This window comes from Coregonus lavaretus, assembly GCF_964263955.1.
Source record: "Coregonus lavaretus genome assembly, chromosome: 15".
Lineage (NCBI taxonomy): Eukaryota > Metazoa > Chordata > Actinopteri > Salmoniformes > Salmonidae > Coregonus > Coregonus lavaretus.
In genome coordinates this window covers 37434868-37556911 of record NC_140002.1, presented here as the reverse complement: position 1 = coordinate 37556911, position 122044 = coordinate 37434868, and the positions used below count along the sequence as shown (strand labels likewise).

Genomic DNA, 122044 nt, shown 5'->3' with positions numbered 1-122044 from the left:
ACCGGGCGTCAGCTGTGCGTAATTGGCAGACCCCAACCACTGTGAAGGAGGTGCAACGGTTCTTGGGTTTTGCGAATTATTACCGGAGGTTTATCCGGGGTTTTGGACAGGTGGCAGCTCCCATAACGTCTCTGTTAAAGGGGGGTCCGGTGCGCTTGCGGTGGTCAGCTGAGGCGGACAGGGCATTTGGGAGACTAAAGGACCTGTTTACCTCGGCGCCGGTGTTGGCGCATCCGGATCCTTCTTTACCGTTCCAAGTAGAGGTGGACGCGTCAGAGGCCGGGATAGGGGCCGTTCTTTCCCAGCGTTCTGGCACTCCACCTAAACTCCGTCCCTGTGCGTTCTACTCTAAGAAGCTCAGTCCGGCGGAGCGGAATTATGACGTAGGAGACAGGGAGCTGTTAGCCGTGGTACAGGCCCTAAAGGTGTGGCGGCATTGGCTCGAGGGGGCTCAACACCCTTTCCTCATTCTAACTGACCATCGTAACCTGGAGTACATCCGGGCAGCTAGGAGACTGAATCCTCGCCAGGCTCGTTGGACTATGTTCCTAGCCCGGTTTGTGTTTAAGATCACATACATCCCTGGGTCCCAGAACGGGAAGGCAGATGCGCTGTCTCGGCGGTATGACGCAGAGGAGAGGTCAGTTGAGTCCACGCCCATACTACCGGAGTCTTGTCTGGTTGCTCCGGTGGTGTGGGAGGTTGATGGTGAGATCGAGCGGGCGTTACGCACCGACCCGAGTCCTCCACAGTGTCCTGTGGGTCGGACGTACGTTCCGCTCGAGGTACGCGATCGCCTCATTTGTTGGGCTCATACGTCCCCCTCCTCTGGCCATCCGGGTATCGGCCGGACAGTGCACTGCCTTAGCACGAAGTACTGGTGGCCAACGTTAGCTAGGGATGTGAGGATTTATGTCTCCTCCTGTTCGGTGTGTGCCCAGTGTAAGGCGCCCAGACATTTGCCCAGGGGTAAGTTACAACCCCTGCCTATTCCACAACGACCCTGGTCCCACCTCTCGGTGGATTTTGTTACCGACCTCCCCCCCTCACAGGGGAATACTACCATCCTGGTCGTTGTGGATCGGTTCTCTAAGGCCTGTCGTCTCCTTCCCATGCCGGGTCTACCCACTGCCCTACAGACCGCTGAGGCTCTGTTCACCCATGTCTTCCGGCATTACGGGGTACCCGAGGATATAGTGTCTGACCGAGGCCCCCAGTTCACCTCTAGGGTGTGGAGAGCATTTATGGAACGGTTGGGGGTTTCGGTAAGCCTTACCTCGGGGTACCACCCGGAGAGTAATGGGCAGGTTGAACGTGTCAACCAGGATGTGGGTAGGTTTCTGAGGTCATACTGTCAGGGCCGGCCGGAGGAGTGGGCGAGATATGTGCCCTGGGCCGAGATGGCACAGAACTCTCTTCGCCACTCCTCCACCCAACTAACCCCTTTTCAGTGTGTATTAGGGTACCAGCCGGTTCTGGCACCATGGCATGAGAGCCAGATCGAGGCCCCCGCTGTGGATGAGTGGGTGCGGCGCTCGGAGGAGACGTGGGACGCTGCACACGTCCATCTGCAGCGTGCCATACGTCGACAGAAGACGAGCGCCGACCTACACCGCAGTGAGGGGCCAGTGTACGCACCTGGAGATCGAGTCTGGCTCTCAACCAGAAACCTGCCCCTCCGCCTGCCCTGCCGGAAGCTGGGTCGGCGGTTTGTGGGGCCATTTAAAGTCCTGAGGAGATTGAACGAGGTGAGTTATAGGTTAGAACTACCTGTTGATTACAAAAATATTAACCCCTCGTTCCATGTGTCTCTCCTCAGGCCGGTGGTAGCTGGTCCACTCCAGGACTTTGAGATTGAGGAGACTCCTCCGCCCCCGTTGGACATCGAGGGGGCTCCGGCGTACACCGTGAGGTCCATCCTGGATTCTAGACGCCGGATGGGGGGTCTTCAATATCTCGTGGAGTGGGAGGGGTACGGCCCGGAGGAGCGGTGCTGGGTGCCAAGGAGGGACGTTTTAGACCAGTCCCTACTGACCGATTTCCATCGGGGTCATCCTGCGCGCCCTGCTCCGCGTCGTCCGGGTCGTCCCCGAGCTCCGGGTCGGCGCACGGCTGGAGCCGCGCGTCAAGGGGGGGGTACTGTCACGGTTTCGGCCGAGGCTGCTCCTCTTCCTTGTTCGGGCAGGCTTCGGCGGTCGTCGTCTCCGGAGTACTAGCTGCCACCGTTCTATGTTTCATGTTCTGTTGGTTTTGTCTGTTTCATAACACCTGTCCCTTATTTGTGTCTTAATTGTTTCCCTTATTTAGTTCGTGTGTTTGGGTCAGGTGTTATGCGTGATTGTTTTGTGTCAGACTGCCTCGTTAGGGTATTTTCTCTCGTTGTTGGCTTGTCCCGAGAGTTCGCACTGCGTGCGCTTTTCTGGTGTTTTACGCATTGTGTTTTGTGCGTAATTGTTTTGCGCCACCCGGTTGGGTTGGCGACATTTTTGTTCACGTGTTGAACGTACTATAAAGTCTATTGAAGTCATCCTGGATCCTGCGCTTGATTCCTTCCACTCATCTACACACACCACTCTGACACTCAGGGCTTGGTTTTTGCTCTGACATGCACTGTCAACTGTGGGACCTTATATAGACAGGTGTGTGCCTTTCCAAATCATGTCCAATTAATTTAATTTACTACAGGGGGACTCCAATTAAGTTGTAGAAACATCTCAACGATGATCAATGGAAACAGCATGCATCTGAGCTCAATTTCGAGTCTCATAGCAAGGGGTCTGAATACTTATGTAAATAATGTATTTCTGTTTTTTATTTTTAATAAATGTGCAAACGTTTCTAAAAACCTGTTTTCACTTTGTCATTATGGGGTATTGTGTGTTGATTGAACAGGATTTTTATTTATTTAATCCATTTTAGAATATGGCTGTAACGTAACAAAATGTGTAAAAAGTTAAGGGGTCTGAATACTTTCCGAATGCACTGTATCAAGGCATGCATTGTTTTTCAGACAGATGCAAACGGACTACCACAACACAATTTTAAACGAAGAACACAAACAAAACAACAGGAGCAAGTGTTCCATGACCTGCTAACTATTCCAGAGCTATTCCAGCACCTCGTTTGTGGACAGCGCCTGCAGCCCTGAGTGCTTAGACCAAGTTAAACAATATTCTTTAACCTAGAGTTGATTTCTGCGGCCCAAAATCTAATTAGTATAATAAAAAAAATCCCCATAAATACAGTGGGGAAAAAAAGTATTTAGTCAGCCACCAATTGTACATGTTCTCCCACTTAAAAAGGTGAGAGAGGCCTGTAATTTTTATCATAGGTACACGTCAACTATGACAGACAAAATGAGATTTTTTTTCTCCAGAAAATCACATTGTAGGATTTTTAATGAATTTATTTGCAAATTATGGTGGAAAATAAGTATTTGGTCACCTACAAACAAGCAAGATGTCTGGCTCTCACAGACCTGTAACTTCTTCTTGAAGAGGCTCCTCTGTCCTCCACTCGTTACCTGTATTAATGGCACCTGTTTGAACTTGTTATCAGTATAAAAGACACCTGTCCACAACCTCAAACAGTCACACTCCAAACTCCACTATGGCCAAGACCAAAGAGCTGTCAAAGGACACCAGAAACAAAATTGTAGACCTGCACCAGGCTGGGAAGACTGAATCTGCAATAGGTAAGCAGCTTGGTTTGAAGAAATCAACTGTGGCAGCAATTATTAGGAAATGGAAGACATACAAGACCACTGATAATCTTCCTCGATCTGGGGCTCCACGCAAGATCTCACCCCGTGGGGTCAAAATGATCACAAGAACGGTGAGCAAAAATCCCAGAACCACACGGGGGGACCTAGTGAATGACCTGCAGAGAGCTGGGACCAAAGTAACAAAGCCTACCATCAGTAACACACTATGCCGCCAGGGACTCAAATCCTGCAGTGCCAGACGTGTCCCCCTGCTTAAGCCAGTACATGTCCAGCCCCGTCTGAAGTTTGCTAGAGTGCATTTGGATGATCCAGAAGAGGATTGGGAGAATGTCATATGGTCAGATGAAACCAAAATATAACTTTTTGGTAAAAACTCAACTCGTCGTGTTTGGAGGACAAAGAATGCTGAGTTGCATCCAAAGAACACCATACCTACTGTGAAGCATGGGGGTGGAAACATCATGCTTTGGGGCTGTTTTTCTGCAAAGGGACCAGGACGACTGATCCGTGTAAAGGAATGAGGTTTTCACTCAAAATCGTGAGATTTTGAGTGAAAACCTCATTCCATCAGCAAGGGCATTGAAGATGAAACGTAGCTGGGTCTTTCAGCATGACAATGATCCCAAACACACCGCCCGGGCAACGAAGGAGTGGCTTCGTAAGAAGCATTTCAAGGTCCTGGAGTGGCCTAGCCAGTCTCCAGATCTCAACCCCATAGAAAATCTTTGGAGGGAGTTGAAAGTCTGTGTTGCCCAGCGACATCACTGCTCTAGAGGAGATCTGCATGGAGGAATGGCCCAAAATACCAGCAACAGTGTGTGAAAACCTTGTGAAGACTTACATAAAACGTTTGACCTGTGTCATTGCCAACAAAGGGTATATAAGAAAGTATTGAGAAACTTTTGTTATTGACCAAATACTTATTTTCCACCATAATTTGCAAATAAATTCATTAAAAATCCTACAATGTGATTTTCTGGATTTTTTTTTCTCATTTTGTCTGTCATAGTTGACGTGTACATGATGAAAATTACAGGCCTCTCTCATCTTTTTAAGTGGGAGAACTTGCACAATTGGTGGCTGACTAAATACTTTTTTTCCCCACTGTATCTGTCAGTTTAACCCTCTACAAGCCCTGTCTAAACCGCGGCAGGGGGGTTTTACTAAACTATATGGAATTGTTTTCAGAAGGTCATACCAAGTATCATTTAGCTATTTGATTTGGAATTTTAAGACCCCTTGAAGTATATCTAAAATATATATATATGTGTATTTGATGAACATTGTAATATGTATGGCCTTACTGCTATTAGCCCAATACAAACACATTGAATTACAGAATCACTACATGGAACAACAGATAGTCCCCCCAAAAAATTCAAAAGGAAGTTTGTTCTGAAGTGTCTGTCCTATATCTGAGAGATATAAGAAAGATCAGGAAACATGTATTTAACCCCTTATTTTTGGCACTAAACAATCTCGATATGTACTTCTGTTCAAATGGTACTGGGGGACCTTCAGAAGAGTCTTGTGAGGCCTAACCCTAACCCTAGAGCAAAACAACTGACATGTAGGTGTTCGTCTCATCTTTACATACATGGGTCAGAATAGTTTGTAGGCCAAACCTTTCGAACGCTACAGCTGATTCTGTGAAAATACTGATTTTCGGGATGCCTCATGGTCTGACTAACAGCGCTCTAGCTCCGCATATGCACAACGGTGGATGCATTTTAGCAGACACTCTTATCCAGAGCGACTTACAGTTAGTGCATACATTATAATTGTTTTATACTGGTCCCCCATGGGAATCGAACCCACATCCCTGCCGCCTATTCCCTCCACTGGACCAATTGTGCGCTGCCCCATGGGTCTCCCGGTCGCGGCCGGCTACGACAGAGCCTGGATTCGAACCAGGATCTCTAGAGGCAGAGCTAGCACTGCGATGCAGTGCCTTAGACCACTGCGCCACTCGGGAGGCTAGATTGAGACGCATCCAATGCAAAATAAAACAGTTACAGTATCTCTAGCTTAAAACGCTGTTATAAAGAGTGAATGCAAAACACCCAAATTATATAGAATCGAAATGAATAAAAGTGGTAAAACCCAGCGCCAGGAGACAGTCATAAATGAACAACGATATAATCCGGTAATAATAAAAACAAACCTAATTAAATCCTCTCACCTGCTGGCTCTCGAAGGTCCACGCGCTGTCCGGTAAAGATGCGTCAAGCACGTTTATCATGTCCTTAAAGTCAGTGGTGCTGCTGGGCTTAACGAGGGTGAAATCACTGAACTCTGACACCGGAGAGAGACACGACCTGAAGGACTGGCTTTGAGACAACATGTCCCCTCCCAGGACCTCCACATACTTAATGGGGCCGTCAGTATTGAGTTGGAGCTGCAGGTTTCTGTTGGGATTCTTGTAACCGTCAGAATCAGCCCGTCTGATACAGCAACTCGAGCTGCTCCTACTGTTTCTAACGCACTTCACCACTAAGATGAGAAAAGTCAACATAGACAACACGGACACTGAGGCCAGAGAGATTATCAAATAAAAGGTGATTTTACTGTTTCTCTTGATGGGCTCTGCTGTTTTCTGGCGGAAGTCCAAGATGGGCTCGTGGAGCCCGTCCTCTAACAATATGTTGACTGTGACTGTGGAGGATTGGGCCGGTTTCCCATTGTCCTTTATCTCTATAAGCAGCCTCTGAGAGGAGTCATCCTGCTCTGAAACAGCGCGTTTAGTTCTCACCTCCCCTGTGTAAAGATTCACACTGAACAGAGACGAGTGTGTGTCCTCCACCAGCCTATAGGAAATCCAGGCGTTATGGCCTGAGTCTGCGTCCACTGCCGATATCTTAGTGGTGAGGTGGCCTGCTTTAGCGGACCGGGGAATCTTCTGATGCGAGCCCATGACATCGGAGGGGTAAATAACAGCGGGTGCATTGTCGTTCTGGTCCAAGATAAAAACATGAACCGTGGTGTTGCTGCTCAGAGACGGAGAGCCGTGGTCCTTTGCCTGGACCTGGATCTGAAACACCTTCAGTTTCTCATAGTCAAACGAGTGCATGCTGTAGATGCTGCCGTTATCTGAGTTTATGTAAATATAGGAGGAGACAGACACGTCTTGAACTTTAGAGTCTAATATAGAAAAGGAGATCTTCGCATTCTCACCCATGTCTGTATCAGAGGCGGACACTGTGCTCAGTAAAGATCCCGGGATGCCGTTTTCTTTAACGTACACAGTATAGGAGGTCTGGGAAAACACTGGCGAGTTGTCATTGACATCTAAAATACGAACCGTGATTGTTTTTCTGGAGGTAAGAGACGGTTTCCCGAGGTCAGAAGCTGTAATTTCGACAGTGTACTCTGTTTTTTTCTCCCGATCCAAACTGGAATCACTAACCAAAGCGTAGTTATTAGAAATTGATGGATTTAATGAAAAAGGTAAGCCTGGCGCTATATTCAGATTGACTTTACCATTATCTCCAGAGTCTATGTCCTTAGCGCTTATCAAAGCAACAACTGTTCCAATAGGCGCGTCTTCACTCACCGGGCTAGGCTGAGACTTTAAAATGATAGCTGGGGAATTGTCGTTTAAATCCATAACTTCTACATTAATACTACATACGCCCTGCATTGGTGGGGTGCCTTTGTCTGTTGCGAGAACGTCAAATTTAAACGAATTTCCCTTTTCATAATCTATATCTCCTTTAACCTTTATTTCACCGGTTTGCGGATCTATAGTTAAAAGGTCCTGTAGTGACTCTGATGTGTGTGGTCCAAGTGAGTAAACGATCTCACTGTTGGACCCTTGATCAAGATCGACTGCTTTAACAGTGACAACGACCGTTCCTGGTGATGTGTTTTCAACCACTTGAATGTCATATGTACTTTCTTCAAACACGGGTGCATTGTCGTTATTGTCTAGAACTCGAATAGTAATTTCTGCTGTACCTGATCTAGCAGGATTTCCACCATCTACGGCCGTCAGAAGCAGGCTCTGTATGGATTGCCTTTCTCTGTCCAATACTTTTTCTAAAACTAATTCTGGGACTTTTGACCCATCCTTCTTTGTTTTTATGTCTAACACAAAATGTTCATTTTTACTTAGTGTATATGAGCGTAAGGTATTGGAGCCAACGTCGGGGTCTTGTGCTGATTCCAAACGAAATCTTACACCTGGAATTCTAGACTCCGCAATATTTAGAACATTTTGATTGTTTTGGAATACTGGGGAATTGTCATTTATATCCTGTACTTCGATTTCAACACGAAACAGCTGTAGTGGGTTTTCAATTAAAGCCTCCAAAGGTAACAAACAATTGGGACTTCGTCCACACAGATTCTCTCTGTCTATTCTCTCACTAACAATAAGGTCACCTCTTCCCAAATCCACACTGAAATACTGCTTACCGCCCTCGGAGGCTATCCTCAGTTTACGATCGGAAATCTCAGACACTTGCAAACCCAGATCCTTAGCTATATTCCCAACAACGGATCCCACATTCAGCTCCTCGGGGATGGTGTAGCGCGTCTGCGCTTCTATTGTCTTCCCAAGAAGGGAGGAAAGCAGAAGCCCCCGCCATAGAAATACCATTATCTTCATTAGAATCCTCATTTCCATGAATGATGATCCCTTGGAATTCGTAAAGGTATTGGTTTGTAATACATTGCAAGATAATCCCACTAAGCAAAACCTATTATTCGGATAGAATTGAACACAGTTTTAAATGTCCGTCCTATCTCTCAAAATGAGCGCAGCTCTGTCTCTCTCAGCTCTGTGCATTGTAAGGGTTATGGTAGTCTTGCGTAGTCATACCTCCAAAAAAAGCCTGGCTCTCGACGAGGCTAGGTTTATGGTGCTGAGGCTGGGGGAGGTACTAGATCTCTTTGTACAGTTCAGCACATGATTGGTTCACAAAGCTCCAATCGATTATCATTGAGAGCAGCTCAGCACTGGCAGTAAAAATAAAAACTGCGCAGCTATGAGCAGAAGTGATGTAGCGATGTGTCCATTTACTCCTCAAAATGGGGGTCTGTTACAGCATTGGCATTCATAGTTTACCTTCATGTAAATAAATAAACATGAATATATAAAGGTTTTGCCAAAGTGTCGAAGAACGCCATTTCATGAATTCATGCATTTTTTTTCTCTCGGTAAGGTGCAAAAGGACTGCCACAACTAAATGTTAGACTAATAACAAAACAACAGGACCAAGTGTTCCATGACGCTCTAGCTATTCCAGAGCTACAGTATTTCAGCACCTCGTTTGTGGAGAGCGCCTGTAGCCCCTAGCGCTTAGACCAAGTGAAACGATACTCTTTAAAACGCTGAGATGAGGAGTGAATGCAAAACACCCAAACAATATAGAATCGAATGAATAGAAGTGGTAAAACCCAGTGCCAGGACATACAGTCATTAATGGACAACGATATAATCCAGTGACAATAAAAACACACATTATAAAGTAGCTGCTCTCACCTGCTGGCTCTCAAACGTCCACCCACTGTCCAGTAAAGATGCATCAAGCACATTTATCATGTCCTTAAAGTCAATGGTGCTGCTGGGCTTAACGAGGGTGAAATCACTGAACTCTGACACCGGAGAGAGACACGACCTGAAGGACTGGCTCTGAGACAACATGTCCCCTCCCAGGACCTCCACATACTTAATAGGGCCGTCAGTATTGAGTTGGAGCTGCAGGTTTCTGTTGGGATTCTTGTATCCGTCAGAGTCAGCCCGTCTGATACAGCAACTCGAGCTGCTCCTACTGTTTCTAACGCACTTCACCACTAAAATGAGAAAAGTCAACAAAGACAACATGGACACTGAGGCCAGGGAGATGATCAAATAAAAGGTGATTTCACTGTTTCTCTTGATGGGCTCCGTTGTTTTCTGGCGGAGGGCCGAGATGGGTTCGTGGAGCCCGTCCTCTAACAGTATGTTGACTGTGACTGTGGTGGACTGGGCCGGTTCCCCATTGTCCTTTATCTCTATAAGCAGCCTCTGAGATGAGTCATCCTGCTCTGAAACAGCGCGTTCACCTCCCCTGTGTAAAGATTCACACTGAACAGAGACGAGTCTGTGGCCTCCGCCAGCCTATAGGAAATCCAGGCGTTATGGCCCGAGTCTGCATCCACTGCTGATATCTTAGTAGCGAGGTGGCCTGCTTTAGCGGACCGGGGCATCTTCTGATGGGAGACAGAGCCCATGACAGCGGAGGGGTAAATAACAGCGGGAGCATTGTCATTCTGGTCCAGGGTAAAAATATGAACCGTGGCGTTGCTGTTCAGAAACTGAGAGCCGTGGTCCTTTGCCAGCACCTGGATCTGAAACACCTTCAGTTTCTCATAGTCAAACGAGTGCATGCTGTAGATCAGGGTTCTTCAATTCCGATCCTGGAGGGCCGAAACACCTCTGTTTTTCATCCTCTCCTTCTAATCAGGGGCTAATTCAGACCTGGGACACCAGGTGAGTGCAATTAACTACCAGGTAGAAATAAAAAACAGAAGTGTTTCGGTCCTCCAGGACCGGAATTGAAGAACCCTGCTGTAGATGCTGCCGTTATCTGAGTTTATGTAAATATAGGAGGAGACAGACATGTCTTGTACTTTAGAGTCTAATATAGAATAGGAGATCTTCGCATTCTCACACATGTCTGTATCAGAGGCGGACACTGTGTTCAGTAAAGATCCCGGGGTGCCATTTTCATTTAAATAAACAGTATATGATGTCTGGGAAAACACTGGAGGGTTGTCATTGACATCTAGGATTTTCACGGTTACGGTTATCATTGTAGATAAAGGTGGGGACGCTGAATCAACTGCATTTATGACAACATCATACTTCGAGGACGCCTCTCGGTCTAATGGGCCATTGGTCACCAGTGCGTAATGGTTGGAAACGGAGGGCTTCAGAGTGAACGGGGAACCTGGGGACATGTTTAACTTTACTTTGCCATTCTCACAAACGTCTAAGTCTTTAGCGCTAATCAATGCCATAACCATCCCGGGGGCTGAATTCTCCGGTATTGGACTGGTCGTTGAGGTTATAATAATTTGAGGGGCATTATCATTAACATCCGCAATCCTGATCTTTACAGTACAGTGCCCCTCCATCTGTGGACTGCCTTTATCTTTTGCCACAATATCAAACATATGCAAATTCATCTGTTCATAATCAAGTTGTCCTATGACAGTAATATCGCCAGTATTTTAGTCAACATCAAGTAATTTCATTATTCTATCTGGGGTCTGGTCTGCAAAGAAATACTCAATTTCTCCATTTAGTCCTTTGTCAGAATCTGTAGCTTTTACATTTACAATCTGATTGCCAAAGGGTCTATTCTCAGCTACATATATTTAATTAAAGGTATCTCAAACTGGGGCTCATTATCATTAACATCAAGAACTATGACGGTTATTTCAGAGGTGCCAGATCGAGCAGGATTCCCTCCATCTACAGCGGTGAGCACGAGCTTGTGAACGGCGTCCTTCTCTGTGTCCAGTGAAGTCTTCAGCACAAGGTCGGGATTTTCTTTGCCTCCCTGGGTCTTCATATTCAACAGGAAATGGTCATTATCACTGATACTATAGGACCGTAATGAGTTTGCGGCTACTTCAGGATCATATGCACTGTCCAATGGGAATTTGGCACCTGGATTAATCAGCTCAGCTATTTTCAAAATGTGTTTATTTGTAAGAAAACCTGGAGAATTATCATTTATATCCTGTATTTCAATTTCAATGCGGTGCAGCTGTAAGGGATTTTCAACTATAACCTCCAGTGGTAACAGACAAGGGACATTCTCTCCACATAAATGTTCTCTGTCTATCCTTTCATTGACAACCAGTTCACCCTTTCCTAAATCTAAACTGAAATACTGCTTACCAGCATCAGAAGCTATCCTGAGTTTACGGTCATAAATCTCAGATATTCCCAAACCCAGGTCCTTGGCTATATTTCCAACAACAGAGCCTTCCTTTAACTCCTCAGGTATAGTGTATGGAATCTGTGCCTCTATTGTATTCCACAAGAGAACAAATTGATAAATCCACAACACTTGCCACCTCAAATGGCCTCGAATCCTCATTGTCCTTTGTTCCATCGAACCTCCTTTTACATTTTTTACATTTTAGTCATTTAGCAGACGCTCTTATCCAGAGCGACTTACATGAGCAATTAGGGTTAAGTGCCTTGCTTAAGGGCACATCGACAGATTTTTCACCTAGTCGGCTCGAGGATTAGAACCAGCAACCTTTCGGTTACTGGCACAATGCTCTTACCCACTACGCTACCTGCCGCCACTGTTCACAGTAAAGCCTCACCATCACACAATATGAAAATTAGAGTTATTCGCCATAGTGTCTTGAATACAAATTTCCCAAAAATGCAAACAGACCTTACTTTGTTTCCATTCAGTGCAAGCGTAGCTCCCATATCTGAGCATTGTTGGCTGTGGGATGTGATGCTGAGGCTGAGGGGAGGGAGTACATCCCTTTGTATGGCTCAGCACAGTATTGGTGCAGAGAACCCTCTTGATATAACCAGTCACACACATAGTGTATCTTACAGGTACAGTCTATGCCTTCACTATGAGTAGAATGCTTAAAATACAGAAACAGATAAGCAGTATTCATTTACAGGTATACAATGTTACATTGATTTTAAAGTATTAAAGGTGCTACTGTACTTAATAGATGTGGTAATTCACTAAATAAAATAATAAATACCCCCCCACCAAAAAAAAATGCTAATATTAGCCTATAACCTATTATTATTATTATTATTATTATTATTATTATTATTATTATTATTTGTATCCAATAATCATAACAGCACTGTATCATTTCAAGCCCTCCGTTTACTGTACTCTTTCTGCCGCCTTGTGGCAATGAGAGGGAAGCACAGCCTAGTGGTGTTCTCATAGCCTGTCATAAGGAGCAGAGAGCCCGTCTCTCTCATCCCCTCCCCCACACACTCGTCTAATCACAGTAGCATGCTCAGCACGAGCAGAAGGGGGGTAACGGGCTGGGAGTGAAAGTATCATGAGAGGCGGGAGCAAAAAGGGATAGAGGTTTGACGCACACATACAAGCTCACAGGCACGCACACACGCACGCACACACGATTTAGTGGCGTGTATTTACAGAGTAGCCTACATATTTCATTATGCTACTAATTTGCTATGGAGATGATAGAGGAAGCCTTTAGGCTTGTATGTCTGACCACCAAAATAGCAATTCGTCCACACTTTTATCGACAGTAGGCTACAACCGTGGGGCATAGATTATCTAAATCTCCCTAGCAACTGAGGGTGCTCTAATAGGTCGTTATCAATAAAACGTCACACAATAAGGTGCAGCACGTTCGATTTGCCTGCTGGGGGGCAAGAAGATCCCCAGCTCCGCTAAAACCATTGCCACCTGTGTGCCGTTTTCAAGGGATTGTTAAATAAATGTTAACTATTTGGTTGTAATATAATCAGCTCTTAAAGAGCAGTCAAACTATAATCTTCCGATTATTCCATGCAAAACAATTGCGCACATTTAGCTCTATCATCAGAGTTATACAGAAAGTAACTGCATGCTTTTCATGATCAGTAAAAATAAATTGATCATGTAATTTCAGTTACGTGAGGTTAGCCTCACAATATCTCTCAATATTGGCCACCATTAATTGGATATTTTAGTGATATAAAATAAAGTAAACTATACCTGACAAGTATGAGTGGTTTAGGTTAATTTCCAATCCTTTGACGGCTCTGCCTGTCAAGCAGCAGAAGGGCGCATTTACCTATATACTGTTAGCTGATCATGTTTATTTTGCAAGCTACGGATAGAAACTGTGCACAGTTGCCTAAACATAGTGATAAGTAGACCTAATGTAGTTTTTTCTCAAACCAACGTAGGCCTGACTAGCGAAGTTAGCTAACATTATCTTATTTTCAACATTGTTTTTAAGAGTGTTTAATCACGATTGCTGCTGACAGACATGATAGGCTAAATTGAATGAAGGACAAATTGGCTAGCTAGCAAAAAAAAAAAAAAAAAAAAATGTATGCACTCACTAACTGTCAGTCGTTCTGGATAAGAGCGTCTGCTAAATGACTAAAATGTAAAATGTAAAAATAAACTAGATGGCTATATTTGCTTGCCATCTATAGTGGTGATGACAGTAGTCCAACTGACAACTTTACTAGGACGAGGACTTTTCAAGGTCTTTCCAAGTGTCTGAAAATACCTAATCGTTTTATTTTGACTGATCATGAAAAGCATTCAGTTACTTGCTGTATAACTTCGATGATAGAGAATAATTGGAAATGTGTAGTTCTGACTATGCTCTGCAAGAGGTGATGATATTAAAACCAAATAGTTATAACATTTATTTAACAATCCCTTGCAAACGGCATGTAGTTGTCAATGGTTTTAGTGGAGATGGAGGTCTCCGTGCCCCCACCAGCCAAATTGAACGCTCTGCACCATAATGTGACATTTTATTGATAACGACCTATTACAGCGTTAGATAAAAAGAAAGGTTTAATCATGAATTACGCTTATAATGGTATCACATTGTTATATAATGTGGGCCAGGTCGACAAAATATTAATACAGTCGCATTTCATCACGATGATCAGTGGCACAGTATGACCCACATTGTGCAGCAAAAGATTATCCAATCCCTGAAAGCAGAGGAGACCACGCGCCCTGCACAGACAGAGGAGTATTTCAGCACCACGCGGGTGGACAGCGCCACACAGGCGGACAGCTCACTCTGGTGAATGCGGCAGACAATAGGCAGCACGAGAGCGGCATAAACAATGCGTGCCTGTTTCCCTTCACTAGAAAGGAAAACAGGAGCTAGCTGAACATACATATCCTCAGATAAACACCAGATTCAACAGGTAGAATGCTAATTGAAATGCTCCCAAACTGCTTTGTTCGAGGAACTGTGTATAAAGGTATGCATTTCATTCTGCTATGTGACCAGGCACTCCTTTATCATTCATGAGTTGGGCCTCAATAGCTGAATAAGGCAACAAGATGTAAAACCCTTTTCCAAGGTACATGAAAATAATGATTGCAATAATTCTAAATGTGTGCACTTCACCCAAAGGAAGAGATGTGATTGGTACAAGTAGGCCTACCAACATATTCATTATAGATATATTTTGATTTATCTCAAACACAGCTCATGGGAATGTTATTTTCCCCTTTGTTAGCACTGAGATATTTAAATGGCAAGCATTGGAATCATAAATAATACAGTGTCTAAAATCTGTATAACTGGCTGTGACATATGATGCACAACGCTGATCTGCCACTTTACCTCTCCTACTTGTGTGTTGAACATGATCCTCTTAAAGGTTACATTGGTCTAAGTGCATACACAAGTGTTTGTGTGTGTATGTGTGAGTGTGTGTGTGTGTGTGTGTGTGCATGTGTGTGTGTATAAGTGCTTGTGTGTGTGAGAGAGAGGAAGAGATAGATTTGATGCGGTTTGAGATAGATTGACAGATAGATTATAGATTGGTAGGATAAATTGGTAGGTAGAAAGGGAGATACGTTGATCTTACCTTGTTTGGAGAAACACAGAGGGAGCAGATGCAGTGACAACATGGAAAAGAGAGAAAAGAAAGACATATTCATTAGATTAGGACAATGACTGTACTCAGAGACATACTTACCAAAACAGAAGAAGTGTTCAGATATAAACCCATCTGACACATACTCAACACAGTCACTTAGCATGACCACTGTGTTGTATATCATTCTGTGCATGCGTAGTGTGGGTTCAATGTGTGCACCAACCATAGTATTACACCAGTGTTTTCTTAATGTTCTCCTTATGCTTCATGAGTAGGGCCCTGAGGTTTTCCTGGTCAGGTCCCTACGTCAGGGAAAACTATGTGCCCTATAATCATGAGGTTGGTGCCTGACCACCAGGGGAACACAAGCATGTTTACCATCACCAAAAAAACATGTTCGCTATTACCAAACACAAAACATAGGCGCTATGTCACCAAATCCTTTGCATGTTTTTCTTATTGTTTTACTGTTGCTGGTCTTTACAATAGTTAAGACATGGTTAGATCTGCAAGAGTGTTAATATTACTTTATTTCACTTGTAAACAAATAAGAGCATGACTTTTATCATTGTTTTTATCTTAATTATCACAATCTTCACAAACACCAGCAACAATACCATCTTCACTGACAGTAGCAAACCCGCATTACACCCATCATCTCCCCAGACAAAGAGATAGCGAGATTCGGACAAAATAATACAGACACGTTTCCCATTCCTGCTGGCCCTGCCCTGCCCAGCCCCACTGCGGCTCAGTGAATACTTAAACATGGTCCACAGCAGGGGTCCCTTTCCTCTGTCACTGCACTGTAATACACTGCCTTTCGATCAAACACCCATACTTTAAGCTGTCTCCCCATGCAACTTCTGAGGGAATGGTGCAGTCTTCAGTGTGACTCAGCCAGTTGTTATGGCAACACATCCCACCTCCAGTCCTGAAAATTAATGTGTGATTGTTTCTGTGTCGGTGGGGAAGGGGAAGGGTGGGGTGGGAAAATGCAAGCTGTCTGAAAATAATGCATTTGAATTAATGCTAGAAAGGGAAAGGTATGCATTGCGCAAATTAAGCATTGATGTTCTGTGTGCATTGAGCAGAGCAGAGTTCAAGATGAGCAGAGCACGCTTTCATGGCATTCCAATTCTCTGTTATTACAGATAGGGAAAAGCCAAAGCTAGGAGAGTAAAGCCAGAGGGCTACTTGTCAAAAACAGTCTCTGTAAAGACAGGGTTTTACTGTGGGAAGTGTTCTATAAAAAACGTTTAGTCTATAGCCTCACTGTATTAAGCTGTGGTGTTGAACCAAGCTAGAGGGCTATGGAGAGTATAAATAGATACTGACGTGACATAGTGAGAAGCTTTTTGTTACAGGGAGAGAGATGAAGAAAGAGGAAAGAGAGAAACAGATTGAGTGGGTGAGTGAATGAGAGAGAGAGAGAGAGAGAGAGAGAGAGAGAGAGAGAGAGAGAGAGAGAGAGAGAGAGAGAGAGAGAGAGAGAGAGAGAGAGAGAGAGACAGACAGACAGACAGAGACAGAGACAGAGACAGAGACAGAGACACAGACACAGACACAGACACAGACACAGACACAGACATAGACACAGACACACAGAGAGACAGACAGACAGACAGAGAGAGAGAGAGAGAGAGAGAGAGAGAGAGAGAGAGAGAGAGAGAGAGAGAGAGAGAGAGAGAGAGAGAGAGGGGGGGGGGGGGGGGGGCAAAGAGAGAGAGGGAGAAAGAGAGAGGCTTTAGAAATGAATAGATCCTGTGACCCTGTGTGGGTTTATGTGAGCATGAACTGTACAGTTCATGTCATCTGAAGACAAAACCTTGATTGGACTGAAGAGGAACAGAAGCTAGTGCTGAAGTGAAACCTGCATCCCACAGCCTTCATACTGCTGCATGATGAACAACAACACCTTGCCCCCTCCCTCTGCCTCCACACTGTGTGTTCAATGCCACCAATATGCCACTCAGTCACTGGCTGGTAAACAGACACATAAGGACACACTGAGAACACCCACGTCTGACATGGACAAGTGAGTGCTTGTGATTATGTGAAGGGAAGAGACAAAGAGAGAAACACAATATTGGTTATATGGGTATAAACTACACTATGGCTATATAATACAGGTGCAGGCCTAAGTTTGTGTAAGTACATTATGTATGCACTCACTACTTTAAGTCGCTCTGGTTAAGCGTGTCTGCTAAATGACTCAATTGTAAATTGTAATTATTAATGAGACTGATTAAGTGCAAACTTGTAATGGGGCTAAGACAAAGTGGTTGATGAGTAGTTACAGAGGTAACAGAATGGAATACAACTAAGCTGTCCCATAACTCTCAAACGTAACAGGAAAAGAGAGGTGGCAGCTCAAACTGGGTCAGTATTGTATTGTATGCAGTTGTCATGCCAGTGCAGTGAGACTCAGGGAAAACGTATTCAGTGCTTCTGGATCAAATCAGTCTAGCCAACTTCCTGCCTTCATGACGTGTTGTGTAACTACAGGGCTATACTAGCCTTTTACACATACGTGAGTAGGAGAATAAAACGATTTTGTCTCTGCTAATCACTCTCTCTATTATACAGACAGACACAGATGTATGCACACCATGCACACCTACAAGCATGCTGAGAGGACATAAGACAAGTAAGCTTTTAATAGAGTAGTTGTTCTAGCCAGAAATAGCACAAGACTGTGAACATTATTATTATTTACAAGTCAACAACCACGCAACATTTCTTATGTCAGGAATCTGCAGCACTTTCTGTATGGAGAGAGTGTTGCTATGACAATGTGCATGAGCTTGAGGTGAATCTCCCTGGGATGCTGGAGAGAAGAGGGCATAACACTCTAGATCGCCTGAATTTAACTATACTCACAAACCCACAAACACTCAGATGAACACAACCATTAAAACAAGTATTTTGTATTTTCTGTTTTCCTATGGCTCGCAAATATACCCCGATAACCATGCTTTAGGCCTAGTGGTTAAAATGAAGGCAAAGATGTGACGTGTTGCTGGCTGTTTCTAGGCAGGTTTGAAATCACTGTCACTGCTAACAGCATGCCACGTTACATCACATCCTCCTCTCACTAACATGATCCAGTCTAAACCCTTACAACCTGTGAGCCATTGACATTACTACTGAGAATGACAAGTACTGAGCAAGACCATCGGTTACAGACAGACAGACAGACAGACAGACTCAGAGACAGAGTTATACAGACCAACTCATTCTGAATACAGAGCAGTGACAGTGTTCCATACAGGCATGAGTATAACACTGCAGTGGAATAAAGGCCAGAGTCTGATGGGAGAGACACATAAGCCCATTACTGCACCACAGCAGCACAGAATATTAGAGCAGCGTGTGAGGGGGGAAGTGGGTCAGTTTGCCCAAGCGCCATGGTGTTTTACAGAGAGGGAGAGGAAAGAGGAGAGAAAGAGGGGGGAGGAGAGTGAGAGATAAAAATACAGACAGAGAGAGGGAAGATCCATAGGACAGAGAAGAACGAGAGGGCTCCTCAGAACAATAACTTGATAGTATTAGCAATGAGTCAGTCAGTCAAGTCAGGTCAGTCAGGTCAGTCAACCAGTCAGTCAGTCAATCAGTCAGCCAGTCAGGTAAATAATTCAGTCAGCCAGTCAGGTCAGTCAACCAGTCAAGTCAGTCAGCCAGCCAGTCAGGTCAGTCAACCAGTCAGTCAGCCAGTCAGGTCAGTAAACCAGTCAGTCAGTCAGTCAGTCCACCAGTCAGGTCAGTCAACCAGTCAGTCAGTCAACCAGTCAGTCAGTCAGCCAGTCAGTCAGTCAGTCAGTCCACCAGTCAGGTCAGTCAACCAGTCAGTCAGTCAACCAGTCAGTCAGTCAGCCAGTCAGTCAGTCAGTCAGTCCACCAGTCAGGTCAGTCAACCAGTCAGTCAGTCAACCAGTCAGTCAGTCAGCCAGTCAGGTCAGTCGATCAGTCTGTTAGTCAGACGAGACCTAATGAAACTGATACAGTGGTTTCATAACCTGCTCCTTTATCTGCACACCTGCTGGGTAAATGATATATAGAAAATAGTAATCCCCTGATGAACATAGCCACAGTGTTGCAGTGCGTTTCATGAATCACGTAAAACAGGTTAACACAGAACCATGACATCAAAGGCTACCTTATGAGCCATCTGGCCTCCATAATGCTTTTTAGAGTTACTGATAGGCTGGCTGAGACACACAGAGAGATGAATAACACTCACAGACACGACTAGACAGCAACCACATGTAGTGCTTTCAACAACATGTAGTGGGAAACCCCTTACCCATAACAAAGGTAAAATAGGCCTACAAAGATTCAATATGTCCACCCCTTCATATGGATAGACTCAGACCACAGACTGTTACACAGAATAGAATGGGGTCTAAGTATGCTTGCCTGCAGTCCAGCCACCAGTTCAGTTTTTAGACCATGCTACTGACATGACTCAATTGTAAAGGTTGACTTGATCACACAGAGGCCAAAGAATAGGATGATTGTAGTGCAGAAACATCCCTCAGTCAGTCAGATGTACACAGCTGTATCAAAGTAGAAGACAGAATGGGTGTCTCACCTCTTCAGACACATCACCATCCTCCTGCTCCCTCTTCTCTCTCTGCATTGTCCCCATGCGACTCACATCCCCCAGTGTGTTCTGGCTACAAGGCCTCGCAAACTTCACATCACTCATCCTAGAGTCAGTGGTTCCACACACCTCATAGTTGTACACACGCTGTAGGGTTCCCATGGTTCCGTCTGGGTAGACGGGAGGGTAATATGGAATAACGGGGAGGTTTGCTGCAGATTTATAGAATAATCGATTCTGTCTCCATCTGTAGATTTTAACTGTGATAAGGGCAATGATGGAGAATATGAACAGAACCGATACCACAGCCAAGGCCAACACTAGATAAAAAGTCAGGTTGTCATTATATTGCCTGTCCACTGTTAAGTCAGTGAATTCTGAAAGGACTTCAGGGAAGTTGTCCGCCACTGCCACGTTCACATTGACTGTAGCTGATCGAGAGGGCTGTCCGTTGTCCTCTACTACAACAGTGAGCCTTTGTTTCACAGCATCTTTATCAATGACCTGGCGTATGGTTCTTATTTCTCCATTCTGTAGGCCCACTTCAAACAGCGCCCTGTCTGTCGCTTTCTGCAGTTTATATGAGAGCCAAGCATTCTGTCCGGAGTCCACATCAACAGCCACCACTTTAGTGACAAGATAGCCCACATCTGCTGAACGGGGCACCATTTCAGCCACCAGAGAGCCACTAGTTTGTACTGGGTACAGAACCTGTGGCGCATTGTCATTCTCATCTTTTATGAATATGTTAATAGTCACATTACCACTCAATGGGGGTGAGCCTCCATCTTGTGCTTTGACATGGATTTTGAAAGATTTCATTTGCTCATAATCAAAGGGTTTCACTGCGTAAAGCACCCCACTGTCTGAATTTATTGTCACATATGAGGAGAGTGGAGCTCCGTTTAAACTACCATCCTCAAGGAAATATGATACCCGAGCATTTGATCCCCAGTCTGCATCTGTAGCGCTTATAGAAAAGAAAGACAGAGAAGGGGCATTGTTTTCAAACACATAGGCATCATGGCGTTCTTGTTGGAACTGGGGCTCATGGTCGTTCACATCTGAAAGCTTTAAACTGAGCGTCTTTTTACTTGAGAGGGGCGGGTTGCCTCCATCTACTGCTGTGATTGTTACATTATATTCTGATGTCTGTTCTCTATCCAATACCGAGTCAGTCACCAGATTGTAGTAATTTGCTAAAGATGATTCAATTTTGAAAGGAAGGTTGCGATCAATGGAACATGAAACCTTAGCATTGTCGCCTGAATCAAGATCCTGGATGTTAATCATGGCTATAATAGTGCCAGGGACTGAGTCCTCGGGTAGGGCACTAGAAAAGGACATGACGGTTATTTTCGGAGTGTTATCGTTCATATCAATAACATCAACAACGATCCCACATGAGTTTGTTAAGCCACCATTATCTTTAGCTTTTACCTTTATCCTAAATTGTTTGTTTCTTTCATAATCTATATCTCCCACTACATTAACCTCACCTGATATCGGGTCAATTGTGAATAGCTCTCGGATACTAGCGGTAGCATGCTCAAAATAAAATTCTATATTAGCGCTAGATCCCTCGTCTGCGTCTGTCGCACTCACTGTTGTAACCAATGTGCCCTTCGCAGCATTTTCTAGAACGTATGCTTTATATGTAGCTTGGCTAAATATCGGGGCATTGTCGTTGGCATCGAGAACCACAATGTGGATTTGAACTGTTCCAGACCTCGGAGGGTCTCCGCCATCGACAGCAGTTAAAGTCAAAAAGTGATGCTTTGTCTTTTCTCTGTCCAAGGGTTTTTGAAGTACCATCTCTATATGTTCACTTACATCTAGACGACCTTGAATCTTAAGATTAAAATGATCCGAGGGGTTTAATATGTATTTCTGGAGTGTATTTTCCCCTACGTCCTGGTCTATTGCGCTTTCTATAGAGAAAAGCGCACCAGGTAGGACTGACTCGCTAATTTCCAATTCAATTTCCTTTTTCGGAAAAACGGGGCTATTGTCGTTGATATCTTGTATTTCCACTGTAACCCGAAACATCTCCATTGGGTTCTCTAGAATCACATCGAAACTGAAGCTACAGGCTGAGATCTCCAAACATAGCTGTTCCCGGTCCATTCTCTCTTTCACTAACAATTGTCCTTTCTCTCCGTCCAGCCTCACGTACTCAATGTCGCCCGCGGAAAAAACCCGAGCTCTCCCGGCTACAAGCCGTTGAGGCTCCAGCCCTAGGTCTTTCGCTATATTCCCAACAAAGGAGCCCACCATCATCTCCTCCGGTATGGAGTAGCGGACCTGTCCGGACACAGCGTAAGCTGAGAAGGCGCAAACCATGAATATGCACAATAGCCACTCCAAGAGCCTGTAGTTCCTTCTCATTGCCATTTCCCGACAAAAAGCCAATGCCAAAACACAATATTAAGGCAGAATATAAATCCTAGAACGTATCTGTCAAGAATCCAGTCAATGTGGCGTCCGTTTACAGAACGAAGTGTTTTTGTAGACCTAATGTACTATCCAGAATAGGTCCCTTATTCTGTCAACTGGGTCTCCAGTTTAATGTGCTCTCTGAGCGTTGCTAAGCGCATTATTTTAGTAGGAACCACAGCGTGATGGTGCAAAATATTACACGCGATCAACAGCGGCACTCAGGGTTCAAAGAAAGTACTACATTACTAAAGAAAATGTGTCAAACTTCATTTACATTTTAGTCATTTAGCAGACGCTCTTATCCAGAGCGATTTGGGTTAAGTGCCTTGCTTAAGGGCACATCGACAGATTTTACACCTAGTCGGCTCGGGGATTAGAACCAGCGACCTTTCGGTTACTGGCACAACGCTCTTACCCACTAAGCTACCTGCCGCCCGTTCATAACACCGAACAAATGGTTGACATAAAGCAGTTAAACATTTCGTATTGCGAAATTCACCTCCATATTATCATAACATACTGGATAAGAATGTGATACAGGAGTATAGCTTAAGCAGAGAAATTACACTAAAATGCATTGGAATACACACAGTCACATGCGTAATGACAACGCATGCGCACAAATGAACGCAGAGAGAGAGAGAGAGAGAGAGAGAGAGAGAGAGAGAGAGAGAGAGAGAGAGAGAGAGAGAGAGAGAGAGAGAGAGAGAGAGAGAGACAGCGATGCATCAACATCCCAGATAGCCTATAAAAAAGAGAGCGAGAGAGAGCAAGAGCAAGAGAGAGAGAGGGAGAGAGAGAGAGCGAGAGAGAGAGAGAGAGAGAGAGAGAGAGAGCGAGAGAGAGAGAGCGATGCATCAACATCCCAGATAGCCTATAAAAAAGGAGTTAAGATTGATTGCAATATTTCCTCTCACCTCTCCATCACCATCCTCCTGCTCCCTCTTCTCTCTCTGCATTGTCCCCATGCGACTCACATCCCCCAGTGTGTTCTGGCTATAAGGCCTCGCAAACTTCACATCACTCATCCTAGAGTCAGTGGTTCCACACACCTCATAGTTGTACACACGCTGTAGGGTTCCCATGGTTCCGTCTGGGTAAACGGGAGGGTAATATGGGATAACGGGGAGGTTTGTTGCAGATTTATAGAATAACTTATTCTGTTTCCACCGGTAGATTTTGACAGAAATTATAGCAATAATAGAAAAAATAAAAAGTAGTGAAACCACAGCAAGTGCCAAAATTAAATAAAATGTCAAGTTATTGTTGTATTCTTTGTCTTGCTTGAAGTCAGTGAGTTCTGAAAGGACTTCAGGGAAGCTGTCCGCCACTGCCACGTTCACATTGACTGTAGCTGATCGAGAGGGCTGTCCGTTGTCCTCCACTATAACAGTGAGAATTTGTTTCACAGCATCTTTATCAATGACCTGGCGTATGGTTCTTATTTCTCCATTCTGTAGGCCCACTTCAAACAGCGCCCTGTCTGTCGCTTTCTGCAGTTTATATGAGAGCCAAGCATTCTGTCCGGAGTCCACATCAACAGCCACCACTTTAGTGACAAGATAGCCCACATCTGCTGAACGGGGCACCATTTCAGCCACCAGAGAGCCACCAGTTTGTACTGGGTAGAGAACCTGAGGCGAGTTGTCGTTCTGGTCTTGTACGAAAACAGTTAAAGTCACATTGGTGCTCAGAGGCGGTGAACCTCCATCTTGCACTTTAATGCAGATCTTAAATTCTTTGATTTGTTCATAATCAAAAGCACGCACTGCGTGGATCACGCCGCTTTCTGAATTCACAGATATAAATGGGGTTACTGAAAGTCCATCTTTATGTGAATCATCTATAAAATATGAAATACGTGCGTTGTTGCCGGTGTCCTTATCACTGGCTGTTAGTGAAAATATGGATACACCTGGAGAGTTGTTCTCCCTCACATAAGCAGTGTATGAGTGCCTCTCAAATACTGGAGCATTATCATTCACATCCGATATTCTCAATGTCAGAGTCTTGTTAGTAGAACGCGGAGGAAACCCCTCATCCGTTGCTGTTATTGTAATATTGTACTCGGAAACCATTTCACGGTCCAACATCTGATCTGTGACCAAACTGTAGATGTTGGAAGAGGATGACTTAATACGAAAAGGTAAATCCGAGTTTATGGAACATTTTATTTGTCCATTTCTACCGGAGTCTAAATCTTTAATGTTCAGCATTGCTATAACGGTCTCTGGTGACGCATCCTCAGGAATTGGGTTTGAAAATGTTATTAATGTAATAAGAGGTTCGTTGTCATTGACGTCCAAAACGTCTATCTGTACTTTACAAGTATCTGTAAGAGAACCCCGATCCATTGCTTGCACACTTATTTTATGTTGTTTGTTAGTCTCGAAATCTAATTTACCGTTTACTTTGATTTCCCCGGTAAGAGGATCAATAGTAAAAAGATCTGACCCGCCACCAGTGGAATGGGAAAAAGAATATACAACCTCTCCATTTGTCCCTTTATCTGAATCGGTAGCACTGACTCTCAAAATCACAGTCCCTTTAGGCGAATCTTCGGATAAAGAGGATTTATAAAGTCCAGAGCTAAATACGGGTGCATTATCATTTATATCCAATACTTCTATATATATTTTGACCGTGCCCGATTTCTGAGGAGTACCTCCATCCACAGCAGTTAACACTAAGGTATGCTGCTCATTCGTTTCCCTGTCCAGCATCGTTTTAAGTACCATTTCTAAATATTTACTGCCATCAGAGTGCGAATATTGCTTCAGAGTGAAATGATCACTCGGAAGAAGGGAATATGTTTGAATGGAATTCATTTCGACGTCAGGATCCATAGCATTCTCTAGTGAAAAGCGGGCACCAGACAGAGACACCTCACTAATCTGTAATCTAATTTCTTTATTTGGAAATACTGGAGAATTGTCGTTTATATCTAATATCTCTACGTCAATACGGTGAAGTTCAACGGGATTTTCAAGAATTATCTGGAAATGTAACGAACATGGAGTCACTTGGGCGCACAGCTCCTCTCTATCAATCCTCTCTTTCACCACCAGAGTCCCTTTGTCCGCATTGAGACCGATATACTCACGGCTATCCTCTGTAAAAATACGCGCTCGACCTGATTTCAGTCTTTTAACTTCCAGCCCTAGGTCCTGAACGATATTCCCCACGAATGAACCAGTAGTCATCTCCTCTGGAATAGAATAGCGGACCTGGCCGTCCACATACAGTGAAAAACAGACTGAGAGAAGGAGAAGATACAGTTGCCATTTCCGAATTGCGGATCTCCTTGTGCCACGAAAACAAACATAAAACATGTTTTCTTAATGTTGCACAACTATCGATTGTTAAAATCCGACAAGGCGTAGGCCTATATGTAGGCAAAGGAGCAAATCAAAATAGATATGTTATTCCAATGACATCCGTCTGAGACAATGTTCTCACTCTCCCAAACCAAACATGTCACTGCGACTCTAATATCATCCACAATATAGGCAGGGCCAACATTACCCTCTTGTAGGCCTACTGTTGTATCGGTCAACAGCGGCACTAAGAGCATAGCGGAGTTATTACATGTGCACAGAAACATGTCTCTGGCAATCCACACAGCTTCTTATCAGAAATCACAATTCCAAAATATCCACACCATACTGTAGGCTACAAAATGACGGCAAACCATGAAGTATTTGAATTGTAGCCTATGGTCTGCATGTTCAAAGACACGGTAATGTAAGACAAGACTAAGAGAGATGCACATTAGGCTACTACATATGTTGTCATCCTCGGTCAGAACTACTTCTGATCCAAAATAAGTTAAAGGTACAAATAAATCAAACGTTAAAAATAAAAATAAATGATAAATGACTAAAATATTCATTATTGTTCTGTGTTGGTTAACATAAATATTATGCCCGATAAAAGCACACGTGAAGGACGTTGGGGCACTCTATCTGACAGTGTCGCTGTCCATGAGCGGAGGTGCTGAAATGAAAACAGGACTGAGAGCACTCTTGCATAAGACTAGTAAGTGAATAGCCAGAAAAACCCCTGGTAATGCATACAATAAATCAGAGAACATCATGGGATGTCAAAGACCGAATGTAAGTTCAAACAAAACTAATTAATTTGTAAAATTATCAAGCAGCATAACACATTGGGCAGACATTATCTCACCTGTTCAGGGGAATCTGGTTAATCTATTAAATTTGATCTCTTTGTGCATGCTGCAAAGTCTCCATAGAGCTCGGGTCCATTATTTACATGTTCTGACTAAAAGGTCTGGCAAACTTACAGTCACTCTTTTTTGAGTCAGTCGTCATACACACCTCATAGTTGTACACGTGTTGCTGAGTCCCTGTCCCTCCGGCGTCTGCGTAACGGGGTGGATATTATGGAATAACTGGGAGACTAGACTGATACCTGACGCGTGAATGTCTCTGTCTGCAGATCTTAACTGATATTATAACCACTACACACGAGATGAAAAGGAAGGACACGACAGCAAGGCCCAAACTAGATTAAAAGTCAGGTTATCCTTGCAATAATGAATTATGAAAGCACTTCAGGGAGGCTGTCCGTCACCGCCACGTTCACATTAAATATAGCTGATCGAGAGGGCTGTCCGTTGTCCTCCACTATAACAGTGAGCCTTTGTTTCACAGCATCTTTATCAGTGACCTGGCGTATGGTTCTTATTTCTCCATTCTGTAGGCCCACTTCAAACAGCGCCCTGTCTAACGCTTTCTGCAGTTTATATGAGAGCCAAGCATTCTGTCCAGAGTCCACATCAACAGCCACCACTTTAGTGACAAGATAGCCCATATCTGCTGAACGGGGCACCATTTCAGACACCGGAGAGAGCTACTAGTCGTTACTGGATCGAGAACCTGAGGACCGTTGTCCTTCTAATCTTGATTAATTATAAACTTCTAAGTCACTTTACTATAAAGTGGAGGAGAGCCTCCATCTTGCACTTTGACGTGGAATTCAAAAGCTTCGATTTGTTCATAAGCAAACGATCTCACTGCATAAATAATACATGTTTCAGAATGAATCGTTATCTTCTTTTTATTTCAAGTTTTATTTATTACACTCATATAGCGGTCAATACCAACTGAACACCATGAGCATTCAACATATTGTAATAAAACAGGCAGGGGGCGCGGCTCGAAACTTCAACCTTCTGGCCCAAAGCCCGGTGCACCATCGACAATGCCACAAAAGCATGCTCGAGTGGCAGAGTCGATATCCGCGTTCAGCCTATAAACCACGGTCGCTACACAACTCCCTCCATTCAAAGAGCGCGTCCTCGAGCTAGACCTCACAAGACGCCGTCTTACAGGAACGCGCTCACCGGCCAAGCACACGCACTGTCGTGGATGCGAGGTCCGATCACTTCCGACACCAATGTAATGAAACAGGCCCGAATCACAGCTCGCAATCGACTGTGCCACAAAAGCAAACCCGAGTGGCAGAGTCGATATAAGCTCTTATAAACTAATATGAATGGATAGGAGCAACATAAATCTATAATGTTCTGCGATCTTAAAGTGAAGAAATATGGGATTGGTGACCTCATGTACCGTTCAGTTCTAGACTTTGGTATAGTAAGTTTGTTTTGGCTGTGGGTGTTCCTGCCTGTCACTGTGATTCGATCAGGGGGTAGCTAGTCTCTGAATTTAGCTTTTAGGAGGCTGACTGCGAAGATGGTGCTGAGTTGTATCCGTCTTTAATGAAGCCGGGGTAGGGACAGGGTCTGAAGTGCCTCAGTATAACTGGAATATCTACCTAGGATGTTGCGGCATGCTCTCTTCTGAATACACACAAGGTCATCAGATTGGGCCTTGGTCAGTGAGTTGTGCCAAACAGGAGCAGCATACTCCAGGGTGGGGTGTATGTAGCCGGTGTAAATGCTCACCAGGTCGTCCGGTGGCACATGGAATCTTTTAAGAAGGCGAAGGAGAAAACGTTTTCTGTTGCTCTTGGTTACCATAGTAGCAACCTGCTCGCCCAATTGTAAGTCATCTTTACCATTACCCCTATAATCTTCACACTATCACACACTTATCAAAGATGAGATATAATTTCCTTCCACCTGCGGTTCTTCCAAGAAATAGGAGACCCTGGCGTTCTGACCCAAGTCTTCATCTTTGGCGGGACCAAACTAATTGACACACCTGGGGAGTTGTTTTCTATCATAAACTGGGTGGCTTGAGCTTTGAATACTGATTGGCTGACAGCCGTGGTATATCAGACCGAATACCTCGGGTATGACAAAACATGTATTTTTACTGCTCTAATTACGTTGGTAACCCGTTTATAATAGCAATAAGGCACCTCGGGGGTTTGTGGTATATGGCCAATATACCACAGCTAAGGGCTGTATCCAGGCACTCCGCATTGCGTTGTGCATAAGAACAGCCATTAGCCGTGGTAAATTGGCCATATACCACACACCCTCTGGCCGGGTGGGTCTAATCCTGATTAGTTAAAACCGCATTCCAGCCGGTGTCTATTCCACAAGTTACCACCGGCTAAATCTATGACGTTAAAATGCCTATTTACTCTGTTCCATCTGACTGCGCAATCCACTGTCTTGCCAGGCAATTTATAAACTTGATCTCCACTAAAAAGCATGTAGACATTATCTCACATTTCTTTTAGACTAGCATTTGGTTTTCAACAGCAGAGATTTGTATAAACCTTGCTGTCTGTCTCTCCGACATTTGCAACATTGTTTCAATATTGAAATTTGATCTCCAGCTTTACACAAATGTCACTAGAAAACAGCTTAAACAAATGCAAATGCAGCTACTTTGTTGTTATTCTGGCTGCATTGTTTGACGTGAGTGTAAGTTAGCCGTAGTTGGCTAGCTAGCAAGCAAGGGATAAGAATGTTGCCAGCCAGCATGGCAATGGAACATTTAGAATGAATGACTGGGTCGCGTCCATAGATACAGAACAAAAAGACTGAACGACTGGGTCCTATAGAACCTATAGAACGAACGACCAGCCGGCTTGGGTAGCAACCCTAGATTTGTGTCGGGACTATATCCTATCCTCCAAACTCCGGGTTCTCGGGCATTATCACTTAAAGAGGCCACACACACAATTAGCAATCGTCCATGCCATTGTGACATTTGATTTTGCGTTCTCTTAAACATTTTGAGAAAAAAGCAAAATATCTCTTTCCACATCAAAATCTTGAGTAGCCTACTCATGCACAACTCCCTCATAGTCCTTTTAAATCATCTATGTTGGTTTTCATTCCGGTTTGATTCTAGAGATCTGCCCCAACTGTTGTTTCGGCTCATATGAATCACTCCGATGGGAGGTTCAGTGCATTTGAGGCTTATAACTCGTCTTACTGTTCAACAGCAGTACTCAGAGTCCAGAGCTCAGACTAACATCATGTTGGTACCGCTACACAGACAGCTAAAGAAAGACTGGTGTATTACATAACCACATCAGCAGGTGGAATATTATTGTAATGCCAGCTCTAAAAGTTTACGGACACGGGGTGTGGGTAAAGATGTTCTAGATCAATAATACAGTAAAACATTATATTAGAGGGAGACTAATCAGAATTAATATCACAAGTAAAACAATAATAGTTCAGTCAAGGTAAGTATCAACAATTGCCAATTGTCACTATTGTCATTTTGAATACTTTTTATGTTGTCAATAAACACTTGTCATAATACTGTCTTGCAACAACGACAACAAAAGAAAACGTGTTTGGAACACTTACAATGACACCGTAAAAGCCAAAGCCAAAGACACAAACGGCTCTTTGAATGCAGCACATTTGGTATTTCAGCACCACGGAGAGCATCAGTGCCAAATTGATAGGCAGACTAGCAAACTACCTAAATTAGATATTTTCAGGCCGAAAAATACAAATAATATTTAATAAATAAAATGGTGTATGGTGTAACCGTCACCAAATACAAATAATAAAAAGATGATCACCAGCAAATCTATATGACAACGTGTTTAACCCTGACTGCAAGTCTCAAACATCAGAACAGCTGTAGGTAATGTTTTATCCACCTTTTCATCCCCTCTATTTCCATGTAACTGAGAGGCCAACAGGACTCCTCCCACAGACCAAGGTCAGAGGTCATCACAGGATGAGACAGACAGTGTGTCAAAGCAGTGACGCATGAAGCCCTATATCCAAAACACAACCTCCACACGTGCCCAAAACAATCTACACACATCCTGCTGCAGAGTTGCACACTCAACACCGCACAGATATGACCCTCTACATTCCTTTATGTCCCATGGCCATTGACACCTACGGAGGCATGTCTATACACCACAATCACAATCACGGCAGACATGATACACCTCTTTCAATATCATATAATTGAAACATCCGTTACCAGATCTTTATACAAAATATATTATGGCATTCATTGTTATATATCATAGACCAATGGGTTATATAGTTATGCGCACAGAAAGAGATAGGCCTTCCGTTCAGATGAAGAAGAATTAAATGAATAAGAGATATCTTTGAGCAGATATGTAGGGCTGAGGAGCTACATCAATAATTATCCTGACCTACTTTAGAACCTACTTTAGAATTGTGTGCCAGTGCTGAGCAGAGTAGTCTTGCTGCAGTGTGTGTGTGTGTGTGTGTGTGTGTGTGTGTGTGTGTGTGTGTGTGTGTGTGTGTGTGTGTGTGTGTGTGTGTGTGTGTGTGTGTGTGCAGTGCTGAGCTGTGTGAAGTTCAGCGTGCTGTACACTCTGTGTTACTGGTAGGCTGCGCGTGAGTGATTTTGCTTTGTGGGCCACTATTGGGCTGTCTCTTCAATACAATGGTCTGTGTTTATAGTGAGGAATATCATGCACTGCTGTGATGCGTGCTAATGGTAAAGTGTGTTAGTACTGGGTTGTATTGGGTTGTCAGCAGTGTGCTTGAGATGGTCAATGGTCAATGGACAACAGTCAATGTTGAAGAAAGAGAGGTAACCACTGACAGATAGGCAATCATGAAAAGAGTTACACAGTAAGGCCTGTATTCAATCAACCTGCAATTGATTGAATACTCAGCCAGGTCAACCGTGATACAAGTCAGTACTGTATCATGTCAACCCTTGTAACTGTACGAGCCACCCAATACTGTGGGAGACCCTAATTTCTATGTCTCTACAGGTAAAGAAGAAGAAGAAATATCTCTTACCTTCAGATGCCAAAATAATGGTCCAATGGGAGAGCATGAAAAAACAAGAAACAAATTAAATAAAAGTGTTAAAAACATAACAGGTTTAAATGCTGTGTCCCATTTGTGTTTAATTTCACAAATTTACAAGAAGAATGACCTATAGCAGAATGGTGTTCAGCATTTCATTAACATCTCCTCTTCCAGACCCCTTAAAGCAGCTACATTACTACTTTTAGTAAAAAAGCTGCTATGATGTAACAGAATGCATGTATTCATACTCCTGCCAAAGGACTATGAATACATGGTTTATTCTCTCCATTGGGACTAAAAGCTGTAGGCTTGTGCCACTTTTAAGCCATAGTGTCACCTTCTCTGTGCTCACTATACACAGAGGAGTGCAAGAGGAGGCTGGTTTTGAGTGACAAATAGTATTTCTTGGCGGGAATATCTTCTTCATTATGTACTTGAAAGGTGCCATTATCAGGGCGTAAAGTTCAACTCTGAGTGACTCTGCTAGAGACCAGAGAGGAAAAGCTTGCCCTCGGTTGTCAAAGACATAGAAACGTGCACAACTATCACCAGCAAGATTTTTCTGAAAAAGAAATGGCATTCACACAGTTAGATATTAAAGATGTATTCCACAGTTAGCTTACTTTATAACGTGTCTTATGTTTTCATGGCAGAACAAATATTCAGGCAGAAGTATGACAATTACTCCTGCCTGATTTGCATTCAACAATGGTTAAAAAATCTACATTTGAAACAATTGAGTCCATCTCCAGAATGAGTCTTGAACCTCTTCTGACCCAAGATCAGTGTGAAAACAGGTGATATGGAATGCCAGGATGACTAACCCAGGGGTCGCCTCAGGTGTCAAATGAAGGAACATGAACGTAAACTATGATTCTCTGTTGTTTTCAGTCATCATAGACCTCCCCTCCACCACCACCAGCCAAAGGCACTGGATGAAGGAGTTCTAGTATGGATCATCACACACAGTAACATGCAAGCGGACCAAAAAAATATACATTTCTTCTCTCCCACATCCCACCGCTGCTCTACCCCAGAACAACACTTTTCATTGGAAATGTTTCCCATTACCATAGTTGAATATTTTGATCCACTCTCAATAGCTTCACTGGTTTCATCTGGGCTCTTCCTTAGTGTTAAATCAGCAGGCAGTGTGCTGTCATTGTAAGATCTGACGAACTTGAAGTCACTGGTGCGTGATCCGGTTGTCATGTATGCATCATAATTATAAGAACTACCCAGTGTTCCAGCTCCGTCCACCTCTGCATAGTTGGGAGGGAAATACGCGCTGGGAACGGCGACTGCTCCATCAAACATAATTCTAGGCTTTCTCCTCCGACAGAACCTCACAGCCAGGATGAGAATAATGAATGTCAGGAAAAAGGTGGAGACAGAGACCAGTGCAATGATCAAATAGGAAGTTAGTTTGGAACTATCCTCATAAGCCATGTCTTTCAGTTCTGGAACTTCAGCCAAGTTGTCTGATATGAGTAAATAGACATCACAGGTTGTAGAGAGAGAGGGCTGTCCGTTATCTTTCACTGATATAACAAGGTTCTGCTTCATACTGTCAGATTCAGAAATGTCCCGCTGTGCCCTGATCTCTCCGCTGTGGAGACCAATCGTGAAAAGTCCTGGATCAGTCGATTTCAAGATCTGATATGAAAGCCACGCATTCTGTCCAGAGTCAGCATCCACAGCTATCACCTTGGAAACCAGGGACCCCGCCAGAGCAGCTTTGGGGACCATCTCAGTCATCAAGGAGTTTCCTGCTGGAGCAGGGTATAATATCTGGGGAGAGTTATCATTCTCATCTGTTATGAAGACACTCACAGTCACGTTACTGCTGAGTGGAGGAGAACCATTGTCTCTCGCTACAACGTGGACTTTGAAGCCCCTAAACTGCTCATAATCAAATGCTCTCACAGCATGGATCACCCCTGTGTCTCCGTTGATGGATAAAAATGAGGACACCGGAACACCGTTGACCTCACTGGGCAATAGAGAATAGACCACTGTGCCGTTCTGTCTCCAGTCTGGGTCTCTGGCGGTAACAGAACACATTGAGGAGCCAGGCTTGTTATTTTCAGTCACATAGGCGCTGTAGGATTGTTCTTCAAACACAGGATGGTTGTCATTCACGTCTGATACAGATAAACGAATAGTCTTTGAGGAGGATAAAGGTGGATACCCCTCGTCAGTGGCAGTGATAGTTATGTTATAATCTGATATCATCTCACGGTCTAATTCACTAGTTGTTATCAGAGAATAGTAGTTTTTGATTGAGGGGTTCAGTTTGAAAGGAACATTTTGTTGAATGGAGCAGCGGACCTGTCTATTTCCCTCAGAGTCTTTATCCTGTACATTAATGATGCCCACCTCTGTGCCAGGTAACACATTCTCAGGGATGGGATTTTTCATAGATTTTAGGAATATCACAGGTGCATTGTCATTTATATCTGTGATTTCGACAATTACTTTTGTGTTGGAAACCAACCCTGATCCGTCAAGCGCCTGGATACGCATTTCATAATATGTTTCCACTTCGAAATCTATTGGTCCAATTACTTTAATTTTTCCAGTCTTCTTTTCAATGGAAAATATCCTCGCTGCTTTATCAGATATTCGACTGAAAGCATAGCTTACTTCCCCATTTTGTCCCTCGTCAGCATCAGTGGCACTAACTGTAGCTACTACGGTATCCAAAGGAGAATTTTCTGGTATATTGACCTTATAGGCGTCCTGACTAAACACTGGAATATTATCGTTAGCATCCAGCACAGTAACGTGTATAACTACAGTACCAGATCTCTGTGGAGTCCCACCATCAACAGCAGTAAGTAATAATGTTACCTCCTGTTGTTGTTCTCGATCTAATTCCTTCTCTAACACTAACTCCCCATATTTCCCACCGTCTCTATTTGTATGAACAGCCAAAACAAAATGGTCATTCCTCTCCAGCGTATAGCTTTGAACTGCGTTTAATCCAATGTCTGCGTCATGGGCATCGTTTAAGGGAAAACGTTGCCCTTTCACAGCCGACTCTAGTATCTCTAATTGTATGCGTTCACTTGGAAATAGAGGTGAATTATCATTTATATCCTGGATTTGAACAGTAATACGGTGTAACTCTAAAGGATTTTCAAGCACCAGCTCGTATTTCAAAGCGCACGAAACCCTTGGACCACACAGCTCTTCTCTATCTATTGTTTCAGCGACAATCAAATCCCCCGAGTTAGCGTTGAAATCACAGTAGCGTCGACTGCTGCCATCCACGTCTAACCTAGCGTCACGAGCCGACAATCTCTTAGCATCCAGCCCCAGATCCTTGGCTATATTTCCGATCACAGATCCACGTTTCAGCTCCTCCGGAATAGAGTAGCTTATATCTCCATGGCTAGGGTGCAGTTTGGACAGAGCTAGCAGTGTCACACAGAGTATTGAGACCGAGAAACCGTTGTGTCCCATTATCGACATATGCCTGGAAGACAGAGATAATGCACAGAATAGTCCAGTTGTTCGTGATGAATAATGATTCAAACTGTTGGCTATACGAAGAGAAAAGAAGCAGAGCATACATCCATTTTCTCCTGGGATAGTATGTGACTCAGTAGGGCGTTTTCTTGCTTTTGAATATTACAGTTGTGGGAGGAGAGATACATATATCAGTTCACGGTTGGTATATAGCGACACACTGAGTATTTATTTCAACACTGCAGTTACTTACTCAAAACAAATAAATAAACGGGCCAAAAAAGGTGTGGTGTTGGTGCGCAGGGAGCTTAAAGGCCCATTTCTCAATGTTTAACAATTGATGAAACAATCGATAGCCTACACTTCATAAGATGTATATTATAGTGAACAATCAAAGTCAGAGGTAGCCTGCTATCATAAGATCCGCTATAGGATTACAGAGGATTTCGAGAGAAGTTGGAAAATATCAAGAAGAATTCCCAAAAACAGCAGCAGGGTAACTGAAGCAAACAAACGTGATAATAAATCAAATCTATATTCACTGTATAGTCTTAAGTAAATCCTTATGTTATAAACGTCTGTATGCTCTGGGTTTAAAACGGAAAAAGATTCGTAAAAAAAAAAAAGAAACACTGCATTAAACGTTGAATGATATGTAAAATAAATACAAATCTAATTAAATAATGATTTCAAACGGTAAAAATCCCTGATGATGTTCCTTAGAAAAACCTAAGATCAGAAAAGGTTAAACTATAGATAGCTTTAGTCATTCCATTGCAGAAGCCTGCAGAATGGTGGGGGTTATCCACAATAGTGGTGCTGAAACACCAACGACCTCGAAAGGGCGGACGGCTGCCATATGATCTCTTAAATGTTGTGTCGACACCACACAAAAGAAAGAAAGAAAGAAAGAAGAAAGAAAGAAAGAAAGAAAGAAAGAAAGAAAGAAAGAAAGAAAGAAGAAAGAAAGAAAGAAAGAAGAAGAAGAAGAAGGAAAGAAAGAAAGAAAGAAAGAAAGAAAGAAAGAAAGAAAGAAGAAAGAAAGAAAGAAAGAAAGAAAGAAGGAAAGAAGGAAAGAAGGAAAGAAAGAAAGAAAGAAAGAAAGAAAGAAAGAAAGAAAGAAAGAAAGAAAGAAACTGTTAGCAAATATTTAGAACCTTTGGCTACCCATTCAAGTTTCACTATGCCCAGAAATTATTTAAGAGTGCTGCACTGATTTTCATGGACAGAGTTCTTATAAGAGCGAAGAGCAAAACCAATGATGGCACAAAGTAAACAAACTGAAACTGTTGAAATGTATTGAATTAAATTGGCTATGCCAAGCCTACCATGCCTTAAAATTGATGTTCCAACTCATATTTAAATGTGATAACTCAATAAATTTTTTCAGGCCACTGTTATCTTACCTCATCACAATTTTCTGCACTGTTCAGAGTAATTATACTTTCGCCAATAGGCTCAGCTGGTTTCGTCAGTGTACGAACAGCAGGCAGCGTGCTGTCATTGTAAGATCTGACAAACTTGAAGTCACTGGTGCGTGAGCCCGTTGTCAGGTATGCGTTATAATTGTAAGAACTGCGTAAAGTTCCAGCTCCATCGACATCTGCATAGTTGGGAGGGAAATACGCGCTGGGAATGGCGACTGCTCCATCAAACAACATTGTAGGCTTTCTCCTACGACAGAACCTCACCGCCAGGATGAGAATAATGAAAGACAGAAAAAAGGTGGAAACAGAGACCAGTGCAATGATCAAATAGGAAGTTAGCTTGGAACTGTCCTCATAGGCCATGTCTTTTAACTCCGGAACTTCAGCCAAGTTGTCTGATATGAGTAAATATACATTAGAGGTTGTAGAGAGAGAGGAATGTCCGTTATCTTTTACTGATATAACAAGGTTCTGCTTCATACTGTCAGATTCAGAAATGTCCCGCTGTGCCCTGATCTCTCCGCTGTGGAGACCAATAATGAAAAGTCCAGAATCAGTCGATTTCACGATCTGATATGAAAGTCCAGAGTCCAGAGTCAGCATCTACAGCTATCACTTTGGAAACCAGTGAACCCGCCAGAGCACCTTTGGGGACGAGCTCAGTCATCAAGGAGTTCCCTGCTGGAGCAGGGTATAATATATGGGGAGAGTTATCATTCTCATCTGTTATGAAGACACTCACTGTCACGTTACTGCTGAGTGGAGGAGAACCATTGTCTCTCGCTACAACGTGGACTTTGAAACTCCTAAATTGCTCATAATCAAATGCTCTCACAGCATGGATCACCCCCGTGTCTCCATTGATGGATAAAAATGAGGACACCGGAACACCGTTGACCTCACTGGGCAATAGAGAATAGACCACTGTGCCGTTCTGTCTCCAGTCTGGGTCTCTGGCGGTAACAGAACACATAGAGGAGCCAGGCTTGTTATTTTCAGTCACATATGTGCTGTAGGATTGTTCTTCAAACGCAGGTGGGTTGTCATTCACGTCTGATACAGATAAATGAATAGTCTTTGAGGAGGATAAAGGTGGAGACCCCTCGTCAGTGGCAGTGATAGTTATGTTATAATCTGATATTATCTCACGGTCTAATTCACCTGTTGTTATCAGAGAATAGTAGTTTTTGATAGACGGGTTTAATTTGAAAGGGACATTTTGTTGAATGGAGCAGCGGACCTGTCTATTTCCCTCCGAGTCTTTATCCTGTACATTAATGATCCCCCCCTCTGTACCAAGTAACACGTTCTCGGGGATAGGATTGCTAAGTGATTTGATGAATATTACTGGTGCGTTGTCATTTATGTCGGTTATATCTATGATTACTTTTGTGTTAGAAGCTAAGCCTGACCCATCTTTGGCTTGGACACGCATTTCATAATCTGTCCTCTCCTCAAAGTCCACAGGTCCGACTACTCTAATTACACCAGTCCCTTTGTCTATAGAAAAAATCGATGATGCTTTATCAGATATAGTACTGAAGTCATACGTCACTTCCCCATTTGCACCCTTATCTGCGTCAGTGGCGCTGACAGTTACCACTACAGTATCTAAAGGGGGATTTTCGGGTAGACTGACTCTATAAACATCCTGACTAAACACTGGAATATTATCGTTAGCATCCAACACAGTGACGTGTATAGCAACAGTACCAGATCTCTGTGGAGACCCACCGTCAACCGCAGTAAGTAACAATGTCACCTCCTCTTGCTTTTCTCGATCCAGTTCTTTCTCTAACACTAACTCACCGTGTTTCCCACCGTCTCTATTTGTATGAACAGCCAAATCAAAAAAGTAATTCCTCTCGAGCGTATAGCTTTGCACTGAGTTTAATCCTACATCTGCATCATGCGCGTCGTCTACTGGAAAACGTCGACCTTTATCAGCCCATTCTCTAATTTCTAGATTCATGCGCTCATTGGGAAATCGAGGTGAGTTATCGTTTACGTCTTGAATTTGCACAGTGATACGATGAAGCTCGAGAGGGTTTTCAACCACAAGTTCATATTTTAGTGCACACGTAAGCTTCGAACCACACAGCTCCTCTCTATCTATTCTATCCGTCACAATAAGGTTGCCCGCAGCGAGGTCGATGTCACAATAACGTTTGCTGATGCCATCCATATCCAACCGAGCTTTGCGATCAGATAATCTCTTCGCATCCAGTCCGAGATCCTTGGCTATATTCCCAATGATAAATCCACGCTTAGCTTCCTCGGGTGAAGAGTAGTTCATGTCTCCATGTGTGGTGTGAGGGAGAACAAGAAAGAAAACCAAGCAGAGCTTGAAGGCAGAGACCAAAAATATTTTGACCACCATCATCAACTTTGGATCGTTTGATATTCCTATCCTTAAAATGGTGATTTACCAAATTCGTTATGCCACAAAATACGTAGCCAACATTACAATCTAAATTCTGTCCAAGCAACGATAAATGTTGAAACCAGTCAATGCGACGTTTTTCCCCACTGCCGAAACAAATCTCCTCCCTGTATATGTTAATCTACTGGGTGGGGACACAAGCATTCATTCACCCAGAGAAGGTGAACAGCGACACATTGAGTATTTTCACAAAAACTGCAGTCACACTACGAAGTTACTGAATATACAGTACATTGAACAAGATTCATTCAATATCTTACTGTGAAATGTGCTATACTTAAATATTGCCATACAGGCATGCCTACAGTGCAGTTTATAGATAGAACAAATCACCAGTTTTGAATCAGTCAATAAAAAATGTCTTATAGCCTTAACCACCTAGACAATGTCTATCTATCATTCAGAAGAAACTGAGGAAAACCAAAGAAAATGTCACGGAAGTTTAGGATAACAGGATAGGCTATATTATTTAGGCCAATATTTTAAAACTTCTCAAATCTTATTATTGAAAAACAGTTGTTAATTATCAAGACTTTGGTAATTTATATAAAAAACATCACCAAAAACAATCAAAATAGTCATTGACTGAAAAGGGTACCCTCATCTTGGATACTCTATTGCCAGATACTGAATGTATGGTCGCTGTCCAGTGCTGAAACAGGACCGACTCTATAGCCCACTTACTTATCTGTCACACCAAACGTTAGGGAGAGAATAACATGTACTGCTGCAAATTGCTATCCAACAAACCACAAACATGTTGACTTAAAGCAGCAGCCTTAGACCTAGCCTATCTTTTTACAGAGACAGAAAACTTCAAATAGTTAATAGGTAATTTAAAATGACAAACAAAGCACTTAAAAGTTGTAATTGTAAACATGTATCATGCATTAAAAAGTAATCAAAGAAGTCTGTAGGTATGGCACCCTGCCCTGGAATAAGATACTTGAGTAAAATTGTTTGAAAGCGATTAAACTCTGGCCAAATTCCGTAGGTTTTGGAAAGCACATATTAGCAGTGGAAACTCCTGAATTCAGTCAATTTACAAACCTTGCCGTGTCTGATGAGCCAGCACAGCGATTAAATTGAAATATCTGACAGGCTTGTGGACACGATCAATAGTTGTTTCATAAAGTAAATGGGCAATCAATACCCAAAATAGGCTTATAATCTCACCTCAATATCCCCTGCGTCGTTTAGATTGATTATACTTTCTCCCGAACATTCAACTTGACTCCTCTTAAGTGTAAGATCAGAAGGCAGCGTGATGTCATTGTAAGATCTGACAAAATTGAAGTCACTGGTGCGTGAGCCCGTTGTCAGGTATGCATCATAATTGTAAGAACTACGCAGAGTTCCAGCTCCGTCCACCTCTGCATAGTTGGGAGGGAAATATGCACTGGGAATGGCGACTGCTCCATCAAACAACATTCTAGGCTTTCTCCTACGACAGAACCTCACAGCCAGGATGAGAATAATGAAAGTCAGGAAAAAGGTGGAGACAGAGACCAGTGCAATGATCAAATAGGAAGTTAGTTTGGAACTATCCTCATAAGCCCTGTCTTTCAGTTCTGGAACTTCAGCCAAGTTATCTGATATGAGTAAATAGACATCACAGGTTGTAGAGAGAGAGGGCTGTCCGTTATCTTTCACTGATATAACAAGGTTCTGCTTCATACTGTCAGATTCAGAAATGTCCCGCTGTGCCCTGATCTCTCCGCTGTGGAAACCAATAGTGAAAAGTCCAGGATCAGTCGATTTCACGATCTGATATGAAAGCCACGCATTCTGTCCAGAGTCAGCATCTACAGCTATCACTTTGGAAACCAGTGAACCCGCCAGAGCACCTTTGGGGACCATCTCAGTCATCAAGGAGTTCCCTGCTGGAGCAGGGTATAATATCTGGGGAGAGTTATCATTCTCATCTGTTATGAAGACACTCACTGTCACGTTACTGCTGAGTGGAGGAGAACCATTGTCTCTGGCTACAACGTGGACTTTAAAGCTCCTAAACTGCTCATAATCAAATGCTCTCACAGTATGGATCACCCCTGTGTCTCCGTTGATGGATAGAAATGAGGACACCGGAACACCGTTGACCTCACTGGGCAATAGAGAATATACCACTGTGCCGTTCTGTCTCCAGTCTTGGTCTCTGGCGGTAACATAACACATAGAGGAGCCAGGCTTGTTATTTTCAGTTACATAAGAGCTGTAGGATTGTTCTTCAAACACAGGTGGGTTGTCATTCACGTCTGACACAGATAAATGAATAGTCGTTGAGGAGGATAAAGGTGGAGACCCCTCGTCAGTGGCAGTGATAGTTATGTTATAATCTGATATTATCTCACGGTCTAGTTCTGCTGTTGTTACCAGAGAATAATATTTTTTAATAGAAGGGTTAAGTTTGAAAGGAACATTTTGTTGAATGGCACAGCGGACCTGTCTATTTCCCTCCGAGTCTTTATCCTGTACATGAATGATGCCCACCTCTGTACCAGGTAACACATTCTCAGGGATGGGATTGCTAAGCGATTTGATCAATATTATTGGTGCATTATCATTCACATCTGTGATTTCTATAGTAACTTTACAATTTGAGGCTGACCCTAAACCATCTTTTGCCTGCACGCTCATTTCATAATATGTTTCGTCTTCGAAATCAATAGGGCCGATTACTTTTATTTCTCCAGTTGTCTTGTTAATCGAAAACAGCTTCCCTGCTTTGTTACTTATACGACTGAGTTCATAGGTCACATCGCCATTAGGTCCCTCGTCTGCATCAATAGCAGTCACTGTACTTACTACGGTACCTAATGGAGAATTTTCAGGTAGACTGACCTTATAGGCGTTCTGAGTAAACACTGGAATATTATCGTTAGCGTCTAGAACCGTAACGTGTATAACTACAGTCCCAGATCTCTGTGGAGTTCCACCGTCAACCGCAGTAAGTATCAATGTCACCTCCTGCTGTTGTTCTCGATCTAATTCCTTCTCTAAAACTAACTCACTGTATTTTCCACCATCTGGGTTTGTATGAACACCTAAAACAAAATAGTCGTTTGTTTCGAGTGAATATTTTTGAACTGCATTGTGTCCTATATCCGCATCATGGGCTTCGCTAAGAAGGTAACGTGTTCCTCTAACGGCAGACTCATGGATTTCTAGATTAATTTGAGTGTTAGAAAATGTCGGGGTGTTATCATTTATATCTTGGACTTGCACATGAATACGATGTAATTCCAGAGGGTTCTCCAACACAAGCTCGTATTTCAAGGTACAAGAAACCTTCGGTCCACACAGCTCCTCCCTGTCTATTGTTTCAGCCACAACTAAATCTCCAGTATTCAGATTAATGTCACAGCAACGTTGACGACTGCCATCCATATCCAAACGAGCCTTGCGAGATGAAAATATTCTCGCATCGAGACCGAGGTCATTGCCTATATTCGCGATCACAGATCCGCGTTTCATCTCCTCCGGAATAGAATAGATCATATCTCCATTGCTCGTGCGCACCAAGAAAATAAGGAAAATCAGACCGAACGTCGAAACAGACAATGATAATCCGATGTACTCCATCTTCTCAAATGACACAAGTAGTCCAACTAAGAATCGTGGTAAATATATTGTTCAGCCCTCAAAATGAAACATTTGCTCGGTTAAAGTATGGAATAGCCGACGATACACGCTAAGCATCTGTCTAATCGAGACGATGGTTTGTCACACTGACCAAAGTAGGCCTATATCTCCTCCTTTTCTATGCGTGGATAGGCGGATAGATGTGCCTAACGGCCAATATATAGTGAACAGCGACACTTAGAGTATTTCAATGAAGACTACAATAAATTGCATCCAAATAAACCTCTTAAATTCATAAGCACCCATGAAATTCACGCTAGACTGTTTTCATAGAAAGTGTGAATGTGAATGCGCGGAAGTAGCATACAATTGGGGAACATTTTATTGTATTTTTCAATTTCAAACATAGCATCCAAAATATATCTAGGTTAACTTAAGTATTGGCGGAAACCTGTTTCAAAGACGTATAGGTGGAGAATGAGCACTTGCAGCTTTGCCTTTTTCACTGAGAAACAGGCTTCTCAGTTGCGCTGTCTATGGGTGTGGTGCTGAAACAGTGCTAGCATAGCTTCATCAGAATTGGAAGGCGATGTGATTTGTATTTTCAGCGTGTGAATCTATAAATTTAAGTCCTGTAGGCTACACTGCAATGAACACTGAAACAGAATATATTGAAATAATTGACCAACTTAAATTTAGCAGAAGCAGAAAAACTCGGGTACAGCAATACAGATGTAGGGTCTTAATTTGATCACCAATGCAGGAAATGTAAAACGTGTAGTACATTTGAGGTTTAAAAAGGCTTCTGAAGTTTGTAATTTCCACTTTGACATTTTAGACTTGATTTTCCCTAACAAAACATGTATCAACCCCGACAAAAATGTCCATTAATTATAACCCACATAATAATCTAAATGTCCTCTTGCTTCAGGATTATTTTCCTGCTGTAGCAAACTGGCTCAAATTAAGATCCTACATCTGTAGGAGAATATGCCACTTTGATAATATTCAGTATTATATATTGATAATATTTCACTGGAAGTGGTATCAAATTGCATGAGCAAGTTGCCTGTATGTAGCAGTAGGCTACAGGCGGAATAGAAGACATAAGCTGATTTTAATTTTGGAGTCTATTTATCCAAGATACGAAAGAACAGCCTAGAAGTCGCCAATGACAAATTATAAATACATTCAAAACAATACAAGAACTGTAGCTGCAAACTCTTCAGATTACTTCATGTTGCACCATACTCTCATACTAGAAGAGAATACTACTGCTGTTTTGCTCACTTTAATATACCACCTGCTATTAAAACATAGCGTTAGGACTTTTTCACGCTCGGAAGATTGTTATTGCCAAGAAGCAAATGAGTAATATTTTGTTTCAAAACAATGTTGGCCTAACCATCCTCATAAAATGCTAATTAAAGGCATGGGTTACCTCAGAGTCTCCTGCAGTGTTGAGAGTGATGATACTCCCTTCAAATAACTTATCTGGGCTCCTCTTCAGTGTAAGATCAGCATGCAGCGTGCTGTCATTGTAAGATCTGACAAACTTGAAATCACTGGTGCGGGAGCCCGTTGTCAGGTATGCATCATAATTGTAAGAACCACGGAGAGTTCCAGCTCCATCCACCTCTGCATAGTTGGGAGGGAAATATGCACTGGGAACGGCGACTGCTCCATCAAACAACATCGTAGGCTTTCTCCTACTGCAGAACCTCATGGCCAAGATGAGAATAATGAACGTCAGAAAAAAGGTGGAAACAGAGACCAGTGCGATGATCAAATAGGAAGTTAGCTTCGAACTGTCCTCATAAGCCATGTCTTTCAGTTCTGGAACTTCAGCCAAGCTATCTGATATGAGTAAATATACATCACAGGTTGTATAGAGAGAGGGCTGTCCGTTATCTGTCACTGATATAACAAGGTTCTGCTTCATACTGTCAGATTCAGAAATGTCCCGCTGTGACCTGATCTCGCCACTGTGGAGACCAATAGTGAAAAGTCCAGGATCAGTCGATTTCACAATCTGATATAAAAGCCACGCGTTCTGTCCAGAGTCAGCATCCACAGCTATCACCTTGGAAACAAGGGACCCCGCCAGAGTAGCTTTGGGGACCATCTCAGTCATCAATGAGTTTCCTGCTGGATCAGGGTATAATATCTGTGGAGAGTTATCATTCTCATCTGTTATGAAGACACTCACAGTCACGTTACTGCTGAGTGGAGGTGAACCATTGTCTCTCGCTACAACGTGGAATTTGAAGCTCCTAAAGTGCTCATAATCAAATGCTCTCGCAGCATGGATCACCCCCGTTTCTCCGTTGATGGATAAAAATGAGGACACCGGAACACCGTTGACCTCACTGGGCAATAGAGAATAGACCACTGTGCCGTTCTGTCTCCAGTCTGGGTCTCTGGCAGTAACGGAACACATAGAGGAGCCAGGCTTGTTATTTTCAGTCACATATGTGCTGTAGGATTGTTCTTCAAACACAGGTGGGTTGTCATTAACGTCTGACACAGATAAATTAATAGTCGTTGAGGAGGATAAAGGTGGAAACCCCTCGTCAGTGGCAGTGACAGTTATGTTATAATCTGATATTATCTCACGGTCTAGTTCACTAGTTGTTACCAGAGAATAATAGTTTTTGATTGAGGGGTTTAATTTGAAAGGGACATTTTGTTGAATGGAGCAGCGGACCTGTCTATTTCCCTCCGAGTCTTTATCCTGTACATTAATGATGCCCACCTCTGTACCAGGTAACACATTCTCAGGGATGGGATTGCTAAGCGATTTGATCAATATTATTGGTGCATCATCATTCACATTTGTGATTTCTATAGTAACTTTACAATTTGAGGCTGACCCTAAACCATCTTTTGCCTGCACGCTCATTTCATAATATGTTTCGTCTTCGAAATCAATAGGGCCGATTACTTTTATTTCTCCAGTTGTCTTGTTAATCGAAAACAGCTTCCCTGCTTTGTTACTTATACGACTGAGTTCATAGGTCACATCGCCATTAGGTCCCTCGTCTGCATCAATAGCAGTCACTGTACTTACTACGGTACCTAATGGAGAATTTTCAGGTAGACTGACCTTATAGGCGTTCTGAGTAAACACTGGAATATTATCGTTAGCGTCTAGAACCGTAACGTGTATAACTACAGTACCAGATCTCTGTGGAGTCCCACCGTCAACCGCAGTAAGTATCAATGTCACCTCCTGCTGTTGTTCTCGATCTAATTCCTTCTCTAAAACTAACTCACCGTATTTTCCACCATCTGGGTTTGTATGAACACCTAAAACAAAATAGTCGTTTGTTTTCGAGTGAATATTTTTGAACTGCATTGTGTCCTATATCCGCATCATGGGCTTCGCTAAGAAGGTAACGTGTTCCTCTAACGGCAGACTCATGGATTTCTAGATTAATTTGAGTGTTAGAAAATGTCGGGGTGTTATCATTTATATCTTGGACTTGCACATGAATACGATGTAATTCCAGAGGGTTCTCCAACACAAGCTCGTATTTCAAGGTACAAGAAACCTTCGGTCCACACAACTCCTCCCTGTCTATTGTTTCAGCCACAACTAAATCTCCAGTATTCAGATTAATGTCACAGCAACGTTGACGACTTCCATCCATATCCAAACGAGCCTTGCGAGATGAAAATATTCTCGCATCGAGACCGAGGTCATTGCCTATATTCGCGATCACAGATCCGCGTTTCATCTCCTCCGGAATAGAATAGCTCATATCCCCAATAGCTCGTGCACACCATGAAAATAAGGAAAATCAGACCGAACGTCGAAACAGACAATGATAATCTGATGTACTCCATCTTCTCAAATGACACAAGTAGTCCAACTAAGAATCGTGGTAAATATATTGTTCAGCCCTCAAAATGAAACATTTGCTCGGTTAAGGTGTGGAATAGCCGACGATACACGCTAAGCATCTGTCTAATCGAGACGATGGGTTGTCACACTGACCAAAGTAGGCCTATATCTCCTCCTTTTCTATGCGTGGATAGGCGGATAGATGTGCCTATCGGCCAATATATAGTGAACAGCGACACTTAGAGTATTTCAATGAAGACTACAATAAATTGCATTCAAATAAACCTCTTAAATTCATAATCCCCCATGAAGTTCAAGCTAGACTGTTTTCATAGAAAGTGTGAATGTGAATGCGCGGAAGTAGCATACAATTGGGGAAATTTTTATTTTTCTATTTCAAACATAGCATCCAAAATATATCTAGGTTAACTTAAGTATTGGCGGAAACCTGTTTCAAAGACGTATAGGTGGAGAATGATCTCTTGCAGCTTTGCCTGTTTCACTGAGAAACAGGCTTCTAAGTTGCGCTGTCTATGGGTGTGGTGCTGAAACAGTGCTAGCATAGCTTCATCAGAATTGGAAGGCGATGTGATTTGTATTTTCAGCGTGTGAATCTATTAATTTAAGTCCTGTAGGCTACACTGCAATGAACACTGAAACAGAATATATTGAAATAATTGACCAACTTAAATTTAGCAGAAGCAGAAAAACTCGGGCACAGCAATACAGATGTAGGATCTTAATTTGATCACCAATGCAGGAAATGTAAAATGTGTAGTGCATGTGAGGTTTAAAAAGGCTTCTGAAGTTTGTAATTTCCACTTTGACATTTTAGACTTGATTTTCCCTAACAAAACATGTATCAACCCCGACAAAAATTTCCAGTAATTATAACAAATTAAGATCCTACATCTGTAGGAGAATATGCCACTTTGATAATATTCAGTATTATATATTGATAATATTTCACTGGAAGTGGTATCAAATTGCGTGAGCAAGTTGCCTGTATGTACCAGTAGGCTACAGGCGGAATAGAAGACATAAGCTGATTTTAATTTTGGAGTCTATTTATCCAAGATACGAAAGAACAGCCTAGAAGTCGCCATTGACAAATTATAAATACATTCAAAACAATACAAGAACTGTAGCTGCATACTCTTCAGATTACTTCATGTTGCACCATACTCTCATACTAGAAGAGAATACTACTGCTGTTTTGCTCACTTTAATATACCACCAGCTATTAAAACATAGCATTAGGACTTTTTCACGTTTGGAAGTTTGTTATTGCCAAGAAGCAAATGAGTAATATTTTGTTTAAAAAATAAAATGCTAATTAAAGGCATGGGTTACCTCAGAGTCTCCTGCAGTGTTGAGAGTGATGATACTCCCTTCTAATAACTTATCTGGGCTCCTCTTCAGTGTAAGATCAGCAGGCAGCGTGCTGTCATTGTAAGATCTGACAAACTTGAAGTCACTTGTGCGTGAGCCCGTTGTCAGATATGCATCATAATTGTAAGAACTACGCAGAGTTCCAGCTCCATCCACCTCTGCATAGTTGGGAGGGAAATACGCACTGGGAATGGCAACTGCTCCATCAAACAACATTCTAGGCTTTCTCCTACGACAGAACCTCACGGCCAGGATGAGAATAATGAAAGTCAGGAAAAAGGTGGAAACCGAGACCAGTGCGATGATCAAATAGGAAGTTAGCTTCGAACTGTCCTCATAAGCCATGTCTTTCAGTTCTGGAACTTCAGCCAAGCTATCTGATATGAGTAAATATACATCACAGGTTGTATAGAGAGAGGGCTGTCCGTTATCTGTCACTGATATAACAAGGTTCTGCTTCATACTGTCAGATTCAGAAATGTCCCGCTGTGACCTGATCTCGCCACTGTGGAGACCAATAGTGAAAAGTCCAGGATCAGTCGATTTCACAATCTGATATAAAAGCCACGCGTTCTGTCCAGAGTCAGCATCCACAGCTATCACCTTGGAAACAAGGGACCCCGCCAGAGCAGCTTTGGGGACCATCTCAGTCATCAAGGAGTTTCCTGCTGGATCAGGGTATAATATCTGTGGAGAGTTATCATTCTCATCTGTTATGAAGACACTCACAGTCACGTTACTGCTGAGTGGAGGTGAACCATTGTCTTTCGCTACAACGTGGACTTTGAAGCTCCTAAACAGCTCATAATCAAATGCTCTCGCAGCATGGATCACCCCCGTTTCTCCGTTGATGGATAAAAATGAGGACACCGGAACACCGTTGACCTCACTGGGCAATAGAGAATAGACCACTGTGCCGTTCTGTCTCCAGTCTTGGTCTCTGGCAGTAACGGAACACATAGAGGAGCCAGGCTTGTTATTTTCAGTCACGTAGGAGCTGTAGGATTGTTCTTCAAACACAGGTGGGTTGTCATTCACGTCTGACACAGATACATGAATAGTCGTTGAGGAGGATAAAGGTGGAAACCCCTCGTCAGTGGCAGTGACAGTTATGTTATAATCTGATATTATCTCACGGTCTAGTTCACTAGTTGTTACCAGAGAATAATAGTTTTTGATTGAGGGGTTTAATTTGAAAGGGACATTTTGTTGAATGGAGCAGCGGACCTGTCTATTTCCCTCAGAGTCTTTATCCTGTACATTAATGATGCCCACCTCTGTACCAAGTAACACGTTCTCGGGGATGGGATTGCTAAGTGACTTAATGAATATCACTGGTGCATTATCATTTATATCGGTTATATCTATGATTACCTTTGTGCTAGAAGCTAAACCTGACCCATCTTTGGCTTGGACGCGCATTTCATAATCTGTCCTCTCCTCAAAGTCCACAGGTCCGACTACTCTGATTACACCAGTCCCTTTATCTATAGAAAACACCGTCGATGCTTTATCAGATATACTACTGAAGTCATACGTCACTTCCCCATTTGCCCCCTTATCTAAGTCAGTGGCGCTGACAGTTACCACTACAGTATCTAAAGGGGGATTTTCGGGTAGACTGACTCTATAAACATCCTGACTAAACACTGGAATATTATCGTTAGTATCCAACACAGTGACGTGTATAGCAACAGTACCAGATCTCTGTGGAGACCCACCGTCAACCGCAGTAAGTAACAATGTCACCTCCTCTTGCTTTTCTCGATCCAGCTCTTTCTCTAACACTAACTCACTGTATTTCCCACCGTCTCTATTTGTATGAACGGCCAAAACGTAATGTTCATTCTTGTCGAGCGTATAGCTTTGCACCGTGTTTAATCCTATGTCCGAATCATGGGCTTCGTCTAAGGGAAAACGTTCCCCTTTGTCAGCCGATTCCCTTATTTCTAGATCCATGCGTTCATTAGGGAATCGAGGTGAATTGTCGTTTACGTCTTGAATTTGCACAGTAATACGATGCAGCTCCAGAGGGTTTTCAAGCACAAGCTCATATTTTAATGCACAAGTAATCTTCGAACCACACAGCTCCTCTCTATCTATTCTATCCGTCACAATAAGGTTGCCCGCAGCGAGGTCGATGTCACAATAACGTTGGCTGATGCCATCCATATCCAACCGAGCTTTGCGATCAGAGAATCTCTTCGCATCCAGCCCGAGATCCTTGGCTATATTTCCAATGATAAATCCACGCTTAGCTTCCTCGGGTGAAGAGTAGCTCATGTCTCCATGCGTGGTGTCAGGCAGAACAAGAAAGAAAACAGAGGAGAGAACGGAGGCAGAGACCAAAAATATTGTATCCACCATCGTTAACTTGGGAGCGTTCCTATCCTTAAGTTGGTGATTTACAGAATTCGTTATGCCATAAAAAAATTGTAGTCCAAGTTCCGATATTCTGTCTAAGCAAGAATATGGAATATGTTGAAACTAGTCATTGCGTTGTTTTTTTCCCCACTGCCGAAACAAGTCTCCTCCCCGTATTTGTTAATCTACTGGGTGGGGACACAAGCATTCATTCACCCAGAGAAGGTGAACAGCGACACATTGAGTATTTTCACAAAAACTACAGTAACACTCCAAAGTTACTGAACAAGATGTATCCAATATCTTACTGTAAAAATATGCTACTTAAATATTGTCAAACAGGCCATGCCTACAAGTCAGCCAGAACAAATCACCAGTTTTGCATCAGTCAATACTATTTTTGTGAGAGCCTTAACGACTTAGGCAAAGTCTATCATTCAGAAGCAACTGAGGAAAATCAAAGAAAATGTCAATGTAGTTTAGGATAACAGGATAGGCGATGTTATTTAGGCCTATATTTTAAAATCCACCCAAAACAATCGAAATAATATAATAATATAATATATACATTGCATATTATTCAATGACTGAAAAGGTTACCCTAATCTCGGATACTCTATTGCCAGATCCTTAAAGTCTGGTCGCTGTCCAGTGCTGAAACATTACTGACGCAATAGCCCACTTATCTGTTGCACCAACAGTAGAGAATTCCTAATTTAGTGCTGCAAATTGCTATCCAATAAACGACATCAACGTGTTGATTTATTATAGCAGCAGGCTATATGACCTATTATAGGCCTATATAATTACAGACGCAGCACTTCAAATAGTTAAACTGGTAGCCTATTATGCGTTTAAAATGACAAACGGAGCACTTCAAACTTGTAAACATGTATCCTGCATTAGAAAGTCATCAACTAAGTCTGTAGATATAGCATCATGTCCTGGCATTAGATGCTTTAGTAAAAATATTGTTTAATCCCTCGCCAAAAACCATAGGGGGATGTAGCCTGTTTATTCTGCTTGGAATGCACATATTACCAGTGGAGCCTCCTGAATTCAGTCAATTAAAAAACGTTGCAGTGTCTGATAAGCCAACAACACAGTGATCACATTCAAACATCTGACAGACTTGTGGTCATCTCAATACATTTGTTAACATAAAAGGTCAATCAATACTGAAAATAGGCTTCTAATCTCACCTCAGTATTCCCCGCGTCGTTAAGAGTGATTATACTTTCTCCCAAACACTCAATTTGACTCTTCTTCAGTGTAAGATCAGCAGGTAGCGTGATGTCATTGTAAGATCTGACAAACTTGAAGTCACTTGTGCGTGAGCCCGTTGTCAGGTATGCATCATAGTTGTAAGAACTACGTAGCGTTCCAGCTCCATCCACCTCTGCATAGTTGGGAGGGAAATAGGCACTGGGAACGGCGACTGCTCCATCAAACAACATCGTAGGCTTTCTCCTACTGCAGAACCTCATGGCCAAGATGAGAATAATGAAAGTCAGGAAAAAGGTAGAAACAGAGACTAGTGCGATGATTAAAAATTTAGTCCATTTGGAACTGTCCTCATAAGTAATGTCTTTCAGTTCTGGAACTTCAGCCAAGTTGTCTGATATAAGTAAATATACATCACAGGTTGTAGAGAGAGAGGGCTGTCCGTTATCTTTCACTGATATAACAAGGTTCTGCTTCATACTGTCAGATTCAGAAATGTCCCGCTGTGCCCTGATCTCTCCACTGTGGAGACCAATAGTGAAAAGTTCTGGATCAGTCGATTTCACAATCTGATATGAAAGCCAAGCGTTCTGTCCAGAGTCAGCATCCACAGCTATCACCTTGGAAACAAGGGACCCCGCCAGAGCAGCTTTTGGGACCATCTCAGTCATCAAGGAGTTCCCTGCTGAAGCAGGGTATAATATCTGGGGAGAGTTATCATTCTCATCTGTTATGAAGACACTCACAGTCACGTTACTGCTGAGTGGAGGAGAACCATTGTCTCTGGCTACAACGTGGACTTTGAAGCTCCTAAACAGCTCATAATCAAATGCTCTCACAGCATGGATCACCCCCGTGTCTCCGTTGATGGATAAAAATGAGGACACCGGAACACCGTTGACCTCACTGGGCAATAGAGAATAGACCACTGTGCCGTTCTGTCTCCAGTCTGGGTCTCTGGCAGTCACAGAACACGTAGAGTAGCCAGGCTTGTTATTTTCAGTCACGTAGGCGTTGTAGGATTGTTCTTCAAACACAGGTGGATTATCATTCACGTCTGACACAGATAAATGAATAGTCTTTGAGGAGGATAAAGGTGGAGACCCCTCATCAGTGGCAGTGATAGTTATGTTATAATCTGATATTATCTCACGGTCTAGTTCAACTGTTGTGACCAGAGAATAATATTTTTGAATAGAAGGGTTAAGTTTGAACGGAACATTTTGTTGAATGGAGCAGCGGACCTGTCTATTTCCCTCCGAATCTATATCCTGTACATTAATTATCCCCACCTCTGTGCCAGGTAACACATTCTCAGGGATGGGATTGGTCAAAGATTTAAGAGATATAACCGGGGCATTGTCATTTACATCTGTAATCTCGACGACAACGTTGGCAAAGGACGTCAACCCCAAACTGTCCTGGGCCTGTATGCTCATTTCATAAACAGACTCCTTTTCGAAGTCCATCTGTCCAGATAAAGTAATGTCACCCGTTTTAGGGTCTAGAGAAAATAATTCATTCAATTCATCTGAAATGGGGCCAAATACATACATCACTTCACCATTTTGTCCCTCGTCAACATCTGTGGCACTTACAGTCACTACAACTGTACCCAGGGGAGCATTTTCAGGTATACTGACCTTATAGATGTTCTGGCTAAATTCTGGGACATTATCATTAGCATCCAGCACAATGACGTGTATAACTACAGTACCAGATCTCTGTGGAGTCCCACCATCAACCGCGGTAAGTAATAAAGTCACCTCCTGCTGTTGTTCTCGATCTAACTCTTTTTCTAACTTTAACTCCCCATACTTTCCCCCACCAGGTTTCGTATTAACGGCCAAACTAAAATGGTCGTTCCTTTGTAGTGTGTAGCTTTGAACAGCGTTCAGTCCTATATCTGCATCATGAGCCTGATGGACCGCAAATCGAGCGCCTTTATCTGCCGATTCTCTGATCTCAAACGTAATACGATCGTTCGCGAATTGTGGTGAATTGTCATTAATATCTTGTATCTGAAGAACGACGCGGTGTAATTCTAAAGGATTTTCGAGCACCATTTCATATTTCAATACACACGAAACCCTTCTTCCACAGAGCTGCTCCCTGTCCATTCTCTCAGCAACAACCAGGTCGCCAGTGCTCAGGTTAATGTCACAATAGAATGTGTTGCTACCATCCATTTCTAGGCGAGCTTTCCGAACAGACAGTCCTTTTGGATCCAGTCCGAGATCCTTGGCTATATTTCCGATCTCAGATCCGCGTTTCATCTCCTCCGGAAAATAATAGGTCACGTCTCCATAGCTGGTTCGCAGCAGGAAAAGAAACAAAGCCAACATCGATGCAGAGAACGACAATATTTTACATTCCATTTTCAGATACCAAAGGTTATTCCAATAGTACGGTGATCAAACAATCTATTTTAAGTGGTGGGGGGGGGGATGAAAAAAGCGACTGGGTCAATACGTGTTACGTTCTACCAAGTGATGGGATCCTTCGCTTGCCTACACTGTATTAAAATTAGTCTCTCCCCTTTGCCTATAGCCTACTGCAGGAATGGTTTGGGAAATATGGCTTTAGCTGGTGAATAGCGACACATGGAGTACTTTTCCAAAACTGCAATCACAAGTCGGCCTACAAAAATCAGAGAATAAAACTTTCCTGAGTGTTACCAACTGATAATATTTGTTAGTTTAGTAAAACAAAGATGCAAGCACACACTGAAAGTCTCTAGGAAATAAGCCTATATGCCCCTACTCACATCAGCTGCCCCAATTGATTCTCAAATAACGAAAGTTAAATTCACCATAACAACTCATCCAATGTCAAAAGACTTGATTCACTTCTCACACAAAAATCAAAACGCCTTTATCTGAAATAACAAGTAGTCCACTATCAAATAATTCACTGGTATTCACAACCCAACTTCATATCACACATATAAATGCTGTGTAATGCAGTGGCGCTGTCCACATCAAGGTTCTGAAACGTGTTCTCTTGAAACTTACTTAGGCCTAATAACAGAAGTAGGCTAATAGATCACAGAACGTAGGCTAAGTAACCATGCTAGGCAATAAGTATGCTACACAATATTGATGTATGAGAGGTAGACATTATTTAAGTGAAAGAATTTCCCAGCATGCTAAAATACCATGGTAAGGAAGGAAGTGGTAAAGAAATATGGAGTAAAAAGGAATGTACTTATATAGTACACTGTACAAAATGAAGTGTTGAATCTACTTTAAAAATTAGGGCAACAAGAAGACATTTAATATTATTAGTAGATGTAACTTCCTATGTTTTTGACTAAATGTTTTAAATAAATTGTTTGGATTTACACAAATAAAGTAAATCCAGGGAATTAATAAAAGCCATAACAATGTGTTGGATTTACTGATAACATGATTAAATATGAGTTGATATCACACAAATATTTAGTAAACACAACATACAGTATTAGTCTTTCAAAAACACTTGGTGTTTAACATTGTTTAATGTATTTGATCATTTACCATTTTAATCCACTTTGACAGGCAATGTCGAGCTGAGTGTTCAATCCACCTGCAGTAGCTGGAGGTAGAACTGCAATTATTGTGTGATGATGAATTTGCCTCTGTCATTAAAATGTTGAATTTCCCACAATCCTCTAAAAACCGGCAGGTTGTTGCAAGAACTTAAAATTATTAAATTGAGAGAAATATTATTATTGTTATTAAAATTTACTCCATTTATTGAAATGTAGTAAATTAAATCACTCAATTTTTCTATTTATTTGGTCATCCTCATAAAATATATGTATGTATTTTTTTGTCAAATTAAATTAACAAATCATTAAAACGACTTGAACTCATTTTTATGAAGTATATGCTTTTTTTGTACATTTCAATTCACCCCAGAATCATATTTTTACAGTGTACCGATCTCAAAACCCAAAATAGAGAAGATCTACTGTAAATGCAACTCTCCAACATCTGAGTCCTCGACTTAACAATGTCATCAGCTGAAGGCCTAATGCCAAGCTTATCTCAGTGTAAGCAATGTGGTGTCAACCATAACTAACAATAGAAGTTCAGAGTAAAACATATAGCTATGGTCACTTAAAACTTAATGACCTTATCCAAATCTGTCACAGGACAATGCATGACAATTGTTATGGAATATCATAAAGCTTTTTGTGAACTATTACATGCATGCTTCATATCTCACCTCAGACTCGCCCACATCGTTAAGAGTGATTATACTTTCTCCCAAACACTCAATTTGATTCCTCTTTAGCGTAGGATCAGCAGGCAGCGTGCTGTCATTGTAAGATCTGACAAACTTGAAGTCACTGGTGCATGAGCCCGTTGTCAGATATGCGTCATAATTATAAGAACTATGCAGTGTTCCAGCTCCGTCCACCTCTGCATAGTTGGGAGGGAAATATGCGCTGGGAATGGCGACTGCTCCATCAAACAACATTCTAGGCTTTCTCCTCCGACAGAACCTCACAGCCAGGATGAGAATAATGAATGTCAGGAAAAAGGTGGAGACAGAGACCAGTGCAATGATCAAATAGGAAGTTAGTTTGGAACTATCCTCATAAGCCCTGTCTTTCAGTTCTGGAACTTCAGCCAAGTTGTCTGATATGAGTAAATAGACATCACAGGTTGTAGAGAGAGAGGGCTGTCCGTTATCTTTCACTGATATAACAAGGTTCTGCTTCATACTGTCAGATTCAGAAATGTCCCGCTGTGCCCTGATCTCTCCGCTGTGGAGACCAATAGTGAAAATTCCCGGATCAGTCGATTTTACGATCTGATATGAAAGCCACGCATTCTGTCCAGAGTCAGCATCCACAGCTATCACCTTGGAAACCAGGGACCCCGCCAGAGCAGCTTTGGGGACCATCTCAGTCATCAAGGAGTTTCCTGCTGGAGCAGGGTATAATATCTGGGGAGAGTTATCATTCTCATCTGTTATGAAGACATTCACAGTCACGTTACTGCTGAGTGGAGGAGAACCATTGTCTCTGGCTACAACGTGGACTTTGAAGCTCCTAAACTGCTCATAATCAAATGCTCTCACAGCATGGATCACCCCCGTGTCTCCGTTGATGGATAAAAATGAGGACACCGGAACACCGTTGACCTCACTGGGCAATAGAGAATAGACCACTGTGCCGTTCTGTCTCCAGTCTGGGTCTCTGGCAGTAACAGAACACATAGAGGAGCCAGGCTTGTTATTCTCAGTCACATAGGAGCTGTAGCATTGTTCTTCAAACACAGGTGGGTTGTCATTCACGTCTGACACAGATAAATGAATAGTCTTTGAGGAGGATAAGGGTGGAGACCCCTCGTCAGTGGCAGTGATATTTATGATATAATCTGATATTATCTCACGGTCTAGTTCACTAGTTGTTACCAGAGAATAATAGTTTTTGATCGAGGGGTTTAATTTGAATGGAACATTTTGTTGAATGGAGAGGCGGACCTGTCTATTTCCCCCAGAGTCTTTATCCTGTACATTAATGATGCCCACCTCTGTACCAAGTAAAACATTCTCAGGGATTGGATTGCTAAGCGATTTGATATATATTATTGGTGCATTGTCATTCACATCTTTAATTTCTATGACCACATTGGCAAAGGATGTCAAACCTGAGCCATCTTTGGCTTGGATACTCAATTCATATATCGACTCCTTTTCGAAATCCACCTGTCCTGCTATGCTGATGTCTCCAGTTTTGGGGTCAAGAGAAAACAAGTCATTCAATTCATTAGAGATGGGGCCGAATTCATACATCACGTCCCCATTTTGTCCCTCGTCAGCATCTGTGGCGCTTACAGTAACTACTACAGTGCCAAAGGGAGAATTTTCGGGCAGACTGACCTTATAAACGTTCTGCCTAAACACTGGAATATTGTCATTAGCATCCAGCACAGTAACGTGTATAACTACAGTACCAGATCTCTGTGGAGTCCCACCATCAACCGCAGTAAGTAATAACGTCACCTCCTGCTCTTTTTCTCTATCCAGTTCTTTCTCTAATACTAACTCGCCATATTTTACCCCACCAGGATTGGTATGCAATGACAAACTGAAATGGCTGTTCCTTTGTAGTGTGTACCTTTGAACGGCGTTCAGTCCTATATCTGCATCGTGAGCCTGATTAACCACAAATCGGGCGCCTTTATCTGCCGATTCTCTGATCTCAAACGTAATACGATCGTTCGCGAATTGTGGTGAATTGTCATTAATATCTTGTATCTGAAGAACGACGCGGTGTAATTCTAAAGGATTCTCGAGCACCATTTCATATTTCAATACACACGAAACCCTTCTGCCACAGAGCTGCTCCCTGTCCATTCTCTCAGCAACAATCAGGTCGCCAGTGATTAGGTTAATGTCACAATAGAGTGTGCTACTACCATCCATTTCTAGGCGAGCTTTTCGAACGGACAGTCGTTTTGGATCCAATCCGAGATCCTTGCCTATATTCCCGATCACAGATCCGCGTTTCATCTCTTCCGGAAAAGAATAGGTCACGTCTCCATAGCTGGTGCGCAGCAGGAAAAGAAACAAAGCCAGGAAGAAATTCGAGGCAGAGAACGAGAATCCCTTATATTCCATTTTCAAAGAACAAAGGTTATTCCAATATTATGCAGTGGTCAAATGCAAACTATTTGAAAGAGAGAAACGATAAAAGCAACTTAGTCAACAGGCCTAAGTGTTACGTTCGTCCAAGGGATGTGATCTTTCGCTAGCCTACACTGTTATAAAATTAGTCTCTCCCTTTGCTAATGCAGCGGGAATGGGTTGGGAAATATATCGAATGGCTTTAGCTGGTGAATAGCGACACATGGAGTACTTTTCCAAAACTGCAATCACAAGTAGGCCTATAATAAGCAGAGAATAACAAACTCTCTATATTTTTTGTCTTAGTTGGCATAAACAAAGATGTAAATACACACGGAAAATATCTTGGAAATAAGCATACTCACATCAGCTGCCCAGACTTGATTCTAAAATAAAAAATAAAAAATAAAAATAATTAACGCATCCAATGTCAAAACACTTGATTCACTTCTCAGACTAAATGCACACACACAATGCAACACCTTTATCTAAAATACAAATAAGATAATTATAACAACTTTTATTCACAACCCAACTTCATATCCCACATATCAGTGCTGCAATGCAGTGGTGCTGTCCACACATCACGGTGCTGAAACGTGTTTCCTTGAAACAAGTACGTAGGCCTAAGAATAACTGAAGTAGGCTAATAGATAAAAAAAAAATGTAGACTACAGTCTAACCGTGCTAGAAAATGTGTACACAATATTGATGTCTTGACAGGTAGACATTATTGAAGTGAAATAATTTCCAAGCATACTAAAATAGTATGCTAAGCAAATGGTGAAGAAATATGGGAGTAAAAAACGAATGTAATTATACTTATAACGAGTCATTCAGCAGTCTTTCGATCTCACACCCAAAACAGAGAATAACCACTGAAACTCCAAAATCTGAGTCTTTCACAATATCAGCTGTAGGCATAATGACTATATTAAAAACGCTCAGTATACGCGATGTTGTGTCAAGAAGAACAAACGATAAAAGTTCAGAGCGAAACATATAGGACTGTATGACGTTATCAAAAGATGGAGAATGAAAACACTTTATGCAGCCTTTTTTAAGCCTTTTTTTGTATGTAGGCTTAATTTCTCACATCAGACTTCCCCGCGTCTTTAAGAGTGAGCATACTTTCTCCTAAACACTCAATTTGACACCTCTTCAGTGTAAGATCAACAGGACGCGTGCTGTCATTGTCAGATCTGACAAACTTGAAGTCACTAGTGCGTGATCCAGTGGTCAGGTGTGCGTCATCATAATTGTAAGAACTACAGAGAGTTCCAGCTCCTTCCACCTCTGCATAGTTGGAAGGGAAATATGCACTGGGAATGGCGACTGCTCCATCAAACATCATTCTAGGCTTTCTCCTACGGCAGAACCTCACCGCCAGGATGAGAATAATGAAAGTCAGAAAAAAAGGGGAAACAGAGACCAGTGCGATGATCAGATAGGAAGTTAGAACTGTCCTCATAAGCCATGTCTTTCAGTTCTGGATCTTCAGCCAAGTTATCTGATGTGAGTAAATACACATCACAACTTGTGGAGAGAGAGAGTGCTGTCCCTTATCTTTCACTGATATATCAAGGCTCCGCTTCATTCTGTCAGATTCGGCGAGACAGATTACCAGGACGTGTACTCAGAGCATGCGTGGACCAACTGGCAAGTGTCTTCACTGACATTTTCAACCTCTCCCTGACTGACTCTGTAATACCTACATGTTTCAAGCAGACCACCATAGTCCTTGTGCCCAAGAAAGCGAAGGTAACCTGCCTAAATGATTACCGCCACATAGCATTCACGTCAGTAGCCATGAAGTGCTTTGAAAGGCTGGTCATGGCTCACATCAACACCATCATCCTGGAAACCCTAGACCCACTCCAATTCGCATACCGCTCCAACAGATCCACAGATGACGCAATCTCAATCGCACTCCACACTGCCCTTTCTCACCTGGACAAAAGGAACACCTATGTGAGAATGCTGTTCATTGACTACAGCTCAGCATTCAACACCATAGTGCCCACAAAACTCATCACTAAACTAAGGACCCTGGGAATAAACACCTCCCTCTGCAACTGGATCCTGGACTTCCAGACGGGGTGCCCACAGGTGGTAAGGGCAGGCAACAACACATCTGCCACACTGATCCTCAACACGGGGTCCCCTCAGGGGTGTGTGCTTAGTCCCCTCCTGTACTCCCTGTTCACCCACAACTGCGTGACCAAGCACGACTCCAACACCATCATTAAGTTTGCTGACGACACAACAGTGGTAAACCTGATCACCGACAACGATGAGACAGCCTATAGGGAGGAGGTCAGAGACCAAGCAGTGTAGTGCCAGGACAACAACTTCTCCCTCAAAGTGAGCAAGACAAAGGAGCTGATCGTGGACCACAGAAAAAGGAGGGATGAACATGCACCCATTCATCGACTGGGCTGTAGTGGAGCAGGTCGAGAGGTTCAAGTTCCTAGGTGTCCACATCACCAACAAACTATCATGGTCCAAACACACCAAGACAGTCATGAAGAGGGCACAACAACACCTTTTCCCCTTCATGAGACTGAAAAGATTTGGCATGGGTCCTCAGATCCTCAAAAAGTTATACAGCTTCACCATCGAGAGCATCCTGACTGGTTGCATCACCGCCTGGTATAGCAACTGCTCGGCATTCGACCGTAAGGCGCTACAGAGGGTAGTGCGAATGGCCCAGTACATCACTGGGGCCAAGCTTCCTGCCATCCAGGACTTATATCCTAGGCGGTGTTAGAGGAAGGCCCAAGAAACTGTCAAAGACTCCAGTCACCGGAGTCATAGACTGTTCTCTTTGCTACCGCATGGCAAGCGGTACCCCCAAGGCTCCCCCAAGCCATAAGACTGCTGAAAAATTAATCAAATGGCCACCCGGACTATTTACATTGACCCCCCCCCCCCCCCCCCCATCAACATGTACAAATTACCTCGCCTAACCTGTACCCCCGCACATTGATTCGGTACCGGTACCACCTGTATATAGCCTCGCTATTGTCATTTTATTGTGTTACTTCATATTTTATTTTTTACTTTAGTTTATTTCTTAACTCTATTTCTTGAACTGCATTGTTGGTTAAGGGCTTGTAAGTAAGCATTTCACGGTACACCTGTTGAATTTGGCGCATGTGACAACTATCATTTGATTTGATGTGATTTGATTCAGAAATGTCCCACTTTGGCCTGATATCTCGTCTGTGAAGAACAATAGTAAAAAGTCCTGGATCAGTCGATTTCACGATCTAATATGAAATCCACCCATTTTTTCCGTTGTCAGCATCAACAACTATCATCTTGGAAACCAGGGACACCGCCAGAGCAGCTTTGGGGACCATCTCAGTCATCAAGGAGTTCCCTGCTGGAGCAGGGTATAATATCTGGGGAGAGTTATCATTCTCATCTGTTATGAAGACACTCACAGTCACATTACTGCTGAGTGGAGAACCATTGTCTCTGGCTACAATGTGGACTTTGAAGCTCCTAAACTGCTCAAAATCAAATGCTCTCACAGCATGGATCACCCCTGTGTCTCCGTTGATGGATAAAAATGAGGACACCGGAACATCGTTGACCTCACTGGGCAATAGAGAATAGACCACTGTGCCGTTCTGTCTCCAGTCTGGGTCTCTGGCAGTAACAGAACACATAGAGGAGCCAGTCTTCTTATTTTCAGTCACATAGGCGATGTAGGACTGTTTTTCAAACACAGGAGGGTTGTCATTCACGTCTGACACAGATAAATGAATAGTCGTTGAGGAGGATAAAGGTGGAAACCCCTCGTCAGTGGCAGTGATAGTTATGTTATAATCTAATATTATCTCACGGTCTAGTTCACCTGTTGTTTTCAGAGAATAATAGTTTTTGATTGAGGGATTTAATTTGAAAGGAACATTTTGTTGAATGGAGCAGCGGACCTGTCTATTTCCCTCTGAATCTTCATCTTGTACATTAATGATCCCCACCTCTGTACCAGGTAACACATTCTCAGGGATGGGATTGTTAAAGGATTTGATCAATATCACCGGTGTGTTGTCATTTAGGTCTGTGATTTCTATCATTACTTTTGCATTGCCAGCTAAGCCAGACCCATCTTTTGCCTGGACACGCACTTCGTATTCGGTATTTTCTTCATAATCTATGGGACCCTGCACTTTAATCTCGCCAGTCTTTTTGTCGATGCAAAACAGTTTAGCTGCTTTATCAGAAATACGATTGAACTCATATGATACTTCTCCATTTGCTCCTTCGTCTTCATCAGTAGCACTAACTGCAACTACAACAGTCCCTGTTGGACAATTTTCAGGCAAACTTACTTACTGTCTGGCTAAACACTGGTTTATTATCGTTATCATCCAACACAGTAACATGTATAACTACAGTACCAGATCTATGTGGAGTCCCACCATCAACAGCAGTAAGTAATAACGTTACCTCCTGTTGTTGTTCTCGATCTAATTCCTTCTCTAACACTAACTCGCCATATTTTCCTCCGTCTGAGCTCGTTTGAACGTCCAAAGTAAAATAGGCATTCCTCTCCAGTGAATAGCTTTGTATACCATTTAATCCTATGTCAGAGTCATGAGGCTCCTCCAAGGGGTATCGTGAACCTTTGACAGCAGATTCCCGAATTTCTAGATCAACACGTGCATTGGGAAACCGTGGTGAATTGTCGTTTATATCTTGTATTTGTACAGTTATGCGATGTAATTCCATAGGTTTTTCCAGCACAAGCTCGTATTTTAAAGAACAAGACACTTTCGGACCACACAGCTCCTCCCTGTCTATTGTTTCAGCCACAACTAAATCTCCAGTATTCAGATTAATGTCACAGTAACGTTGACGACTACCATCCATATCCAAACAAGCTTTACGACCTGAAAGTCTCTTAGCATCCAGCCCCAGATCCTTAACTAGATGTCCGACCACCGATCCGCGTTTCATCTCCTCTGGAATAGAATAGCTAAAGTCTCCATTGCTGATGCGCATCAGGCAATGACAAAAAGCCAGGCGGAACAGAAACGTAGAAAACGAAAATCCTGTGAACCCCATTCTGGATGATTAAAACCAAGTGTCAACATAAGAGTTCAATACTAGTCGATATGATACTGCAACGTAAGAGTACAATATTAGCCTCTCAAAAGGAATATCAAAACGAATGTTATCCGACTGCTCTTCGTTGAAAGTGATGCAATATAGCCTATTACTCCTTTGAATAATCCAATAGTGGGTGGAGAAGTGCCTGTAATTCTCCTTATGGTAAACAGCGACATCCTGAGTTCTTACAGAAAACAGCAATCACAATTCACACTGGCCCACGTCATTTAACATATTGTTCAATATTTCCCCCTATCCTTAGGTTGTGCGAAGTAGGATGAACGTTTCCTATGGCTTAGCAAGAGAGGAGAGGAAAACCAATAGTTGTGAATAATCAACTCGTTATGTAATCATAAATTAGAAGATAGGAAAAGTAAATTCAACATTTCCATACTTTTGCCACTGTCTGCCGAATAACAACAACAACAACAAAATAGATAAGCTATATCAACGGCCCATATAAAATTCAACGATGCATAATCCATATTATTAGATGGTTAGGTCGCTGTCCACTGACCAGGTGCTGAAACGTGGAAATGTAGCCTATGTACTTAAAGAAAAATGTATTAGGCAATGGGGATACTATAGAAAGGAAAATGAAAATACACTCCATGATTGGGATAGCATCCTTAACTTTATACAAACCAATAACGAAATTGAAAGAATATCCCTTCTGAAAAGGCATTAAAAAGTGAATATTGATGTCATTACATAACCCCTCATCATCAATAGGATAAAGAAGCAGTAAAGAAAAAGACCACTAACACTCTAAAAAAGCTATTCTGATATAATATCATCCAATGCATTCGCACCCAATCAAGTCTCTTCTTATTATTGGTTTCCTTTAGTAAGGGTTTCATTGCAGCAATTCAAAGGCCTGATTCGCACAGTCTCCTCTGAGCAGTTGATGTTGAGATGTGTCTGTTACTTGAACTCTGTGAAGCATTTATTTGGGCTGCGATTTCTGATACTGGTAACTCTAGTGAATTTATCCTCTGCAGCAGAGGTAACTCTGGGTCTTACTTTCCTGTGGCAATCCTCATGAGAGCTAGTTTCACCATAGCACTTGATGGTTTTTGCGACTGTACTTGAAGAAACTTTCAAAGTTCTGGACATGTTCGGTATTGGCTGACCTTCATGTCTTAAAGTAATGATGGACTGTCGTTTCTCTTTGCTTATTTGAGCTATTCTTGACATAATATGGACTTGGTATTTTACCAAATAGGGCTTTGTTCTGTATACCAACCCTACCTTGTCACAACACAACTGATTGGCTCAAACACATTGAGAAATAAATACATTCCACAAATTGCACAAATTAACTTTTAACAAGAAACATCTGTTAATTGAAATGCATTCCAGGTGACTACCTCATGAAGCTGGTTGAGAGAATGCCAAGAGTGTGCAAAGCTGTCATCAAGGCAACGGGTGGCTATTTGAAGAATCTCAAATATAAAATATATTTGATTTATTCAACACTTTTCTGGTTACTACATGATTCCATATGTGTATTTCATAGTTTTGATGTCTTCACTATTATTCTACAATGTAAACTTTTTTAGAAAAAAAGAAAAACCCTTGAATGAGTAGGTGTTCTAAAACTGTTGGAGCTAGGAACACAAGCATTTCGCTACACCCACAATAGCATCTGCTAAATATGTGTATGAGACCAATAACATTTGATTTGATTTGATTTGAAGAAGTATGAATGCTCTGACTTCTGCGGAGGCAGCATCGCTTTATATGCTGTACGGTCACTGCAGATGGCAGATTTACTATCAATCTGCTTAAAGCCAGCAGGGTTTAAGGTACATTCAACTGAACCAACAGACTACAACGAATTTCTCAATAATTCCCTCCCTTAGTTGAATGCATTGACTGTAGTCATTCTTGTTCATTTTTGCTAAGTGATCAAAATGTAAGTGTAAATGTCCAAATGTACGGTTGTAAAGCATGCTGGGTATTATTCTAATGAGCTCTGCCCCCCAAAAAGACAAACTCTTTGACCAAGCTAAATTTGGTCAGTGCATTTCTACAATAATTAATCTGGTGAACATCAAGTTCCACCGAGTTAAGTAAACTCTACAAGAGACAATTACATTCTGCCATAAAACATGAATTGATTCTGTAATGTTAAGAAAATGTGAAGGGCAAACAAAAGCAGGAAAATAAAAAAAAAATAAGGTAGAAAATCGAGGCAGAGAATCCTTTGTATTCCATTTTCAGTTAGTAAAACGTATTCCTGATGTAATGGTGTGGTAAATTACAGCACTTTTCAACAAAAGCAACCTTCATAACCAGTGAAATCAAAATCCACTAGCCCTATAGAATGTTAAGTGACTTCTCTACATTGAAAATATGAGGTCTCCTTCCTGTAAATTACACAAATGGGTGGAGAGAAGTACTTAAAAGCTTTTTTTGCTGGTGAATAGTGACACTCTGTGTAGTATGTAGAAAATAATGTTTAAAGGACCCCCCCCCCCCCCCCCCCCCCCCAAAAGGAAGTTGCCAACACTATTTCTACGGAATTTCCTGTCCTAGAGAGGAATTGCACATTTAGGTTCCACCTCCGAAGAATGATGACGGCTACTTATACATATTCAAGAATTGGGTGTGGGAATTTCCATGTGGAGTTGACAAACATCAACAAATAGGGCACTGACAGCTCAGTTTAGCTAACTAGCATGCTAACCTTATTTAGCTAGCTAGTTATACTATTTATACAAAAGTATTTGGACACCCCTTCAAATTAGTGGATTTGGATATTTCAGCCACACCCGTTGCTGACAGGTGTATAAAATCAAGCACACAGCTATCCAATCTCCATAGAAAAACATTGGCAGTAGAATGGCCTTACTGAAGAGCTCAGTGACTTTCAACGTGGCACCGTCATGGGATGCCAACTTTCCATCAAGTCAGTTCGTAAAATGTCTGCCCTGCTAGAGCTGCCCTGGTGAACTGTAAGTGCTGTTATTGTGAAATTGAAACGTCTTGGAGCATCAACGGCTCAGCCTCGAAGTGGTAGGCCACACAAGCTCACAGAATGGGACCACTGAGTGCTGAAGTGATAACAATTGTCTGTCCTCGGTTGCAACACTAACTACCGAGTTCCAAACTGCATCTGTAAGCAATGTCAGCAGAATAACTGTTCTTCGGGAGCTTCATGGCAGAGCAGCCGCACACACACCTAAGATCAGCATGCACAATGCCAAGCATCGGTTGAAGTGGTGTAAAGCTCGCCGCCATTGGACTCTGGAGCAGTGGAAACGCGTTCTCTGGAGTGATGAATTACGCTTCACCATCTAGCAGTCCGACGGATGAATCTGGGTTTGCCGGATGCCAGGAAAACGCTACCTGCACCAATACATAGTGCCAACTGTAAAGGTTTGTGGAGGAGGAATAATGGTCAGGGGCTGTTTTTCATGGATCGGGCTAGGCCCCTTAGTTCTTAACGCTACAGCATACAATGACATTCTAGATGATTCGGTGTTTCCAACTTTGTGGCAACAGTTTGGGGAAGCCCCTTTCCTGATTCAGCATGACAATGCACCCGTGCACAAAGCGAGGTCCATACAGAAATGGTTTGTCGAGATCGGTGTGGAAGGACTTGAATGGCCTACACAGAGCCCTGACCTCAACCCCAAACCCATGAATTGGAACGCCGACTGCGAGCCAGGCCTAATCTCCCTACATTGTGCCCGACCTCACTAATGCTCTTGTGGCTGAATGGAAGCAAGTACCTGCAGAAATGTTCCAACATCTAGTGGAAAGCCTTCCCAGAGGAGTGGAGGCTGTTATAGCAGCAAAGGGGTGACCAACACCATATTAATGCCCATGATTTTGGAATGAGATGTTCGACGAGCAGGTGTCCACATACTTTGGTCATGTAGTGTATCTTGATAACCTTATCTAGCCATCTAATATTATCCGTTGTTGTCTGTTTTATTTTATTTATTACTACACCACATTCAAAAGATTAACCAGCTGGCTCCGTTGCTGGTTCTGGAGCTGGATTTGTCATAATCATTGATTTAGGGAAAACTTCTCCACAGATGGAAACCACTGGCCTATCTTTGACTTCACCATCTATTGTTCTCTCCCAGGTTTTGGAATCTTCCATAAACTCCGCCATAGAAATAGTTAGAAATAATTATAGGCGGCAGGTAGCCTAGCGGTTAAGAGCATTGGGCAAGTAACTGAAAGGTTGCTGGTTTGAATCCCTGAGCCGACTAGGTGAAAAACCTGTTGATGTGCCCTTGACCTAATTGCTCCTGTAAGTCGCTCTGGATAAGAGCCTCTGCTACATGACTAAAATGTAAATGAAATAAGATGAATCTCCGGTAATATGGATAACTTTGAAAGATAGCTTATATTCGTTTCTCTACATTGTAATTGACACAGTGGATAGGTAGGCTGCTGGCAGGCTTTGGTTGCAGTACAGCAAAGCCTAGTCAGCCTGTGCTCCTGGTTCTCACAAGTAAAATGATCAGCTACAGTGACTTTGCTCATGATAATGCAAATGACATGTACGTTCCTTGAATTTTCTATCGAGGGTGCTTTTTCATTATCTGTATACGCTGTAAAATGTAACTGCAAAACTCATTAAATAAATTGTTTACTGGCTACTCAAACGGTCAGTAGAACTCAATTCATACAAGTGGTACTAACTCATATGTCAATACAAGTTCTTATAATTTAATGTACTGTGAACAAATATCAGGTTGTTAAGTAATTACAACATTATTTGTTTGTTCTGCTAATCTAAAGTTCTAGAGATTTTGCAAGTCATGATTACTTAATATTTTAAAGTAAATCTAACATTTATGAAATACGTTCTTCTTGCTTGATTCTATTATGTTTTATGTATTTACTTAAAATAATAAAGTAGTAGTCAGACACTGATATTTGAGGAAAAAACACTTGATTTATCTGTTTGTGCTGATATAGAATTATTACGTTTTTGCAAGATATAAATATTTAATTGTGCCGTTTGGCTCTGTTTCTACAGGATTGTGGGTAATTCAACATTTTTAGACTTTATGATACTTTTACACAATGTTCTATGCATGTTTTAAGAATGAAAATTAAATTTCTAAAATATTTAGTATTAAGCAGTTTGTTACAAATTATCCAATGAATTGATGAAAATGAGAATTTTCTGGTTTAAAAAAAGTGTCGCTGCAAAAACATACTGTAAGTTTGCACCCCCTATTTGTATTTGCTCCATGGCTCAGGCAGCCAAGTTGATGCTGTTTGGCTCATCTCAGTCGAAAAGTGGAGGAATAATTTTGCAGCTGTTTCTGATCAATAAACAATGCCATGCTGGTGGAATGTAACATTCAAATAAAACCCCGCCATGAAATGAAACGTAAGATGAGAATTATTTGTATGTCATATCATAGGAAAATACCGCATTGGCACGGATTTGTCCCTTCAAGCCTGCCCAAATACAACCAACTTTGACTATAACGATTAGTTACTGGCTTAAATCGTTATGCAACATCATGGGTAAGATTTGGCCTAAGTCTTTCAGTTCGAAAACGTGGATATCTACTCGTGTTGGCGTTTAACTCTACAACCAACTGTATGGAGGAGAGGCTGTCACGCACAATAAAACATAGATATGCAGGGGTAAATCATTTCCAAAGATAAAGAATATGCCATTAAGTCAACAACCAAAAAACATTTTAAATGCATGTTTGTGAAAAAAGAATGTTCAACGAACCTCTTCCGTCCCAGCTGAGCCCATATGAGTAAACAACATTTCAATCGAATGAAATACTGTTAAGTCTGATAAACAACGATAAGAAAACCCAAACCTTCAAATGATAAAATCCACAAGTTATTTCCAAATTTCATCACTGGAAAGAAGTATGCATTAAAAACGAACTGATTATTTCAAACATATCACACGCCCTCCACTTGTTGCAATTTTTGTTTGCAGTGTGGAGACAGACAAAATTCCAAAAGAAGTGCTGTCAACGGTGCTGAAACTGGCCTACCTGTGTTGTAGGCTACTGGGTCATATTGATATCGGATCGTTGTGGGTATGAAAACATTCTCAGAATATTAGTGACAAAATGGCACTGAAAAAATTAGTGAGAAGCCATTTTGAGATTAAATATATCCTTGCAAGAACGGTGGGGAAGAGGAATGAATGGGCTACATAATGACAACTTAAACTATGAAAGGAGGGCTACCAGATCAGCATGCAACGGATAGTTACATAGCTTCATAGAGTATGCACAACGATAGTTACAAAGGTTAATAGGCTATGTACATGGTTAGTTGTACAACTTCATATATGCACACAAGGATCAAAAGCATTTCAGTTTTTCACAACCTATGAAATCTCACCTCACACTCCCCCACGGTGTTGAACGTGATTATGTTTTCTCCAAAATGTTCATTTAGATTCTTCTTCAGTGTCTGATCAGCCTGCAGCGTGCTGTCATTGTAAGATCTGGCAAACTTGAAGTCACTGGTGCGTGAGCCCGTTGTCAGATATGCGTCATAATTGCAAGAACTACGCAGCGTTCCAGCTCCGTCCACCTCTGCATAGTTGGAAGGGAAATACGCGCTGGGAACGGCGACTGCTCCATCAAACAACATCGTAGGCTTTCTCCTACTGCAGAACATCATGGCCAAGATGACAATAATGAAAGTCAGGAAAAAGGTGGAAACAGAGACTAGTGCGATGACCAAAAAGTTAGTCAGTTTGGAACTGTCCTCATAAGTAATGTCTTTCAGTTCTGGAACTTCAGCCAAGTTGTCTGATATGAGTAAATACACTTCACAGGTTGTAGAGAGAGAGGGCTGTCCGTTATCTTTCACTGATATAACAAGGTTCTGCTTCATACTGTCAGATTCAGAAATGTCCCTCTGTGACCTGATCTCTCCACTGTGGAGACCAATAGTAAAAAGTCCCGGATCAGTAGATTTCACAATCTGATATGAAAGCCACGCATTCTGTCCAGAGTCAGCATCCACAGCTATCACCTTGGAAACCAGGGACCCCGCCAGAGCAACTTTGGGGACCATCTCAGTCATCAAGGAGTTTCCTGGTGGATCAGGGTATAATATCTGGGGAGAGTTATCATTTTCATCTGTTATGAAGACACTCACTGTCACGTTACTGCTGAGTGGAGGAGAACCATTGTCTCTTGCTACAACGTGGACTTTGAAGCTCCTAAACTGCTCATAATCAAATGCTCTCACAGCATGGATCACCCCCGTGTCTCCGTTGATGGATAAAAATGAGGACACCGGAACACCGTTGACCTCACTGGGCAATAGAGAATAGACCACTGTGCCGTTCTGTCTCCAGTCTGGGTCTCTGGCAGTAACAGAACACATTGAGGAGCCAGGCTTGTTATTTTCAGTGACATATGAGCTGTAGGATTGTTCTTCAAACACAGGTGGATTGTCATTCACATCTGATACAGATAAATGAATAGTCTTTGAGGAGGATAAAGGTGGAGACCCCTCGTCAGTGGCAGTGATAGTTATGTTATAATCTGATATTATCTCACGGTCTAGTTCACCTGTTGTTATCAGAGAATAATAGTTTTTGATTGAGGGATTTAATTTGAAAGGAACATTTTGTTGAATGGAGCAGCGGACCTGTCTATTTCCCTCTGAATCTTCATCTTGTACATTTATGATCCCCACCTCTGTACCAGGTAACACATTCTCAGGGATGGGATTGTTAAAGGATTTGATCAATATCACCGGTGTGTTGTCATTTAGGTCTGTGATTTCTATCATTACTTTTGCATTGCCAGCTAAGCCAGACCCATCTTTTGCCTGGACACGCACTTCGTATTCGGTATTTTCTTCATAATCTATGGGACCCTGCACTTTAATCTCGCCAGTCTTTTTGTCGATGGAAAACAGTTTAGCTGCTTTATCGGAAATACGATTGAACTCATAAGATACTTCTCCATTTGCTCCTTCGTCTTCATCACTAGCACTAACTGCAACTACAACAGTCCCTGTTGGACAATTTTCTTGTAAACTTACTTTATACACTGTCTGGCTAAACACAGGTTTATTATCGTTAGCATCCAACACAGTGACGTGTATAACTACAGTACCAGATCTCTGTGGAGTCCCACCATCAACAGCAGTAAGTAATAACGTCACCTCTTGTTGTTGTTCTCGATCTAGCTCTTTTTCTAACACTAACTCGCCATATTTTCCTCCGTCTGAGCTCATTTGAACGTCCAAAATAAAATAGGCATTCCTCTCCAGTGAATAGCTTTGTATACCATTTAATCCTATGTCAGAGTCATGAGGCTCATCCAAGGGGTATCGTGCGCCTTTGACAGCAGATTCCTGAATTTCTAGATCAATACGTGCATTGGGAAACCGTGGTGAATTGTCGTTTATATCTTGTATTTGTACAGTTATGCGATGTAATTCCATAGGTTTTTCCAGCACAAGCTCGTATTTTAAAGAACATGACTCCTTCGGTCCACACAGCTCCTCCCTGTCTATTGTTTCAGCCACAACTAAATCTCCAGTATTCAGATTAATGTCACAGTAACGTTGACGACTTCCATCCATATCCAAACGAGCTTTACGACCTGAAAGTCTCTTAGCATCCAGCCCCAGATCCTTAACTAGATGTCCGACCACCGATCCGCGTTTCATCTCCTCTGGAATAGAATAGCTAAAGTCTCCATTGCTGATGCGCATCAGGCAATGACAAAAAGCCAGGCGGAACAAAAACGTAGAAAACGAAAATCCTGTGAACCCCATTCTGGATGATTAAAATCAAGTGTCAACAAAAGAGTTCAATACTAGTCGAAATGATACTGCAACGTAAGAGTACAATATTAGCCTCTCAAAAGGAATATCAAAACGAATGTTATCCGACTGCTCTTCGGTGAAAGTGATGCAATATAGCCTATTACTCGTTTGAATAATCCATTAGTGGGTGGAGATGTGCCTGTAATTCTCCTTATGGTAAACAGCGACATCCTGAGTTCTTACAGAAAACAGCAATCACAATACACACAGGCCCACGTCATTTAACATATTGTTCAATATTTCCCCCCATCCTTAGGTTGTGCGAAGTAGGATGAACGTTTCCTATGGCTTAGCAAGAGAAGAGAGGAAAACCAATAGTTGTAAGTAATCAACTCGTTATGTAATCATAAATTAGAAGATAGGAAAAGTAAATTCAATATTTCCATACTTTTGCCACTGTTTGACTGTTCATGGATTGCCGAATAACAACAACAACAACAAAATAGATAAGCTGTATCAACGGTCCACATAATATTTAACAATGCATAATCCATATTATTAATCAAACCCAGCAATATGTCCACTAAACTCTAAGGTAAAGTGATGGTTACGTCGCTGTCCACTGACCAGGTGCTGAAATGTGGAAATGTAGCCTATGTACTTAAAGAAAAATGTAGTAGGCAATGGGGATACTACAGAAAGGAAAATGAAAATACACTCCATGATTGGGATAGCATCCCTAACTTTATACACACCAACAACGAAATTGAAAGAATATCCCTTCTGAAAAGGCATTAAAGAGTGAATATTGATGTCATTACATAACCCCTCATCATCAATATGATAAAGAAGCAGTAAAGGAAAAGACCACTAACACACTAGGAAAGCTATTCTGATATCATATCATCCAATGCATTCGCACCCAAGCAAGTCTCTTCTTTTTATTGGTTTCCTTTAGTAAGGGTTTCATTGCAGCATTTCAAAGGCCTGATTCGCACAGTCTCCTCTGAGCAGTTGATGTTGACATGTGTCTGTTACTTGAACTCTGTGAAGCATTTATTTGGACTGCAATTTATGATACTGGTAACTCTAGTGAACTTATCCTCTGCAGCAGAGGTAACTCTGGGTCTTACTTTCCTGTGGCAATCCTCATGAGAGCTAGTTTCACCATAGCACTTGATGGTTTTTGCGACTGTACTTGAAGAAACTTTCAAAGTTCTGGACATGTTCGGTATTGGCTGACCTTCATGTCTTAAAGTAATGATGCACTGTCGTTTCTCTTTGCTTATTTGAGCTATTCTTGACATAATATGGACTTGGTATTTTACCAAATAGGGCTTTGTTCTGTATACCAACCCTACCTTGTCACAACACAACTGATTGGCTCAAACACATTGAGAAATAAATACATTCCGCAAATTGCACAAATTAACTATTAACAAGAAACATCTGTTAATTGAAATGCATTACAGGTGACTACCTCATGAAGCTGGTTGAGAGAATGCCAAGAGTGTGCAAAGCTGTCATCAAGGCAACGGGTGGCTATTTGAAGAATCTCAAATATAAAATATATTTGATTTATCCAACGCTTTTCTGGTTACTATATGATTCCATATGTGTATTTCATAGTTTTGATGTCTTCACTATTATTCTACAATGTAAACTTTTTTTGAAAAAAATAAAAACCCTTGAATGAGTAGGTGTTCTAAAACTTTTTAGATTTGTGTGTATTGTTGTGTATTTTAGATATTACTGCACTGTTGGAGCTAGGAACACAAGCATTTCGTCACACCCACAATAGCATCTGCTAAATATGTGTATGAGACCAATAACATTTGATTGGATTTGATTTGAAGAAGTATGAATGGTCTGACTTCTGCGGAGATGAATGCTCTGACTTCTGCGGAGTCAGCATCGCTTTATATGCTGTACGGTCACTGCTGATGGCAGATTGACTATCAATCTGCTTTAAGCCAGCAGGGTTTAAGGTACATTGAACTGAACCAACAGACTACAACTAATTTCTCAATAATTCTCTCCCTTAGTTGAATGCATTGACTGTAGTCATTCTTGATAGTTTTTGCTAAGTGATCAAAATGTAAATGTAAATGTCTAAATGTAAAGTTGTAAAGCATGCTGGGTATTATTCTAATGAGCTCTGCCCCCCAAAAAGACAAAATCTTTGACCAAGCTAAATTTGATCAGTGCATTTCTACATGAGTTAATCTGGTGAACATCAAGTTCCACCGAGTTAAGTAAACTCTACAAGAGACAATTACATTCTATCATAAAACATGAATTGATTGTGTAATGTTAAGAACATATGAAGGGCAAACAAAAGTAGGACAATTAAAAAAAAAAAATAAGGTAGAACATCGAGGCAGAGAATCCTTTGTATTCCATTTTCAGTTAGTAAAACGTATTCCTGATGTAATGGTGTGGTAAATTACAGCACTATTCAACCAAAGCAACCTTCATAACCAGTGAAATCAAAATCCACTAGCCCTATAAAATGTTAAGTGACTTCTCTACATTGAAAATATGAGGTCTCCTTCCTGTAAATTACACAAATGGGTGGAGAGAAATACTTAAAAGCTTTTTTTGCTGGTGAATAGTGACACTCTGGGTAGTATGTAGAAAATAATGTTTAAAGGACCCCCCCCCCCCCCCCCCCCCCCAAAAAAAAAGGAAGTTGCCAACACTATTTCTACGGAATTTCCTGTCCTAGAGAGGAATTGCACATTTAGGTTCCACCTCCGAAGAATGACGACGGCTACTTATACATATTCAAGAATTGGGTGTGGGAATTTCCATGTGGAGTTGACAAACATCAACAAATAGGGCACTGACAGCTCAGTTTAGCGAACTAGCATGCTAACCTTATTTAGCTAGCTAGTTATACTATTTATACAAAAGTATTTGGACACCCCTTCAAATTAGTGGATTTGGCTATTTCAGCCACACCCGTTGCTGACAGGTGTATAAAATCAAGCACACAGCTATCCAATCTCCATAGAAAAACATTGGCAGTAGAATGGCCTTACTGAAGAGCTCAGTGACTTTCAACGTGGCACCGTCATGGGATGCCAACTTTCCATCAAGTCAGTTCGTAAAATGTCTGCCCTGCTAGAGCTGCCCTGGTGAACTGTAAGTGCTGTTATTGTGAAATTGAAACGTCTTGGAGCATCAACGGCTCAGCCTCGAAGTGGTAGGCCACACAAGCTCACAGAATGGGACCACTGAGTGCTGAAGTGATAACAATTGTCTGTCCTCGGTTGCAACACTAACTACCGAGTTCCAAACTGCATCTGTAAGCAATGTCAGCAGAATAACTGTTCTTCGGGAGCTTCATGGCAGAGCAGCCGCACACACGCCTAAGATCAGCATGCACAATGCCAAGCATCGGTTGAAGTGGTGTAAAGCTCGCCGCCATTGGACTCTGGAGCAGTGGAAATGCGTTCTCTGGAGTGATGAATTACGCTTCACCATCTAGCAGTCCGACGGATGAATCTGGGTTTGGCGGATGCCAGGAAAACGCTACCTGCACCAATACATAGTGCCAACTGTAAAGGTTTGTGGAGGAGGAATAATGGTCAGGGGCTGTTTTTCATGGATCGGGCTAGGCCCCTTAGTTCTTAACGCTACAGCATACAATGACATTCTAGATGATTCGGTGCTTCCAACTTTGTGGCAACAGTTTGGGGAAGCCCCTTTCCTGATTCAGCATGACAATGCACCCGTGCACAAAGCGAGGTCCATACAGAAATGGTTTGTCGAGATCGGTGTGGAAGGACTTGAATGGCCTACACAGAGCCTTGACCTCGTGGTTCTCAGTAGCTCAGCTGGTAGAGCACGGCAATTGTAACGCCAAGGTAGTGGGTTCGATCCCCGGGACCACCCATACACAAAAAAAAATGTATGCACGCACGACTGTAAGTCGCTTTGGATAAAAGCGTCTGCTAAATGGCATATTATTATTATTATTATACCTCAACCCCAAACCCATGAATTGGAACGCCGACTGCAAGCCAGGCCTAATCTCCCTACATTGTGCACAACCTCACTAATGCTCTTGTGGCTGAATGGAAGCAAGTACCTGCAGAAATGTTCCAACATCTAGTGGAAAGCCTTCCCAGAGGAGTGGAGGCTGTTATAGCAGCAAAGGGGTGACCAACACCATATTAATGCCCATGATTTTGGAATGAGATGTTCGACGAGCAGGTGTCCACATACTTTGGTCATGTAGTGTATCTTGATAACCTTATCTAGCCATCTAATATTGTCCGTTGTTGTCTGTTTTTTTTATTATTATTACTACACCACATTCAAAAGATTATCCAGCTGGCTCCATTGCTGGTTCTGGAGCTGGATTTGTCATCATCATTGATTTAGGGAAAACTTCTCCACAGATGGAAACCACTGGCCTATCTTTGACTTCACCATCTATTGTTCTCTCCCAGGTTTTGGAATCTTCCATGAACTCCACCATAGAAATAGTTAGAAATAATTATAGGCGGCAGGTAGCCTAGCGGTTAAGAGCATTGGGAAAGTAACTGAAAGGTTGCTGGTTCGAATCCCTGAGCCGACTAGGTGAAAAACCTGTTGATGTGCCCTTGACCTAATTGCTCCTGTAAGTCGCTCTGGATAAGAGCCTCTGCTACATGACTAAAATGTAAATGAAATAAGATGAATCTCCGGTAATATGGATAACTTTGAAAGATAGCTTATATTCGTTTCTCTACATTGTAATGGACACAGTGGATAGGTAGGCTGCTGGCAGGCTTTGGTTGCAGTACAGCAAAGCCTAGTCAGCCTGTGCTCCTGGTTCTCACAAGTAAAATGATCAGCTACAGTGACTTTGCTCATGATAATGCAAATGACATGTACGTTCCTTGAATTTTCTATCGAGGGTGCTTTTTCATTATCTGTATACGCTGTAAAAAGTAACTGCATAACTCATTAAATAAATTGTTTACTGGCTACTCAAACAGTCAGTAGAACTCAATTCATACAAGTGGTACATTTACGTCATTTAGCAGACGCTCTTATCCAGAGCGATTTACATTATATATATATTTTTTCATACCCCCTGTGGGAATCGAACCCACAACCCTGGCGTTGCAAACACCATGCTCTATCAACTGAGCTACATCCCTGCCGGCCATTCCCTCCCCTACCCTGGATGACGCTGGGCCAATTGCGCGCCGCCCCATGGGTCTCCCGGTCACGGCCGGCTACGACAGAGCCTGGATTCGAACCAGGATCTCTAGTGGCACAGCCTTAGACCACTGCGCCACTCAGGAGGTACTAACTCATATGTCAATACAAGTTCTTATAATTTAATGTACTGTGAACAAATATCAGGTTGTTAAGTAATTACAACATTATTTGTTTGTTCTGCTAATCTAAAGTTCTAGAGATTTTGCAAGTCATGATTACTTAATATTTTAAAGTAAATCTAACGTTTATGAAATACGTTCTTCTTGCTTGATTCTATTATGTTTTATGTATTTACTTAAAATAATAAAGTAGTAGTCAGACACTGATATTTGAGGAAAAAACACTTGATTTATCTGTTTGTGCTGATATAGAATTATTAAGTTTTTGCAAGATATAAATATTTAATTGTGCCGTTTGGATCTGTTTCTACAGGATTGTGGGTAATTCAACATTTTTAGACTTTATGATACTTTTACACAATGTTCTATGCATGTTTTAAGAATGAAAATTATATTTCTAAAATATATAGTATTAAGCAGTTTGTTACAAATTATCAAATGAATTGATGAAAATGAGAATTTTCTGGTTTAAAAAAAGTGTCGCTGCAAAAACATACTGTAAGTTTGCACCCCCTATTTGTATTTGCTCCATGGCTCAGGCAGCCAAGTTGATGCTGTTTGGCTCATCTCAGTCGAAAAGTGGAGGAATAATTTTGCAGCTGTTTCTGATCAATAAACAATGCCATGCTGGTGGAATGTAACATTCAAATAAAACCCCGCCATGAAATGAAACGTAAGATGAGAATTATTTGTATGTCATATCATAGGAAAATACCGCATTGGCACGGATTTGTCCCTTCAAGCCTGCCCAAATACAACCAACTTTGACTATAACGATTAGTTACTGGCTTAAATCGTTATGCAACATCATGGGTAAGATTTGGCCTAAGTCTTTCAGTTCGAAAACGTGGATATCTACTCGTGTTGGCGTTTAACTCTACAACCAACTGTATGGAGGAGAGGCTGTCACGCACAATAAAACAAAGATATGCAGGGTTAAATCATTTCCAAAGATAAAGTATATGCCATTAAGTCAACAACCAAAAAACATTTTAAATGCATGTTTGTGAAAAAAGAATGTTCAACGAACCTCTTCCATCCCAGCTGAGCCCATATGAGTAAACAACATTTCAATCGAATGAAATACTGTTAAGTCTGATAAACAACGATAAGAAAACCCAAACCTTCAAATGATAAAATCCACAAGTTATTTCCAAATTTCATCACTGGAAAAAAGTATGCATTAAAAACGAACTGATTATTTCAAACATATCTCACGCCCTCCACTTGTTGCAGTTTTTGTTTGCAGTGTGGAGACAGACAAAATTCCAAAAGGGGTACTGTCAATGGAGCTGAAACTGGCCTACCTGTGTTGTAGGCTACTGGGTCATATTGATATCGGATCGTTGTGGGTATGAAAACATTCTCAGAATATTAGTGACAAAATGGCACTGAATAAATTAGTGAGAAGCCATTTTGAGATTATATATATCCTTGCAAGAACGGTGGGGAAGAGGAATGAATGGGCTACATAATGACAACTTAAACTATGAAAGGAGCACTACCAGATCAGCATGCAACGGATAGTTACATAGCTTCATAGAGTATGCACAACTATAGCTACAAAGGTTCAGAGAGTATGCACAACGATAGTTACATAGCTTCATAGAGTATGCACAACGATAGTTACATAGCTTCATAGAGTATGCACAACGATAGTTACAAAGGTTCATAGAGTAGGCTATGCACATGGTTAGTTTTACAACTTCATATATGCACAAAAGGATCAAAAGCATTTCAGTTTTTCACAACCTATGAAATCTCACCTCACACTCCCCCACGGTGTTGAACGTGATTATGTTTTCTCCAAAAGGTTCATTTAGATTCTTCTTCAGTGTCTGATCAGCCAGCAGCGTGCTGTCATTATAAGATCTGGCAAACTTGAAGTCACTGGTGCGTGAGCCCGTTGTCAGGTATGCGTCATAATTGCAAGAACTACGCAGCGTTCCAGCTCCGTCCACCTCTGCATAGTTGGAAGGGAAATACGCGCTGGGAACGGCGACTGCTCCATCAAACAACATCGTAGGCTTTCTCCTACTGCAGAACCTCATGGCCAAGATGACAATAATGAAAGTCAGGAAAAAGGTGGAAACAGAGACTAGTGCGATGACCAAAAAGTTAGTCAGTTTGGAACTGTCCTCATAAGTAATGTCTTTTAACTCTGGAACTTCAGCCAAGTTGTCTGATATGAGTAAATACACATCACAGGTTGTAGAGAGAGAGGGCTGTCCGTTATCTTTCACTGATATAACAAGGTTCTGCTTCATACTGTCATATTCAGAAATGTCTCTCTGTGGCCTGATCTCTCCACTGTGGAGACCAATAGTGAAAAGTCCCGGATCAGTCGATTTCACAATCTGATATGAAAGCCACGCATTCTGTCCAGAGTCAGCATCCACAGCTATCACCTTGGAAACCAGGGACCCCGCCAGAGCAACTTTAGGGACCATCTCAGTCATCAAGGAGTTTCCTGCTGGATCAGGGTATAATATCTGTGGAGAGTTATCATTTTCATCTGTTATGAAGACACTCACAGTCACGTTACTGCTGAGTGGAGGAGAACCATTGTCTCTGGCTACAACGTGGACTTTGAAGCTCCTAAACTGCTCATAATCAAATGCTCTCACAGCATGGATCACCCCCGTGTCTCCGTTGATGGATAAAAATGAGGACACCGGAACACCGTTGACCTCACTGGGCAATAGAGAATAGACCACTGTGCCGTTCTGTCTCCAGTCTGGGTCTCTGGCAGTAACCGAACACATTGAGGAGCCAGGCTTGTTATTTTCAGTCATATAGGAGCTGTAGGATTGTTCTTCAAACACAGGTGGATTGTCATTCACGTCTGACACAGATAAATGAATAGTCTTTGAGGAGGATAAAGGTGGAGACCCCTCGTCAGTGGCAGTGATAGTTATGTTATAATCTAATATTATCTCACGGTCTAGTTCACCTGTTGTCATCAGAGAATAATAGTTTTTGATTGAGGGATTTAATTTGAAAGGAACATTTTGTTGAATGGAGCAGCGGACCTGTCTATTTCCCTCTGAATCTTCATCTTGTACATTTATGATCCCCACCTCTGTACCAGGTAACACATTCTCAGGGATGGGATTGTTAAAGGATTTGATCAAAATCACCGGTGCGTTGTCATTTAGGTCGGTGATTTCTATCATTACTTTTGCATTGCCAGCTAAGCCAGACCCATCTTTTGCCTGGACACGCACTTCGTATTCGGTATTTTCTTCATAATCTATGGGACCCTGCACTTTAATCTCGCCAGTCTTTTTGTCGATGCAAAACAGTTTAGCTGCTTTATCGGAAATACGATTGAACTCATATGATACTTCTCCATTTGCTCCTTCGTCTTCATCAGTAGCACTAACTGCAACTACAACAGTCCCTGTTGGACAATTTTCAGGCAAACTTACTTTATACACTGTCTGGCTAAACACTGGTTTATTATCGTTAGCATCCAACACAGTGACGTGTATAACTACAGTACCAGATCTCTGTGGAGTCCCACCATCAACCGCGGTAAGTAATAACGTCACCTCTTGTTGTTGTTCTCGATCTAGCTCTTTTTCTAACACTAACTCGCCATATTTTCCTCCGTCTGAGCTCGTTTGAACGTCCAAAATAAAATAGGCATTCCTCTCCAGTGAATAGCTTTGTATACCATTTAATCCTATGTCAGAGTCATGAGGCTCATCCAAGGGGTATCGTGAACCTTTGACAGCAGATTCCCGAATTTCTAGATCAATACGTGCATTGGGAAACCGTGGTGAATTGTCATTTATATCTTGTATTTGTACAGTTATGCGATGTAATTCCAGAGGTTTTTCCAGCACAAGCTCGTATTTTAAAGAACAAGACACTTTCGGTCCACACAGCTCCTCCCTGTCTATTGTTTCAGCCACAACTAAATCTCCAGTATTCAGATTAATGTCACAGTAACGTTGACGACTTCCATCCATATCCAAACGAGCTTTACGACCTGAAAGTCTCTTAGCATCCAGCCCCAGATCCTTAACTAGATGTCCGACCACCGATCCGCGTTCCATCTCCTCTGGAATAGAATAGCTAAAGTCTCCATTGCTGATGCGCATCAGGCAATGACAAAAAGCCAGGCGGAACAAAAACGTAGAAAACGAAAATCCTGTGTACCTCATTCTGGATGATTAAAACCAAGTGTCAACATAAGAGTTCAATACTAGTCGAAATGATACTGCAACGTAAGAGTACAATATTAGCCTCTCAAAAGGAATATCAAAACGAATGTTATCCGACTGCTCTTCGGTGAAAGTGATGCAATATAGCCTATTACTCCTTTGAATAATCCAATAGTGGGTGGAGAAGTGCCTGTAATTCTCCTTATGGTAAACAGCGACATCCTGAGTTCTTACAGAAAACAGCAATCACAATTCACACAGGCCTACGTCATTTTATCATATTGGTTAATATATCCCCCCATCCTTAGGTTGTGCGAAGTAGGATGAACGTTTCCTATGGCTTAGCAAGAGAAGAGAGGAAAACCAATAGTTGTGAATAATCAACTCATTATGTAATCATAAATTAGAAGATAGGAAAAGTAAATTCAACATTTCCATACTTTTGCCACTGTCTGCCGAATAACAACAACAACAACAACAAAACAGATAAGCTGTATCAACGGTCCATATAAAATTCAACGATGCATAATCCATATTATTAATCAAACCCAGCAATATGTCCACTAAACTCTAAGGTAAAGTGATGGTTACGTCGCTGTCCACTGACCAGGTGCTGAAATGTGGAAATGTAGCCATGTACTTAAAGAAGAATGTAGTAGGCAATGGGGATACTACAGAAAGGAAAATGAAAATACACTCCATGATTGGGATAGCATCCCTAACTTTATACAAACCAATAACGAAATTGAAAGAATATCCCTTCTGAAAAGGCATTAAAAAGTGAATATTGATGTCATTACATAACCCCTCATCATCAATAGGATAAAGAAGCAGTAAAGAAAAAGACCACTAACACACTAAGAAAGCTATTCTGATATAATATCATCCAATGCATTCGCACCCAAGCAAGTCTCTTCTTATTATTGGTTTCCTTTAGTAAGGGTTGCATTGCAGCAATTCAAAGGCCTGATTCACACAGTCTCCTCTGAGCAGTTGATGTTGAGATATGTCTGTTACTTGAACTCTGTGAAGCATTTATTTGGGCTGCAATTTCTGATACTGGTAACTCTAGTGAACTTATCCTCTGCAGCAGAGGTAACTCTGGGTCTTACTTTCCTGTGGCAATCCTCATGAGAGCTAGTTTCACCATAGCACTTGATGGTTTTTGCGACTGTACTTGAAGAAACTTTCAAAGTTCTGGACATGTTCCGTATTGGCTGACCTTCATGTCTTAAAGTAATGATGGACTGTCGTTTCTCTTTGCTTATTTGAGCTATTCTTGACATAATATGGACTTGGTATTTTACCAAATAGGGCTATGTTCTGTTTACCAACCCTACCTTGTCACAACACAACTGATTGGCTCAAACACATTAATAAATAATTAAATTCCGCAAATTGCACAAATTAACATTTAACAAGAAACATCTGTTAATTGAAATGCATTCCAGGTGACTACCTCATGAAGCTGGTTGAAAGAATGCCAAGAGTGTGCAAAGCTGTCATCAAGGCAACGGGTGGCTATTTGAAGAATCTCAAATATAAAATATATTTGATTTATTCAACACTTTTCTTGTTACTACATGATTCCATATGTGTATTTCATAGTTTTGATGTCTTCACTATTATTCTACAATGTAAACTTTTTCAGAAAAAAAGAAAAACCCTTGAATGAGTAGGTGTTCTAAAACTTTTTAGATTTGTGTGTATTGTTGTGTATTGTTAGATATTACTGCACTGTTGGAGCTAGGAACACAACCATTTCGCTACACCCACAATAGCATCTGCTAAATATGTGTATGATCAATAACTTTTGATTGGATTTGATTTGAAGAAGTATGAATGCTCTGACTTCTGTGGAGGCAGCATCGCTTTATATGCTGTACGGTCACTGCAGATGGCAGATTGACTATCAATCTGCTTAAAGCCAGCAGGGTTTAACGTACATTCAACTGAACCAACAGACTACAACGAATTTCTCAATAATTCTCTCCCTTAGTTGAATGCATTGACTGTAGTCATTCTTGATCATTTTTTCTAAGTGATCAAAATGTAAATGTAAATGTCCAAATGTACGGTTGTAAAGCATGCTGGGTATTATTCTAATGAGCTCTGCCCCCCAAAAAGACAAACTCTTTGACCAAGCTAAATTTGGTCAGTGCATTTCTACAATAATTAATCTGGTGAACATCAAGTTCCACCGAGTTAAGTAAACTCTACAAGAGACAATTACATTCTGCCATAAAACATGAATTGATTCTGTAATGTTAAGAAAATGTGAAGGGCAAACAAAAGCAGGAAAATAAAAAAAAATTAAGGTAGAACATCGAGGCAGAGAATCCTTTGTATTTCATTTTCAGTAAGTAAAACGTATTCCTGATGTAATGGTGTGGTAAATTACAGCACTATTCAACAAAAGCAACCTTCATAACCAGTGAAATCAAAATCCACTAGCCCTATAGAATGTTAAGTGACTTCTCTACATTGAAAATATGAGGTCTCCTTCCTGTAAATTACACAAATGGGTGGAGAGAAATACTTAAAAGCTTTTTTTGCTGGTGAATAGTGACACTCTGGGTAGTATGTAGAAAATAATGTTTAAAGGACCCCCCCCCCCCCCCCCAAAAAAAAAAAAAGGAAGTTGCCAACACTATTTCTACGGAATTTCCTGTCCTAGAGAGGAATTGCACATTTAGGTTCCACCTCCGAAGAATGACGACGGCTACTTATACATATTCAAGAATTGGGTGTGGGAATTTCCATGTGGAGTTGACAAACATCAACAAATAGGGCACTGACAGCTCAGTTTAGCGAACTAGCATGCTAACCTTATTTAGCTAGCTAGTTATACTATTTATACAAAAGTATTTGGACACCCCTTCAAATTAGTGGATTTGGCTATTTCAGCCACACCCGTTGCTGACAGGTGTATAAAATCAAGCACACAGCTATCCAATCTCCATAGAAAAACATTGGCAGTAGAATGGCCTTACTGAAGAGCTCAGTGACTTTCAACGTGGCACCGTCATGGGATGCCAACTTTCCATCAAGTCAGTTCGTAACATGTCTGCCCTGCTAGAGCAGCTCTGGTGAACTGTAAGTGCTGTTATTGTGAAGTGGAAACGTCTTGTAGCAACAACGGCTCAGCCGCGAAGTGGAAGGCCACATAAGCTCACAGAATGGGACCACTGAGTGCTGAAGTGATAACAACTGTCTGTCCTCGGTTGCAACACTAACTACCGAGTTCCAAACTGCATCTGTAAGCAATGTCAGCAGAATAACTGTTCTTCGGGAGCTTCATGGCAGAGCAGCCGCACACACACCTAAGATCACCATGCACAATGCCAAGCATCGGTTGAAGTGGTGTAAAGCTCGCCGCCATTGGACTCTGGAGCAGTGGAAACGCGTTCTCTGGAGTGATGAATTACGCTTCACCATCTAGCAGTCCGACAGATGAATCTGGGTTTGGCGGATGCCAGGAAAATGCTACCTGCACCAATACATAGTGCCAACTGTAAAGGTTGGTGGAGGAGGAATAATGGTCAGGGGCTGTTTGTCATGGATCGGGCTAGGCCCCTTAGTTCTTAACGCTACAGCATACAATGACATTCTAGATGATTCGGTGCTTCCAACTTTGTGGCAACAGTTTGGGGAAGCCCCTTTCCTGTTTCAGCATGACAATGCACCCGTGCACAAAGCGAGGTTCATACAGAAATGGTTTGTCGAGATCGGTGCAGAAGAACTTGACTGGCCTACACAGTGCCCTGACCTCAACCCCTACCCCATGAATTGGAACGCCGACTGCGAGCCAGGCCTAATCTCCCTACATTGTGCCCGACCTCACTAATGCTCTTGTGGCTGAATGGAAGGCAAGTCCCTGCAGAAATGTTCCAACATCTAGTGGAAAGCCTTCCCAGAGGAGTGGAGGCTGTTATAGCAGCAAAGGGGTGACCAACACCATATTAATGCCATTGATTTTGAAATGAGATGTTCGACGAGCAGGTGTCCACATACTTTTGGTCATGTAGTGTATCTTGATAACCTTATCTAGCTATCTAATATTATCCATTGTTGTCTGTTTTTTTATTTATTACTACACCACATTCAAAAGATTAACCAGCTGGCTCCGTTGCTGGTTCTGGAGCTGGATTTGTCATAATCATTGATTTAGGGAAAACTTCTCCACAGATGGAAACCACTGGCCTATCTTTGACTTCACCATCTATTGTTCTCTCCCAGGTTTTGGAATCTTCCATCAACTCCGCCATAGAAATAGTTAGAAATAATTATAGGCGGCAGGTAGCCTAGCGGTTAAGAGCGTTGGGCAAGTAACTGAATGGTTGCTGGTTCGAATCCCTGAGCCGACTAGGTGAAAAATCTGTTGATGTGCCCTTGACCTAATTGCTCCTGTAGGTCGCTCTGGATAAGAGCCTCTGCTACATGACTGAAATAAGATGAATCTCCAGTAATATGGATAACTTTGAAAGAATGCTGATTTTCATTTCTTTACATTGTAATGGACACAGTGGATAGGTAGGCTGCTGGCAGGCTTTGGTTGCAGTACAGCAAAGCCTAGTCAGCCTGTGCTCCTGGTTCTCACAAGTAAAATGATCAGCATTTATGAAATACGTTCTTCTTGCTTGATTCTATTATGTTTTATGTATTTACTTAAAATAATAAAGTAGTAGTCAGACACTGATATTTGAGTAAAAAACACTTGATTTATCTGTGTTGTGCTGATATAGAATTATTACGTTTTTGCAAGATAGAAATACTTAATTGTTCCGCTTGGCTCTGTTTCTACAGGATTGTGGGGAATTCAATTTTTTTTTGCCTTTATGATACTTTTACACAATGTTCTATGCATGTTTTAAGAAAGAAAATGATATTTCAAAAATATATAGTATTAAGCAGTTTGTTACATATCATCCAATGAATTATGAGAATTTTCTGGTTTAAAAAAAGTGTCGCTGCAAAAACATACTGTAAGTTTGCACCCCCTATTTGTATTTGCTCCATGGGTCAGGCAGCCAAGTTGATGCTGTTTGGCTCATCTCAGTCGAAAAGTGGAGGAATAATTTTGCAGCTGTTTCTGATCAATAAACAATGCCATGCTGGTGGAATGTAACATTCAAATAAAACCCAGCCATGAAATGAAACGTAGGCTGAGAATTATTTGTATGTCATATCATAGGAAAATACCGCATTGGCACGGATTTGTCCCTTCAAGCCTGCCCAAATACAACCAACTTTGACTAAAACGATTAGTTACTGACTTAAATCGTTGTGCAACATCATGGGTAAGTCTTTCAGTTCGAAAACGTGGATTTCTACTCGTGTTGGCGTTTAACTCTACAACCAACTGTATGGAGGAGAGGCTGTTACGCACACTAAAACAAAGATATGCAGGGTTAAATCATTTCCAAAGATAAAGAATATGCCATTAAGTCAACAACCAAAAAACTTTTGAAATGCATGTTTGTGAAAAAAGAATGTTCAACGAACCTCTTCCGTCCCAGCTGAGCCCATATGAGTAAACAAAATTTCAATCGAATGAAATAGTGTTAAGCCTGATAAACAACGGTAAGAAAACCCAAACCTTCAAATGATAAAAACCACAAGTTATTTCCAAATTTCATCACTGGAAAAAAGTATGCATTAAAAACGAACTGATTATTTCAAACATATCACACGCCCTCCACTTGTTGCAGTTTTTGTTTGCAGTGTGGAGACAGACAAAATGCCAAAAGGGGTGCTGTCAATGGTGCTGAAACTGGCCTACCTGTGTTGTAGGCTACTGGGTCATATTGATATCGGATCGTTGTGGGTATGAAAACATTCTCAGAATATTAGTGACAAAATGGCACTGAATAAATTAGTGAGAAGCCATTTTGAGATTAAATATATCCTTGCAAGAACGGTGGGGAAGAGGAATGAATGGGCTACATAATGACAACTTAAACTATGAAAGGAGCACTACCAGATCAGCATGCAACGGATAGTTACATAGCTTCATAGAGTGTGCACAACGATAGCTACAAAGGTTCAGAGAGTATGCACAACGATAGTTACATAGCTTCATAGAGTATGCACAACGATAGTTACATAGCTTCATAGAGTATGCACAACGATAGTTACAAAGGTTCATAGAGTAGGCTATGCACATGGTTAGTTTTACAACTTCATATATGCACAAAAGGATCAAAAGCATTTCAGTTTTTCACAACCTATGAAATCTCACCTCACACTCCCCCACGGTGTTGAACGTGATTATGTTTTCTCCAAAAGGTTCATTTAGATTCTTCTTCAGTGTCTGATCGACCAGCAGCGTGCTGTCATTATAAGATCTGGCAAACTTGAAGTCACTGGTGCGTGAGCCCGTTGTCAGATATGCGTCATAATTGCAAGAACTACGCAGCGTTCCAGCTCCGTCCACCTCTGCATAGTTGGAAGGGAAATACGCGCTGGGAACGGCGACTGCTCCATCAAACAACATCGTAGGCTTTCTCCTACTGCAGAACATCATGGCCAAGATGACAATAATGAAAGTCAGGAAAAAGGTGGAAACAGAGACTAGTGCGATGACCAAAAAGTTAGTCAGTTTGGAACTGTCCTCATAAGTAATGTCTTTTAACTCTGGAACTTCAGCCAAGTTGTCTGATATGAGTAAATACACATCACAGGTTGTAGAGAGAGAGGGCTGTCCGTTATCTTTCACTGATATAACAAGGTTCTGCTTCATACTGTCAGATTCAGAAATGTCCCTCTGTGGCCTGATCTCTCCACTGTGGAGACCAATAGTGAAAAGTCCTGGATCAGTCGATTTCACAATCTGATATGAAAGCCACGCATTCTGTCCAGAGTCAGCATCCACAGCTATCACCTTGGAAACCAGGGACCCCGCCAGAGCAACTTTAGGGACCATCTCAGTCATCAAGGAGTTTCCTGCTGGATCAGGGTATAATATCTGTGGAGAGTTATCATTTTCATCTGTTATGAAGACACTCACAGTCACGTTACTGCTGAGTGGAGGAGAACCATTGTCTCTGGCTACAACGTGGACTTTGAAACTCCTAAACTGCTCATAATCAAATGCTCTCACAGCATGGATCACCCCCGTGTCTCCGTTGATGGATAAAAATGAGGACACCGGAACACCGTTGACCTCACTGGGCAATAGAGAATAGACCACTGTGCCGTTCTGTCTCCAGTCTGGGTCTCTGGCAGTAACAGAACACATTGAGGAGCCAGGCTTGTTATTTTCAATCACATAGGAGCTGTAGGATTGTTCTTCAAACACAGGTGGATTGTCATTCACATCTGATACAGATAAATGAATAGTCTTTGAGGAGGATAAAGGTGGAGACCCCTCGTCAGTGGCAGTGATAGTTATGTTATAATCTAATATTATCTCACGGTCTAGTTCACCTGTTGTTATCAGAGAATAATAGTTTTTGATTGAGGGATTTAATTTGAAAGGAACATTTTGTTGAATGGAGCAGCGGACCTGTCTATTTCCCTCTGAATCTTCATCTTGTACATTAATGATCCCCACCTCTGTACCAGGTAACACATTCTCAGGGATGGGATTGTTAAAGGATTTGATCAATATCACCGGTGCGTTGTCATTTAGGTCGGTGATTGCAATAATGACTTTTGCATTGCCAGCTAAGCCAGACCCATCTTTTGCCTGGACACGCACTTCGTATTCGGTACTTTCTTCATAATCTATGGGACCCTGCACTTTAATCTCGCCAGTCTTTTTGTCGATGGAAAACAGTTTAGCTGCTTTATCGGAAATACGATTGAACTCATATGATACTTCTCCATTTGCTCCTTCGTCTTCATCACTAGCACTAACTGCAACTACAACAGTCCCTGTTGGACAATTTTCAGGCAAACTTACTTCATACACTGTCTGGCTAAACACTGGTTTATTATCGTTAGCATCCAACACAGTAACATGTATAACTACAGTACCAGATCTCTGTGGAGTCCCACCATCAACCGCGGTAAGTAATAACGTCACCTCTTGTTGTTGTTCTCGATCTAGCTCTTTTTCTAACACTAACTCGCCATATTTTCCTCCGTCTGAGCTCGTTTGAACGTCCAAATTAAAATAGGCATTCCTTTCCAGTGAATAGCTTTGTATACCATTTAATCCTATGTCAGAGTCATGAGGCTCATCCAAGGGGTATCGTGCGCCTTTGTCAGCAGATTCCCGAATTTCTAGATCAATACGTGCATTGGGAAACCGTGGTGAATTGTCGTTTATATCTTGTATTTGTACAGTTATGCGATGTAATTCCATAGGTTTTTCCAGCACAAGCTCGTATTTTAAAGAACAAGACACTTTCGGTCCACACAGCTCCTCCCTGTCTATTGTCTCAGCCACAACTAAATCTCCAGTATTCAGATTAATGTCACAGTAACGTTGACGACTACCATCCATATCCAAACGAGCTTTACGACCTGAAAGTCTCTTAGCATCCAGCCCCAGATCCTTAACTAGATGTCCGATCACAGATCCGCGTTTCATCTCCTCTGGAATAGAATAGCTAAAGTCTCCATTGCTGATGCGCATCAGGCAATGACAAAAAGCCAGGCGGAACAAAAACGTAGAAAACGAAAATCCTGTGAACCCCATTCTGGATGATTAAAACCAAGTGTCAACATAAGAGTTCAATACTAGTCGAAATGATACTGCAACGTAAGAGTACAATATTAGCCTCTCAAAAGGAATATCAAAACGAATGTTATCCGACTGCTCTTCGGTGAAAGTGATGCAATATAGCCCATTACTCCTTTGAATAATCCAATAGTGGGTGGAGAAGTGCCTGTAATTCTCCTTATGGTAAACAGCGACATCCTGAGTTCTTACAGAAAACAGCAATCACAATTCACACTGGCCCACGTCATTTAACATGTTGTTCAATATTTCCCCCCATCCTTAGGTTGTGCGAAGTAGGATGAACGTTTCCTATGGCTTAGCAAGAGAAGAGAGGAAAACCAATAGTTGTAAGTAATCAACTCATTATGTAATCATAAATTAGAAGATAGGAAAAGTAAATTCAATATTTCCATACTTTTGCCACTGTCTGAGGATTCATGGATTGCCGAATAACAACAACAACAACAAAATACATGAGCTATATCAACGGTCCACATACAATTCAACGATGCTTAATCCATATTATTAATCAAACCCAGCAATATGTCCACTAAACTCTAAGGTAAAGTGATGGTTACGTTGCTGTCCACTGACCAGGTGCTGAAATGTGGAAATGTAGCCCATGTACTTAAAGAAGAATGTAGTAGGCAATGGGGATACTACAGAAAGGAAAATGAAAATACACTCCATGATTGGGATAGCATCCCTAACTTTATACACACCAATTACGAAATTGAAAGAATATCCCTTCTGAAAAGGCATTAAAGAGTGAATATTGATGTCATTACATAACCCCTCATCATCAATAGGATAAAGAAGCAGTAAAGGAAAAGACCTCTAACACACTAGGAAAGCTATTCTGATATCATATCATCCAATGCATTCCCACCCAAGCAAGTCTCTTCTTATTATTGGTTTACTTTAGTAAGGGTTTCATTGCAGCAATTCAAAGGCCTGATTCGCACAGTCTCCTCTGAGCAGTTGATGTTGAGATGTGTATGTTACTTGAACTCTGGGAAGCATTTATTTGGGCTGCAATTTATGATACTGGTAACTCTAGTGAACTTATCCTCTGCAGCAGAGGTAACTCTGGGTCTTACTTTCCTGTGGCAATCCTCATGAGAGCTAGTTTCACCATAGCACTTGATGGTTTTTGCAACTGTACTTGAAGAAACTTTCAAAGTTCTGGACATGTTCCGTATTGGCTGACCTTCATGTCTTAAAGTAATGATGGACTGTCGTTTCTCTTTGCTTATTTGAGCTATTTTTGACATAATATGGACTTGGTATTTTACCAAATAGGGCTATGTTCTGTATACCAACCCTACCTTGACACAACACAACTGATTGGCTCAAACACATTAAGAAATAAATAAATTCTGCAAATTGCACAAATTAACATTTAACAAGAAACATCTGTTAAATGAAATGCATTCCAGGTGACTACCTCATGAAGCTGGTTGAGAGAATGCCAAGAGTGTGCAAAGCTGTCATCAAGGCAACGGGTGGCTATTTGAAGAATCTCAAATCTCAAATATATTGATTTATTTAACACTTTTCTGGTTACTACATGATTCCATATGTGTATTTCATAGTTTTGATGTCTTCACTATTATTCTACAATGTAAACTTTTTTAGAAAAAAAGAAAAACCCTTGAATGAGTAGGTGTTCTAAAACTTTTTAGATTTGTTTGTATTGTTGTGTATTGTTAGATATTACTGCACTGTTGGAGCTAGGAACACAAGCATTTCGCTACACCCACATTAGCATCTGCTAAGTATGCGTATGAGACCAATAACATTTGATTTGATTTGATTTGAAGAAGAATGAATGCTCTGACTTCTGCGGAGGCAGCATCGCTTTATATGCTGTACGGTCACTGCTGATGGCAGATTGGCTATCAATCTGCTTTAAGCCAGCAGGGTTTAAGGTACATTGAACTGAACCAACAGACTACAAAGAATTTCTCAATAATTGTCTCCCTTACTTGAATGCATTGACTGTAGTCATTCTTGATCATTTTTGCTAAGTGATCAAAATGTAAATGTAAATGTCCAAATGTAAGGTTGTAAAGCATGGTGGGTATTATTCTAATGAGCTCTGCCCCCCAAAAAGACAAAATCTTTGACCAAGCAAAATTTGGTCAGTGCATTTCTACATGAATTAATCTGGTGAACATCAAGTTCCACCGAGTTAAGTAAACTCTACAAGAGACAATTACATTCTGCCATAAAACATGAATTGATTGTGTAAAGTTAAGAAAATGTGAAGGGCAAACAAAAGTAGGAAATTTTTTTAAAAAATAAGGTAGAACATCGAGGCAGAGAATCCTTTGTATTCCATTTTCAGTTAGTAGAACGTATTCCCGATGTAATGGTGTGGTAAATTACAGCACTATTCAACCAAAGCAAACTTCATAACCAGTGAAATCAAAATCCACTAGCCCTATAAAATGTTAAGTGACTTCTCTACATTGAAAATATGAGGTCTCCTTCCCAAATGGGTGGAGAGAAATACTTAAAAGCTTTTTTGCTGGTGAATAGTGACAATCTGTGTAGTTTGTAGAAAAGAATGTTTAAAGGACCCCCCCCCCCCCCCCACACACCAAAAAAAAGGACGTTGCCACCACTATTATAGATGATTTTCAAGTACATACAGTGGGGACAACAAGTATTTGATACACTGCCGATTTTGCAGGTTTTCCTACTTACAAAGCATGTAGAGGTCTGTATTTGGACACCCCTTCAAATTAGTGGATTTGGCTATTTCAGCCACACCCGTTGCTGACAGGTGTATAAAATCAAGCACACAGCTATGCAATCTCCATAGAAAAACATTGGCAGTAGAATGGCCTTACTGAAGAGCTCAGTGACTTTCAACGTGGCACTGTCATGGGATGCCAACTTTCCATCAAGTCAGTTCTTAAAATGTCTGCCCTGCTAGAGCTGCCCTGGTGAACTGTAAGTGCTGTTATTGTGAACTGGAAACGTCTTGGAGCAACAACGGCTCAGCCGCGAAGTGGTAGGCCACATAAGCTCACAGAATGGGACCACTGAGTGCTGAAGTGATAACAATTGTCTGTCCTCGGTTGCAACACTAACTACCGAGTTCCAAAATGCATCTGTAAGCAATGTCAGCAGAATAACTGTTCTTCGGGAGCTTCATGGCAGAGCAGCCGCACACATGCCTAAGATCACCATCCACAATGCCAAGCATCGGTTGGAGTGGTGTAAAGCTTGCCGCCATTGGACTCTGGAGCAGTGGAAATGCGTTCTCTGGAGTGATTAATTACGCTTCACCATCTGGCAGTCCGACGGATGAATCTGGGTTTGGCGGATGCCAGGAAAACACTACCTGCACCAATACATAGTGCCAACTGTATAGGTTGGTGGAAGAGGAATAATGGTCAGGGGCTGTTTTTCATTGATCGGGCTAGGCCCCTTAGTTCTTAACGCTACAGAATACAATGACATTCTAGATGATTCTGTGCTTCCAACTTTGTGGCAACAGTTTGGGGAAGCCCCTTTCCTGTTTCAGCATGACAATGCACCCGTGCCCAAAACGAGGTCCATACAGAAATTGTTTTTTGAGATCGGTGTGGAAGAACTTGACTGGCCTACACAGAGCCCTGACCTCAAACCCAACCCCACGAATTGGAACGCCGACTGCGAGCCAGGCCTAATCTCCCTACATTGTGCCCGACCTCGCTAATGCTCTTGTGGCTGAATGGAAGCAAGTCCCCGCAGAAATGTTCCAACATCTAGTGGAAAGCCTTCCCAGACGAGTGGAGGCTGTTATAGCAGCAAAGGGGTGACCAACACCATATTAATCCCATGATTTTGGAATGAGATGTTCGACGAGAAGGTGTCCACATACTTTTGGTCATGTAGTGTATCTTGATAACCTTATCTAGCCATCTAATATTATCCGTTGTTGTCTGTTTTTTATTTTATTACTACACCACATTCAAAAGATTAACCAGCTGGCTCCATTGCTGGTTCTGGTGCTGGATTTGTCATAATCATTGATTTAGGGAAAACTTCTCCACAGATGGAAACCACTGGCCTATCTTTGACTTCACTACCTATTGTTCTCTCCCTGGTTTTGGAATCTTCCATAAACTCCGCCATAGAAATGGTTAGAAATAATTATAGGCGGCAGGTAGCCTAGCGGTTAAGAGCATTGGGCAAGTAACTGAAAGGTTGCTGTTTCGAATCCCTGAGCCGACTAGGTGAAAAATCTGTTGATGTGCTCTGGATAATAGCCTCTGCTACATGACTAAAATGTAAATGAAATAAGATGAATCTCCGGTAATATGGATAACTTTGAAAGATAGCTGCTATGCGTTTCGCTACATTGTAATGGACACAGTGCATAGGTAGGCTGCTGGCAGCCTTTGGTTGCAGTATAGCAAAGCCTAGTCAGCCTGTGCTCCTGGTTCTCACAAGTAAAATGATCAGCTACAGTGACTTTGCTCATGATAATGCAAATGACATGTACGTTCCTTGAATTTTCTATCGAGGGTGCCTTTTCATTATCTGTATACGCTGTAAAAAGTAACTGCATATCTCATTTAAAAAAATTGTTTACGGGCTACTCAAACGGTCAGTAGAACTCAATTCATACAAGTGGTACTAACTCATATGTCAATACAATTTCTTATAATTTAATGTACTGTGAACAAATATCAGGTTGTTAAGTAATTACAACATTATTTGTTTGTGTTGTGCTGATATAGAATTATTACGTTTTTGCAAGATATAACTATTTAATTGTGCTGCTTGGCTCTGTTTCTACAGGATTGTGGGTAATTCAACATTGTTAGACTTTATAATACTTTTACACAATGTTCTATGCATGTTTTAAGAAAGAAAATGATATTTCTAAAATATATAGTATTAAGCAGTTTGTTACATATTATCCAATGCATTATGAGAATTTTCTGGGTTAAAAAAAGTGTCGCTACAAAAACATACTGTAAGTTTGCACCCCCTATTTGTATTTGCTCCATGGCTCAGGCAGCCAAGTTGATGCTGTTTGGCTCATCTCAGTCGAAAAGTGGAGGAATAATTTTGCAGCTGTTTCTGATCAATAAACAATGCCATGCTGGTGGAATGTAACATTCAAATAAAACCCAGCCAAGAAATGAAACATAGGCTGAGAATTATTTGTATGTCATATCATAGGAAAATACCGCATTGACACGGATTTGTCCCTTCAAGCCTACCCAAATACAACCAACTTTGACTAAAACGATTAGTTACTGACTTAAATCGTTGTGCAACATCATGGGTAAGATTTGGCCATAGTCTTTCAGTTCGAAAACGTGGATTTCTACTCGTGTTGGCGTTTAACTCTACAACCAACTGTATGGAGGAGAGGCTGTCACGAACACTAAAACAAAGATATGCAGGGGTAAATCGTTTTCAAAGATAAAGAATATGCCATTAAGTCAACAACAAAAAAACATTTGAAATGCATGTTTGTGAAAAAAGAATGTTCAACGAACCTCTTCCGTCCCAGCTGAGCCCATATGAGTAAACAAAATTTCAATCGAATGAAATACTGTTAAGTCTGATAAACAACGATAAGAAAACCCAAACCTTCAAATGATAAAAACCACAAGTTATTTCCAAATTTCATCACTAGAAAAAAGTATGCATTAAAAACTAACTGATTATTTCAAACATATCTCACGCCCTCCACTTGTTGCAGTTTTTGTTTGCAGTGTGGAGACAGACAAAATACCATAAGGGGTGCTGTCAATGGAGCTGAAAGTGGCCTACCTGTGTTGTAGGCTACTGGGTCATATTGATATCAGATCGTTGTGGGTATGAAAACATTCTCAGAATATTAGTGACAAAATGGCAATGAATAAATTAGTGAGAAGCCATTTTGAGATTATATACATCCTTGCAAGAACGGTGGGGAAGAGGAATGAATGGGCTACATAATGACAATTTAAACTATGAAAGGAGCACTACCAGATCAGCATGCAACGGATAGTTACATAGCTTCATAGAGTATGCACAACGATAGCTACAAAGGTTCAGAGAGTATGCACAACGATAGTTACATAGCTTCATAGAGTATGCACAACGATAGTTACATAGCTTCATAGAGTATGCACAACGATAGTTACATAGCTTAATAGAATATGCACAACGATAGTTACATAGCTTCATAGAGTATGCACAACGATAGTTACATAGCTTCATAGAGTATGCACAACGATAGTTACATAGCTTCATAGAGTATGCGCAACGATAGTTACAAAGGTTCATAGAGTAGGCTATGCACATGGTTAGTTTTACAACTTCATATATGCACAAACGGATCAAAAGCATTTCAGTTTTTCACAACCTATGAAATCTCACCTCACACTCCCCCACGGTGTTGAACGTGATTATGTTTTCTCCAAAAGGTTCATTTAGATTCTTCTTCAGTGTCTGATCAGCCAGCAGCGTGCTGTCATTATAAGATCTGGCAAACTTGAAGTCACTGGTGCGTGAGCCCGTTGTCAGGTATGCGTCATAATTGCAAGAACTACGCAGCGTTCCAGCTCCGTCCACCTCTGCATAGTTGGAAGGGAAATACGCGCTGGGAACGGCGACTGCTCCATCAAACAACATCGTAGGCTTTCTCCTACTGCAGAACCTCATGGCCAAGATGACAATAATGAAAGTCAGGAAAAAGGTGGAAACAGAGACTAGTGCGATGACCAAAAAGTTAGTCAGTTTGGAACTGTCCTCATAAGTAATGTCTTTTAACTCTGGAACTTCAGCCAAGTTGTCTGAAATGAGTAAATACACTTTACAGGTTGTAGAGAGAGAGGGCTGTCCGTTATCTTTCACTGATATAACAAGGTTCTGCTTCATACTGTCAGATTCAGAAATGTCCCTCTGTAGCCTGATCTCTCCACTGTGGAGACCAATAGTAAAAAGTCCCGGATCAGTCGATTTCACAATCTGATATGAAAGCCACGCATTCTGTCCAAAGTCAGCATCCACAGCTATCACCTTGGAAACCAGGGACCCCGCCAGATCAACTTTGGGGACCATCTCAGTCATCAAGGAGTTTCCTGCTGGATCAGGGTATAATATCTGGGGAGAGTTATCATTTTCATCTGTTATGAAGACACTCACTGTCACGTTACTGCTGAGTGGGGGAGAACCATTGTCTCTGGCTACAACGTGGACTTTGAAACTCCTAAACTGCTCATAATCAAATGCTCTCACAGCATGGATCACCCCCGTGTCTCCGTTGATGGATAAAAATGAGGACACCGGAACACCGTTGACCTCACTGGGCAATAGAGAATAGACCACTGTGCCGTTCTGTCTCCAGTCTGGGTCTCTGGCAGTAACAGAACACATTGAGGAGCCAGGCTTGTAATTTTCAGTCACATAGGCGCCGTAGGATTGTTCTTCAAACACAGGTGGATTGTCATTCACGTCTGACACAGATACATGAATAGTCTTTGAGGAGGATAAAGGTGGAGACCCCTCGTCAGTGGCAGTGATAGTTATGTTATAATCTAATATTATCTCACGGTCTAGTTCACCTGTTGTTATCAGAGAATAATAGTTTTTGATTGAGGGATTTATTTTGAAAGGAACATTTTGTTGAATGGAGCAGCGAACCTGTCTATTTCCCTCTGAATCTTCATCTTGTACATTTATGATCCCCACCTCTGTACCAGGTAACACATTCTCAGGGATGGGATTGTTAAAGGATTTGATCAATATCACCGGTGTGTTGTCATTTAGGTCGGTGATTTCTATCATTACTTTTGCATTGCCAGCTAAGCCAGACCCATCTTTTGCCTGGACACGCACTTCGTATTCGGTATTTTCTTCATAATCTATGGGACCCTGCACTTTAATCTCGCCAGTCTTTTTGTCGATGGAAAACAGTTTAGCTGCTTTATCGGAAATACGATTGAACTCATAAGATACTTCTCCATTTGCTCCTTCGTCTTCATCAGTAGCACTAACTGCAACTACAACAGTCCCTGTTGGACAATTTTCAGGCAAACTTACTTTATACACTGTCTGGCTAAACACTGGAATATTATCGTTAGCATCCAGCACAGTAACGTGTATAACTACAGTACCAGATCTATGTGGAGTCCCACCATCAACCGCGGTAAGTAATAACGTCACCTCTTGTTGTTGTTCTCGATCTAGCTCTTTTTCTAACACTAACTCGCCATATTTTCCTCCGTCTGAGCTCGTTTGAACGTCCAAATTAAAATAGGCATTCCTTTCCAGTGAATAGCTTTGTATACCATTTAATCCTATGTCAGAGTCATGAGGCTCATCCAAGGGGTATCGTGCGCCTTTGTCAGCAGATTCCTGAATTTCTAGATCAATACGTGCATTGGGAAACCGTGGTGAATTGTCATTTATATCTTGTATTTGTACAGTTATGCGATGTAATTCCAGAGGTTTTTCCAGCACAAGCTCGTATTTTAAAGAACATGACTCCTTCGGTCCACACAGCTCCTCCCTGTCTATTGTTTCAGCCACAACTAAATCTCCAGTATTCAGATTAATGTCACAGTAACGTTGACGACTTCCATCCATATCCAAACGAGCTTTACGACCTGAAAATCTCTTAGCATCCAGCCCCAGATCCTTAACTAGATGTCCGATCACAGATCCGCGTTTCATCTCCTCTGGAATAGAATAGCTAAATTCTCCGTTGCTGATGCGCATCAGGCAATGAAAAAAAGCCAGGCGGAACAAAAACGTAAAAAACGAAAATCCTGTGTACCCCATTCTGGATGATTAAAACCAAGTGTCAACATAAGAGTTCAATACTAGTCGAAATGATACTGCAACGTAAGAGTACAATATTAGCCTCTCAAAAGGAATATCAAAACGAATGTTATCCGACTGCTCTTCGGTGAAAGTGATGCAATATAGCCTATTACTCCTTTGAATCATCCAATAGTGGGTGGAGAAGTGCCTGTAATTCTCCTTATGGTAAACAGCGACATCCTGAGTTCTTACAGAAAACAGCAATCACAATACACACAGGCCCACGTCATTATATATATTGGTCAATATTTCCCCCCATCCTTATGTTGCGCGACGTTGGATGAACGTTTCATATAGGTTGGCAAGAGAAGAGAGGAAAACCAATAGTTGTGAGTAATCAACTCGTTATGTAATCATAAATTAGAAGATAGGAAAAGTACATTCAATATTTCCATACTTTTGCCACTGTTTGACTGTTCATGGATTGCCGAATAACAACAACAACAACAAAAAAAAAAACAGATAAGCTGTATCAACGGTCCAAATAATATTCAACGATGCATAATCCATATTATTTATCAAACCCAGCAATATGTCCACTAAACTCTAAGGTAAAGTGATGGTTACGTCGCTGTCCACTGACCAGGTGCTGAAATGTGGAAATGTAGCCTATGTACTTAAAGAAGAATGTAGTAGGCAATGGGGATACTACAGAAAGGAAAATGAAAAGACACTCCATGATTGGGATAGCATCCCTAACTTTATACACACCAACAACGAAATTGAAAGAATATCCCTTCTGAAAAGGCATTAAAAAGTGAATATTGATGTCATTACATAACACCTCATCATCAATAGGATAAAGAAGCAGTAAAGGAAAAGACCACTAACACACTAGGAAAGCTATTCTGATATCATATCATCCAATGCATTCACACACAATGAAAAGCGGTATCTCCTCTTAGTCCTGTCTTACCTCAATAGACTCCTCAGTAGTGTTGAGAGTGACGATAGTTCCTTCTAATAACTTAGTTGTGCTTCTCTTCAGTGTCTGATCAGCAGGCAGCGTGCTGTCATGATAAGATCTGACAAACTTGAAGTCACTTGAGCGTGAGCCCGTTGTCAGGTATGCATCATAGTTGTAAGAACTACGGAGTGTTCCAGCTCCATCCACCTCTGCATAGTTGGGAGGGAAATAGGCACTGGGAACGGCGACTGCTCCATCAAACAACATCGTAGGCTTTCTCCTACTGCAGAACCTCATGGCCAAGATGAGAATAATGAAAGTCAGGAAAAAGGTGGAAACAGAGACTAGTGCGATTATTAAAAATTTAGTCCATTTGGAACTGTCCTCATAAGTAATGTCTTTCAGTTCTGGAACTTCAGCCAAGTTGTCTGATATGAGTAAATATACATCACAGGTTGTAGAGAGAGAGGGCTGTCCGTTATCTGTCACTGATATAACAAGGTTCTGCTTCATACTGTCAGATTCAGAAATGTCCCGCTGTGCCCTGATCTCTCCGCTGTGGAGACCAATAGTGAAAAGTCCCGGATCAGTCGATTTCACGATGTCATATGAAAGCCACGCATTCTGTCCAGAGTCAGCATCCACAGCTATCACCTTGGAAACCAAGGAGCCTGCCAGAGCAGCTTTGGGGACAATCTCAGTCATCAAGGAGTTTCCTGGTGGAGCAGGGTATAATATCTGGGGAGAGTTATCATTCTCATCTGTTATGAAGACACTCACTGCCACGTTACTGCATTTACATTTACATTTTAGTCATTTAGCAGACGCTCTTATCCAGAGCGACTTACAGTTAGTGAGTGCATACATTATTTTTTTATACTGGTCCCCCGTGGGAATCAAACCCACAACCCTGGCATTGCAAACGCCATGCTCTACCAACTGAGCTACACCCCTGCCGGCCATTCCCTCCCCTACCCTGGACGACACTGGGCCAATTGTGCGCCGCCCCATTGGTCTCCCGGTCGCGGCCGGTTACGACAGAGCCTGGATTCGAACCAGGATCTCTAGTGACACAGCTTACACTGCGCTGCAGTGCCTTGCTGAGTGGAGGTTAACCATTGTCTCTCGCTACAATGTGGACTTTGAAGCCCCTAAACTGCTCATAATCAAATGCTCTCACAGCATGGATCACCCCTGTGTCTCCGTTGATGGATAAAAATGAGGACACCGGAACACCGTTGACCTCACTGGGCAATAGAGAATAGACCACTGTGCCATTCTGTCTCCAGTCTGGGTCTCTGTCAGTAACAGAACACATAGAGGAGCCAGGCTTGTTATTTTCAGTCACATAGGCGCTGTAGGATTGTTCTTCAAACACAGGAGGGTTGTCATTCACGTCTGACACATATAAATGAATAGTCTTTGAGGAGGATAAAGGTGGAGAACCCTCGTCAGTGGTAGTGATAGTTATGTCATAATCTGATATCATCTCACGGTCTAGTTCACTAGTTGTTACCAGAGAATAATAGTTTTTGATTGAGGGATTTAGTTTGAAAGGAATATTTTGTTGAATGGAGCAGCGGACCTGTCTATTTCCCCCAGAGTCTTTATCCTGTGCATTAATGATGCCGACCTCTGTGCCAGCTAACACATTCTCTTGGATGGCATTGGTCAAAGATTTAAGAGATATCACTTGGGCATTGTCATTAACATCTGTAATTTCTATGAATATTTTGGCAAAGGAAGTCAATCCCGAGCTATCTTTGGCTTGGATACGCAAATCATGAATTGATTATTCTTCAAAATCCATCTGTCCTGCTATTCTGATAATTCCCGTTTTAGGGTCAAGAGAAAACAATTAATTTAATTCTTCTGAGATCGGGCCAAATGCGTACGTCACCTCTCCATTTGCCCCCTCGTCTGCATCTGTTGCCGTCACAGTAACAACTAATGACTCTATTGGGGAATTTTCAGGTACACTGACCTTATAGATATTCTGGCTGAACACTGGTTTATTATCGTTAGCATCCAACACAGTAACGTGTATAACTACAGTACCAGATCTCTGTGGAGTCCCACCGTCAACCGCAGTAAGTAATAACGTCACCTCCTGCTTTTGTTCTCTATCTAACTCTGTGTCTAACACCAACTCACCATACTTTTCAGCGCCTGGGTTGGTATGAACAGCCAAACTAAAATGGTCGTTCCTTTGTAGTGTGTAGCTTTGAACAGCGTTCAGTCCTATATCTGCATCATGAGCCTGATTCACCGAAAAGCGAGCACCTTTGACTGCTGACTCTCTGATATCAAACTTAATGATATCTTCCCTAAATAGTGGGCTATTGTCATTAATATCTTGTACCTGTAAGATTATGTTATGTAATTCTAAAGGATTCTCCAGAACCATTTCGTATTTTAGGGTGCATGAAATCCTCCTACCACAAAGCTGCTCCCTGTCTATTATTTCAGCGACGACCAAATCGCCAGTACTGAGATTGATTTCACAATAGCGCTTGCTGCTACCTTGAACATCTAAACGAGCTTTCCGATACATAAGTCGTTTTGCATCCAGTCCCAGATCCTTGGCTATATTTCCTACAACAGATCCGCGTTTCATCTCCTCCAGAACAGAATAGGTCACGTCTCCATAGTTGGTGTGCAGCAGGAAAAGAAACAAAGCCAGGGCGAACAATGAGGCAGAGAACGAAAATCCCTTAAATTCCATTTTCAGATAACACAGCTAATTCCAAATAGGCCAAATATTGTGGTAAAATACAGTGCTATTCAACCGAAGAAACGTTTACAACCAGTAGATCAAAATGCACCACGTTAAAATGTTAAGCATGCGACTTTTACATTGCAATAATGAGGTCTCCTCCCTCCCTGGAAATGTCAAGAATGGGTGGAGAGATTCATGTTGAAGCTTCTGCTGGTGAATAGCGACACTCCGTGTAGTTTCATTAAACTGCATAAAATAGTTTGCAATGCTCTCACCAATTGAATGGAGAGTCTGCCACGCATAGGAAAACATGCCGGGTTTAATTGTTTTTATAGATACATAATGTGAGCATTCATATCAACAGAGGTAGACTATTTCAAAATTCAAGATTGTGAAGACCTGAACTCCCTTTTTTGTGTTACAGCCCATGTGAGTCAACATCTCAATCGAATGATCAATGGGAAAAGTAGCCTGTCCATGTAGCCTTCAAAAGATCATGCCCATAAAGTAATTCCAAATATAATCACTGGAAAAATGTCCTTTTAAAATCAGGCATTTCTTTCAAAGATATTTCACGTCTCTACCCATTGCAGTTTTTGAAGTAGAGCCAGACTGAGTGCGGAAAGGGGCGCTGTCCGTGGTGCTGAAACAGACCTGCGTGTTTTACTAAGTCACATTAAAATGGGATCAAGATGGGAAAATAAATACATCCTCAGAGATCATCAGTTATAAAACATGGGACTGAATCAAATGACTGAAAGAGTACAGGAGACAAACTGTTGTAATAATATTAGCCTAACACACAATTCAGTAAGCTACCTATAGTTTCATATGATGGACTATGCAAAACTGCTAAATAAATAAATAAAGCATTTTCGTTTATCACAATGTCAAAGCTATGAAATCTCACCTCAGACTGCCCCAAGGTGTTGAACGTGATTATATTTTCTCCAAAAGGTTCATTTAGATTCTTCTTAAGTGTCTGGTCAGAAGGCAGCGTGTTGTCATTGTAAGATCTTGCAAACTTGAAGTCACTGGTGCGTGAGCCTGTTGTCAGGTATGGTTCATAATTGTACGACCTACGTAACGTTCCAGCTGCATCCACCTCTGCATAGTTGGGAGGGAAATACCCGCTGGGAATGGTGACTGCTCCATCAAACAACATTCTAGGCTTTCTCCTACGACAGAACCTCACCGCCAGGATGAGAATAATGAAAGTCAGGAAAAAGGTGGAGACAGAGACCAGTGCGATGATCAAGTAGTTAGTCAGATTGGAACTGTCCTCATGAGCCATGTCATTCAGTTCTGGAACTTCAGCCAAATTGTCTGATATGAGTAAATATACATCACAGTTTGTAGAGAGAGAGGGCTGTCCGTTATCTTTCACTGATACAACAAGGTTCTGCTTCATACTGTCAGATTCTGAAAAGTCCCGCTGGGCCCTGATCTCTCCGCTGTGAAGACCAATAGTGAAAAGTCCCGGATCAGTCGATTTCACGACGTGATATGAAAGCCACGCATTCTGTCCAGAGTCAGCATCCACAGCAATCACCTTGGAAACCAGGGAACCCGCCAGAGCAGCTTTGGGGACAATCTCAGTCATCAAGGAGTTTCCTGCTGGAGCAGGGTATAATATCTGGGGAGAGTTATCATTCTCATCTGTTATGAAGACACTCACTGCCACGTTACTGCTGAGTGGAGGAGAACTATTGTCTCTGGCTACAACGTGGACTTTGAAGCTCCTAAACTGCTCATAATCAAATGCTCTCACAGCATGGATCACCCCCGTGTCTCCGTTGATGGATAAAAATGAGGACACCGGAACACCGTTGACCTCACTGGGCAATAGAGAATAGACCACTGTGCCGTTCTGTCTCCAGTCTGGGTCTCTGGCGGTAACAGAACACATAGAGGAGCCAGGCTTGTTATTTTCAGTCATATAGGAGCTGTAGGATTGTTCTTCAAACACAGGATGGTTGTCATTCACGTCTGACACAGATAAATGAACAGTCTTTGAGGAGGATAAAGGTGGAGACCCCTCGTCAGTGGCAGTGATAGTTATGTTATAATCTGATATCATCTCACGGTCTAGTTCACTAGTTGTTACCAGAGAATAATAGTTTTTGATTGAGGGGTTTAATTTGAATGGAACATTTTGTTGAATGGTGCAGCGGACCTGTCTATTTCCCCCAGAGTCTTTATCCTGTACATTAATGATGCCCACCTCTGTGCCAGCTAACACATTCTCTGGGATGGGATTGGTCAAAGATTTAAGAGATATCACTGGGGCATTGTCATTAACATCTGTAATTTCTATGAATATTTTGGCAAAGGAAGTCAATCCCGAGCTATCTTTGGCTTGGATACGCAATTCATGAATTGATTCTTCTTCAAAATCCATCTGTCCTGCTATTCTGATAATTCCCGTTTTAGGGTCAAGAGAAAACAATTTATTTAATTCTTCTGAGATCGGGCCAAATGCGTACGTCACCTCTCCATTTGCCCCCTCGTCTGCATCTGTTGCCGTCACAGTAACAACTATTGACTCTATTGGGGAATTTTCAGGTACACTGACCTTATAGACATTCTGGCTGAACACTGGTTTATTATCGTTAGCATCCAGCACAGTAACGTGTATAACTACAGTACCAGATCTCTGTGGAGTCCCACCATCAACAGCAGTAAGTAATAACGTCACCTCCTGCTTTTGTTCTCTATCTAACTCTGTGTCTAACACCAACTCACCATACTTTTCAGCGCCTGGGTTGGTATGAACAGCCAAACTAAAATGGTCGTTCCTTTGTAGTGTGTAGCTTTGAACAGCGTTCAGTCCTATATCTGCATCATGAGCCTGATTCACCGAAAAGCGAGCGCCTTTGACTGCTGACTCTCTGATATCAAACTTAATGATATCTTCCCCAAATAGTGGGCTATTGTCATTAATATCTTGTACCTGTAAGATTATGTTATGTAATTCTAAAGGATTCTCCAGAACCATTTCGTATTTTAGGGTGCATGAAATCCTCCTACCACAAAGCTGCTCCCTGTCTATTATTTCAGCGACGACCAAATCGCCAGTACTGAGATTGATTTCACAATAGCGCTTGCTGCTACCTTGAACATCTAAACGAGCTTTCCGATACATAAGTCGTTTTGCATCCAGTCCCAGATCCTTGGCTATATTTCCTACAACAGATCCGCGTTTCATCTCCTCCAGAACAGAATAGGTCACGTCTCCATAGTTGGTGTGCAGCAGGAAAAGAAACAAAGCCAGGGCGAACAATGAGGCAGAGAACGAAAATCCCTTAAATTCCATTTTCAGATAACACAGCTAATTCCAAATAGGCCAAATATTGTGGTAAAATACAGTGCTATTCAACCGAAGAAACGTTTACAACCAGTAGATCAAAATGCACCACGTTAAAATGTTAAGCATGCGACTTTTACATTGCAATAATGAGGTCTCCTCCCTCCCTGGAAATGTCAAGAATGGGTGGAGAGATTCATGTTGAAGCTTCTGCTGGTGAATAGCGACACTCCGTGTAGTTTCATTAAACTGCATAAAATAGTTTGCAATGCTCTCACCAATTGAATGGAGAGTCTGCCACGCATAGGAAAACATGCCGGGTTTAATTGTTTTTATAGATACATAATGTGAGCATTCATATCAACAGAGGTAGACTATTTCAAAATTCAAGATTGTGAAGACCTGAACTCCCTTTTTTGTGTTACAGCCCATGTGAGTCAACATCTCAATCGAATGATCAATGGGAAAAGTAGCCTGTCCATGTAGCCTTCAAAAGATCATGCCCATAAAGTAATTCCAAATATAATCACTGGAAAAATGTCCTTTTAAAATCAGGCATTTCTTTCAAAGATATTGCACGTCTCTACCCATTGCAGTTTTTGAAGTAGAGCCAGACTGAGTGCGGAAAGGGGCGCTGTCCGTGGTGCTGAAACAGACCTGCGTGTTTTACTAAGTCACATTAAAATGGGATCAAGATGGGAAAATAAATACATCCTCAGAGATCATCAGTTATAAAACATGGGACTGAATCAAATGACTGAAAGAGTACAGGAGACAAACTGTTGTAATAATATTAGCCTAACACACAATTCAGTAAGCTACCTATAGTTTCATATGATGGACTATGCAAAACTGCTAAATAAATAAATAAAGCATTTTCGTTTATCACAATGTCAAAGCTATGAAATCTCACCTCAGACTGCCCCAAGGTGTTGAACGTGATTATATTTTCTCCAAAAGGTTCATTTAGATTCTTCTTAAGTGTCCGGTCAGCAGGCAGCGTGTTGTCATTGTAAGATCTTGCAAACTTGAAGTCACTGGTGCGTGAGCCTGTTGTCAGGTATGGTTCATAATTGTACGACCTACGTAACGTTCCAGCTGCATCCACCTCTGCATAGTTGGGAGGGAAATACCCGCTGGGAATGGCAACTGCTCCATCAAACAACATTCTAGGCTTTCTCCTACGACAGAACCTCACCGCCAGGATGAGAATAATGAAAGTCAGGAAAAAGGTGGACACAGAGACCAGTGCGATGATCAAATAGTTAGTCAGATTGGAACTGTCCTCATGAGCCATGTCTTTCAGTTCTGGAACTTCAGCCAAGTTGTCTGATATGAGTAAATATACATCACAGTTTGTTGAGAGTGAGGGCTGTCCGTTATCTTTCACTGATACAACAAGGTTCTGCTTCATACTGTCAGATTCTGAAAAGTCCCGCTGGGCCCTGATCTCTCCGCTGTGAAGACCAATAGTGAAAAGTCCCGGATCAGTCGATTTCACGATGTGATATGAAAGCCACGCATTCTGTCCAGAGTCAGCATCCACAGCTATCACCTTGGAAACCAGGGAACCCGCCAGAGCAGCTTTGGGGACAATCTCAGTCATCAAGGAGTTTCCTGGTGGAGCAGGGTATAATATCTGGGGAGAGTTATCATTCTCATCTGTTATGAAGACACTCACAGTCACGTTACTGCTGAGTGGAGGAGAACCATTGTCTCTGGCTACAACGTGGACTTTGAAGCTCCTAAACTGCTCATAATCAAATGCTCTCACAGCATGGATCACCCCCGTGTCTCCGTTGATGGATAAAAATGAGGACACCGGAACACCGTTGACCTCACTGGGCAATAGAGAATAGACCACCGTGCCGTTCTGTCTCCAGTCTGGGTCTCTGGCGGTAACAGAAGACATAGAGGCGCCAGGCTTGTTATTTTCAGTCACATAGGAGCTGTAGGATTGTTCTTCAAACACAGGATGGTTGTCATTCACGTCTGACACAGATAAATGAACAGTCTTTGAGGAGGATAAAGGTGGAGACCCCTCGTCAGTGGCAGTGATAGTTATGTTATAATCTGATATCATCTCACGGTCTAGTTCACTAGTTGTTACCAGAGAATAATAGTTTTTGATTGAGGGGTTTAATTTGAATGGAACATTTTGTTGAATGGTGCAGCGGGCCTGTCTATTTCCCCCAGAGTCTTTATCCTGTACATTAATGATGCCCACCTCTGTGCCAGGTAACACATTTTCGGGAATTGGATTTGTCCGAGTTTTTATTAATATCACTGGTGCGTTATCGTTTACGTCAGTAATATCTATCATTACTTTTGTGTATGAAACCAACCCTGCACCATCTTTGGCGAGGACGCGCAGCTCATAAATGGGCTGCTCTTCATAATCAATCGGTCCAGCCAGATTTATAACCCCAGTTTTACAATCGAGGTGAAACAAATTATTCAACTCATCAGAAACTCGACCTAGATCATATATGACATCACCATTTGCTCCCTCGTCTACATCAGTTGCGCGGACTGTTGCTACTACCGTACCTAACGGAGAATTTTCTGGTAGACTGACCTTATACACATCATGGCTAAATACTGGAATATTATCGTTAGCATCCAGCACAGTAACGTGTATAACTACACTACCAGATCTCTGTGGAGTCCCACCATCAACAGCAGTTAGTAATAACGTCACCTCTTGCTGTTGTTCTCTATCCAGTTCTTTCTCTAATACTAACTCGCCATATTTACTTCCATCTCGATCAGCATGAACATTCAAGACAAAATGGTCATTCCTTTGCAAGGAGTAGCTTTGAACTGCATTCTGACCTATATCTGCATCGTGGGCCTCATTAATGGGGAAACGTTCACCTTTATCAGCTGACTCCCTTATTTCCAATTTGATAACATAATCTGCAAACTGTGGTGAATTATCGTTCACATCCTGAATCTGAAGAGATATGCGGTGCAATTCTAAAGGATTTTCAAGAACCATTTCATATTTTAGCCCACATGAATACCTCGGACCGCAAAGCTGCTCCCTATCAATTCTTTCAGCGACAACAAGATCTCCCGAATTCAGGTTAATGTCACAGAAGTGTTTGGTTCCATCCTCTTCTAAACGAGCTTTTCGAGCCGACAGACTCTTAGCATCCAACCCAAGATCCTTGGCTATATTTCCGATCACAGACCCGCGTTTCATCTCCTCTGGAATAGAATAGGTCATGTCGCCATTGCTAATGCGTATTAGGGATAGAACAAAAGCCAGATGGAGGACAAAAGCTGAAACTGTAAATCCAATGTACCCCATTTTCGATGTGCAAACGAAAATATTCCAATTAGAAGGTGAAGGCAACGAAATATGCAGTGTAGGCTACTACAAATATTAGCTAAGATAAATTACCAAACTGAAGAAATTAGATCCTTTTGCCGACTGCTCCTCAGTGATAATGACGCGATAGGGTGTATCCGCCCTTTGAGTAATCTATTAGTGGGTTGAGAAGTGTAGGCTGCCTAACTTTTCTTAGCTGGTGAACAGCGACATCCTGAGTCATTCAAAAAAACAGCACACAATGACACCTGTCGTCTTCTGTCTTATAATTGTATTATCATACAACGATGCTGTAGCCTATGACCTCAGTTAAATACTAATTAGTTATACAGAAAGACGTGGAAAGTAATGTTTGTATGTTGTATGAACTCATTTTCATGAATAAGAACAGTCCCATAAGGAAAAAACATTGAGTTAACACTAGTCGCAACTTTGTCCTTTTAGCCAATACAATGCACGGATTCCACTAGCTATTTATGTGTCCTTACTCAACAAACCGAAATGTGGTATTTTTCCCTTCGTCATTTGAGTTTGGAAGGATTTAAACTAACGTTAAAGTGAAGGAAAAAGTTAAGTCGCTGTCCACATGCATGGTGCTGAAACGTAGCTGACATCAAGAGTTGCTGAATTAGCAATGGGGATGTTTCAGAACGTTAAAACGCAATAGGCCTAAATCTCAATCTACACCAATATATTTATTATGAAATTAGACATTACAGAAATTGATAATAACATATCTATATGGTCATGGCAAGTTCTCATTTTTAAATGGATTCCATTAAAAACTCAACATTATCCTCCATTCACTTAATCTAAAATAGCATAAGAAAATACGCTTAGCCTACTGCATGTCAGAATTACTTTGGCCAAATTCAACAAACAGACTTCCATAAAGACGAATAACAATTGCAATGCCTGTTAAATATATGAAACAGGATGCCATAGACAAACACTGAGCAAGCTTCCACCAAAATGATACTCCTATCGAAAAAGAAATCACTGAACGAACATGGTGATGCAAAAAGACAAATCGATACATTTTGAGAATTGGTGTAGTGAACACAGCGATATATTAGCCTACTAGAAAACCTGAATAAATTAAGAGTACCCAGTACTACATTTAAATAGGAACACGATGTAGTCAATAGGTTCTTATGTTTGAATGTGTATTTCTAACTGTGAAAAAACTAAGTATAATTCTAACCAAAAAATAACACCCAATCGCTTATTCGGCATAGCTGTCCTGTTATGCATTGCATTTGCACATTCATTCATTTTCATTCAACCAGGGGTGTTCCACTCGGTAAAAATTCCCACCACTTTCCAATGAGTATTAAATCCAGTGGTCTTACCTCAAGGTACCAAAACGGAAAATGTTCAGGCAAACTGACCTTGTAAACATCCTGGCTAAATACTGGGATATTATCGTTATCATCTAGAAAAGTGAGGTGTGTAACTACAGTACCAGATCTCTGTGGAGTCCCACCGTCAACCGCAGTAAGTAACAACGTCACCTCCTGTTGTTGTTCTCGATCTAATTCCTTCTCTAATGTCAAATCACCGTATTTTCCTCCGTCTCGATTAGTCTGAACATTAAACAAAAATTGTCATTCCTTTGTAAAGAAAAGCTTTGAACTGCATTCTGACCTATATCTGCATCGTGACCGACGACTCCAACATTTCCAGTTTGATAACATCATCTGCAAACTGGGGTGAATTGTCATTCAGATCTTGAATCTGAAGAGATATGCGATGCAATTCTAATGGATTCTCCAGAACCATTTCATATTTTAGGGTGCATAAAATCCTCCGACAGAGGAGCTGCTCCCTGTATATTATTTCAGTGACAACAAGATCTCCCGAATTCAAAACAATGTCACAATAGTGTTTAGTTCCATCCTCCTCTAAACGAGCTTTTCGAGCCGACAGTCTCTTAGCATCCAACCCCAGATCCTTGGCTATATTTCCGATCACAGATCCGCGTTTCATCTGCTCTGGACTAGCTCACGTCTCCGTTGCTGATGTGTATGATGAAAAGGCAAAAAGCAAGACAAAAAGCAAATACAAAAACCCTAAAGCCTCTGTAGCCCATCTTCAATATCTAATAGCAATTAAGGCCAATTGAGAGTTTAGGCTTGACAAAAAATGGCCCTACTGAAGATTATGCCTAATATAGTCTACAGTCAATAGCCAAAAGGAAGAAAGGTTACAATGTCTAACCGCTTTTCAGTGAGTACTGGTAATGCGATAGGGTGTATGTAGCCCTAAAAGGTGGAGGTATATACTTAACTGTACTTAGCTGGTGGAAAGCGACGTCATGAGTCTATCAGAAAAACAGCATTTACAATGCTCATAGGCCTACATTGTTTTCCATATTTCCTTCTTAGAATGTATCCTATTCTCCAAACGCAGACGGCCGTATTAAAACATAAAATATATAGGCTACAAATCAATAGTAAACTCGTCGTAACATGATCATGAGAAGATATGGATGAGGTACGCTATTAGGAAAAACGTACAAAATATGCCTAAATATTCACACAATTCGCCATTAGTTGCAAAAAATTGTTTTTCCTGGATAATAAAATATTTCAACCATCATCATGAAAACTGTCGATTTCACAGTCGATGTTTCATTACTCATCAAAATAATGCTAATTCTTTCGCATTCTGTCGTTGAATTTTTTACCCTTAGACTTCAGTAAAGTAATACATGTCACGTTGCTGTCCACTGGTCTGGTGCTGAAATGTAGCCGACCTCAAGAAAAACGGCAGGCAATGGGGATGTTAATGCACAACGCTAAACACACATCCCTAAGCTATATAATCAAGTTTCAAAATACATTAAATCCACGTCCCAGATCAATACAATTCATTTATTATAAAACGTCTGATTCCTTTTCAAAAGTAGGCTAAATCATGTTTTCCTATCTCCATCAAGCTTTATTGTCAACTTGCTCAGAAAATCAGTGAAGAAAAGATCACAGGCATACTCAACTAAAAGCAACCGAAACTCCATTGCTTGTTTTAATTATAGGAAACCACAGCCCAAACAAACTAGGAGCAAACTGCTTCCATCAATACAAACCCCTAGTGAATAACTCCTCACAGAGAAGAGAAGAAACAGCTAGCACATTTTAAACTCTACTAAGCACGCAAAATAACGAGTGAATAAATTCCACATTTTTGCCTACTAAGAAGTCATCATCACCTAAACCAAGTATAGGCCTACTGTTTCTATAGGATAGCATAAGCCATTAAGGCCCAGAATTTATTTTCGACATACCCAACCCATTCTCCCACAATGAAACAACTCACATACAAACGGTAAGGCTTACCTCAGTCGCCTCTCCTGCAGTGTTGAGAGCGATGATACTCCCTTCTAATAATGTATCTGGACATCTTGTCAGTGTCTGATCAGCAGGCAGCGTGCTGTCATTGTAAGATCTGACAAACTTGAAGTCACTGGTGTGTGAGCCAGTTGTCAGATATGCGTCATAATTGTAAGAACTACGCAAAGTTCCAGCTCCGTCCACCTCTGCATAGTTGGGAGGGAAAAACGCACTGGGAACGGCGACTGCTCCATCAAACAGCATTGTAGGCTTTCTCCTACGACAGAACCTCACTGCCAGGATGAGAATAATGAAAGTCATGAAAAAGGTGGAGACAGAGACCAGTGCGATGATCAAATAGGAAGTTAGTTTGGAACTATCTTCATAAGCCATGTCTTTCAGTTCTGGAACTTCAGCCAAGTTGTCTGATATGAGTAAATACACATCACAACTTGTAGAGCGAGAGGGCTGTCCGTTATCCTTTACTAATATAACAAGGTTCTGCTTCATACTGTCAGATTCAGAAAAGTCCCGCTGTACCCTGATCTCTCCGCTGTGGAGACCAATAGTGAAAAGTCCCGAATCAGTCGATTTTACGATCTGATATGACAGCCAAGCGTTCTGTCCAGAGTCAGCATCCACAGCTATCACCTTGGAAACCAGGGACCCCGCAAGAGCAGCTTTGGGGACCATCTCAGTCATCAAAGAGTTCCCTGCTGGAGCAGGGTATAATATCTGGGGAGAGTTATCATTTTCATCTGTTATGAAGACACTCACAGTCACGTTACTGCTGAGTGGAGGTGAACCATTATCTCTGGCTACAACGTGGACTTTGAAGCTCCTAAACTGCTCATAATCAAATGCTCTCACAGCATGGATCACCCCCGTGTCTCCGTTGATGGATAAAAATGAGGACACCGGAACACCGTTGACCTCACTAGGCAATAGAGAATAGACCACCGTGCCGTTCTGTCTCCAGTCTGGGTCTCTGGCAGTAACAGAACACATAGAGGAGCCAGGCTTGTTATTTTCAGTCACATAGGCGCTGTAGGATTGTTCTTCAAAAACTGGTGGGTTGTCATTCACATCAGAAACAATTAACGTAATAGTTTTAAAAGATGACAGTGGAGGAGATCCTTCATCGGTTGCAATAAGAGTGATGTTGTATTCGGACTGTGTCTCACGATCCAGTTCCACAGCAGTTATTAGGGAAACATGGTTTTTGATTGATGGGGACAATTTGAAGGGTGTGTTCTGCTCAATAGAACATCTTACTTTGCTGTTGGACTCAGAATCTTTGTCCTGTACATAAATTAAGGCAACCTCTGTACCGGCTGGTGAGTTTTCTGGGAATGGTGATTTGAATGACTTAATAAGAATGACTGGGGCGTTGTCATTAATATCAGCGACATCAACAATAACTTTACATGAAGCAGCCTGACCTGCTCCATCTTTAGCTTTAACCCGCAGCTCAAATGACGATGTATCTTCAAAATCTATCATTGCTTTTATTTTAATCTCTCCACTTTTTGGATCAATAGAGAACGTATTTTTAGTTTTGATAGAAATATGACTAAATTCATAGGTAACCTCTCCATTCGCCCCTTCATCTGCATCGCTGGCACTGACAGTGACCACCGCAGTACCCAATGGAGCGTTTTCAGGCACACTCACCTTATAAATAGACTGCGTAAAAACAGGGACATTATCATTAGCATCTAGTACCCGGACCTGTATAACTACTGTGCCAGATGTCTGTGGCTTTCCGCCATCATAAGCTGTCAGAATAAGTGATAGCTCATCCTGTTTTTCCCGGTCTAGTTCATGCTCTAGTACTATCTCTGCATATTTACTCGTATCAGCACTTGTGTGAACATACAAGGTGAAATGTTCATTTGCCGAAAGAGTATAACCCTGAACTGAATTGACTCCCGTATCTGTGTCGAGGGCCTCATCAATGGAAAATCGCTTTCCTTTGTCGGCCGATTCTCTGATCTCTAATTTGATTACCTCATTGGGAAATGTTGGGAAATTATCGTTAACATCTTGGACTTCAAGTGTGACACGGTGCAACTCTAGAGGATTTTCCAAAAATAAGTCAAAATGCAAAGCACACGACGGCCTTTGTCCGCACAGCTCTTCTCTGTCCATCCGCTCGTTCACAATCAAATCCCCAGTCTGGTGGTTAATGTCGCAGTATCGTGTACTACCTTCGAATTCGATCCTTGGTCTTCTGGTCGACAGTGTTTTTACATCGATTCCCAAATCCTGAGAAAATCTCCCAACCACAGAACCTCGTTTCATTTCCTCTGCAATTGAATAGCGAATATCCCCGACACACTGATGGACTGTCAGTAATAGGAAGACAAAGGTGGTCCATAGCCCTCGCCTCAATATGGAACCTCTTTTATATTCCATAATCAATTCAGATTAATCAAATGATCCCAAACCTCTTACTATAGACTATATATATATAAAAAAACGTCTGCAAATATGACCTCTACCTAGGTAAGGGTATCCAACGCGAAAGGCTTTAAGGAAGAAAATATTTACCAGACAAAAGATAACGACGGATTGGGGGCAGGAGTGGGTGGGTTTCAATCAGTCATTTTTTGTAAGCCAACAGCGACACACTGTGTTACATATCAACATTTACTAAATAGAGGAACGATTTCATTACCAGAGTAGGACATCATAGGCCTATCCATGCTGTAGGCTAATTTGTAATATGCATACTCAAATTAACAATATGTGAAGCTGAATTGATCTAATAATCATACTCTTCAGCCTATAAGAAGTCCAATGATGATGTAATGATTAATACAGACCTGCTGCAAACAGAAAACTATGGGGATACAAAGAGATAATGGGGAAAATAGGCCTACAATTCTGAAGAATTTCAAACGACATGCTGAAATTGTATGCTTTAGACCGACGGTATTGAAAGGGGGTTCAGGGTAATACAGTTTGCTCAACAGTTTGCACAATTAAAAACAATAAACACAAGAAATGTAAGTAACATGTCTAAGAAAACAATCATGTTTTTGGGCTCAGATTAAGAGACAGCATACAGTCCCAGCAAAACGATTTACAATCCTACCTCGTTCAAGTTCTTGGTGTCCACTAACGAATCTTGATCTTTGCTTTCTTTCCTCAGTGTCTGAACAGCAGGCAGTGTACTGTCATTGTAAGATCTGACAAACTTGAAGTCACTGGTGCCTGAGCCCGTTGTCATGTATGCATCATAATTATAAGAACTACGCAGAGTTCCAGCTCCATCCACCTCTGCATAGTTGGAAGGGAAATACCCGCTGGGAATGGCGACTGCTCCATCAAACAACATTCTAGGCTTTCTCCTACGACAGAACCTCACGGCCAGGATGAGAATAATGAAAGTCAGGAAAAAGGTGGAGACAGAGACCAGTGCGATTATCAAATAGGAAGTTAGTTTGGAACTATCTTCATAAGCCATGTCTTTCAGTTCTGGAACTTCAGCCAAGTTATCTGATATGAGTAAATACACATCACAACTTGTAGAGAGAGAGGGCCGTCCGTTATCCTTTACTAATATAACAAGGTTCTGCTTCATAATGTCAGATTCAGAAATGTCCCGCTGTGCCCTGATCTCTCCGCTGTGGAGACCAATAGTGAAAAGTCCCGGATCAGTCGATTTCACGATCTGATATGACAGCCAAGCGTTCTGTCCTGAGTCAGCATCCACAGCGATCACCTTGGAAACCAGGGACCCTGCCAGAGCAGCTTTGGGGACCATCTCAGTCATCAATGAGTTCCCTGCTGGAGCAGGGTATAATATCTGGGGGGAGTAATCATTTTCATCTGTTATGAAGACACTCAGTGTCACGTTACTGCTGAGTGGAGGAGAACCATTATCTCTGGCTACAACGTGGACTTTGAAGCTTCTGAACTGCTCATAATCAAATGCTCTTGCAGCATGGATCACCCCCGTGTCTCCGTTGATGGTTAGAAATGAGGAAACCAGAACACCGTTGACCTCACTGGGCAATAGAGAATAAACTACTGTGCCGTTCTGTCTCCAGTCTGGATCTCTGGCAGTAACAGAACACATAGAGGAGCCAGGCTTGTTATTTTCAGTCACATAGGCGCTGTAGGATTGTTCTTCAAACACAGGTGGGTTGTCATTTATATCAGAAATTTGGAAACTCAAAATAACACTTGAAGACAATGACGGCGTTCCTCCATCGGTTGCTATTATGATGACATCATATTCAGATATGTGCTCCCGATCCAGGGTTTCGCTGCTTATTAAGGTAAAGTAGTTTTTAATTGAGGATTGGAGTTTAAAAGGTAGGTTTTCCGCAATGAAGCACTTCACTCTGCTGTTCTCTCCATGGTCCTGATCCTTTACATTAATAACAGCTATTTCAATGCCCACTGGGATGTTCTCTGGAATCGGATTGATGACTGATTTCACAGTTATTGTGGGTGCATTGTCATTTATGTCAGATATTTCAACAATTACTTTGCAGTGTCCAGCCTGCCCCCCGCCATCCTCCGCCTGTATCTCCACTTCATAAGAGGAGGCCTTTTCGTGGTCAAGCTCGCCAATTGCAGTAATCTCCCCACTGTTTTGGTCAATATTGAATAAACGCTTTGTGTTTTCAGACGCATGATTAATGTAATATGTTATTTGACCATTAGCACCCTCATCTTTATCAGTTGCGCTTACCTTGAGCAGGGAGGTACCTTGTGGTGAATTTTCAAAAACGGTTACCGTATACAGAGCTTGCGAGAATATTGGACCGTTATCATTTACATCAATTACGAGAACATTTATTGTAACACTACCAGACCGAAGTGGATTCCCCCCGTCAATTGCCGTTAGCATTAGAGAATGTTCGCCTTCCTTCTCTCGGTCGAGACTATTTTGCAATACAATTTCAACATACCTTTCTTTGCTGATTTTTGCATCTAAAATAAAATAATCATTTTGACCAAGCACATAGCTTTGAACTGAGTTAATGCCTACATCTAAATCGCGAGCAGAAGCTATTTTATATCTACTGCCTGTTGTTGCAGATTCGCTTATTTCCAGTTTGATTAAATCCTTGGGGAAAAGAGGTGCGTTGTCATTTATGTCCTGTATTTCCAGCTCAATATTGTGCAGCTCCAAAGGATTTTCCAGGATGAACTCAAAATGCAAGATACAGGGTGCGGTAGTTTCACAAAGCGTCTCCCTGTCGATTCTCTCTAGAACAATGAGATCTCCGGAGTCCAAGTCGACTCCACAGTACCGTTTCTCTCCCTGGTAATCAACTCGGGCCTTCCGAACCCTCAGTCGCTTAAGATCCAAACGAAGGTCACTACTTAAGCTCCCGATTACATGTTTTGTCTTTGTCTCCTCTGGAACAGAATATCGAATGTCCGCAAAAGAGGCCTGCATGATAGCAAGCAAAAACATAGCACACTGCACACGCCATTTAGATCCGCATGATGTAGTAGATACCGACATCTTCACTTATGGCAATCACTGAAAAATGAAAAATGATGTAAATAAGCACAGTACCTACACGAAATCCCAAAGGCCAATGGTCTGTTTTACAGTACTCCGCGTTATGCTCCGCGAGGAAATGGCTGTGTGGATAAATTCTGCTCATATACTGTAGCTCAAAACGAAATGGGAGTGTTCTAAGACCCAAAGCATAGAGTTGGCGAGGAGCGACGCCATGAGGCTACAGGAAAAAACGCAGGAGCGATTAGTGTACATTCTCTGACTACATGGTCAATACAACTGAATCTAGTCGCCGTGCAGCCTTTAAAGGTGGAATAATGAGTTAGAGAGGCCTATTCCATTATTTTTGAGTGTAGTTTACAATCTGAAGTTTTAATGGAAGAAACCGGACTACTAATTCGTAGATTACTTAGATTAGTTTGCCCTAGCCGTAGCTTGTAACAGAAAACAGCCGGTCAGAAAATACTCCGCTCGCAGTGCAGCATAGCGAGACCACTTCAGCACCCTGGACAGCCGCAGCAGAACGAGTGCCGGATAGAGGGAAAGGAAGGTTTGACCTTGTAAACACAGCGGGCAGTGACATTTTCAACATATTGCTACAGGGAAAAACAGAACCACAACAGCATCAGTACAACACGAAAGCATGATTTCTTAGATAAACACAATTCCTTAATGCTGCATGTGATATAATCCCCAGCTATATGTTCAGATCTAATTTGGTTAGGATAAGCAGGTTGTACAACCCATCTCATAAAGAAGTCAGCCAGAATCTCTCTCCAGGCATATCACTGCCACAAACTGGTAACTGCCTAAATAAAGGAAACGCCAAAATGGTGTCTTAACCCTCCCGTTGTCCTAGGGTCAAAATGACCCGCCACTGTGTTGAACCAACTTTATTTAATTTTTATATTTTTGGGATCATTTGTGAGAAGGAGGCAGTGAGACTTTAAAGAAAGTATCACTGCCTCCTTCTCACCAAAAATATAAAGATTAAATAAAGTTGGTTCAACACAGTGGCGGGTCATTTTGACCCTAGGACAACGGGAGGGTTAATAGGGCGTTGGGCCACCACGAGGCGCCAGAACAGCTTCAATGCGCCTTGGTATATATTCTACATGTGTCCTGAACTCTATTGGAGGGATGCGATACCATTCTTCCACAATAAATTAAATATTTTGGTGTTTTGTTGATGGTGGTGGAAAACTCTCTCAGGCGACGCTCCAGAATCTCCCATAAGTGTTCAATTGGGTTGAGATCTGGTGACTGACACACACACACACACACACACACACACACACACACACACACACACAAAAAAAAAATGCTTCTCTGTTTCTCTGCTAATATCTGCGTAAAAGATTGAAAGGAATGTGAGTCTAATTCAATATATTTAGTTAATGCTTGCTTTTCGAGGCATGCCAGCTAGTTAGACACATAAGCGTCGCGTGAGTTTCAAGTTTGGGGAAGCTAAGTTTAACCATAAAAATTCACCTTTATAATAAACCATTCCATGCATCATCGCATTTGCAGACTTATGTAAGATAGCCTACAATTCCTAATGAGATGAGTAGATGACCACGTTAACACCGAGATATGACAAAAGCAACACATTGGTATGCATCTTAAATTAACGCAACACAAAATCAGAGTTGAATTGCAGTTCATTCTTCATTGACACACATTTACATTTACATTTTAGTCATTTAGCAGACGCTCTTATTCAGAGCGACTTACAGTTAGTGAGTGTATACATTTTTTTTTTTTTGCATACTATATTTCACACACCTATATTACGCACTGCTATTTACAACACTAATGTAAAGCATGTCCTTTGATGGTCATAACACAATTGGTTTGAAGAGTAACATTTCCTGTATTAACTGAATCCTAATTCTGTTTTGGTTTAGCTCCCATGGTGAGTTGACACACTAAAGAAAACACAAATCAATCTCCATAACATAGGTTATGTGGCCTTGTGATACAGACAAATCATTACTGTGAGTAACCCATCACTATAGCCTATGCATGTTTTGGTGAATGCAACAGCTGAAATACTGGGCTAACAGCAGCCAACCTTCTTTTGTAATTTTCATGTTGTTTTATTGGCCTAGATTAGAAGATGTACATTTCAAGTTGTCAACATACTGTAATGAAACAGGCAGGCTCGAACCATCAACATTTTGGCCCGAAGCCCAGCATATATTCTACAGCGGACTATGCCACAAAAGCAAGCCTGAGTGGCAGAGTCGTTATTCACGCTTATAAATGGGTCGCTGCAATAATATGGACAAAACTTTTATATGCTGTTTGGAAGCCTGAAACAGTCTCGCTATCTACTAATTCGACTACATCCGCTGAGCAAAATTAGACGACACGAACAATTACCGTTAATAACTGATATTTTTTATTACTATGGTTGCATGAGCCGATATACAGCCATACAACTGTATCAAACAAAGCTTTACCTGCTCACTATCCGTTCAGGCAAGATATTCCTGCATGGAGTGCAGCGTGGCGCTGTTGACCGCGGCTTGAGAAAGGTTCCGCCTGACGCTGCATTCTGGGAGCATTTGTTTTCCTCAATCCAAAGGTAAGCTCGGCTGTGAGAAGACTACTCTAAAGGTATGCTTTGTTTAGAGTTATAGTTATGGCGTTCTTATGCTAAGTGACTAAATGCTGTTGAATTGATGGAGTAACATTATTTGGGTTGATGCATATACAGTACAGTATTAGGACATAGACAACAAAATGAACACCTCTCTCTTTTTCTGTCTGTTGCACATTATGTGCACGCACGCACACGCGCGCGCGAGCACACACACACACACACACACACACACACACACACACACACACACACACACACACATACACACACCGGACCTGGGTTCAAATACTATTTCAGATATTTCAATGACTTCACATACATTCGAAGGAAGTATTCAGATGTCTTTTATTTGAAAATAATTAGTGTTAACGTTTATATGTTAATGTATTTTGAAGTACAGTTGGAAAGTATTTGAAAATACTCAAATACACTGACTCAAATACCCAGGTATTTGAAAATAGTATTTGAAATAAGTATTTGAAAATACTCTCAAATACAATTGGGTAGACTATTTGTATTTTACAAATAACCATTCAAATACTCAAATAAAAGTACTTGTTTTGGGCTGTGTATTTGAAAATACTTGAATACACAGAAAAAAAGGTATTTTAAACACCAGATACTCAAATACACTTGTATTTGAACCCAGGTCTGACACACAAACACACGGAATCATCAGCACTGACAGTAAACACTCTCAATTGCATGTCATCTCATTTCAGCTTGTTAGTGAGCACTGACACTCTCTGCCACATTTCCACTGTATTACAGCAGCTAATTGACTGCAAATCCCAAGTTGATGATGGAGTGTTTCAAAAACTCCTCTGACACCTTACCAGTCACTGACTTCAGTGCTGATGTCTTTGATGTCCATCATTCCATTCCCTTGATGGCTTTTCTCCTGTCCTCTCACCCCCATTTGGACAGATTGATTGACAGATAAAAGGCTAATGCAGCTAATTTGACTGAATGTCACCCAGAACTCCATCCTCCTCATTCGCCTTGGCATACCAGCAGGAGGCACTGGATGCTTTAACTTCTCCATCAGTCATATACTTCCTAGGTCTAGAGATAGTCTTAAACAACACACCCAAGATACCTGAAGTGGCCAGTTTTAAAGGAGGCTCTCGTCCCATAAAACAGAACATTTTAGGGATCTTCGGTGGGTGTGTTCAAGGACAAACAACTGACATGTGGGGTGGTGCATTAGAAATGGCCTTACAGTGACATTGTCCTCTCGAATCTGATGAATTTGGCCTTGGGATTGAGTCAGTGGGGTTGAGAGAGGTCAATATCAGTCTCCATCCTGCATCTCCAATTACCACACAGTCATCCTGGGGCTCAACCAGAGTAACATGGATGTTCATACGCATGATAATACAAAGTTCCAGGCATACATTATATTAATTATCATAAAACAAAGAAGCAGACACACACAAACACACATTCACACACAGTTGAAAAAATAATCATCAAGTCTGTTAGTTTTATTTCTATATCATTG

The 122044-nt window shown here is 41.7% G+C and overlaps 8 protein-coding genes and 1 pseudogene across 9 annotated transcripts; all 9 read right to left on the bottom strand.

Moving 5' to 3' along the window:
* Nucleotides 1-5888: 5888 nt before the first annotated feature.
* Nucleotides 5889-20589, bottom strand: LOC311143137 (protocadherin beta-16-like; the record flags this gene model as incomplete). The annotated part of the gene is made up of 3 exons (XM_084178934.1): nt 5889-7997; nt 11476-11747; nt 19926-20589. The coding sequence occupies 3 exons, from the start codon at nt 20587-20589 to the stop codon at nt 5889-5891; spliced, it is 3045 nt and encodes a 1014-aa protein (XP_084035060.1).
* A 9900-nt stretch (nt 20590-30489) lies between these two features.
* Nucleotides 30490-46912, bottom strand: LOC311143136 (protocadherin beta-16-like; the record flags this gene model as incomplete). Its single annotated transcript, XM_084178933.1, has 5 exons — nt 30490-30546; nt 32648-34859; nt 38670-38734; nt 46228-46277; nt 46798-46912. 5 exons carry the CDS (start codon nt 46910-46912, stop codon nt 30490-30492), a joined length of 2499 nt encoding a protein of 832 aa, XP_084035059.1.
* Nucleotides 40085-42424, bottom strand: LOC311142585 (protocadherin gamma-A12-like; the record flags this gene model as incomplete). The annotated part of the gene is made up of 1 exon (XM_084178258.1): nt 40085-42424. Exon 1 carries the CDS (start codon nt 42416-42418, stop codon nt 40085-40087), a length of 2334 nt encoding a protein of 777 aa, XP_084034384.1. The 5' UTR covers nt 42419-42424.
* Nucleotides 46913-47681: 769 nt separating the features above from the next.
* Nucleotides 47682-53518, bottom strand: LOC311143135 (protocadherin gamma-A11-like; the record flags this gene model as incomplete). The annotated part of the gene is made up of 2 exons (XM_084178932.1): nt 47682-49339; nt 52945-53518. 2 exons carry the CDS (start codon nt 53516-53518, stop codon nt 47682-47684), a joined length of 2232 nt encoding a protein of 743 aa, XP_084035058.1.
* Nucleotides 53519-55517: 1999 nt separating this feature from the next.
* Nucleotides 55518-57947, bottom strand: LOC311143134 (protocadherin gamma-A11-like; the record flags this gene model as incomplete). Its single annotated transcript, XM_084178931.1, has 1 exon — nt 55518-57947. The coding sequence occupies one exon, from the start codon at nt 57945-57947 to the stop codon at nt 55518-55520; it is 2430 nt and encodes an 809-aa protein (XP_084035057.1).
* A 2755-nt stretch (nt 57948-60702) lies between these two features.
* On the bottom strand, nt 60703-63032 carry LOC311143133 (protocadherin gamma-A11-like; annotated as a pseudogene). Its single transcript has 2 exons — nt 61161-63032; nt 60703-60709 (listed from the first exon to the last, which is right to left on the bottom strand). The product of its transcript is annotated as a protocadherin gamma-A11-like (transcript).
* A 6381-nt stretch (nt 63033-69413) lies between these two features.
* Nucleotides 69414-89989, bottom strand: LOC311143132 (protocadherin gamma-A8-like; the record flags this gene model as incomplete). Its single annotated transcript, XM_084178930.1, has 3 exons — nt 69414-70513; nt 78942-80015; nt 87589-89989. The coding sequence occupies 3 exons, from the start codon at nt 89987-89989 to the stop codon at nt 69414-69416; spliced, it is 4575 nt and encodes a 1524-aa protein (XP_084035056.1).
* Nucleotides 89990-96370: 6381 nt separating this feature from the next.
* Nucleotides 96371-102471, bottom strand: LOC311143131 (protocadherin beta-16-like; the record flags this gene model as incomplete). Its single annotated transcript, XM_084178929.1, has 2 exons — nt 96371-97935; nt 101610-102471. The coding sequence occupies 2 exons, from the start codon at nt 102469-102471 to the stop codon at nt 96371-96373; spliced, it is 2427 nt and encodes an 808-aa protein (XP_084035055.1).
* Nucleotides 102472-103045: 574 nt separating this feature from the next.
* Nucleotides 103046-109004, bottom strand: LOC311143130 (protocadherin beta-16-like; the record flags this gene model as incomplete). Its single annotated transcript, XM_084178928.1, has 3 exons — nt 103046-103108; nt 103376-105225; nt 108530-109004. 3 exons carry the CDS (start codon nt 109002-109004, stop codon nt 103046-103048), a joined length of 2388 nt encoding a protein of 795 aa, XP_084035054.1.
* Nucleotides 109005-122044: the final 13040 nt, after the last annotated feature.